Here is a 143472-nt window from a genome sequence, read left to right as displayed (position 1 = left end):
TGAGAGGATGGAGGATAAATCTGCAGGAAGAGCTGAGAAAACAGAGCCAAAATCTGGAAAGAGAGAACTGAGTCCTCCATGGAGCCGTATCTGAAAGTTCCTTAGTCTCTAGATAACTGGTTGGTTGGTTGGTTTTTTCCCCTAATGAGAGTGAGGCTGGCTTTGTATCACTTGCAGAGTCTTAGTAGATACCCTGCCCTTGAGGAGCACACAGTCCAACATGGTCATTTGTTAATAATGCAAAATGTTGTACAAGTGCCATAGTAAACACAGTCACACACAATATATGTGTGTGTGTGTGTGCGTTTGCGTGTGCATGCTCAGTCATGTCTAACTCTTTGCAACCCCATGGACTGTTGCCCACCAGGCTCCTCTGTCCATGGGATTTTCCAGGCAAGAAGACTGGAGCAGGTTGCCATTTCCTACTCCAGGTGATCTTCCCAACCCAGGGATCGAAGCTGAGTCTCTTGCATCTCCTGCTCTGCAGAAAGATTCTTTATCATTGCACCACCTGGGAAGCCCATATGTGTATACATACATGTATATATACAATATATATAACATATCATACATATATATGTATACACATACACACACACACACACATATATATATATATGTATGATGTGTTCCCTGTAGAATCATAAAGAATCTGCCTGAGATGCAGAATTCCATGGACAGAGGAGCCTGGTGGGCTACAGTCCATGGGGTCGCAAAGAGTCAGACACGACTGAGCAACTAACACACACACATAATGTGTTCAGAAGAAGATGCAGACAATATCTGAATCCCCAGTAGAAGTAGTTTGCACTCTGCCTTGATAGAAAAGAAGAATTTGAGTAGGAAGCCATGAGTCAGGATCCAAGAACACTTATTGGAGTATGACCATGCTTCCAGCCAGGTTGTCATGGGAAGGTCAAGAATTCCCCTCGAGATAGTGACTTGCCATGTCATAGAGCCATCTCAACCTCAGCTTCTTGGACCACAAAATTAGATCACCTTTACTTTTTTGTAATTTTTTAATTAAAAATATAATTCACATACCATAAAACTGACCCTTTTAAGGTCTACAGTTCAGTGGTTTTTAGTGCATTTGCAAAGTTGTGCTTCCATTACTGTTATATAATTCCAGAACATTTTGTATGGTCCACAAAGAAACCCTGTACCCTTCAGTAGTCATTCTCCAACCCCTCCTGCTCCCAACCCCAGGCAACCACGAATACACTATCTAGGTCTATAGATTTGACCAATACAAATGGAATCATAAAAAATGTGGGTTCATGTGACTTCTTGCATTTAGCATAATGTACTCAAACTTCCTCCACATTGGGACATGTATCAGTACTTCACTCCTTCTTGAGGCTGAATAATGTTCAATCCTATTTATAGACCCCATTTTGTTTTTTCATTCATCATGGACATTTGGGTTGTTCCCACTTTTGGGCTACTGTGAGTAATGCTTCCATGAACTTTCACATACAAGTTTTTGTGTGTGTGTGACCATATATTTTCAGTTGTCTTGGGTGTATTCATGGGCATGGAGTGGCTGGATCCTGTTGTAGCTCTATGTTTAACCTATAGAGGAACTGCCAGTGGTAAAGAACCCACTTGCCAATGCAGGAGACTCAAGAGACACGGATCTGATCCCTGGGTCACGAATATACCCTGGAGTAGGAAATGGCAACCCACTCCAACACTCTTGCCTGGAAAATTCCATGGACAAGAGAAGCTTGGCAGGCTACAGTCCATGGGGTTGCAAAGAGTTGGACACAACTGAGCACGCATACGTATAGGAACTGCCGGACTGTTTCCCAAAGCAGCTGCATCTGTTCACGTTTCCACCAGCAACATAGTAAGGTTCCAGTTTCTCCACATCCTCACCAACATTTGTTAATTGTCTGTTGTTCTTATCGAAGCCATCCTAGTGGGTGTGAACTGGTGTCTCACTGTGGTTCCAGTTTGCCTTTCCCTGATGGCAAACACATTTCCTTTTAATGATCAAGTTATGGTACGTAGAGCTTCCCAGGTGGTGCAGTGGTAAAGAATCCGTCTGCCAATGCGGGAGATGCAAGAGACAAGGGATTGATCCCTAGGTTGGGGTGATCCCCTGGAGTAGGAAATGGCAACCTTAATCCATGGCTGATTTATGTCAATGTATGACAAAACCCACTACAATATTGTAAAGTAATTAGCCTCCAACTAATAAAAATAAATGAGAAAAAAAAACAACAAAACACAAGCAATATAAAAAAAAAAAAAAAAGGAAATGGTAACCCATTCCAGTATTCTTGCCTGGAAAATCTCATGGACAGAGGAGCCTGGCAGGCTACAGTCCCTGGGGTCAAAAAAAGTTGGACACAACTAAACACACATGCACAATGGTAAATGTTTCCCCCCAAGCTTGATTGTTGGAAACTAACTCCACTTAAAGTGACCTCTAGTGAGGAATCTCCACCTGAGCCCACAAACCAGCAATTTACCAAACTCAACATGGCTATTCCTCCTCTCATTTTGCAGATGACAGTGATCTGCACCCACCGCCCACAAACCCACATGGGAAGACTTCCTTGCAGCCACAGCTCAATGTTCATGCTGAAAAGCCTCTCCCCAGCAGCCCTGTGGCTTGCAGACCTGCTGGGTTCAGGAAGAAGGGGACAGTGCTGCTCTGTTCCATTGAAGTCGCTCAGGCGAGTCCGACTCTCTGCGACCGCATGGACTGCAGCCTACCAGCCTCCTCTGTCCCTGGGATTCTCCAGGCAAGAATAGTGGAGTGGGTTGCCATTTCCTTCTCCATTTCTGTTCCATTGGGAGGCAGAAAATCACTCTTCTCCAATTCCAGTGAGGGACAGGGAAGCCTGGCATGTTGCAGGCCACGGGGCTGCAAAGAATTGGACACAACTGAGCGACTGAACAACAACAGCCAATTCTGGGGGTAAATCCAGCTCTGCACAGAGTCTGAAAATGCTCTAAAGAAATGTTCTCAGGACTTCCCTGATGGTTCAGAGGTTAAGACTTGACGCTTTCACTGCCATGGGCCTAGCTTTGATCTCTGATCGGGAAACTAAGATCCCACAAGCCAAGCAGCATGGGCAGGAAGAAAAATGAAAGGAAGGAAGAAAATGAAAACAGAAATGTTCCCTAAGCTTCTGACCATCTCTCCACTGATGAACAGTGTTTATAGAGCCAGACAAGTAATGGAATATATCTAGTTGACCATCCTCCGATACTCTTGTAAGCCTCTTCCCAAAATCCATCCTTCTTCTAGTTCAATGTTACACATGTTAACATAATTGATTGAGAGTGTCCACTGAAGCCCTAGATTGAGACAAGCCCTGAGCCTGGGCCCATCGATTAGTGATGTCTGCCATGAGAAGGGAACGGAAGGTTGCGGGATGCATGTAATGGGTTTCCCACCCACACTCTAATCTTTCATTGAGCAGACATGGACCAAACACCTGAACACCAGGAAGACATATCCAGTTCGTGCTGCAGGAAAACATGTGAGCATGCATGCTCAGTCCCTCAGTGGTATCTGACTCTTTCTACTAACCCTATGGACTGTAGCCCTCCAGGCTCCTCTGTCCATGGGGATTCTCCAGGCAAGAATACCAGAGTTGGTTGCTATTCTCTTCTCCAGAGGATTGTCTCAACACGGGGATCAAACCTACATCTCTTGCATCTCCTGCATTGGCAGGTGTAATCTTTACCACTGAGCCACTTGAGAAACCCAAAACATGTGAGGAGAGGTTGTAAAACTAAAATATGGTTTATCATAGAGATACAAACACAGTGCTATGGCAAGACAATAAAGGAAATTAGGAACTTTGTCTGGGCAGTCAGGGAAGAGTGTAGAACAAATTAAATAAGAGTTTGAACTTGAAGAATGAATAGGAGTTTTCAGGTGAATGAAGGGGGAAACATATCTGAACAATAAAGGATAACATGCATAAAAGAGAGAAAGGGTTTTTGGGAATTTGGTTAAAAATAAAAATGTTGGGACTTCCCTGGTGGTCCAGTGGCTATGGCTTGGTGCTCCTAATGCAGGGGGAGCCAGGGTTTGATCCCTGGTCACTAGACCCCATATGCCACAAATGAGATCTGGCAGCCAAATAATAAAATAAATAACATAAAAGACAAATTAAAATGTTAACTGATTGAAACACAGAGTATATCAGGTCTGGTGGCAGGAGGCATAGCTACAAAGGTCACCAGCAAAGAACCAAAGTTCTTTTTAAACAACTGAAACACACAATCAAAAACAAAAACCCACAGAGAGAGAGCACCCACGCATGTGTAGGTGAGAGAGAATGGGGAAACTAGAGGAAGGAACTAATGACAAGCAAACTTGAGGGACTTCCTGGTGGTCCTCCATGCTCCCAATGCAGAGGGCCTGAGTTCGATCCCTGGTTGGAGAACTAGATCACGCTTCCCACGACTAAGACCTGGTACGGCCAATTAATATATTTTTTGAAAACCTTGGAAAACATGGAGGGGGGAGCCTAAAAACTCTCTCATCCAAAAAAACAAAGAAGTCAACGGGTGCTCAAACCTGCCCTCCCATGCCTTAGCGGTTTATGAATCCTCAGACTTCATAAGGACAGTAACCACACGGTGTGTACTCAGCAAACGAAGGGATGCTGGTTTTCTTGGTACTCCGTCTCTCTCATCGGCCAGGTACATATAAAGGTTCCTACTTAATTCTCACAACAGCCCTACAAATCTTTCTCAGCCTCTATTTTATAAATAAGAAACTGAGGCTCCCAGAGGCTTCGCCTTTTAGAGCCCATGCTGTGACTCAGGCCTTTTCAACAAGTACCTTCAACCCAAGGATGGAACTCTTACCCTGTGAATCAAATCATTGGTCTGAGGAAAGCATGTGAATGGAATGAAAATGCAGAAATCCTGGGGGCATCGCCTCGGGTCTGACCACAGGGCTACATAAATGAGATTAACAGCTGTGTCCTTAGGGCTCCACGAAAATCAAAAGTGAAGTTGTTTATTTTTTAAATAACTCAAAATAAATAAAGACGAGTGATTGTTCCAGCATCCGCTGGATCTGTGTGGAGTGTCGGCATGGGGATGGGTTTTGATGTGGGGAAGAGTTAAGCCTTGAGTTATTATCAGAATTAGGGTGCTTTATTGGTTCACATCGTCCAATCTTCCCCAGCCATTATGGTTTTGCCGAAACATTAAACTACTTTAAACTTTCATTTTCCTCTTAAAACTAAATTAGTTTGGAGGAAATTGTATTTTCCAAGCTCTAGCACCAGCCTCGGGCAGAGGGAGTTACAGTACAACGCACAGATAAACAACAATCGGGGCCTAATTACTAAGTGGTAAGAGCAGTGTTTCTCCAGTTACATTTGCTTTAGAGTTTCTGAGATCCTGGAGGAAGGTAGCCCTCCTGAAGATTTGCTCATGGAGCTCTGTGTTATTTAGATGGTGGTCTTCCTGCATCTCTGGCTACAGGAAAAGAGAGAAGCAAAGGCATTTATAAAGCACCTACTATGTGCCTGCACTGTTAGGTTCTAAATGTAAATTGCTCAATCCTTACTACAGGTATTATGAGATTCCCATTTTATAGATAAGGATCCCTGAGGTTAAGGCCAATGGATAGAGGACAGTTGGTTTAGGACCTATTTCTATGCCAGAAAATATGCAGGGATCTTTTGAAAAAAAACAACAACGATGGCAGAAATCTATTACTTCTCTCTGAAGCACCTTCCTTCTTTGGAAAAATAACTGCTTTTATTTCAACCATACATACACTCCCCAAGGGCAGCCATGTGATTAAAGCTGAGCCAATCACAGGATCTCAAACAGTCTTGTCATTATAGCTGAGCCAATCACGGGACCTCGCCACTCTAGCCACAGTGATTGACACAAGGGGTGAGAACAAGGTGAAAGCCAAATTAATCATCACTCTTCCCCAGGATATCTCTACCTGGGGCTGGAGGTAGAGTTCTACCCTCTCTGATGGAGAAGCTACAAAAATGTCACATGGAGGCAAGGGAAACCATTCTCAGAAAGGCAAAAAGGTTGGCAGACATAGAGGGAAAAGCTGAGAACTGGAAAAAGAAAGAACCCTGGTTGTATTCCCATCCTACCCAGAGTGAGGCTACTCAAGCCCATAACCCACCACCACCTTCTGCCCTCCACAAGTTTAGACAAGAGTCCTGATGACAACCTCAGTGCCCTAGCTAACATTGACTGGACCCGTACTATATGCTGGGCACTAATCTAAGTGCTTCAATATTGCTAAATTCAAACAACTTAATGAGGTAGGTATCAGCAGTCATCTCATTTTACATTTAAGGAGTCTGCATGCTAAGTCACGTCAGTCATGTCCGACTCTGTGACCCCATGGACTGTAGCCCACCAGGCTCCTCTGTCCATGGGATTCTCCAGGCAAGAATACTGGAGTAGGTTGCCACGCCCTCCTCCAGAGGATCTTCTTGACCCAGGGATTGAACCTGCATCCCTTCATCTCCTGCATTGGCAGGCGGGCTCTTTGAAAGCAAGGCACAGAGATATCAGAGTTGCTTGTCCAAGATCCCAAAGCTAGAGCTTCCAAAATGACGAACATGGAACAGGGGGGGTTCTCATCCATCAATGCTCACTTGCAAATTTGGGGGTAGGGGCTAAGAATCTCACGTCTCATCTCTCTCAGAGGGGGAAGACAAGTCTCAGTGTTTAAGGAAGAGTCTCAATGTCATGGAGCCCAGATTTGCACCCAACTCCAGAGCTAACACACTCATTTCCTACCTTCAATTAACTCAAGACAAAATCTTCCTGTTGAACCTGCTCGGATACCTTATCAGTTCACTGCCCTTCACTGATCTCTTTTTATTTCTACAAACAGAAACATCTTTTTGTGTTTTCTCTTTCTGATGAATCTAAAGATGCTACATGCTACCCGATGTTATTCTTATCAGCAGCCTACAGAGGGTGAGGGCTTCCAAACTTCCCAGGCTGACTGCCCCTGGCAGAAGCTGCCCCAGACTGACTGGAGTGTTTGATACTGCCCGAGCATGTCAGGGCTGCCCAGGCATTTGCTAGTCCCTTTTAATTTTGAGAGCAAGTGAGAGAGTCTGGATGTGTGAAACAGAAGGAAAACAAGACAAGGAGAGAGAAGGGCAAGGTGAGATGATATAGTGCTTTTGCAAAGCAGTGATCAAGAGAAAACTGGTATCATGAGGGCTCCTTCCCCCACTAGGTTACTGGTGGACGGGACAAGCGGAGATGCTCTTGAACCTGAGAATCTGACCAAGGTAACCTTTCACACAAAGACACTCCATTCAGACTTCCCTGGTGGTTCAAGGGTTAAGACTCCCTGCTTCCAATTCAGGCAGCACAGGTTCCACCCCTGGTTGGAGATTAAGATCCCACATGCCACCTGAGATGTTGCCCAAAAAAATCAAGAGAAGTGAATAAATTTCTTTTTTTAATTCTTCATTCACCGAGGAACCCAGGACTCTTCCTAAGAGGGCATGGCAGTGGGCTTGGTGTGAAAAGATTTCCTTATCTTCCCATTAAACCTTGTCATTCAACGATGTCAATTCACGTGAACAAAGATGGAAAACTCTCCAGGACGGCATCCCCTTTATAGGAAAAGAATGACGCAAACTTTCAGGCACACAGAAACCCTGCACCCTCTTCTGTCAAAGGAAGGATACTCTCTCCAGTCGTGGGTGTCCTCTCAGGCCACTGTGTGGTCACAGAGCCAACAGGGGCCATGGTGGGTCCACCAGGATGTTGGTTCAAAGGAAACGTGACTGTCACATCAGAGGTTGCAGTGAGGTGTGGGGACACCAGGATGCAGCTGTGGGGTGTTGGTGTGTCCCGAAATGCAGGCACTCCTGAACACCCAGGTTGCATGAGTGGGTTGGTGCAAACTCATGCTGGCTGCATCAGCAGAGCATCTGTCTAATGGAGTCTAGGGTTCTCGGCTCTCAGTTGGAATGGATCAGCCGGGGCCAGGGCCACAGGTCCAGATTCTTGGACCGTGGACAGGATGCCAGTGGGACATCATTGCCCCTTGAAGAGCTTCTTCAGGCTGTGGGCAGGCTGTGTGTAAGTGTTCAAACATTCTCCCATTCAGCTGAAGCTCTGGGTGCATAACAAGCTTTAAAAGGCTCGAAAATGGGGTTGGCTTGCCTTCTTATCTCAGGTTGGATGTCACAATTACAGTCACTAAGAAAGGTTCCTGTTTCTTTCTACTGTATGTTTCTCTTTGCATTTTCCCTCTCTCTTTCTCTTTCTCTTCTCTCTCTCTCTCTCTCCCTGATTATACATGTGCATGCATGCACACACACATCTCTCCCTGTATGTGTGTGTGTGCCTACCCCTGTGTGTCTGAGTATCTGTTTCTCTCTTTGGGCATTTCTGTGCCTCTTTCAATTGTCCTCAGGACTCTGGTCTGAACGCTCTCATCTTTCTCTCTTTTTTGATTCTGCCCCTTGATTCGTCTCCCATTTCTGTCACTCCACGTCAGTCTCCCTCCTTCTTGCGTGTGCCTTTGATCTTCCTCTCCTTCTTCCATTGTCTGCCAAGGAAGAGCGAGAGAGAAAAGAGAGCACCCTGACTCTCTTCCGCTTCCCTTTTTTCTCTCTCCATCAGTCCCAGAACCTGAGTTCACGTCACAGCCCTGCCACGCAACACCCTGCAGCCAGGACTCCGGGGGCCAAGAGTCAGCCCTAAGCACAAGGGAAGCACACCCAAGCTGCTGATGGATTTGGTAGGACTGTCACTATTTTTAAGGAAGTTGCAGTGTTTCCATTGGGACTTCCCAGATGGCTCAGTGGTAAAGAACCTGCCTGCCAATGCAGGAGACTAAAGTTTGATCCCCGGGTCGGGAAGATCCCCTGGAGAAAGAGATGGCAACCCACTCCAATTATTCTTGTCTGGGAACTCCCACAGCCAGAGAAGCCAGGCAGGCTACAGTTCATGGGGTCTCAGAGACTGAGCAACTGAGCATCAGTAAATAACTTCCCAATTTCTTTGATTCTTTCCCCAGAAGAGCAGAGACCACCAGGCTTCTCCATGTCCCCGTCCAAGTGCCACAAACCAGCTTATAGTCAGCAGTTTTACTGTGAACTTTCTCCATAAAGAAACTCTTCCACTTGAGAGCTGTTTGGGAATGAGGCTGGGAGAAAAAAAGAAAAGAATCATTGTGTACCCAGCTCTTGTCAGCTGCAGACTCTTTCCTCCCGCTTTATGTATCTAGTCATAATCTCACACACATAAAACTTAAGCACCACTGCATTGTTAGCATTTTGCAAAGAGAAATTTCCTAATACAACCCCACCAATTTACTTGAAAGCAGAGCTGGGGAGGGTATTTACAGCTAATGGGCCAGGTTTTGCTTATAACGCTGCTGGTGAACCGGATGGCAGGTGTCACTGGTTTTCCTTTATTCCGTTCTTCATCCGTGTGAAGTGTGGGCTTATTATGAACGTGCTGCTTCTCTGCCAGGGACAAAGCCCCACGCTCAGTCTCTTGTTACGGAAGATGGCAAAGGTACTGAGGGGAAATATTGGACTTTGGAGCCCCCCCAGAGCTGGGATTACGATCTTACTCCTGCACGTACTGTCTTGGCTACTTTCAGCAAATCACTTAACCCTGATGAGTTATACTGCTGATTCCGTAAGTGCAAAATAAGGATAATGATCCTATTTCTAGGCTGTTGTAAGGATGGCATGAAATGTTCTATCTACATGTCCCCAGCACATATATTATACACACACTGTGCATATAAGTTATAAAACAATCAGTGTCCATTCTCCTGTCCCTTCTAGATCAGGGTATGATTCTAGCAAACCGAGTTGCTCAGTCAGTGGTTAAAAGAGTGCTTGGGGGCTTGGGTGGGCTGTGGGTGGGTGGGATCAGCCTCCCTGATTTTGGCAGGCAACAGGGCTCCATGGAGGTCTCCAAGTTAAGATTTTTTAAAGCCCCTTTCCTCCTCCTGCTTCTAAAGTCTTTCCAACTCAGGCATTTTACAACTTTAGAGCTCCAAGAGCAGACTACTGGAGATAGAATTATAGGAGTCAACAATTTTCTTTCATGACAAAAGCCCATATCAAATTGCCTTAAGCAGTAAAGGGTACTATTGGACTACCTAACTGGCTATTCAAAGGATGGCCTCCTTCAGGCATGGCTAGATCTAGGGGTCAGTAATGGCTCTTGGAGTTTGTTCTCTCTGACTTGTAGTTCTATTTTCCTCTGAGTTGGCTTTTTAAAATATTTATTTGGCTTCATCGGCTCTTAGTTGCGGTGCTTGGGATCTTTAGTTGCAACACGTGAACTCTCAGTTGCAGCCTTCGGGATCTAGTTCCCTGAGTAGGGATCAAACCAGGGTCCCCTGCAGTGGGAGCACAGAGCCTTCGCCACTGGTTAGTCAGGGAAGTTCCCTTCTGAGTTGGTTTTCACAAGGCCGTTCTTACATTCCTGCTTTCCAATGGTTTTAGTTTAAAACAGAAACTGGCAACAGGCCAAATCCAGTAGCCTGCCTGTTTTTGTAAACAGTTTAATGGGAAGACAGCCACACCCATCCATTTTTGTATTGTCGGTGTATTATATTGTATTTTTCATTACAAGAGCAAGCTGAGTGTCTGCAACAGGGATGGTATAAGCCTAAACACTTAACACTTGGATCTTTACAGAAAACACTCATCACCCTCTGATCTGGCAGGAAGAGTCCTGCCTTTGTCCTGTGCAGGTATAAACCCCCAAGGGTCACACTTGGTCCCGGTCCTCTCCCTGAATCACTTGCTGTGGCTGGAGATGGAGAAAGCTCCGGCTGGCCAGCCTGCATCACGGGCCTGCCCGTGGCTGGGGGTGGAAGGGGCACACTCAACTGAAAGCCCCCCTGAGGCCACAGGGAACGGAACACTGACGCTTCTCCTGGGGAAGAGCCACGGACTGTCACCTAAAGAAGAGGGAATTCACTCTGTGCAGGCAAAACCAAGGGTTGTTGTTGCTTCTGTTCAGTTGCTAAGTCGTGTCCGACTCCTTGCGACCCCATAGACTGCAGCACGCCAGGCTTCCCTGTCCTTCAGTCTCTCCCAGAGTTTGCTCAGACTCACGTCCATTGAGTCGGTGATGCCATCCAACCATCTCATCCTCTGTCACCCCCTTCTCCTCCTGCCTTCAGTCTTTCCCAGCATCAGAGTCTTTTCCAATGAGGCAGCTCTTCACATCAGGTGGCCAAAGCACTGGAGCTTCAGCTTCAGTCTCAGTCCTTCCAATGAATATTCAGGGTTGATCTCACCCAAGACAAAGATATGAATGAATCAAAATAGGTATCAAGCCCGAGGTAATGGGCACAGATGGAAGACTCCCTGCCTTTTGAAATAGGTCTCCAACAACTCACTTTGATACAAGTTTGAGTCAATAAGCAGATGCTTTTTTTTTTGGAAGAAGGACTATCACAGATTCCTATGATCAAGAATTCTAGGGCTAACCGGTTCTTACCACTGATGATGAGTCAGCGGAGGAAAGAGAAAACAAAATAAAACACTATTGATCCTTGAGTTCAAGATATTGCCAAGGGCAGAGGCTGAATTGCTCAAGCCTCTTAAACCAGAGCTATCATCTGAAGCTGGAAATGACCCTTCAGACACTGCCCAGCAGCCCCTCAGCGCTGGTTAAAAGAGCTGGAGGAGCTAGCGCCTTACCCAGAGGGGCTATGAAACTAGCCAAACAATTTAGATGGGAATGTAAATACATGGCCACCACCTCCCCCTCCTGCCAAGAACGTGGAAGACACAGCCAGCCTATCACAGAGTTCTTTACCCCCTGAGCAACAGAGCAGGCATGCACTCAGCGCCAGTTGTAGCAGTAAATTTATTTATCTTTCCTGGTTAGCCAGATCCCAGATTCCTCATCTGGCCACAAAGAGCCTCTCCCTTCTAAACTCCTGCCCATCCCCTCAATCCCCCCAAACACTTTTTTCCATGAATGTCCAGACATAACAGTCTTTTGCTCAAAAGTGCTAAGTAACAAACCAAATGTCCATCAAGAGGCAAATGGAGGGATTAGCATGGTGGTCCAGTGGTTGAGAATCTGCCTTGCAATTCGGGGAATGCAGGTTTGATCCCTGGTCAGGGAACTAAGATCCCACATGCCACGGAGCACCTCAGCCCATGCGCCACAAGTAGAGAGGCAGTGCTCCACGACGAGGATCCTACGTACAGCTCCTACGACCTGCCACAGCCAAGTAAGCAAATTTTTTAAAAGAGAAAAGTCAATAAACACAATGTAGTATATACATATAATGGAACATTATTCAGCCTTAAAAAGGAAGGAAATTCCGACACACACTACAACATGGATGAACATTAAAAATTTTATGCTGAGGACTTCCCAGGTGGTTTAGTGGATAGGAATCCATCTGCCAGTGCGGGAGACATGGGTTCAGTCCTTGATCCGAGAAGATCCCACATGCTGCAGAGCAACTCAGCCCGTGTGTCCTAACTATGGAGGCTGTCTATGCTGTAGGGCCTGGGAGCCAAAACTACTGAAGCCCGTGTGCCCTAGGGCCTGTGCTCTGCAACAAGAGAAGCCACTGCAATGAGAAGCCTGCGCCCCACAACTAGAGAGAAGCCCCACTTGCTGCAACTAGAGAAAAGCCCAAACAGTAACAAAGACCCAGCACAGCCAAAAATAAACAAATAAAGCTTTTTTTTTTAATTTATGCTGAGAAAAATAAGCCAGATACAAAAAGCCAGATATTATATGATACTACTCCTATGAATTTCATAGAATAGTCAAATTCAATGAGACAGAAAGTAGAATGGTCATTAGCAGGGCCTGGGGGAGAGAGAATGGGGAGGTAATGTTTAAGGGGTGCAGAGTTTCAGTTTGGGAAGATGGAAAGATCTGGAGATGGATGTTGGAGATGGTTGTGCAGTAAAGTGAATGTACTTAAATGCCACTGAACTGTATGCTTTAAATGGCTTAAAAAGTAAATTTTATGTTTCGTATTTAAAAAAGCAAATGGCTTTGCATTACCAGAGTGATATTTAGCTTCTTCACCGTCTCCATCCATGATTCCAGCTTATTTCACCTATTTTTCATATTTTTAAGGCTCCTACCACAGGTTGCTTTCCCAAGACGTCCTTCGTGTTTGCTTTTATCACCATCCCTAAGTCAAGCAATTTCCCCGAGCTATGGGGAGGACTGTGATAGCTGTATTTCTTTCTGCCTGGGACATACATCCATTCCCCCACCCTTTGTACTTCCTTTTGGGGCCCCTCTTTCACTCCATGTGACTTCAATATCCTGCAAATCTTACTCTAAACCCACCCTTCTTTCGCGTGTGTGTGTATGCTAAGTTGCTTCAGTTGTGTCCGACTCTTTGTGACTCCATGGACTGCAGCCCGCCAAGCTCCTCTGTCCATGGGGTTCTCCAGGCAAGAATACTGGAGTGGGTTGCCATTTCCTCCTCCAGGGGATCTTCCTGACCCAGGGATCGAACTCACATCTCTTATGTCTCCTGCATTGACATTTGGGTTCTTCACCACTAGCACCACCCCAGTGGAAGGGAAGTCCTTCTTCTTTCATACTCACTTGATTTCTTCAAGGCAAGTTTCGTCCCTTGCCAATGTCTGTTTCCCCTAGACCTCAGGCTCACGGTGCCCCTGCCTTTCTCCTCCACCTTTTCAAGTTAGTCATGCAGAGTCACACCGAGTTTGGGGGTGCATGACCCTTGAGAAACATGTCCCTGTCATGCCTGTAAAGCAAGGACATCTATTCTCCAACATTCTCGTGCATCAGCTCACCTGAGAGTTTGTATTAAAAGCAGACTCTGGACCCCTTCCCCTCTCCCCAGAAATTAGGTTCAGTTTCTCTAACACAGATGAGCCAGGGGCCACACATTAAGAAACATAGGAGAAAGCTGTGATATGTACCTAGGTGTAACATTTCTCTACATTTCCCTCCATCTTTATTTCCCCTTCAATCAATTTCTTATTTAGGTTTGTGTAATGACTGTTAGATGCCACTAGGTACTATCATGCCTTCAGTCGTTGAAAAGACCTTGATACTGGGAAAGGTTAAAGGCAAACGGAGAAGGGGGCAGCAGAGGATGAGATAGTCGGATGGCATCACTGACTCAAAGGACATGAGTTTCAGCAATCTGCGGGAGACAGTGGAGGTCACAGGAGCCTGGTGTGTTTGTTGTAGTCCATGGGGTTGCAAAGAGTTGGACATGACTTAGCAACTGAACAACTATCATTTTGTATTAATTTCTGTTTGTGAACTAACAATGGACTTTTTAATATTTATTTTTTATTGGCTTGTTTATTTATTTATTTGGCTACTCTGGGTCTTAGTTGTGGCATGTGGGATCTAGTATCCTGACCAGGGATTGAACCCAGGTCCCCAGCATTGGGAGAGCAGAATCTTAGCCACTGGACCTCCAAGGAAGTCCCAGTCCCATTTTGACAGGACAAAAGTCCCTGTCATTTTGGTAACTTGTCTTTCTACAAGTAGCATAATTAAGAAACTTCCCCAGATGTTGTCTCTTTCCACTCTATTAGTTACACCAGGCTGTTTTAACCACTGAGATGATAAACCACAAGAAAGTACCACCCTCCAAATGATGTGTGCGTGTGTGAGCACAGGCTAAGTCTCTCCAATCCTGTCTGACTGAGCAACCCTATGGACTTCAGCCCACCAGGCTCTCCTGTCCAGGGGATTCTCCAGGCAAGAATACTGGACTGGGTTGCCATGCCCTCCTCCACGGGATCTTCCCAACTCGGGGATCAAACTCGAATCTCTTACGTCTCCTGCATTGGCAGGTGGGTTCTTTACCACTAGCGCCACCTGGGAAGCCCCCTCCAAATGATGAGAAGTACCCCATTTGTAGGTACGGTGTATAAGAGGCAATACCCAGCTTCCATTCACTCATGCAACCAATGTCTATGGAGTTTGAGCCATCCCAGCACTGTGCCATGTAATTGTATCCTGGGAATCCAGACAAATACAAGATTGAATAATCTATCAATTAGAAGACCCAAATTGGTAATCTGAGAGGCTTAACTAACAGTGGTTGATAAAGCAGCGGTCCAGACAGACATCCAAGAGGAAGAATGCCTCTCATCCACTAATTAACCATGGTCTTTCTTATTTCTTATTGCCTGCCTCCCCAAAACCCTTAGTCCAAAAAATTCAAGCTTTTGTGTTTGAACCAATCGTGGCAACCAAGGGAGTGAAATATGCCAGGCGTAGATCACCTTTGTTTTTCTAAAAATTTCAAGTCTACGTCATTATTAACTATAGTCACCATGCTGTACATTAGGTTTCCAGTACGTATTCATCTTATAACTGAGAATCTGTACCCTTTGATTTACATTCCCCTTTTACTCCCATCCCACAGCCTCTAGTAACCACTGTTCTACTCTGAGTTCTCTATGAGTTTCAGTTTTTCAGATTCCACATATAAGTGGGATCATGTGGTATTTGTCTTCCCTGTCTGGCTTATTTCACTCAACCTAATGTCCTTCAGGTTTATCCATGTTGTTGCAAACAGCAAAATTCTTTATTATGATTGAATAATGTTTCATTGTATATATAATACCACATTTTCTTAATCCATTCATCCATCAACAGAGTTTAGATTGTTTCCATAGCTTAGCTGTTGTGAATAATGCTACAAAGGACATAGGAATGCTGAATTCATTTCTCTAATTCATTTCCTTTGAGTATATACCCACAGTGAGATTGCTGGATTGTAAAGTAGTACTATATTTAATTTTTTGAGGAACCTCCAGACTGCTCTGTAGTGGCTATCCCAATTTATATTTCCACCAACAGTGCACAAGGGTTCCCTTTTCTCCACATCCTAGCCAATCCTTGTCAACCTTTTGACTTGTTACTGATAGCCTACCTAAAGGAGTGGGAGAAAATATTTGCAGACCATGTATCTGATAAGGAGTTAATATCCAACATGTGCAAGGAACCATACAACTTCACAGCATCCCTGATGGCTCAGATTGCAAAGAATCTACCTGTATGCAGGAGACCCAGGTTCAGTTCCTGGGTTGGGAAGATCCCCTGGAGACTGGAATGGCTACCCACTCCAGTATTCTTACCTGGGAAATCCCATGAACAGAAGAACAGAAGAGCTTGGTGGGCTACAGTGCATGGGGCTGCAAAGAGTCAGACTCAAATGAGCAACAAACACTTTCACTTTTCATACAACTTAATAGGAAAAGAAAAAAACCACATAACCTGATTTTAAAATGAGTAAAGGACGTGAACAGACATTTTTCCAAAGAAGACATACAAATGGCCAATAGGGATACGGAAAGACACTCAACATCACTGATCATCAGGGGGATGCAAATGAAAACCACAATAAGCTATCACCTTCTACTTGCCTGTATCACACTTCATTCCTGGGACTTAAAGGTGGGTATTGAGTCAGCCCTACCCCAACTACAAAGGCTGGGAGCCAGGCGGGGGGGTTACCCAAAGGAAAATGCCTTGCTGTCATCAGAAGAAGGCGAGGGTTGCACTAATCCCACCAGCCGCCCCTTTCAGCATTATCTCCATTCCCAAAGCCAACTGGGTAACCCTCTTGCTCCTGGGGATCATGACTCCATCTGGGAACCCCCATCACCACCACTCGTCTTTGCCCGCCAGCTTTCTGGGGCTCTGTATCCTGTCCCTGAAGCCTGCCCACTTCATCCTGGCATGACAGGGTGAAGAACTGGGAGCCAGCTACTGGTGGTAGAAGAGACAGGCAGTCTCCGCTTGATCCCATAACAAACGGGCACCTGTCTGAGAGGAACTTAGACACGGCCCCTGAAGATCTCTTGCTGGTAGATTTACATTTTTCCACCGCTCCCTGGTTTGGCTATTAATTAATATTATTATTGTCTTTCACTGAGATGGATGGGAATACTAATTGCTCCTTTCCCACCAATCTCTCCACAGTCATACTTGTCTTTAGATAAATAACAATCTAGGGACAAATGATGGACTCTCTACAGTTAAGACTCCTTGTATGAAATGAACAAGAAAAAGGACAATGAGGTTGAACTTCCACACTTGAGCTTCCTGTGCCAACCTGCCGGTCACCATCCGGGGACCCTCTGCTCTGAACTCTCCTCTCCTCTGCCCTCAGCATCTCACCCTTCTGCCTGTCCCTCTTTCCGCAGCCTCTTCCTTCGGTGGCCACACCACTGGTTACTTAGATGGTGGGCAAAGAAAGGGAGAGATCTCTTTGAAATAGAGTATGACCTAGAGGGAGAAAGGAGGCCTATGGAATCAAACACACAAGACCCAAAACTTTAGCTGGGTGACCATGTGAAGTCACCAGTCCCTCCAAGCTGCCTCAGTTTCATGGAAATAACAAAGACCATCCACATAAGAACATGGTCTATTGCCATATATGGTCTGGTTGTTGTCCATTTATCTATTCAGTCTACAGTTTCCCTGATGGTAAGATGGAGATGAAGATAAACCGTAACTCAAAGATGGCAGGGGGCTTCCCTGGTGGCCCAGTGGTAAAGAAACCGCCTGCCAGTGCAGGAGACTCGGGTTCGATCCCTAGGTCGGGAAGATTCCCCAGAGAAGCAAATGGCAACCCACTCCAGTATTCTTGCCTGGGAAATCCCATGGACATAGGAGCCTGGTGGGCTACAGTCAATGGGGTCACAAAGACTCAGACACGACTTAGCAACTAAACAACTAGGAAGATGGTAGGGGAAATAGCAATAAGACATGATCTAAAAATGACTTGAAGGGAACCCCTGTATACTGTCGGTGGGAATGTAAATCGGTGCAGCTGTTATGCAGAACAGCACAGAGTTTCCTTATAAAACTAAACAGAACTGCCATATGATCCAGCAATCCTACTCCTGGGCATATATATGAAAAAAAATGAAAACACTAATTCAAAAAGGTACATGCACCCCAGTGTTCACGGCAGCATTATTTACCGTAAACCAAGACATGGAAGCCACCTAAATGTCCATCGACAGATGAATGGAGAAAGAAGATGTGGTCTATGTATATGTAATATAATAGAATACTACTCAGCCTTAAAAAAGAATGAAATAATGCCACTTGCAGCAACCTGGATGGGCCTAGAGATGATCAAACTAAGTGAAGTAAGTCAGACAGAGAAAAACAAATATCATGTGATAACACTTATATATGGAATCTAAAAAACGATAAAAATGAGCTCCTTTACAACAGAAATAGACTCAGAGACATAGAAAACAAACAATAGGAAAAAGGAGAAGAATGAATTTGGGATTAACAGATACACATTAATATATATAAAATAGATAAAGACCTGCGGTATAGTGCATGCATGCTAAGTTGCTTCAGTTGTGTCCGACTGTTTGCAACCCCGTGGACTATAGCCTGCCAGCCCTGTCCATGGGATTCTCCATGGAATAATGGAGTAGGTTGCCATTTCCTTTTCCAGAGGGCCTTCCCAACTCAGGGATCAAACCCACATCTCTTGCATTGTCTCCTGCATTATAGGTGGATTCTTTACCCCTGAGCCACCAAGGAAGCCTCCTGCTGTATAGTACAGGGAACTATATTATCTTCTAATAACCTATAATGGAAAGGAATCTGAAAAGAACGAATAGATAGATGGATAGATATGTACAACTGAATCACTTTGCTTATGCCTGAAACACTGTAAACCCACGATACTTCAATTTTTTTTTCATTTATTTTTATTAGTTGGAGGCTAATTACTTTACAATATTGTAGTGGTTTTTGTCATACATTGACATGAACCAGCCATGGATTTACATGTATTCCCCATCCCGATCCCCCCTCCCACCTCCCTCTCCACCCGATCCCTCTGAGTCTTCCCAGTGCACCAGGCCTGAGCACTTGACTTCAGTCCTGGCATTGATTCACGCATTCCACAGAAGTTTTTCAAGCATCTTTTCTTGGTAATGGAGATACTGCAATGGGCAAACAGGAAAGGTTCCCAGTCCCACAGAGCTCACATTCAAGTGGCAATATGCCACGTCGTTATTATTGTTGTCCAATCTTTGCGACCCCATGGACTGTAGCCTGCCAGGCTCCTCTGTCCATGGGTTTCTCCACAGCAAGAATATTGGAGTGGCTTGCCATTTCCTTGTCCAGGAATATGAAACTTGTCAAGCAGCAAACTCTTAATAAACAAAATATTTTCGGACAGTGATATATGCTATGAAGAAAATCAAAGAGGGCCTGGGAGCAGGGTTCACTGGGAAGTGAGGCCAGCTGATACTTTAAAAGAGTGGACAGGAAAAGCCTCAGTAAAGATGGGAGACTTCCCTGGTGGACCAGTGGTTAAGAATCCACCTTCCAATGCAAAGGACATGGGTTCGATCCCTGGTCGGGGAACTAAGATCCCACATGCCTTGGGGCCACTAAGCCTGGGTGCTGCGGCTACTGAGTCTGTGGGCCATAGCTCGAGAGAAGGCCGCCACAACCAAGAGCCCCTGTGTCCCAACTAAGACCCGATGCTGGCAAATAAATAAATAAATGTGTGGGGTTTTTTTTAATAAAATTAAAGATGATATTCAGACCTGAAGGAGTCAGCCACGCAATGTCCTGGAGGACAGGTGTCGGGTCAGGGGCATTTTTGAGGAGGGAGATGACGGCCAGGGTGGGTGGAAGCTGGTGAACCCTGGGGAAAGGTGAAGACACAGCCTCAGCAAGGCAGACACAGGTCAGCTCACAGAGAAGACTTTGGCTTTTGTTTTAAAAGCAAAGAAGAGTTGCCAGTGGGTTGAAACAGGGTAGGGCCGTGTAAGGTGATCTGCATTTCTAACCAGTCATCCAGAGTTAAGAGACTGTCCTGGTGGTTTGAGCAAGAGAGGGGTGACTTGGACCAAAACAGCAGCAGAGATGGACGGAAATTATTTGATCCCATGTGCATACTAGAGGCAGAGCCAACAGACCCTGCTGATGAGTGGGACTTAGGGAAAGAAAAGGGCAAGACAGGAGGCAGAGTGGTTCCTGGGTGTGGGGAATGGAGAGGTAGCATAATCAGTATCTTAATTGCTATTGATCATCAGTTGCTGGGAAGAGTCAGGAGCGAAGTGTGGCTGGAGGAGTGGCGGGGGAGAAAAAAGCTTCCAGCCCGTCCTGAAAACACATGGAAAGTCCCTCTGTGGTCTAGAGTTCCCCGAACACACAGGCGCCTGCTTTTCTGTCATCTCCCTTCTCATCTTGATGCAGCCCCTCCCTTCCCTTCCACGGGGAGGAGGGGGAGACCAGTTTCCAGTGGCCAAACTTTCCTAATTACCTTCACAGCGGCTCTCAGGTCCCTGGGCGACTCTCCTGAAAAAGAGAAATCGCCTCTGGATGCGGGCCCCAAGCAGGGAGCAGGCCTGCGATTGGCCCAAGATAATTGGGCTGTTGTCTGGGTCTCGGTGAAAGGTCTGTTTGGGAACATTAGCTGAGGCCGCGGGCGTCTTGCTGGGCTGGGGCATGCAGAGAGGCAGAATGAACCAAGTGGGGGGTGTTCTGGTCATCAGAAACGCCGCTGGGGCCCAGGGCTGCCTCGGGTCCCCCGGGGGTGGGGGTGGGGGTGGGGGAGGATAGGGTAGGGGTGGGAGAGGACTGAGCCACCAGCCCTGCTGAGGGCTACAGCATCCTCTCTGGTCCCTTCTCTGGACAGGCGTGTTTCACTTCTCTGTTGGCTCTTAAGGGGTGTAGTGGACAAAGCATTGTGTTCCCAGAAGCCCTAAAAGACCTGGAATTCCCCACCTGCTGCTCGATCCAATTCACTCTCCAGAACCCTAGTTTTCTCATCCATAAACTGGAGATGAGGATGCTGCGTTACTGGTTTTGGTCAAAGATTAAAGGAAAATGCTATGGTTTTTCCAGTAGTCGTGTACAGATGTGAAGAGTTGTACCATAGAGAAGGCTGAGTGCTGAAGAACTGATGCTTTCAAATTATGATGCTGGAGAAGACTCTTAAGAGTAGGAGATCAAACCAGTCCATCCTAAAGGAAATCAACCCTGAATATTCATTGGAAGGACTGATGCTGAAGCTGAAGCTCCATACTTTGGCCATCTGATGCAAAGAACCATCTCATTGGAAAAGACCCCGATGCTGGGAAAGACTGAAGGCAAAAGGAGAAGGGGGTGGCAGAGGATGAGATGGTTGGATGGCATCACCAACTCAATGAAGATGAGTTTGAGCAAGCTCCAGGAGATGGCAGAGGACAGGGAAGCCTGGCGTGCTCATGAGGTCGAAAGAGTCAGGCACAACTTAGCGACTGAACAACACAAGGGGAATGATGAAGGTGTCCAGAGGAGTCTCTGGGATGTCCCATAAATATTATTTCCTCCATTCTCTACTCTTGATGGGGCCACTCTTTTTTAAATACTTATACTTGTTTGTTTATTTATTTGGCTGCGTCAGGTCTTAGATTCAGTACACAGGATATAGTTGCAGCATCTGGGATCTAGTTCCCTGTGAGTGTGCATGGAGTCACTCAGCTGTGTCCAACTCTTTGCGACCCATTGGACTGTAGCCCACCAGCTCGTCTTGTCCATGGGATTCCCCACACAAGAATACTGGAGTCAGTTGCCATTTCCTACTCCAAGGTCCTACTCCAGGGGATCTTCCCAGCCCAGGGATTGAACCCATATTTCCTGCATCTCCTGCATTGACAGGGGGACTCTTTACCACTGAGCCTCCTAGTTCCCTGACCAGGGATCAAACCCTGACCCCTGCACTGGGAACGTGGAATCTTAGCCACTGGCCCACCAGGGAATCCCCTGATGGAGCCACTCTTAAGATGCCTTCTTTGTCCCAGCACCCAGCCCAAACCACAGGAACCCCCAGGCTCTTCCTGGATCCCTCAGTGAGGTTTCTCTCCCCTGTCCCGAGCCCCGCCACCTGCCACCAGTCCTTGGCCAAACTTCCATATTGCCTTCAGGCTCCTACTAAGCCCGCTGACAGGTGATGTACCAGATCCCTGTTAGAACAATATCTAACATCACTCTGTGTTTATAAGGCACCAGGCACTGTGTTAGGCTTTTCCCAGGTGCTACTCCAGGAGGCAAAAGCTATTACCACCCCCATTTCAGCAGTGGGTGTAGGAAATCTGCCATCACCTTCCAGAAAGCCAGAGATGTTTGTTCCTTGGTGTTCTCTCTCCTCTCAGCAGCCTACACATCCTCTCTGGGTGTCCCAAGGCACCATCCACATCCCAGTCTCAGCCACCATCCATCTCCCACCAAACTCATGGCCCTCCTCTGAGAGTCGGAGATCCTTCTTTCTCATTGGTTCACTTCTTCCTTATTAAACCCAGCTCTGCCACCGTCTACTGGAGAGCATTCCCAGAGGCCTCTCTGGTTTAAGGATGAGAACGTCGTCAAAACGGCCTAATTGCACTCTGGGGAGTGAGCATGGAGTCTGATCACTGGCTCTCTCCAGACTGAGGAGTGGTAAGTAACTCGTCATTGGAAAAGACCCCGCTGCTGGGAAAGATTGAGGGCAGGAGGAGAAGGGGACGACAGAGGATGAGACGGTTGGATGGCATCACTGACTCAATGGATATGAGTTTGTGCAAGCTCCAGGAAATGGTGAAGGACAGGGAAGCCTGGCGTGCTGCAGTCCCTGGGGTCGCAAAGAGTCAGACACGACTGAGCTACTGAACAGCAACAGGTAACTCATAGGTTTCTCCCAGAGTCCCTGCTCCTGCAGAGTCTGGAGAAGGACTCCTGGTCCACTCCAGAAGTCAGGCAGATCCTCTCCCACTTGAAGAACCCACTGTGCTTTGTCAGCCCATTCATGTTGGCTCACACACGGCATGTTTGAGTGAGTTTGCAGCCCATCTCCCAAGCAACCGAAACACCTACTCACTCTCGCAAGAGGACACCTCACCATCCTCATGCACTGCAACTGGCTGAGACATCAACGAATTTCAGAAAAAATGGGTTCCATGCAGATACAAGTTTCAGTGGGAAGGTCATCCCAGCAGGGGTGTCAAACGAGAGATGAATGAAGTGTTTCCCTGGAAGTGAGTCTGAATTATAGGGAATATCAGAAGACAGAACCAAAGTGATGTATCCACCAGTTCATCTGAGATCAAAGTGAGCTCCAAACCAAAGCAGTCTGAGCTGGATTACTGGGGAAACGACAGAAACCAGAGTCCACGTTGGGTCACATGAACAGCTCAGAGAGGTATTTAGGTGGGGAGAAGTACCCATCACCCGCCATGTTGCTCTGTGTTATTCCACGACCTCACCTTGGCAACCTGAGATCAGCCATGGTGGGAGTATACACACCACGGTAATTGACAACCTCTACAAATCAGAATTTTGATTAGTTTTGTTTTGGTTTTTGGTTTTGGTTTTTGCAAGAAGCTGGTTGCTAAAAATTACCAGCACACCAGTGGTCGCATGGCAGAGTGGTTAAGATCACAGGGGTTGTAACCAGACAGACTGGGAAAGCTGAGTATGTTATTTAACTTTACTGAGCCTTGATTTTGTAATCTGTAAAAAGGATTGTGTCACTTTAAAGGAATTCATCAGATTAAATGTTCTCCTTGTACAAGACATGGAAGAACTCTAAATGTCCATCAACAGAGAAATGGATAAAAAAGATGTGGTACATTTAAACAATGGAATATTACTCGGCCATTAAAAAGACTGAAATAATGCCATTTGTGGCAACACAGATGGGCCTAGAGACTGTGGCAGAGTGAAATAAATCAGACAGAGAAGGAGAAATATCACATGGCATCCTTTATATGTGGAATCAAAAAAGAAATGGTACAAATGAACTTATCTACAAAACAGAAAAGACTCACAGACTTAGAGAATGAACTTAGGATTGCTGAGGGGAAGGATGGGGGATGGGATAGTTAGGGAGTTTGGAATCAACATGTAGACAGTGCTACATTTAAAATGGACAACCAACAAGGACCTACTGTGTAGCACATGGAACTCTGCTCAATGCTATGTGAGCAGAGTTCTGTATGTAACTCAGAGATGTATCTGCCTGGATGGGAGGGGAGTTTAGGAGAGAACGGATGCATGTATATGGCTGAGTCCCTCAGCTGTCCACCTGCAACCATCACAACATTGCTAATCAGCTGTACCCTAATGCAAAATAAAAAGTTTTAAAAAATAAAATAAATGTTCTCCTTGTACAAAGCACTCGGTTGATGTCAGGCACTCAGGAAACCCTCTCTGATAATTGTATCACAAATGCCATGCTCCTGGGGCTACTCCAACAGAGTTAAAGGCTTCTTTTCCCCAGTTGCCTTCCACGGTCATGCATGACCAGCTTAAAGGAGACAGGCAGCCCAGAAACCGAAGCAAGTGGAATACACAGAGATGGTTTCAGAAGTGCCAGAGTTGAGAGGAAAATGTCTACGTCTCATCTCTGCCAACTTACTTTTTGGGTGTTTGTTTCAAAAAAGAATAGAGTTAGGAAAGCCAAGTCATTCTAGGAGAATTTTTCAATAATTGCCTTTTTTTCCTTCAGATGTTCAGAGGTGATCTCCGCCACCGTCAAGATCCAGATAAAAAGGAAGTCGAGTGCCTCAGTGCGGAGCCCAGCCTGCCTCCTGAGCAGGGAGGTTATAACGAGAAGACAGCTGTCTCCAAGAAAAGCTAGTCAGCCGTTTTCACGTCCAATCTTTATATATCAGGCCCATGTGGCGGAGGTTGAATCACTGTCTCTGAAAACAAATGCAAAAACCTTTCAAGTTCATTCAAAGTCATTACAGCACTTTCCAGAATTGAATCCATTACCGTAACCTCTGTGGGTGTGTAAAATATGAAATTACCAGCACCCTCACATAGCCAGAGAATGGGCAAATTAGCAGAAATTGATTATGGAAGCTTTGGGAGCAGCCCCTGGTGTATTAAGTGTCTCGATGACAAACAGCAATATATTATTTGTGAAATTTTGTTTGATGAAATTGTCTTGTCCGCTAATGGGGCTTCGCCTTGCTGATCACAGATTCTGCCATCTAACAAACTGACGTGGGGGCTGAGCTTACCATGTTGCAACTGATGAAGATGAGAGAGCGCCATGGTGGTGATACGTCCGATATCCGTTTTGTGTGGCAGTCAGGATGATAATGGAATCATTCCAAACGAGCTCAGCATAGTTTCCCCTCCCTCCACCCCGTGGGTCATACTTTCAGAGCAGACTATCATTTAAACTTGTTTTGCCCTGCTCCGCACGCCCTTCTCACACCCTATTCTTTGCTTTTCTTCCCTCTTTTATCTTATGGATCCGCGTCTGAGCCAACTTTGTTAGTAGGCAAGATCAAGGTACCCTAAAGGATAAGTCAGCCCAATGTAGTTCTTTCTCCTAGCTCCTGGTTTCTTGGTTTATATTTTTTTAATATATATAATTTTAATTATTTTAAATTAACTTATTTATTTTGGCTGGGTTGGGTCTTCGTTGCTGCGCAGGCTTCTCACCGCACTGGCTTCTCTTTTGTGGGGCACAGGCTCTAGGGCGTGCTGGCTTCATAGTTGCAGCTCTTGGGCTCAGTAGTTGTGGGTCCCAGGCTCTAGGGCACAGGCTTGACAGTTGTGGCACACAGGCTTTGTTGATACGCGATACTTGGGATCTTCCTGGATCAAGGATCGAACCCACGTCCCCTGCAAGGGTAGGCAGATTCTTTACCACTGAGCCACCAGGAAAACCCCTGGTTTATGTGTTGATTTGCATCAAAGCTAGTTGGTCTTTGCTGGGAGCGGAGAAGGAAAAACAGCAGTAAGATGAAACCCTCCGACATTCCAACATTAACTTGCTGAGACCTCTTGGGATGTCTTCTTGGCTCACAATAACATACCCTCTGGAAAGAGGTGCGACTCTGTGACCTCTCCTTCTGCCAACTTAGCCATGACTGAAGAACAGCAGGCATGAGCCCCTGAGCACAGCTGGGCACTTTGGCTTCCCTTCTAGGACTTCGCTACTTGGGAGACTAAGTAGGGGCTGTATGTCTCTGAAGCTGAGTCATGGCACTCTGGGCTTCCTTGGTTGCTCAGCTAGTAAAGAATCCGCCTGCACTGCAGGAGACCCCCGTTCAATTCCTGGGCTGGGAAGATTCACTGAAGAAGGGATAGGCTACCCACACCAGTGTTTTTGGATTTCCCTGGTGGCTCAACTGGTAAAGAATCTGCCTGCAATGTGGGAGACCTGGGTTTGATCCCTGGGTTGGGAAGATCTCCTGGAGAAGGGAATGGCTACCCACTCCAGTATTCTGGCCTGGAAAATTCCATGGACTGTAGAGTCCATGGGGTCACAAAGAGTCGGACACGACCAAGCGACTCTCGCTCACTCACCCATGGCACTCTCAGAGAAGCATCGTGGAACCTTGAGCTCAGGTCACGTGGGGCACATCTGGTTGGCTTATGTGAGCCTAGTTCCCGAATCAGGGATTGAACCTGGGCCCCCGGCAGTGAAAGCACCAACCTCTGGACCCCCAGAGCATTCCCAGTTCTTGCCTTTATTGGTTCTTTGTTATCCACTACTTTCTAGAGTTCCTTATGTTACCACCTAGTTCCTTCTCAATAAAACCCCTCTTTTTTAACTGTTTGTTACAGCTCATTTCTATTGCTTGTAAACCAAATAGCTTTAAATACAGTAAATATAGTGAAGGTATAAACAATCAAACTGGACTGAGCAACTTGGCCAGTGATTTCCACGCTGTTTATGTGGTGAGTGGAAAAGAGTCTGTGCTTTTAAATCAGACCCAGAGTTGATTCTAGCTCGACTGCCTGTTGGCTGAATATTAAAGTTGATTCCTTCATGTCTCTGTGCCTTGATTTCTTCATTTGTAAAATGGGGATAAAACTGCTAAGCTCTTGAGCTAATATCTTTTCATTGAAGTATAGTTGGTTTACAGTGTTTCTCATGTACAGCAAAGTGATTCTGTTTGTTGCTTAAAGGTGCAGGAAAATGGTGCCTAACAGAACCCCCTCTTAGAAAGGTTAGTCCTCTGGATAATAGTATGACCCATGCTGAGAAAGCTGATATGTTCCCCTAACCACCCAGGTGTCCCTTTAGAAAGACATCTGGGCACCTTCAAGCAGGAACCAAAAGCAGAAAGAAGAGCTCAGGTAATGAAACTCAAATCCCTACACACATTCGGAGCCATCAATGACCACCTGAAACCTACATTTCTAGCCTCCCCATCTCTCCAACTTCCACCATACCCTGGAATTCAGCCACATAAAAGCAATACTCCCAGTTCCCTGGTGTGCAAGGAAAGTTAATGGATGTGGGTTAAGTTAGAACACATGAACATTCTCCCATCGATATTTTAAACTTGGGACATGAAGACATTATGAGAAACCACACACAAAAGGACAAGCATTGTATGATCCTATTTGTGTGAAATGTCTGTAGACACAGAAAATAGAATTGAGGTTGCCAGGGCTGGAGGGAGGAGGGAATGGGCTTCTTTCTGGGGTGATAAAAATGTTCTGGAATTAGATAGTGATGACGGTTGGACAACTGTGTGAATGTACTAAAAACCACAGAAGTGCATGATTTAAAGGAGTGAATTTTTTTTTTTTTTTTTTTTGGCAGTGACACGCAGTCTGTGGGATCTTATTTCCCGAACCAGAGATCAAATCCACACTCCCTGCAATAAAAGCACAGAGTCTTAACCACCAGACTGTTGGGAAGTCACTTTAACAGGGTGAATCTGGTGATATCTGAATTATAAGCCCAATTTTAAAAATTAGGAAAATAGTGGAAAATGGAAAAGAAGAAGGAAGAAAAAAATGGAGGAAAGAAAGGGTTAGACTTAGGCTCTTAGGGTGGTGGTGGTCTTGCAACCCCATGGACAGTATATTAGCAGGCTCCTCTGTCCATGGGATTTCCCAGGCAAGAATACTAGAGTGGGCTGCCATTTCCTTCTCCAGGGGATATTCCCGACCCAGGGATCGAATCTGCGTCTCCTGCATGGCAGGCAAATTCTTTACCACTGAGCCACCAGGGAAGCTTCTTAGGATCTTAGGAGTGGGACTTAACTGTTGGAGTTAACTCTTAGAGTCAGAGTTGATAAGGATGGTGGTTCAGTTCAGTTCAGTCGCTCAATTGTGTCCGACTTTTTGCAACCCCACGGACTGCAGCACGCCAGGCTTCCCTGTTCATCACCAACTCCTGGAGCTTGCTCAAACTCATGTCTATTGAGTCAGTGATGCCATCCAACCATCTTATCTTCTGCTGTCCCCTTCTTCTCCTGCCTTCAATCTTTCCCAGCATCAGAGTCTTTTCTAATGAGTCAGTTCTTCGCATCAGGTGGCCAAAGTATTGGGTGGTGGTTAAGAGTGTGAATTCTGAAGTCCGGCTGCCTGGGTTCAAGTCCCAATGTCTTTGCTTACCAGCTGTGCATTTGGGGCAGGTCATTTCACTTCCTTCAGCCTCACTGCCCCGGAAGTAATATAGACATCATTTGGGGATTATTGGGAGGATAAAACTAGATAATCCATGTAAAGTGCCTAGCGCAGTACTTGGCACATACTCAGGGCTTCAGGACATATTTATTCGTTTCCTTAGAAAGGGAGGAAATCATTGAGTTGAAGGGAGAGGAGAAGTGAGGCAGAGGAAAAGAAGAGGGAAGATGAGTTGGGAAGCAGGAAGGGAGGAGTTCAGGGCTCTCTCTGAGGGATAGAGAAAGTCTGGGAAAGAAGCTTGCTCGGCCAAACAGACTGGTGCCCGCAAGAGAGATCAGGGCAGCCCCAGTCCAGACACCGCAGTCAGAGCTCCCACCTTCCTTCTCCTGCTTGAATGAGATGCTCAAAACCCAGCCCTCCAGCAAGGACCCTAGCCCTCCAACGTCAGCTCGTGTTTTCCAGACGGCTTGCAGCCCTGGTGAAGCAGGAACACAGAATGTCAGTCCTCTCCCTCTCCAAAGGCAAAGCTGGGTCGGAGGTGGGAACAGGAGAAGATGGCAGTGTCTACTGAGCTCTCATCAGCCAGGGTGCCTGTCCATGCACGACCTTGGGGTGCAGTTTTCCTTTCCTTTCGATATCATGAGCATGCATTACATCTCAGCCCTCTGTGTCCCCAGATCGACCCTGTGATGCGGCTATAACCACCTCCATTCTATGGAGAAGGAAACCAGGACTCTGGAAGATGAAAGAGCTTTATCGATTCCTTCACTCATCCATTCAATCCATTCAACAATATTTATTGAGCACCTGCCTCGTGCCAGACAATGTCTCCAGGGCTGTGGCTGCAGCAGGGGAAAGACAGAGTAGTTTACATTCTCCCAGAGGAAAGGAGACAAGAAGCAGGAGATAAATCACTGAGCACAATGATTACAGATTGTGCCAACTTGGGGAAACAAGGAGGGAGGCAGGAGCATCGCTTTTACCAGGGTAGCTTCTTGGAGGAGGTGACATGAGAGGATGAGATCTGAAGGGTGAAATAGAGCCAGGGTGTCCATATCATGGGGAAGAGCACTCTAGCAAGTGCAAAGGCCCTGGGGCAGAACCAGCTCACCTTGCATGATACAAATGGAACAATACAAAAGCCAGCACTGTGTTTAACTCTTAAGTGAAGGGAAGTGAAGTTGCTCAGTCATGTCCGACTCTTTGCAACCCCATGGACTGTAGCCTGTCAGGTTCCTCCATCTATGGGATTTTCCAGGCAAGAGTACTGGAGTGGGTTGCCATTTCCTTCTCCAGGGGATGTTCCTGACCCAGAGATCAAACCTGGGTCTCCAGCACTGCAGGCAGACTCTCTACCATCTGAGCACCAGAGAATCCCTGTTTAACTCACAGCAGGTACACAAATGGTATTTAATAAATATTCCTCATTCACTGTTCATCTCAAAGGTTTTTGCAGCTTTCCAACCCATGAAACCAAAAGCAGCAAAGGTCTTCTCTTGGTCTGTATGCTTGGCACCTGGCATAAAGTGGAGACCTCTTACCAAAAGGCTTAATAAGAAGTCTGTGTCATTGGCTACTCTGTTCTTGCTAAGTTTAGATGTCAGGGAGACCCAAATTCAAATCCCAACTCTGCTTGTCTATGCCTGTGTGATTCAGGACCCAATTCTTATCTGAGCCTCACCTGTGAAATGGGCATGGAATTGTTGCAGGAAGGGGAAACCCCTTCCAGGGCCCCAGACCTGGCTCTTTTCTAACACTTGGAAATGAACTATCCAAGGAGACACTCCTGCTGACAAAGCAAGAGACTTTACTGGGAAGGGGCACCTGGGTGGAGAGCAGGAGAGTCAAGGAAACCAGGAGAACTTCTCTGCCACGTGGCTCGCAGTTTCAGGTTTTATGGTGATGGGATTAGTTTCTGGGTTGTCTTTGGCCAATCATTCTGACTCAGGGTCCCTCCTAGCGCATGCATTGCTCAGACAAGATGGATGTCAGCAAGAAGGATTCTGGGAGGTGGAAGGACACGTGGCATCTCCTTTTGACCTTTTCCGAGCTCTTCCGATTGGTGGTGGCTTGTTAGTTCCATGTTCCTTACTGGGATCTCCTGTCATAAAATAACTCACACAAATGGTTACTACGGTGCCTGGCCAGGGTGGGCGGTTTCAGTCAGCGTGCTTCCCCTAACACAATGGATACTTCCTCATGATTTCATTGTTAGCACAAAATGAGAAAATGTATGTAAATCCCAAACAAGATGCCTGGTCTATGATAAGACTTTTATTTTTTTGGTCATGAGGTTTTTCTGACTTTAGCCAATCCACATTGAGCTCTTTACTCTGAGCCTGCATTAATTTCCTCTCCTGTGTTGTCTTTGAATCCTCACATGAGACCATTAAGGGAGGTACTGTGTTTGCCCCACTTTACAGGAAAAGGAAGTTATGCCCAGAGAGGTTAAGGAACTTGCCTAAAGTCACACAGCAGTAAAGAGCTAATAAACAGGATCTGACTCCAAATTCACCTTACTACCCTTCCTTTTCCCTATAAAGGGGGGAGGGGGGCAGTCTGTGAGCTATATTTTTTTTAGCAAGTTATTATTTTCCCCTCCCCATCACCTCCATGAGATCTGCCAAGCTGCTTGCTTCCTGATAGATTCTGATATGAATTTACTCACCCAAAATGCACGCACATATACACGCTCTCACTTTCTCTCTTGCTGGCTATGTGTGTGCTGTCTCTTCAGTCATGTCAACTCTCTGTGACCCTATGGACTACAGCCTGCCAGGCTCCTCTGTCCATGGGATTCTCCAGGCAAGAATATTGGAGCGGGTTACCATGCCCTCTTCCAGGGGATCTTCCTGACCCAGGGATCAAACCCATGTCTCACTACATTTCCTGCATTGGCCGGCAGGGTTTTTTTTTTTTACCATAATTGCTACCTGGAAAGACCTCCTCTCTTGGAGGAATTAATTTCTGATAAGGCAGATGCACCTGGCTTCCACCCACTGTCCCCACCTTCTCTGCAGACAACCCCATGCTGTTCTAGTTAATAGGCCCTGTTGCCCCTTCCTGACCTGCTCCTCCAAACCCAACGAGTACTCCCAAAGCATCCAATCATTGCCTCCCCCACCTCTCGCACCGTGGAGAGCGCCTCAGAAGGAAGCCGAGCAGAAGAATGACGCTTCTAGGGGAGCAGGACAGACTTCCACAGATCAGAGGAGAGTGACTTGGCTGCTCCTGGCTCTGTTAACATAATGAGGGGATAACCTGGTATTTAAATGGCAGCCCAAGTGGTAAATCCGCAGTCAGCCTTCAACGTGATTTACAAAATAATTTAAAAATGCATGAACCTTCTTCTTGATAAAGCACAGGGGGGTGTTATGGTAGCTTCTAAATATTTTAGAAGCTCCCAAGGTGAGCTGTTTGCCTTGTGGCCATCACTCATGGAGCTAGCAAGGGGGGCTTGAAGTGTGTGAGCTTCTGAAGACCCTCCTTCATCAAGTTCATCGCCATCAAATGAGTAGGGGGAGGGTGTGGGTGGTTTATGGTCCTTGGAATCGTGCTTTGGCTTGCCATCTTTCTGGAAAATGGCTGCTTTCAGGCGTCCCCAGCAGACTTAAAGGTGCTTCGTTCATTAGGACCTAGCCAAAGATGGCTGATTTTGAGGGTCTACCGGGGCAAGGATGTCTGGAAGGCTAAGGGGAACCGGCAGGGCAGACGAGAGGTGCCACTTAGGTGGGCACTTTGGAGAACAGGTAGGGAAAAAGAGCAGCCTTTCCAGCATCTTTGCTACCTGGAAGATGACCAGGGTGAGAAGCAAGGACAAAGATTCCTTCAAACTGGGAAGAGAAGAAATGCTGCTTGAAAGAAGTAGCTGTTGTTTTGTTTTCTTGTATCACTAACTTATTAGTCAAGGCAACAGTCCCGTGCATATCCCTGAAGCTAAATGTTGTCCCATACCGATTCTGAGCAGGACTCCCAAAGCCATCTTTGTCCATGGGACTCAAGTGAGAGCTCTTATAGGCAGATGGGGTGGGAGAGGTTCAGGAAGAAAGAGAACCAGATGTGGCTTTCTTGACATAAGAGAACCCTTTTTCTCTTTTTTTGCCATATGGCTTATGAGATCTTAGTTCCCCAACCAGGGATTGAACCTGGGCCCTTGGCACTGAGAGTGGGAAGTCTTAACCACTGGACCACCAGGGAAGCCCCAAGACAAGCCACTTTTGACCTAAACCATTTTGTGATCTAAGCCTGGTCTCAGTGCTTGCCCTTGAACAGGTCTCAGTAATTAATGATCTTAAGGGAACAAAAGGATTCAGGAACAAAGAAAAAGCAATTAAGAAACGATAGTTCCCAGATAAAACAGAGTCCTAGTTCCTCCTCAAGGGAAATACTTCAAAATCCAACACAAATCTTTGGGTTCCATAGGAACTAAGGCCCTACCCAGGCAGAGGAAACTGCAGGCTGAGACCCCAGGTTGCTCAGAACCTCAGTGCGAATGATGTTGACCTTTTCTGACCTTCGTGACTTCAATCAACTAAAGCTTGGATTCTGCCCATCTTTGCCCTGATCCTATGCTGAATTTTCCTCTGCCCAAGCCCCTTCATGAACATGCATGGACCCTTATCTTCTGTGTGTGAGCTCAGTAGCTTCAGTCATGTTCAACTCTTTGTGACCCCATGGACTGTAACCCAGCAGGCACCTCTGTCCATGGGATTTTACAGACAAGAATACTGAGATGGGTGGCCATTCCCTTATCCAAGGGATGTTCCCAACCCAGGGATCGAACCTGAGTCTCCTATGTCTCCTGCACTGGCAGATGATTTTTTACCACTGTGGCACCTTTAGCTTAAAAATTCCCCAGTTTTGTCGTTCAGGAAGACACTGCTTTGGGAAAGATCCCCAATGTTCTCCTTGCTTGCTGCAAGTGATCAATCTTTTCTTTTTTCCCATCTTTGGCTGATTGTGTCTTTTGACTCGACACCCACAGAGAAGTGAACCCAGTTTTCAGGTAACACCCTGTCCCGTGGACGTCAACCCATCACCTTGGATCTGGCTCCTCCCTGTCACTGGAAAGGAAGTGGTGGCTGGACAACGGGCCATGGAGGAACAGAAGCAGAATACCTGGGAAGAGGAGCCCAGGAACCAACATTTACAATCAACTTCTACAGTAGTTCTCATGCACACTAAAATTTTAGAACTTCTGGGCTACAGAGCTTCTGAAGAACATTAAGAGCTTCTGGATAACTGTCTGGACATTAGAATTTGTAAAGGGCAAGTTTTAAAAAGTACTGATGCTCCAGATCCCAGCCCCCAGATATCCGGATTTGACTGATGCTCCGTGTCACTTGGATGTGAAGAGCTTTAAAAGCTCCCCCAAGCTGAGGTGCAACCAAGGTCGACCGCTATGAAAGCAGAGGAACTTTAGTCTCTTGGATTCCCGTGAATTCATGTCTGCATTCAGCTTGAACTTCTCTAAGTAATGGTACGTTCCCCACTTTACCTGGTTGTTCATTCCTTGACTGATCATCTGATTGTGAGGCCTTATACCTCCAACTGAACTGAAACTTCACCTCAATTCCACTTGCTGGTCCTAACCGCCTTGAGATCAGTCATCCCAATGGACAAACTAGAGTTCATGAAATTCGCATTTGCAGAAGTGGATGAGATTGTATTCACTTTTCCCTGTTACATTTCTTCTCTCAGGGCCCTCACCTCTTTCCCTCCCTCTAATCCCACCTAGAAGTCAGGGCCCTAATCTCTCTCCCTCCATGAAAACACTCTCAAGGAAAGTGTCAGAGATGAGTCAACTGCGCCTTAGCATGAAAGAGTTGATGGAGGGGTGAGTGTTAGATGTCAGTGAGCTGGTGCCAGCTGGTTCTACTCATGTAGGATCTTGGACGTGACCCATTCACTCTCTGGGCTTCAGAGTTTCCATCCTTAAAACAAGGAAGGGTTCATCTAGATTCATCTTCAGCTCCTGCAGTCCAATATGGGGAAGGTAGGAATAATGGCTGATGTAGCTGACCAATAGAAGGAGAATGATGGGGGTAGGTGTCGGGGGAGAGAAGGAAGGAGACAAGAAGGGAGGGAGGGAGGAAGGAAGGGAGGGAAGGAAGGTAAGAGACAAGGAAGGAAGGGGAGGAGAGTCAAATAGGAGATGAAGGATGGGAGGGAGGGAAAGAAGCAGAAAATGGGAGGAGGGAGGGAGGTAAGGAGAGGAGGAAGGAAGAAAGAAAGAAGAAGGGAAGAAGGGAGGGGAGGGAGGCAGGGAGAGGAAGGAGGAAGGGAGAAAGGAAGGATGGACTCCCAGAGTCCTTTGAGAACTTTTTAAGGCATCGAGTAAAATATTTTGAAGCTGTAGACAACACGACTCTTTATATAGTTACTTATTACATGGTGCTGGTGTGCTGTTTGAATCACAAATTGCATGCTAATGGTCTAATTCATAAACCATTGACATTCTTTATGAGTCCTTAGCATTCAGAAATGAAGAATTTGTGTGCAAAATGTAATTTGCATTGCAAAATCCAATAATTTAGTTTCTCATATTCATTAATGCCTAAAACCACAACACATAACTTATCCCATTCCAACTCCCTCTTTAGGACACTGGGAAAAGAAGTGGTTCAGCCAAGATCTCAAGTACTGCCTTTCAGGGCCAAGTTGGGAACAGCTCTGAGATCATCACCAGGGGCAGCCATGCAGGTTTCCTTAAGGAGTGGACCCTGGAGGAGTCTGCACGCTAAGAAAAGAGAGCTAGTAGTGCCTCTCAAGCACATGCTTGTTTCAATTTCCCAACTGAAGAAACCCCATCAGAGACTTCCCCGGCTCAGATGGTAAAGAATCTGCCTGCAATGCAGAAGACGCCAGTTCGATCCCTAGGTTAGGAAGATCCCCTGGAGAAGGGCACAGCAGCTCACTCCAGTATTCTTACCTGGAGAATCCCATGGACAGAATTGCCTGGTGGGCTACAGTCCAGAGGGTCACGAGTGGGACACAATTTAGCAACTACTATAACAACCAAAAGGAACCACATGAGTGTCATTCAAAGCTGTATCCCCAGCACCCAACCTACACATCATACATGCTCAAGAAATAACCCCCATTCATTCAACAGATCTGCTCTGAACACTGACAGTGTGACGGGCTACCTCCAAGGCAAGATACAGTGATGAACAACACAGAGCAAGTTCTTACCTCTGTGGGGCTTCCATTGGAGTGGAAGAAACAGGCTACAAACAAGTAAAGTTCACATAAATGAACCCAAACTGCTGCTGCTGCTGCTAAGTCGCTTCAGTCATGTCCGACTCTGTGCAACCCCATAGACGGCAGCCCACCAGGCTCCGCCGCCCCTGGGATTCTCCAGGCAAGAATACCGGAACGGGTTGTCATTTCCTTTTCCAATGCATGAAAGTGAAAAGTGAAAGTGAAGTCGCTCAGTCGTGTCCGACTCTTCGCAACCCCATGGATTGCAGCCTACCAGGCTCCTCCATCCATGGGATTTTCCAGGCAAGAGTACTGGAGTGGGGTGCCATTGCCTTCTCCAGAATGCAAACAAACAAGCTCAAATAGTAATAAGAGCTGATAAAACGGGCTTCCCGGGTGGCTCGGTGTTAAAGAGTCTGCCTGCCAATGCAGACGACTCGGGTTCTCCCACAGGAGATGCGAGTTTGATCTCTGAGTCAGAAAGATCCCTTGGAAGAGGAAATGGCAACCTGCTCCAGTGTTCTTGGTGGGAAAATCCCATGGACAGAGGAATCTGGCAGGTTACAGTCCATGGGGTCTCAAAGAGTCAGACATGACTGAGTGACTAAACAGCAAGAGCTAATAAAATAAGGTAACTAGATGGAGAGGGGTAGGGATGGGCTATTTAGATTAGGTGCTCAGGCTTATCCTCTCTGACAGTGGAGGGAACATTTAAGCTGAGATCTGGACCAACAAGAGGCAGCCACGGGAAGATGTGGAAGCAAAGCATTGGAAAGAGGGAACAGCAAGTGCAAAGGTCCTGAGGCAGAAACATGCTCTGTGTGTTCATAAAAGATGAGCAAAGGCCCAAATGGATGGAGTATTGTGAGCGAGGGACAATGAGTAGGTGAGGCAGTCAGAGTAGCACTGGGAGTGGATTACGTAGGGCCTCCCAGGCCCCTGGTCAGGAGTTAGGAATTTATCCTAAGTGTGACAAGAAACTCTGGAATGTATTAAGTAGGTTAGTGGCATGATCTGGTCCTTAGCTCTAAAGATGCCACTGTGATGCATCATGGAAAATTGAATGGTTGAATGAATGGGGGTACAAAATATCTCCTCTATGCACCTGGGAGGGTGATGCCCACCCTTGAGAAGGATGCAGTCAAACAATTTGGAAACCCAGCGTGACCCCTGCTATGATGGCAACTGGCTAGGAGAGCCACAGCACCCACCTGGTACCCAGCTCCTCAGTGTGAAGCCAGGAGTGACTCTCATTCCAAAATTCACTCTTCACCTCCTCCCATCTCTGCACACTCTACAGCCTTGTCGTGAGACCAAGTCATTTGTCAGCAAATCTAAAATATTTATTGGGCATATTTTAAAGGCCGAAGTGCTACATCACTGAGCTCTGCCCAGAAGGGGACAAGGTTTCGCAGAGCCAATGACCAGGATGAGGATGTGCCGGACAAAATTGCAGACAATTAATCTGAACAAATGGAGCTCTCTTCAAAGGGAACTGAAGGACTCACTTAAGTGCCAGAGACAAACCAGCCTATAATGACCACCATTAAAATTTAATGCAATTTGCTTATTTTGAGAAAATGAAATTCCTCATGTCCTTTATGGCCATCACTTATCCTGCAGGGGAAATGTGAGAGACGGTAGGACTCCTCTGAGGGCAAATCTTGAACCAAATTCTTCAGAGGGTCTCTCCAGAGGCATCCACATTGGTAGATGTTCATCCATCACTACTCTTCCTCTGGGAGAGGTGAAATAGAATGTGTAAGTCCTTGGGGGAGGCGTTGGAGGAAGAGGCACTAGTGAGCAAGGTGCACAAGGTGGTGATTGTTACCGACCTTGAGCAAAGTCTCTAGTCTTCTCTAAGTCTCAGGATCCTTATTTATCAAAATGAGGTGAGAGGAAAATCTGTTCTGTGAGGTTGTGGTGAGGACTGAACAGGATGGCCCATGCAACAGGCTGAGTACCGTGCTTGGCACCTGGTCTCATTGGATCCATGTAACCGTCGTCATAGTTACACTGGATCCATGTAACCATCATCATAGTTACACTGGACCCACGTAACCATCGTCATAGTACACTGGCTCCATGTAACCATCATCATAGTTACACTGGATCCATGTAACCATCATCATAGTTACATTGGCTCCATGTAACCATCATCATAGCCAGTGTTGGTTGGGGCGCTATTGTTATGGATATACTACCTAGATAGCAGCTATGCAGCTTTGGGCAAATCTCCTAATCTTCCCATAAAATGGGGTTACAATTGTCTCTTCCCTGCGGAGTTCTTGGAAAGATTAGACAAGGCAACATATGCCAGTACTTAAGACCGAATACAACTCCAGCTGTTCCCATCATTATCACCATCTTCATCATCTTCAGAGACTGACTTCATCCTCATTCGGGAGTCATCTTGGAACTGAGGCTGGTGCTCAGATGTTGTCAGAGCAGAACTAGGCAGTCGGGAGTCTCTGCATCCAGGTGCCTGCTCTCCCTAATCCCTGTCCTTCTCCATACCTCAGTGTCCCCAGTCGGTATGTCAGCAATCATATTGGACCCACACTTTTCATTAGCACTGTTTTCAAATGAATTGCAAGAATGGATACGAAGGCACTTTTTTGTTGTTTAGTTGCTAAGTTGTGTCCAACCCTTTGTGACCCCCTGGACCGTAACCCACCAGGCTCCTCTGTTCATGGGATTCTCCAGGCAAGAATACTGGAGTGTATTACCATTTCCTTCTCCAGGGGATATTCCTGACCCAGGGATCAAAGCCGTGTCTCCTGCATTGGCAAGTGGATTCTTTACCACTGAGCCATCAGGGAAGCCCACGAAGGCACTAGAAAGGTTAAAAAAAAAAAAAAAAAAAACTCTCTATAAATATAAGGTGTGGATGGTTATTATTTATTAAGTAAAGAGGAAGTTTTTTTTGCTATTATTTTGATTCTTCCAGCCCTGAGATAAGCAGATAAATCAGAGCAACATCAAGTCAGAGTAAAACATGGGTTTCCAAAATCCAGGGAACCAAGTTTCATGGGGACTTTTTTTTTTTCTTTTGGCAATCTTTGCTGAAAGACATTTGAAGTGAAGTTAATAATTGAAATGTAATGAATAATTGCAGTTTGGGGTCCATAGCACAATCATAATTGCCAGTTTATTACTTTTTTAATATATTTGCCGAGTATTAATAATATTGAAATAATGCAAGAAGATCATGGGAAAAAAATGAAATATATCATTTGTCAAGGAAGAAGGATTTCCAAACTGTAGGCACTGCTCTTATGAGTTCTGTGATGAATGCGGCAGGGCGCTGAATCCTTCATCATAGAGACATCACCTGCAAATTTGGGTTCCTGCAGAATTCTCATCAAGTCAAATCAAGGTGAAGATCCAGAAGGTTCCTTGTGTAGACAGCCCTGCCATCTTTTATGTGCTTGTTGGTTGGGGGGGTGGGGGTGGATTATGGTGCCAGGGAAAGTCCCTGAGCGAGGAAGAGCCCCGGCTCTTTGATCTTGGACAAGTTCCTTCCCCAAACAAGGTCTTCCAGGAAAAGTGGATAAACAGCATATAAAGTGGAAAGCAGAAACAGAAAAATAAGATAAAGGGGTTAGGAACTTCCCTGCTGATCCAGTGGTTAAGAATCTACCTGCCCACACAGGGGACATGGGTTCAGTCCTTGGTCCAGGAAGATCCTGCAGGCCTCGAGGCCACTAAGCCCTGCACCCTGGAGCCCACACTCTGCAACCCGGAGAGAAGCCAGCACATGGAAAAGCCCATACACCACAACTCACAGCAACAAAGACCCAGCGTAGTCAAAAATAAGTAAATAAAAAATTTTTAAATGACACAGAAAACTTGGAATAAGACCCTGGATCCCAAGTCTGTCATCTCTAAGAACCCATTTTATTATTTTTCACCACCCCCGCCAGGGACTGCCTGTTTTGAAAGTTCTTCATATACTAATTTGAACTTGACTCAATTCACAAATTTTACTTTGGGCACCTAAGGCAAGGAGCTGACTCATTGGAAAAGACCCTGATGTTGGGAAAGATTGGGAGCAGGAGGAGAAGGGGGCAACAGAGGATGAGATGGTTGGATGGCATCACTGACTCAATGGACAAGACTTTGAGCAAACTCCAGGAGATGGTGAAGGACAGGGAAGCCTGGCGTGCTGCAGTCCATGAAGTAACAAAGAGTTGGACATGACTTAGCAACTGAACAATGACAATTCACCAAGGCTTGTCTTCTGCTGGAGGAGCAGTAGAGGGAATATACGTCCTCATCTGTCAAGTGAGCAGGTTGATTTGGGCAGAGGCATCCCAGCACTGGAGAACCATGGCTAACAACGGGGAGGTCACAGCTCATTTATCACTACAATCAGCGGAAGTGATGATGTCTGCAAATGAGGATCTAAAACAAATGAGAGTGGATTTGAAGATCTCTCTGACAAAGCCATTCTTGCTTCTTTATGTACAGACACATTTCCATTTATCTGCTACATATCTAAAGCACTTATGACCTGCCCAGCACCCAGGGAGGAGGTGCGCTTACAGCTGAGGTTCCGAGGACCACCATCATTCCTGGTCTGTGTCTTCCATCCTCAGTCTGTAGTAAAAGGCAGCGCAGTGGGTCTGGAGGGTGGGATCACAGCTCCAGTAAGCCTGAAGAACAGAGTCTTGAGCCAAAGAGGATTATTCTCCAGACTTAAGATCTCATGGAATTTGTCTCATAGTTTAGACTCTCTTGGAATCTGGTCTGTTTTTTTTTTTTTTTTCTTATTTTCTATTTCTCCCTTTGGGAATAGAAATGTCTGTCCCATACTTGTCCTAGCATTTCACATGATGTACTCTGCATATAAGTTAAATACAGAGGGTGACAATACACAGCCTAGAAGTACTCCTTTCCCAATTTGGAACCAGTCTGTTGTTCCATGTCCGGTTCTAACTGTTGCTTCTTGACCTGCATACAGATTTCTCAGGAGACAGGTAAGATGGTCTGGTATTCCCATCTCACACAGTCAAAGGCTTTGGCATTGTCAATAAAGCATAAATAGATGTTTTTCTGGAACTCTCTTGCTTTTTCTGTGATCCAACGGACATTGGCAATTTGATCTCTGGTTCCTCTGCCTTTTCTATATCCAGCTGAACATCTGGAAATTCTCGGTTCACGTACTGTTGAAGCCTGGCTTGGAGAATTTTGAGCATTACTTTGCTAGCGTGTGAGATGAGTGCCATTGTGCAATAGTCTGAACATTCTTTGTAATTGCCAAGTTCTAGCCCCATGATTAGTTTTGCCCCTTCTCGTAGTTCATGTAAATAAAATGATACAGGCTTGCCATGCTGTCATGTCTCAATAAATGTGTTCATTTTTATTGCTGTAGAGTTTTCCATGGTATGAATATACTAAAAATAATTCAACCATTCTGTTAATGGCCGCTTGAGCTATTTCTAAGGTTTTTGTTGTTGCTGCTGTTATTAGTATATCCTAAAGAAGATGTGGTACACGTATACAATGGAATACTACTCACCCACCATCGTGTTTTAGAAGCTCATCATTTGTTGGATTTCACATGGTTCATGCTAAAGAGTAATTTATTTCAGGATGACTCAGACCTGGTGTCTCTCCCATCTCTGATTGAGGTGATGCTTAGATGAGATTTAGGATTTTAGACTTGAAAGTCGATGTTGGGATGAGTTAAGATTTGGGCGCTGTTGGGATGGAATGAATATGTTTTGCAGGTGAGAAAGACATGAATCAGGAGGATCAGGAGTGGAATGCCACAGACTACATGTTTATAGCCCCCCCACCATCACCACCAAAGGACACCAAAAGCTCAGCTTCTCTGTACACCAGCGTGGAATCGGATTGCAGAGACAGTTCTGGGTGAAGTAGAAAAGGGGAGCTTTATTACTTTGCCAGGCAAAAGGGTACGTGGTGGGCTCATGCCCTCAAAACTGTGTCTCCCAACTTGGAGAAGATAGTGAGAAGTTTTATAGTAATGATTCAAAGAGGGCATGATCATGTCGTGGACATTCTTCTGATGCATTGTTGGTGCGGTAAGTAGGCATCAACATTATCAGCCTTCAGGTCTAACTGTTGGTCCAGGGTCTACATGTTTGTGGGCAGTCATACTATCATTAATCGTTAACTTCTCCCAACTGGAGGGGGTTTCAACATCTGCAAAACAGCTCCAAGATATTGTTGTGTTTATCAGTCGATGGGGAAACAGGACCTATCTTGCCCTGAGGCTACTGACCATTTCTCCCTTTTCTCACATCCCCTCCCTTCCCTAATTAACAACCGCTTGAATCTGCCCAGTAGAACTCAAGGAAGGCCACAGAGGTGGTCGAATGAAGGCTGCTTCCTGTAAATCAAAAAAATAGGGGACACAGAAAGGCTTTGTGCCCAGAAGACTCACTGAGTCCCGATGGGTACCACAAACGCATATGCTGAAATTCTAACTCCCAAGGTGATGTTATGTGGAGGTGGGGACTTTGGGAGGTGATAAGGTCATGAGGGTGGGGCCTTCATGAATGCAATTAGTACTTTAATTAAAAAGACCCCAGAGAGCTCCTTGTCCCCTCTGCCATGGGAGGACTCAGGGAAGACAACTGTCTGTGAACCAGCAAGCAGACCCCCATCAGACCCCAAATCTGCTGGCACCTTGACCTTGGACTTCCAGTCTCTAGAACTGTGAGAAGGAAATTTCTGTTGTTTATATCCACCTGGTGGCTCAGATGTTAAAGAATCTGCTTGCAATGCAGGAGACCTGGGTTCAATCCTGGGTCAGGAAGATCCCCTGGAGAAGGGAATGGCAACCCACCCCAGTTTTCTTGCCTGGAGAATCCCCATGGACAGAGTAGCCTGGCGGGCTACAGTCCATGGGATCACAAAGAGTTGGACACAACTGAGTGACTAACACTTTCATTTTTTCATATATATATATATATATATATACATATATATATATATATATCCCTGCAGTGCAGGAGACTGGGTTCGATGCTGGGTTGGGAAGATCCTCTGGAAAACAGAATGGCAACCCACTCCAGTATTCTTGCCTGGAGAATTCCCATGAAGAGAGGAACCTGGTGGATTACAGTCTTCGCACAAAGAGTTAGACACAACTGAGCAACTAACACACCCCATGTTTTACATAAACATGGTAATATAGGTGCTCAAATGTAATTTGCTTTTTTTTCCACCAGTTCTATTCTATGCCAGGAACTTCTTTTCATGACAGCAAAGCCCTGCAGAAGTTTTCCATTGTACTGGTTTACTATTAATAATTCACCATTGACATCCCCATGGCTATCAAAAAGTAGCAGTGAAAAGAACATGAAAGCTTTTTTGTGTACTTACAGGGAACAATCTTTAAGATCGTTTGTTAAGTGTAACAAGCAAGGTTATAACAGTGTTTACTTTGCTCCCATTTGTGTAAAAATACAAAGAAAGAAAAAGTAAGGTGGAGCAGGAAGAATACATAAACATACCTGCTCTGCAGACCCTAAAGGGCTGGTGGTGCTGGGATGATTCTGGGAGAAGCCCCAGTGGGCAGGGACCTGAGGCTGGAGAGAGACCACTCATTACAGACACCATTCTGTCTTCTGAATTTGGGGCCATATGATTGTATTAACCCAGAAAAGACACGTGTGGGTTGTGTTTCTTATGTTTTATACGCTTCACTGTGTATGAGTTAAGGTTTGGGATCTTCTGCGTATGAGAAGGGTGTGAATCTGGGGGACCAGGAGCAGAATGCTACAGATTAGATGTTTGTTTATAGCCTTTTAGGTTCTTCCTACTCCACCTTACTTTTTCTTTCTTTTTATTTTTACACAAATGGGAGCAAAGTAAACACTGTTTTAACCTTGTTTTTTATCCTTAACAACTGATCTTAAAGATTGTTCCCTGTAAGACAAAATCCACCCAGTGCTCACTGACTGCTCAGTATATAAAACATATCATTTCAGATATGGGTTTAGGTTAGGGTTAGGGTTAGGGTTACATAGGGTTAGGGTGCTCGGGGCTGGTGCACTGGGATGACCCAGAGGGATGGGATGGGGAGGGAGGGTCAGGATGGGGAACACATGTACACCCATGGCTGATTCATGTGAATGTATGGCAAAAACCACCACAATATTGTAAAGTAATTAGCCTCCAATTAAAATAAATTAAAAAAACATATCATTTTAGATGACACAAATGAGCTTATCTATTAATGTGAAATAGAAACAGACTCACAGGCATAGAGAACAGACTTTTGGTTGCCGGGGGGAGCATGGAGGGATGGATTGGGTGTTTGGGGTTAGCAGATACACACTATTATATATAGAATGGACAGACAACAAGGTCCAACTGTATAGCACAGGGAACCACATTTGTGCTCAGTCGTGTCTGACTCTTTGTGACCCCATTAGACTGTAGCCCGCCATGCTCCCCGTCTATGGGATTCTCCAGGCAAGCGTACTGGAGGGGGTTGCCATTTCCTTCTCCAGGGGGAACTACATTCAATACCCTCTAATAAGCCATAATGGAAAATAAAAATAAACTTTTTTTTTATATTTCTACCTATTCTCCTTTTTTTTAAATTCTCAGCAACTTCCACCATCTTGAAAAGATGATTCTGGAGTTGTTGACTATAATCATTCAAAATAAGTATGTAAAAGCAGCAATATATATCATTTTAATATAATAGAGAAATCTGTGCTATATTTAAATTATACCATTTATACCATATGTATTTGAGACTTAAAAATACATCCCCAGTTACTGTATCCCCAGTCCCCAGTCAAGTACCTAGAATATAATGAAAGGCTCAATAAATATTTATTGACAAATTTAATCCCTGGATAGATTAATATGTTGATTACTAAAATGCCATATTTGTGAGTTGCTATTTTTTCCACAGTTACTTCCATTCTCTTTAAACTTGGAGGTTTTGTCACCATCGGGTGTCATCTGTGTGAACAATATATGGGGGTGAACGAATGTTTGAGATCCCTGAGCCATTTTTGCTCAGGCGGTCCAGGGTTCCAGGACAGTATCTGGAAGACATGAGAATCAGGAGTCTTTCCTTGTGGGATGCTCGGGGAGAAGGGGAGGGGAGGTGGGGGCGTGGCTGAAGAGGAGGATGGGGTGAGGCTGGGAGTGCTATACAGTAGGACCTTGCTGGTTACCTATTTTATATATATGTAGAGTGGATATGTTAATCCCAAACTCCTAATTTATCCTTCTCCCCTTTCCCCTTTGGTAACCACATTTCATTTCTGTTTTGCGTGTAAAGTTCCTTCGCATCATTTTATTTAGATTCCACATAGAAGTGATACCATATTTGTCTTTCTTTGGCTGGCTTACTTTGTTTTGTATGATAATCTCTAGGTCCGTTCATGTCACTGCAAGTGGCATTGTTTCATTCTTTTTGATGGCTGAGTAATATTCCATTGCATAAAATTCACCCACTTCTTACTGACCACTTGGGATGCCTCATCGTTACCCTGGGCACCAGAACCAGTGACAAGCAAAGGGGACACAGTTCCTGCCCCCTTGGCGCTGAAAATCTGGCGAGAGAGATGAGCTTGAACCAAAGGATCAGCAAACTGAATGGAAAAGTGCTCCAGCGTCAAGTTCAAGAGAAAGGTGTACGATGCTGCAGCAGCTGGTAACAGGCGATTTGATCTCACAGGAGGAGTCCGGGAAGGCTTCCCTGGGAGTGATGTTTGAACCAAGATCTGAAGGATAACTAAGAATTATTCAGGTGGAAAAGGGAAGCAGCCAGTGCAAGGTCCCTGTGGCCTGAGGCAACCTGACAGGCACAAAGAACCAAAGAAGTCCCACGTTTCTGGAGGGAGGCTGCCTAGGGGAGTGCAGTGGGGAGGTGAGGCCAGGAGATAAGTATGGACCAAGCTGCTGCAGAGTCTAAAGACAGTAATGGCCACAGTTATGATGGCAGTGATCATGTATTAGTCACTTCCTGTATGCCGAACACTGCACCAGCCATGTCACTCATCTAAACTCCTAATAACATAAAAGTAATGTTACTATCATCTGCTCTCTACCAGTGAGGAACCAGGCTAAAGAGAGGTGTTGTGCTCCAGTGTTCATCGCCACACTCTTTACAATAGCCAAGACATGGAATAAAGAACATAAAGTGTCCACCGACGGATGAATGGATAAAGATACGATACAGACACATAATGGAATATTACTCAGCCATCAAAAAGAACGAGATAATGCCATTTGCAGCAACACAGATGGACTTAGAGATTATCAGACCGAGCGAAGTAAGTCAGACAGAGAAAGACAAATACCGTATGATATCACTTATATGTACACACACACACGTGCGCACGCATGGAATCTACAAGATGACACAAATGAACCCAGCCATGAAACAGAAGCAGGCTCACAGACTTAGAGAATGAACTTACGGCTGCTAGAGGGGAAGGATGGGAGGAAGGGATGGTTAGGGAGCTTGGGATGGACACGTCCACACTGCTATACTTAAAACGGATGATCAACAAGGTCCCACTGTGTAGCACAGGAAACTCTGCTCAATGCTATATGGCTGCCTAGATGAAGGGTGAGTTTGGGGGGAGAATGAATACATGTAATAATATATTAATGGCTGAGTCCTTTTGATGTCCACCTGAAACTATCAAAACGTTGTTCATTGGCTATAGTCCAATATAAAATGAAAAGTTTCAAACAATAAAAAAAAAAAAAAGTGCTGTGGTGTACCAAGAACTTGAACCAGTTATGTCTGGTGCAAAAGTCCTTGCAGTCTTGGACTCAGAAGGCCATATAATTTGTCACTCAAATAGGAACAGCGATCATTATCAATAATGCCAAGAACACAGACATAAAACAAGACCGTCCCAGGCCATACAAGAATATATCCCAAAGAAAATGAAAGGACTTTGTAAACAATCCCATTCTTTAAGAGACACGAGACCTTATTAAGCTGAGCTTGGGGTTCAGGGAGGGAAAACTTGGTGTCACCAGAAGATGGTTTCTTGAAACAATTCTTCCCTCTGCTACAACAAGAGACCCTGTTCTACTCTGATCCCCCCTCTGAAATATACTTGACATTTCAAAAAGAAAAAAAATGTGTCGGTTTTATTAATGTTTTAAAATATAAATTAAAAATGTGACAAATGAATGAGAAACAGCAGTCTGTTTTAATGAAAATTTCATACTCTCCATCAATAAATCATAGATCAGAGAGAACCCAACATGGGCCATAATATTTCTTGCCTGTCAGGGTAGGGGTTACTGGAGTTTACTAATACTAACCTGGCAGAAGGATTCCACTTGGGGACTGGGAGTCCCTTGTCCCGGGAGGATGGGAAGCCTGACCCCTCCAACTCCATGCACCTTGGTTCCCCAGGTCCAGACTCTGTTCCAACTTGAGGACGCATTCCCAAAATTTTCATCCAGAACCTCTACTAATATTTTGTCTTCTCTTTTTTGAAGCCTTATAAGACATGCTTTGGGCTTCCCTGGCGGCTCAGCAGCAAAGAATCCACCTGGAAGGCAGGAGACACATGAGACATGGGTTCGAGCCCTAGATCGGAAAGATCCTCTGGAGACGGGCATGATGGCCCACTCCTGTATTCTTGCCTGGAGCATCCCATGGACAAAGGAGCCTTGCAAGCTACAGTCCATACAGTCACACAGAGTTGGACACGACTACAGCAATTTAACACACACTTGCTGGGTCTTTAAGTTGTGGCATTTGGTATCTTTAGCTGTGGTGTGTGGGATCTAATTCCCTGACCCCAGGAAAAGAATTTGGACCCCCTGCATTGAGAGCGCAGAGTCCTAGCCACTGGACCACCAGGGAAGTCCCCATCCAAGCTAGCTTTTAATCCTTCAACACCATCTTGGAAAACCTTCATATCTGATCTGGGGTTTACAAAGACGTGAGTCAAGGACTTCCCTGGTGGTCCAATAGTTAAGAATCCGCCTGCCAATGCAGGGGACACAGGTTCAATTCCTGGTCCTGGAAGTGACCACACGCCACGGGGCAACCAAGCCCATACACCACAACCACGGAGCCGGCCCTCTAGAGTTCATGAGCTCTAACAAGAGAGGCCACCACAATGCAACGAACAGTGGCCTCCACTCACCAAAACTAGAATAAGTCTGCTGGCAGCAACCAAGACTCAGAGCAGCCAAAAGTAAATAAAATAATAAATAATTTTTTTAATTCAATTTTTTAAAAAAAGCAACAATTGGAGTAAATTCACTGTGTCCTGAATTAGCTGTTGAAAAACTTGAAGTATACGAGAATGATCTGGGGGTAGCAGGGTGGCTGAACATGCAGATTCCTGGGCCAGTGTCTTATAAATGCCGATGCCCTGGGTTGAGGGAGTGGGGACCAGGAGTGTGCCTTAGACACAAGCATTCCACAGGGCCTAATGAAGGTCATTTGAAGACCATGCTTTCAGAAGCACTAAGCTGAATAAGCCTTGGCCAGAGCATGAAGTCTGAAACCTGGGTGGGCAGAGGGTGGGTGCCTGGGAAAACTGGGATATTTCCCAGCAGAACCACCTCAGTCTCAGCTATCCAGTCCTCCTCGACTCTTCCCCACATCCTCCTTCTACGCCCGAGTTGAGCAAACCTCGTCTTCCGAGGCCAGATTGAAATGCCAGAATGTATGGAGATTAATCACAGAATAATACAAACTGCCGCTTATCATCTCCCATATATTTGACATAATTACCCTACAAGCAACATGAAAATGTTATACTGTAATAACTCCCAGGCAGAAGAAAAAGCAGTGTTGCTGATAACATGAAAATAGAGAAGACGGAATAGAGCCCTTCGAAAACTTTTAATTAATTTTCTCCCCTTTCAGCATAATTGATGTCAATTCAAGCTTCAGTGTTTTCAAAGCGCTTGGCCTCAGAGCAAAGGAATTTAGGGCTGGTGGAGGCTAGCTACAGAGCAAAGTTGGGCCCTCCTGCATTTCTGCATCTTTTTAAATTATTCTGTTGAAGGATAGTTGATTTGTGATGTTGTGTGATGTTGTGTTAATTTCTGCTGTATAGCAAAGGGATTCAGCTATACGTAAATATACATTGTTTTTCATATTATTTTCCATTCTGGTTTATCACAGGATATTGAATACAGTTCCCCGTGCTATATAGTAGGACCTTGTTGTTCATCCATCCTATATATAATAGTTTGCATCTGCTAACTCCAAACTCCTAATTGACCCCTCCGCACCCTCCTCCAACTTGGCAATCACAAGTCTGTTCTCCACGCCTGTGAGTCTGTTTCTGTTTCAACGTTCATTTGTGTTGTGCTGTAGATTCCACATACAAGTGATGTCGTGTGGTCTATGTCTTTGTCTGACTTACTTTCCTTAATGTGATAGTCTCTAGGTCCATTCACGCTGCTGCAAATGGCGTTATTTCATTTTTTATGACAGAAATATCCCACTAAGGGCTTCCCTGTGGGCTCAGCGGTAAAGACTCCACCTGCCAAAGCAGGAGACATGGGTTTGATCCCTGGGTTGGCAAGATCCCCTGAAGAAAGAAATGTCAACCCACTCCAGTATTCTTGCCTGGAGAATTCCATGGACAGAGGAGCCTGGCAGGCTACAGTTCAAGGGGTTGCAAAGAGTCTGACATGACTTAGCGACTAAACAACAACAACATATGCTGGTGAAGAATCCACCTGCAATGCAGGAGCCCTGGGTTCGATTCCTGGGTTGGGAAGATACCTTGGAGAAGGGCATGGCAACCCACTCCAGTATTCTTGCCTGGAGCGTCCCATGGACAGAGGAGCCTGGCGGGCTACAGTCCATGGGGTCATAAAGAGTAGGACAGGACTGACTGACTAACACTTTCACTTTCATTTTCTGTGCTTATAAAGAGGAAAAACACACAGGTCTCCTCACTGAAGGAGTTTTTTGTCTTCTGGGAAGCAGTCTTGATTACAGCACAGTGCAGGAACTTAACTTGCTGGAGGCGTGTCCTGGGTACCATGGGAGTAAAGAAAGCAAAACATGAGGCTTCCGGGGGAAGTTGGGAGGGGCTTCATGGAGGGGGTGATGTTGACTGGGGTCTTAATGGATACATAGTTCATCAGTTTGCTTCAAGAAAGTGCAGTGATATTACAGGAGGACCACATATGGGCTGGAGGGGTGAGTAGATGACCATCCTGTTAAGACAAGGAAGGCTAGATCATGAAACACACAGAGGCAGACCCTGCTGCTGAGTTTAGATTCTATCCTACGGGCCACTGGCCTATAATAACTGTTTTGCATAGCGGGACCCTGTTTCAATGTTCAGAAATTTCACGGCAGTAGTTTCATTGCAAATTGTCTGAGAAAACATATCACAGCAAAAGTTATGGTAAGCTCAGTGATGCATTTAAATTAATTTGTACTTTGATCAGCCCAATCAAATCTACAGACGTTTGAAAAATAGCTGTACCCAGCAAAACATACGCTGTTCTCCTCATAGCTATAAATAAAATATGACTGGGTCTGTTCTACTCAGTAACTCTTCTCCCCAGCATCTTACATGGTGAGGCTCAGCACTGAAGTACTATGATCTCTGCATTATGTCTTTCTACGTGGTACCCACTTGTGGACAGCTTTTATCAGATGCTTCCCTCTTTTATTTAATGAGGCTCGTTCTGCACCTTTTCTCTTCTTTATAATTGCTTTCCACTTTCTTTAATGTTCTTTCTGGATAATCTGTTGTCAAATTGCACTCTGATGTGTTCATCTAAATCAGTGGTCCTCCAACTTCCCGGCTCATCGGCATCACCAGACGGCTGGTTAAAACACAGAGGGCCCAAATTTCCCTGGTGGTCCAGTGATTAAGAATCTGCCTGCCAATGCAGGGGACATGGGTTCAATCCCTGGTCCAGGAAGATCCCATAAGACTTGGGGCAACTAAGCCCATGCACCACAGCTACCTTAAGCCCTCGAGGCTTAGAGCCCATGCTCTGCAACGAGAGAAAGAGAATGAAAGCGTTAGTCACTCAGTTGAGTCCAGCTCTTTGTGACCTCACAGACTGTAGCCCTCCAGGCTCCTCTGTCCACGGGGTTCTCCAGGCAAAAATACTGGAGTGGGTTGTCATTCCCTTCTCCAAGGGGATCTTTGCAACCCAGGGATCGAACCCAGGTCTCCTGCATTGGAGGCAGATTCTTTTACCAACTGAGCCACCAGGGAAGCCCAAACAGCTACACCCCAATACAAAATAAAAAGTTAATTTTTTTTTAATTTAATATAGAAAATTAATTAATAAATTTTTTAAAATACAGATTGCTGGGCCCATACCAGAGTTCCTAGTTCAGTGGACTGGGGCCTGAGAATGTGCATTTCTAACAAATTCCCAGGCAATACTGATGCCACTGGTCCTGGGACCATTTATTTACATTATCTCTCATCTACTTTATTATCAGCCCATCTAAGGTTTAATGGATTTCTCACACAGCTTTACCTTCTTAAATTTTTCAAACCCTTGATTTCCTAAGGAAATGCTCAAATAATATGAAATAAACAGGTTAAAAAATAAATGTCAGGCGGTATACACAATCCTTTTAGCAGTTTTACATCTGCTTGATGTTTTAGACGGATGGTGCATATCCCTAAGAATTACAGTGTTGCAGAAACTAGCACCCAAGAAACCAAGTCTCACACTTGGAGAGCTGGAGAACCCAGGTTTATTATACCCGCGGCCAGAGGAGCCACCGCTCCAGGCTCTGAGCCCCGAGCAGAGGGGTTACAGAGTTTTTACAGACAGACTACAGTGGGCAACGCAATGAGACTATGAGCCATGCTGTGAAGGGCCACCCAAGACGGACAGGTCATGGAGGAGAGGTCTGACAGAATGTGGTCCACTGGAGAAGGGAATGGCAAACCACTTCAGGATTCTTGCCTTGAGAACCCCATGAACAGTATGAAAAGGCAAAATGATAGGACACTGAAAGATGAACTCCCCAGGTCGGTAGGTGCCCAATATGCTACTGGAGGTCAGTGGAGAAATAACTCCAGAAAGAATGAAGAGAAGGAGCCAAAGCAAAAACAACACCCAGTTGTGGATGTGACTGGTGATGGAAGCAAGGTCCGATGCTGTAAGGAGCATAGGAACCTGCAATGTTAGGTCCATGAATCAAGGCAAATTGGAAGTGCTCAAACAGGGGATGGCTAGAGTGAACATCAACATTTTAGGAATCAGCAAACTAAAATGGACTGGAATGGGTGAATTTAACTCAGATGACCATTATATCTACTACTGTGGGCAGGAATCCCTTAGAAGAAATGGAGTAGCCATCACAGTCAACAAAAGAGTCCGAAATGCAGTACTTGGATGCAATCTCAAAAGTGACAGAATGATCTCTGTTCATTTCCAAGGCAAACCATTCAATATCATGGTAATCCAAGTCTATGCCCTGACCAGTAATGCTGAAGAAGCTGAAGTTCAACGGTTCTATGAAGATCAACAAGACCTTCTAGAACTAACACCCAAAAAAGATGTCCTTTTCATTATAGGGGACTGGAATGCAAAAGTAGGAAGTCAAGAAACACCTGGAGTAACGCAAATTTTGCCTTGGAGTACAGAATGAAGCAGGGCAAAGGCTAATAAAGTTTTGCCAAGAGAACGCACTGGTCATAGCAAACACCCTCTTCCAACAGCACAAGAGAAGACTCTACACATGGACATCACCAGATGATCAACACCGAAATCAGATTGATTATATTCTTTGCAGCCAAAGATGGAGAAGCTCTATACAGTCAGCAAAATCAAGACCGGGAGCTGACTGTGGCTCAGATCATGAATTCCTTATTGCCAAATTCAGACTTAAATTGAAGGAAGTAGGGAAAACCACTAGATCATTCAGGTATGACCTAAATCAAATCCCTAATGATTATGCGGTGGAAGTGAGAAATAGATTTCAGGGACTAGATCTGATAGACAGAGTGCCTGATGAACTATGAAAGTTCATGACTTTGTACATGAAGTTCGTGACATTGTACAGGAGACAGGGAGCAAGACCATCCCCAAGAAAAAGAAATGCAAAAAAGCAAAATGGTTGTCTGAGGAGGCCTTACAAATAGCTGTGAAAAGAAGAAAAGCAAAAGGCAAAGGAGAAAAGGAAAGATATTCCCATTTGAATGCAGAGTTCCAAAGAATAGCAAGGAGAGATAAGAAAGCCTTCCTCAATGACCAGTGCAAAGAAATAGAGGAAAATAATAGAATGGGAAAGACTAGAGATCTCTTCAAGAACATTAGAGATACCAAGGGAACACTTCATGCAAAGATGGGCTCAATAAAGGACAGAAATGGTATGGATCTAACAGAAGCAGAAGATATTAAGAAGAGGTGACAAGAATACACGGAACTGTACAAAAAAGATCTTCACAACCCAGATAATCACAATGGTGTGATCACTCACCTAGAGCCAGACATCCTGGAATGTGAAGTCAAGTGGGCCCTTAGGAAGCATCACTATAAGCAATGCTAGTGGAAATGATGGAATTCCAGTTGAGCTATTTCAAATCCTAAAAGATGATGCTGTGAAAGTGCTGCACTCAATATGCCAGCAAATTTGGAAAACTCAGCAATGGCCATGGGACTGGAACAGGTTAGTTTTCATTCCAATCCCAAAGAAAGGCAATGCCAAAGAATGCTCAAACTACCACACAGTTGTGCTCATCTCACATGCTAGTAAAGTAATTCTCAAAATTCTCCAAGCCAGGCTTCAGCCATATGTGAACCGTGAACTTCCAGATGTTAAAGCTGGTTTTAGAAAAGGCAGAGGAACCAGAAATCAAATTGCCAACATCCGCTGAATCATCAAAAAAGCAAGAGAGTTCCAGAAAAACATCTATTTCTGCTTTATTGACTATGCCAAAGCCTTTGACTGTGTGGATCACAATAAACTGTGGAAAATTCTTCAAGAAATGGGAATATCAGACCACCTGACCTGCCTCTTGAGAAATCTGTATGCAGGTCAGGAACCAAGAGTTAGAACTGGACATGGAACAATAGACTGGTTCCAAATAGGAAAAGGAGTACGTCAAGGCTGTATATTGTCACCCTGCTTATTTAACTTATATGCAGAGTACATCATGAAAAACGCTGGGCTGGAGGAAGCACAAGCTGGAATCAAGATTGCCGGGAGAAATATCAATAACCTCAGATATGCAGATGGCACCACCCTTATAGAAGAAAGTAAAGAAGAACTAAAGAACCTCTTGATGAAAGTGAAAGAGGAGAGTGAAAAAGTTGGCTTAAAACTCAACATTCAGAAAACAAAGATCATGGCATCTGGTCCCGTCACTTCATGGCAAATAGATGGGGAAACAGTGGAAACAGTGGCAGACTTTATTTTCTTGGGCTCCAAAATCACTGCAGATGGTGACTGCAGCGATAAAATTAATAGACGCTTACTCCTTGGAAGAAAAGTTATCACCAACCTAGACAGCATATGAAAAAGCAGAGATGTTACTTTGCTAACAAAGATCCGTCTAATCAAGGCTATGGATTTTCCAATAGTCATGTATGGATGTGAGAGTTGGACTATAAAGAAGGCTGAGCGCCAAAGAATTGATGCTTTTGAACTGCGGTGTTGGAGAAGACTCTCGAGCGTCCCTTGGACTGCAAGGAGATCCAACCAGTCCATCCTAAAGGAAATGAGTCTTGAGTATTCAATGAGGGACTGATGCTGAAGCTGAAGCTCCAATACTTTGGCCACCTGATGCGAAAAGCTGACTCATTTGAAAAGACCCTGATGCTGGGAAAGATTGAAGGCAGGAGAAGGGGATGACAGAGGATGAGATAGTTGGATGGCATGAGTTTGAGTAAACTCCGGGAGTTGGTGATGGACAGGGAGGCCTGGCGTGCTGCAGTCCATGGGGTCGAAAAGAGTCGGACAGGAATGAGCAACGGAACTCAACTGAGAGTCAGCAACACTAGCTGCTAATAGGCTGGTGTAAACTAACGGGTTTCACAGGCAGGATCAGCGGTTAAGATGCGGAGGGGGATGCCTGGCCTGGACAGGTATGATTAAGCAGGTTTTCAGGGGCCGGGCCATTGCAAAGAGCATGACAAGGGTGAGAGAGATAAGCTCTAGTTCCTAGTATTGTTGTAAACCCCACTTCCAAGACTATGTGACCCACATGATCCAGACTTTGCAAAGAGCAAGCTGAATTACAGAAGCAGAACAAGCAGGAGGTTATGTAAAATTTTAACTTTTTCTCTTCAGTAGGAATTCTTAACTCATTTCAAACTAAGTAAATAAATGCTTCTAATTGTATTACCTCTGTCACCGGTCAGTATATGTAAACATATATACCTATTAAGAGCCAAACTTTTCCTGTGATCACTCTATGTTTATATATTCATTATGAGAAACTGAATACACAAACAGACAATGGCCAAACCATATTTAAAGGGGAATTCTACTCTCCTCAGTACTCTGTAATGATGTATACGGGAGAAACAAGAGAGCAGATATATGTATATGCATAACTGATTCACTTTGCTGTATACCTGAAAACTAATGCAATATTGTAAATCAAATATACTTCAATAACGGGACTTCCCTGATGGTCCAGTTGTTAAGATTCCATGCTTCCAGTGCAGGGGGCACAGGTTCAATCCCTGGTGAGGGTACTAAGATCCCACATGCCAAACAATGGGGCCAAAAAAAAAGCCTATAATAAAAATTAAAAATAAGATAAATAGAATTCTGACCCATAGTCTACAGCAACCAGCCCTGGAAACCATTCCATTATCTACACTAATCTGGCCAGGAAGCCAGCCTGCTCTCTATAAGTACATACATTCTGTAGGTCAGGCTGTAGGAAGTTGGACCGCTGTCTCTAGCAACCAGTCCAGAAAGGCAAAACTTTGTAATAATTGGCCTCAAGTGATCAGGACTTTATTAATAACTGACATCTTCCCTAATTGTTGTCCATTCTGGCAACCTGGGACTAACCAGAGAAAGTTAGATACACCCCTAACCATCCACATAAGATGCCCCACTTTTTAAAGAATTTTTAAAAATATTTATTAATTTGGCCACACCAGGTCTTAGCTGCAGAACTCGGGATCTTAGCTGGGGCATCTAGGATCTACATCCCTGACTAGGGATCGAACCCCAGGCTCCCTGCATTGGGAGCCTGAAGTCTTAGCCGCTGGATGACCAGAGAAGTTCCAGTGCATCACTTCTAAGTGGCTCATCCCCAACCTCCCCGTTCCAACATCCTCCAATCAGGGCACACCTGAAGCCTCCCCCTTTTTCTCCTGAAGGAGGAAACAGAACAGGCTCTATCTTGAAACAGGACTCTATCTTGGGCCGGACTGCATACAAACTGGAAAACCGGGCCCCCGGAAGGAAGAGCCCCAGGGCTCATACCTAGACTCTCCTCCACCTAAAAGAATACCCTAATTATCTGTGTAACTGAATAGAATCATACATTTCATTATGCTTATTGGGGTATGACCACAGGCCTATAGATAATTGTCCACTGTTAACAACCTAGGCTTAACGCATATGAATCACAGGATAACTTTGATTGTATCTTTCTTTTTCCTTTGTTCAGACTAGTTTCAGGGAACCTTATACACTTAGGGTATATAAGGTTTTCACAAAAACTGGTCAAGGTCCTTGGCTAAGAGGAGACTCTGCCTTGGGCCCGCCGGTGTAATAAACTGCACTCCACTATCTGCATTGTTCTTCTGAGTGAGTTTGTTTCCCAGAAGGCCTGGCTACGGCACTCCTACAAAGCTTTCCCTCTCCTCTGCCTGCCTTTGGGCCTCTGCCGAAACACAAGGGAGTTGGCCACCATCCCTTGTGTTTTGCCAAGCTTCGAATAAATAGCCTTTTCTGGTTCTCATCTTGTTGGTCTTTGTTTGTTTCCTCTGTTAGCCGGAGGAGCCAGAGGAAAGCCATAGACAACTGAGCCCTGGGGAAAAGTGTCAGTCACTAAGTTGTGTCTGACTGTTAGCAACCCCGTGGACTATAACCTTCCAGGCTCCTCCGTCCATGGAAGTCTCCAGGCAAGAATACTGGAGCAGGGAGCCATTCTCTTCTGCAGGGAATCTTCCCAACTCTGGGATGGAACCTGGGTCTCCTGCACTGCAGGCAAATTCTTTATCATCTGAGTGACCAGGGAAACCCTTAGGGGTGGGGTGGTATCTAACAAGCATTTCATGAAAAGAGTTACACTTGTAAGACCCATGAGGGTATTTTTCCAGACTGTGCACAATGATGGCCGTGCACATGTGTTCCCCGGCCCTTCTTTGTAATTTATGTTAAAGGACCATGGGGCCTTGGGGATGGCAACTATGACTGTTGGCAAAGGGAAGCCCTCTAGTAATTTTTGAGCTGAGACATGTATGATCGGTGAGTTAAAAGCACCATCTTAGCAGCTGTGTGGAGGATGGAGAATAAGAATAGGATGAGTCGACCAGGGTTTCTTTAAGGAGATAGAATGAGAACTCTAGATGAATCCTGTCTCCAGGGCACCTTTCCTTGTCAAGCTCCCCCCTTGGAGAACCAGGCTTTCATTCCTGATCAGAAAGGGTGGGGTCATTGTCTCCCCAGGCTTTCCCATTGTCTTCTTAGGGTCTTGAGTGAAGCTACATGGAGCCCCAGGCCACAGTCATGGTTATTTAATTAGCAGGGTAGATTTTCAACAGGAAGTCAGGGGCATATTCACAGCTGAGAATCCCCTCTGGGTTTGGGTGTGGAAGGCCCATCATGCCTTTGATGGGAGTGAGGCTTGTTCTTTTGACTTCCAATATCCTGCCTTGCTGGGGCCATGGAAGTGACTTCAGGCTTGGTGATTGGAATCCCAGGAATGAGACTCCGGCCCCAACATTTGGCGAGACTTTTTAAATTTCATGAGAATGGGAAATGCACACTCCACATTCTCAGAGATACTGCAAGCAAGACCCCCCAGAAAACCCTGCATATAACTCCATCTGCCTGCGTGCTCAGTCGTGTCCGACTCTGCAAAGCCATGGACTGTGGCCCGCCAAGTTCCTCTGTCCATGGGTTTCTCTAGGAAACAATACTGGGGTGGGTTGCCATTTTAACCCTGATCTCCCAGTAAGTTCAGATGCCCCCAAGTTTGATCCAAACCTCAGCGCTTAGCAATGGCAAGATCCTGAGGGTGCAAGTGCCTCACCACCCCACCCCTCCACTTCCTCATTTATAAGATGTTGCAGTGTGAAATTCTGCCTCTCAGAGAGAGATGGTGGATCTGAAGGACTTGGTGGCCTGGCCCACAGCAGATGCTGATGACAGTTATGACACACACATCTCAAATTCCAGGTGACACTTTATGGCATCCTGCAGTTGAAGTCAGCAATTCCCAAATGTCAGGCCCTCGGGTGCAAGAAGATCCACAGCAGCTGTTCATGACCTTTTATTCCCCATCACCTCCCCCAAAGAGTCTTTTAGACATCTTTTCTTAATTGCTACCCCTCCCGTGAAATTTTAATAGCACAGATACACTGTACATTTATGGACTATAGTTCTTTGGAAAGTCAAAAACCGTGAATTTTTTCACCTTTAAGAGCCAATTTTTCTCAGCAGAGATGAAATCTTAAATGCATCTTTGACTCTTCTCCCTGGCCAGAGGGAAGTTAGCTAAGATTCACTGTATCAATATGTGTGCAAAGCATATACACACATGTATGGATGACGGTAGCTTTATTTTCATTAAGAGATATGATAATGTAAAATATTTACATTTTGTATAGAAGAGGGACTGCTGCTGCTGCTAAGTCGCTTCAGTCGTGTCCGACTCTGTGCATCCCCATAGATGGCAGCCCACCAGGCTCCTCTGTCCCTGGGATTCTCCAGACAAGAATACTGGAGTGGGTTGCCATTTCCTTCTCCAAAGGACTTGTGTTAAATAAAACACCTCCTAATTTAAAAATAAAAAAATGTCAATTTTCACTCCTGTTAGGAATGCATGGGGACTTCCCTGGTGGTCCAGTGGTTAAGACTCTGAGCTCCCAAAGCAGGAGGCCCAGTTCCATCCTGATCCGGGAACAAGATACCACTTGCTGCAACTGAAGATCCCGCGTGCCACAAATAAGACCCAGCACAGCCAAATAAATGCACCTTTTTTAAAGAGAAGTTACGTACTGTGTGACTCCACTTGTGTCAGTGTCAGGCGAGGGTATGCTCCTCGGTTCTGTCTCGTCACAACAAAGACTTGGAGGGACGGACATTAAAGCGCTCCGCGTGGCACAGCTCTCGGCCTTGGACAGACCGTGTCATAGCTCTCAGGTCACGAACAGACCGTGTTACAGCTCTTAGACAAATCAGTGTTACAGCTCGTGTTACAGCTCTATTTTATTTAGAAAATAGCAGGAAAATCCATCCTCAAGGCGTGAGGGCATGTCGACGCAAAGACGTGAAGAGAAGAAAGGGGGGGAGCACCCCAGCGCACGGGAGAGAGAGACCCCCGGCCCTTTGGCTCCTCTTTTTATATGTCTTTTCCTTCCCCCTGGGCCTGCCCTATGTAAATTGGGCTAGCCAAGAGTGCTGTTTATTCTATCTGAGGTCCTCACTTTGGTCCTCGGACCTTCCTTTGTTCTATTTTCGAGGGCTTTTCCCTTCCTTGTCTTTTAGCCACCACCATTCTGGACTCCTATTTCCTATTCTAACTACCTAACATCATCGTCCCTAAATGACAAAACTCTGGGATGGAAAATGGGACCAACATGGGGCAGTGGTGGGTAGCTGCCCCACCAACTCAAAAAGGGTAGCACAAGGGCATTTGTTTGTGACTGGGGGAACGTTCTGCATCTGAATTATAGTGGGGATGCAGGAATCTATATGTAGGAGGAAACCGCACAGAACTACACATCAGGGGCTTCCCTGGCGGCTCAGACAGTAAAGAATCTGCCTCCAATGCAGGAGACCCGGGTTCAGTCCCTGGATGGGAAAGATCTCCTGGAGAAGGGAATGGCAACCTACTCTGGTATTCTTACCTGGAGAATTCTATGGTCAGAGGAGCCTGGTGGGCTCCATGGGGAGTCCATGGGGTCACAAAGAGTTGGACAGGACTGCATGACTAACAAACACTTTCTCACACACACACACACACACACACACACACACACACACACGCGCGCGCGCGCAGAAGTGAAGTTTATACTCCCTCTTGCATTGCACCAACGTCAACTTCCCAAGCCTAACATTGCGCCTCTATAACAGGGTGTCACCCCTGCAATTCATGGGACTCTGCACTATTTTTGCAACTTCCTGTGAATCTACAATTATTTAAAAATACAAAGTAAAAGCCCCAGCAAAAGACGATGGCCGTTATCTCAGGCTTCTCTGGAGCTCTCCAAGTCTGAGACTTGAAGGGGAATCCTCGCTGGGCTGGCACCAGCCCCTGCCCTTCCTGCAGCCCCGAGTCAAGGCTGACGCAGCTCTCAGCCAGCTGCGCTGTGAGTCCAAAGTGCCTTTGATCCCTCTCTCTCCATCTCTCATCACTTATGCCGCCTGTGTTTCACACTCCCTGAATGATCTCCATTCTTTCATCCGGGCCCTTTGATGACTTAGCTCTGGTCACTCGCTAATCCAGCCAAGCTTCCTGCCTCCCACCAGGTTTTCTTCCATCTTCTCATCATCTCCTTTGTTGCTGGCCCTTTGATGGGCTAAGAGGCCATGACCAAAAGACCAGGGTACTGCGGGACTACCGACCACAGTTGGGGCCTCCCTCCGGCCTGAGGAACATTAAGCTGACCCCCAGGGCTTTGGCTCACAGAGTCCACATTCCCAACCAAGACTTATGATTTAATGGGCACCGTTCCATAATACTTTGAAACTGGAGTGCTGGGAAAATTCGGCAACAGGTGGTCTCTTCTGTGGGTACTTGTGACCAGAGAACTCATCCAGGAGCATTAAAGAGGCTGATGAGTTTAAAGAATCAGGAGGTGGGGATTCACACAGTTTCACCACCACTTGCCAACAAGTGGCTACCTCTCCTGGAGACAGAAATAACTTGGTCTGGACCTACAGATGTGCTCCAAGCAGCTGATAAGACAAAGGCGGGAACAGGATCTGCAAACAGGACAGCACTCTGCAGATCAAATTTACGAGTTACTACTCCAGGGACTTTCTTGGTGGTCCAGCGGCTAAGACTGTGCTTCCAGTTCAGGGGGCCTGGGTTCAGTCCCTGGTCAGGGAACTAGATCCCGCATGCTGCCACTAAAAGAACCCGCAGGCCACAGGGAAAGATCCAAGATGCTATGTGAAGGAGTCTTTTGGGCCTAGAAAAGAGAACAACAGTCTCAAAGGCCCCTTGCTGAATCATCTAACTTCGGAGAAAACAAAGCATAACTTTAGTTCCATCCTGATGCTCCAGGCCAGCTGCATCTATCTGGGACTTATCACCCCCTGTCCGGAAACCTACCACCCCCTACACCCGCCCAGAAGACTTATCACCCCCTGCCCAACTACAAGTGTCATCTCAACAAAAGAATACTCAAAATATCCCACTTGATTGACGTTTCCCTTATCGCTTCCACAAACCTCCCTATAAGTATGAAGCCTCCCTGATCCCTTTCGGCGCTCAGCCTGGTCATTAGGCCGACTGTCGCCCCTCCTTGCCTGAATAAAGGTAACCTACTTCTGTTGAGGTCGTCTTTCCTTTTCTGCCTCGCCGGAACCATGCCTTACACTGTGTCCTGCAATTAAGACCTGGCACAGCCAAATAAATAAATATTTCTTTAAAAATAAAAAAAATCAAAGCTAGCACCCTAGTTTCATCTTATTTCTCTTCTGAGAACAGTTCTCTGCAGTTGCCTCACTGCAGTTCCATCAATGTCTGTCTGTCATTAGACAAACAGAAGATGTCCCACCTGAAGGCAAGGAAGCCGGAGTATCTACAAGCTCCACCCTGTTGTAGGTTGAGAGATGCTCCCAGGGGACCTAACTCCCCCATGCTTACAGCCTAATCCAGGCATTAGGCAAGCAGACATCTGAGGACAAAGAGAGGGTCGTGGAAACTAGATACAGAAAACCACCGGTCCAGAAGGAAATGGTGTCAGCCAAAATGAGACGAATGGGCCCTGACGGTCTCTGCTGTAAACACAGTATTCCAGAGTGCTATTCTATGTGGCCTCCCCAGTGGCTCAGCGGTGAAGCATCTGCCTGCAATGCAGGCAACAAGGGAGATGTGGGTTTAACCCCTGGATCGGGAAGATCCCCTAGAGGAGGAAATGGCAACCCACTCCAGTATTCTTGCCTGGACAATCCCATGGACAGAGGAGCCTGGTGGGCTACAGTCCATGGGGTCACAAAGAGTCAAACACGGCTGAGTGACTGAACAGGACCACAACTGTTCTGCGTATCTAGTGCTGCCTAAGAAATCACCCAGAGATAGAGTGATCTATCACCATGACCGCGTTTGTTTTGCCCGTGAATCTACAAGTCAGCAGGGCTCGATGCAGAGAACTAGTCACTGCTCCACTCAGCCTCAGCTGGTGGTACAGCTTGGAGGATGGGATTTGGAATCCTCTGAATGGTCACTCCATCACACATCCAGGGGTTGATGCTGGCTGTTGCCAGGACCACAGCAGGGGCCAGAGCTGGATCACTGCAGATGGTCCCTCCACATGGCTGCCTGGGCTTCCTCACAACATGGCAGCTCAGTTTCAAGGGCACAGAGAAGCCAGGAGAGGGGGAAACTGGGCAGAAACCGCACTGTCTTTTATGACCGAGCCTCAGAAGTCATGCAACAGTACTTCTAGTGCCTGTTGGTTGGGAGCAAGTCACAAGGCTAGCCCATACTTAAGAGAAGAGGGGAACTCCCTGGTGGGCCACTGGTTAAGCGTCCACCTTCCAATGTTAGGGATCAACGTTTGATCCCTGGTCAGGAAGCTAAGATCCCACCTGCTGCAGAGCAACTAAGCCCACATCACAGCTAGAGAAAGTGCGAGTACTGCAATTAAGACCCAGCACAGCAGCCAAAACTTTTTTTAAATTTTTTTAAGAGAAAAAGAATTAGATTTCACACTTTCAGAGAATCTGCAGATGTATTTTAGAGCCACCACACTATACACTTCCATTCAGTTTTACAAACCCTGAGCATTTCCTCTCTGTCAAGCATTTTGCTAGACACCAAGGTGACAGAAATGGGCAATTCATTTGGAAAAGAGATTTTAAAAAGAACTCTGGAGTCAAAGTGTTTAGGTTCATTGCCGTATTTATCTCAATAGTAGTTTTATAATTTGCATGAATTTTTGATTAATGCTAATTTTTTTAGAAATGATTCAGAAATACGTACGTTGTTCGAGAATGCTTTTGTGCTCAGGGCCAGCACTTACGGTGGGGCAGGTTGAGCACTGCACAAAAGCACCTCCCCCCTCCCCAAGGAACCAAGCTGGGGAAGAAATCCAAATTGCACCTGCTCATCAGACCGTGCCCTGCTGCTGGGCTGGTTCATAAAAGGGTGTTTTCTGGTTCCATGTGCTACCCCATTCACCCCTACCTGGAGGGGGCATCTTTTATTTATTTACTCAAAGGTGCCCAAAAAAATAGAACATAAATGACAGAAGTAATATTATAAAAAATTCAATAAAGATTTTTTTTTTAAATACGTCAAAATATTAATAGATGTCATCACTGAGTGGTGAAGTACAGGAGGCTTTTATTCCCTTTCTGTTGCTTGTGTGTGTTTTTCAAATTTTCTATAATGAACACATGCTATTGCTGTGAAGAAAAAAGTAATAATAAATTCTTAAAGTCATCTGACTAGGCCCACTGGACTGTACCTGTCAAGCTGTCCAGGGAATGGAGCAGAAAAATCCCCTTGAACTTGGATCTGACCCTAGATGCCATATTTGAGAGCCTCGTTTGTGACCCTGAACACACTATTTCTTTCCTCTGGGAAAGTTTCTTCATCTGTGAATGGGTGAACAACAATCCCCATCCTGGCTATTTTCTGGGACACCTAAAATCTCAAAAGAGATCTCAGAAGTGAGCGAGCTTTGGAAACCATAAGATGCTCTACAAATAGGAAGAACATTTCAACCCCAATACCCTCAAAATAAAGGCTAGGTCCTGCAGGAGCCCACGAGGATCAGAACTAGGGTGAGACAATGAGCCACGGGCCCTGGGTGCAAAATCTAAGACCCCCTCAACCACTCGCTCATCTGGATAAATAACGCGGCCGTGTCCTGCTTTTTTTAAAAAAACTTTAAACTTTTTATTTTGTATTGGACTACAGCCAATTCACAATGCTGTGATAGTTTCAGGGGGACAGCAAAGGGACTCAGCCGTACACATACATGTGTCCATTCTCCCCCAAACCCCCTTCCATCCAGGCTGGCACAGAACATTGAGCAGAGTTCCCTGTGCTATACAGTAGGTGCTTGTTGGTTACCCATTTTAAATATAACAGTGTGAACATGTCCATCCCAAACTCCCTAACTACCCCTTCCCCCATCTGAACTTCTCCTGTAAGTTCGTTCTCTGTTTATGAGTCTCTTTCTGTTTCGCAAGTTCATTTGTACCATTTCTTTTGAGATTCTACATATAAGGGATGTCACATGATATTTCTCCTTCTCTGACGTCACTGCTGTGACAATATCTAAGCCCGTCCATGTTGCTGCAAATGACATTATTTCTTTCTTTTTAACAGCTGAGTAATATTCCATTGTATATGTGTACCACATCTTCTTTATCCTTTCCTCTGTCAATGGGCATTCAGGTTGCTTCCATGTCTTGGCTGTTGAAAATGGTGCTGCAATGAACATTGGGCGCACTGCTTTTTTAAGCCTCCAAACACCCAAATTGAAGAGAATAGCAACATCTTCAAATGAAGACGGGATCTGACTCAGTACCTCCACCAACCCTCACTCTCAACTCACCCTGGTCTCGACCCTGAGACCTGGACTCTAGAGCAGAAGTGATTGGAGGTTTAGCGTCCAGGAGAGGAAGGGCCTGAACTCCAGGTCATCCTTCAGGTTTGGAGGTCGAGGCTGAGCCAGGGTCCAAATCTCCCAGCCTTTAACCAGGAGTGTTTTCCATCATGCCAAGTGGTGTCCCCGCTGCCAGGATGATGCTTGAGGAAGATGTGTGTATGTGTATGTGTCCCCTGTCCCCACCATCAATACTAAAATCAACCCGAACAAGCAGATGGCTTTCTCCAGAAAAGCCATGAGGCTTAAGGAACAGCTTTAACGCTGCCCCTGTTTCTCTACATTCTCATACACATTTTGAGAACTTGGTGTTTCAATTCAAAGCTGAGCTTGAAGAGAGTGAAGCCCCTTTCAGAAGAAATAGCAGGCCCTAAGACGGCTTCACAGGTATCCTCTCTCCAGGATGATGAGAGATGCATTGGAGAGGGTTTCCATCCTTGACTTGCTCCCTTGGTGGAGGGTCGGGCCCTGCAAACATCTGTTGCCGAGTTGCCTGCGGAAGCTGCCCGCAGCTGAACCCAGAAGGCTTCTGCATCCTGGCTTCTCCTCTTGCCCTTCATCACAGCACTTGTCTCCCTCTGTAATTATGTGTGTGACATTTGATTAATATCTGTCTCCCGCACCCCACCCCAAGCACAGGCTTTCTGCACGCCGGGGTCTGCCTCCCTCCTGCTCACTGCTTCTCCCCCGGGAGGAGCGTGGAGTAAGGCTCCTGGACATATTTGCTGAAAGTATGAATCATGGAGTTAATTAAACCCATGAACTAAGGCAAAGGCCGAGGTCTGGAAACGAGCAGAATACTAAGAACAGCAACCCCAGTTTACACTTTCAAATGAGAAGCCCGGTCTTAAGCTCTGTGCGGTGGAGACGCATGTAATCGCCACAGCTATCTCGAAGGCAGGTACCGCTCGGAGCTCTTAGGGCTGAAGAAGTGGAGACACGAGAGGCTTAAGCCATGCCCATCACACTCTGCGGTCCCTCCCCGGCCACGGAGTCCAAGCAGAAAGGTGAGGCTATCGGCAGGTGAACAGAGGGAGGTGGGGGTAGCAGACCTCACCCTGATCTTCCTTCCTCCAGGCTTGTCCCTCCTCCCTCCCCCCGGTCCCTCCTTCTTGATGAGTCTGGTGGCCTCTGCTGGAATGCCCCATTGGAGCTGGGTCACAGACACAGCAGGCCTCTCCTCTCTCACACCACACTGACCCTCTGAGCATCTCAAGGAGTGCAAAGGTTTACACCACCCTCTAGGTACAGACTCTCCAAAGCACTGGACCGAGTAATTCTCACCTGGAGCCACTGTGCCCCCCACCCCCAGGGGACATCTGGCAATGTCTGGAGACACTTGTGATCGTCACGCCTGAGAAAGGGGTGTAATTGACATCTCCTGGGTAGAATCCTAGACAGCGTATTAAAAAGCAGAGACATTACTTTGTCAACAAAGGTCCGTGTAGTCAAAGCTATGGCTTTTCCAGTAGTCATGTATGGATGTGAGAGTTGGACTATAAAGAAAGCTGAGTGCCAAAGAATTGATGCTTTTGAACTGTGGTGTTAGAGAAGACTCTTGAGAGTCCCTTGGACTGCAAGGAGATCCAACCAGTCCATCCTAAAGGAGATCAGTCCTGGGTGTTCATTGGAAGGACTGATGCTGAAGCTGAAACTCCAGTACTTTGACCACCTGATGCAAAGAACTGACTTACTGGAAAAGACTCTGATGCTGGGAAAGATTGAGGGCGGGAGGGGAAGGGGACGACAGAGGATGAGATGGTTGGATGGCATCACCGGCTCAATGGACATGAGTTTGTGTAAACTCCAGGAGTTGGTGATGGACAGGGAGGCCTAGCGTGCTGCAGTCCATGGGGTCGCAAAGAGTCGGACATGACTAAGCAACTGAACTGAACTGAACTGGATAGAGTCCAGAGGTCAGGCACCCCATCAATGCACAGGGTGGCCCCCACAATACACCGTGACCTGACCTCCGACGTCACTAGGGCTGAGGCTGGGAAGTCCCAGCCGATCTGACCCACTGTGCTGAGAAATATCCCCAGGAATTCCCTGGCAATCCAGTGGTTGGGACTCTGCACGCCCAATGTAGGGGGCACAGGTGCGGTCCCTGGTCAGGAACTAAGATTCCACAGGCAGCAAAACACAGCCAAAAATCACAATTTGGAAAAAGCAAGGTGCACGTGTGTGTGCTGGCATGTCTGACTCTTTGCGACCCCATGGACTGTAGCCCACCAGGCTTCTCTGTCCCTGGGATTCTCCAGGCAAGAATGCTGGAGTGGGTTACCAGGGGACCTTCCTGACCCAGGGATAGAATCCACATCTCTGTGTTGGCAGGTGGATTCTTTTTTTTTTTTTCTTTAATATTTATTATTTATTTGGCTGCTCCGTGTCTTACTTGTGGCACACAGGATCTTTAGCTTTGTCATGCAAAACTCTTACTTGTGGCATGTGGGATCTAGTTTCCTGACCAGGGATTGAACCCGGGTCCCCTGGCATTGGGAGCTCAGAGTCTTAGCTACTACACCAGCAGGGAAGTCCTGGTGGGTGGACTCCTTACTACTGCACCAGCAAGGAAGCCCTTTCAAAGCAATATATAATTAAATTTTTTTAAAAAAGGATTCCCACCTGCCTCCTGGGTGGGCCCACTTGGATGTCCCCTGGGGTCTCAGCGTCCTCCAGAGCGAAGTCATAGTTTGCACCTCTCCCCCAGCATCACCAGTCGGCTGGCCTTCCAGCATTTTTCAGTTCTGGAAATGCCAGTTCTGCTCACATTACTATCCCATCTGGGAAACTGTTATCATCTGGGCACATCGGGCACCCACTTCAGAAACCCCATCACCTAAACGCCAGCTCTGAATTCTTCTTGCCTTCCCATCACCTCCGCCCACCTGAGCCCCCATGCTCCCTGCACCGCACCAGCCTCCCTGCTGGCCTCGATCCCTGCAGCTTCACCAACACCCGCTCCGGCCCATCACCCACGCAATGAGCAGAGAGATCCTTCTCGAGCCTGAAAGTGTCGCCTCTGGGACTTCCCTGGAGGTTCAGGGGTGAAGACTCTGTGTTTCCAATGCAGCGAGCATGGGTTCGATCCCTGGCCAGGGAACAGAGTTCCCATATGCCACATGACTTGGCCAAAATATAAAAAATAAAAATATCACCTCCTCCATAAAAATCCTCATTTAGTACAGCATTTCCTTTTGGAGTGATGATAATGTCCTAGAATGAGACGGTGATGCTTGAATAATGTTGTGAAGGTGCTAATGCCCCTGAATTGTGCGTTTTAAAATGTTTAGACTTTACACTGTAGATATTGTACCACAATTTCTAAAAAACCTCCCCCTTGACCTCTGGGCTCTTCTCTGTGGCTTCCACAATCTGGCCTCTGCCTTTCCCTCTAGCCTTCTTTCTTGCTAAGCACTCAGATCAGTCACTGGGCTTTGCTGGGGACTGGAGCAGGGTGCGGGGGGAGTGGGGTGCCTGAGATCTTGCAAGCGGAAACAGTGAAGCAGTGAGATTAAGGGAGCAAATTAGACTTCCCTGGTGGTCCAGTGGTTAGCACTTCACGTTCCCACTGCTGAGGGCCTAGATTCAATCCCCGGTCGGGGAACTAGCTAAGATTCCACAAGCGGTGCAGTGCGGCCAAAATCAATAATAAAATAAATTAAAATTTTCAAAAATTCAAAAAAAAAATTAGAAGTTTCCCTGGCGGTCCAGCAGTTAAGAATTCACCTGCCGACGCAGGGGACACAGGTTTGATCCTTGGTCCAGGAAGATCCCACATGCCAAGGGGCAACTAATCCCGAGACTAGAGAGTAGCCGCTGCTCAAAGACCATAAGAGATTTAAAAAAAAAAAAAATGATGGCTGCTGGTTTTAGCTGCTGCTTTTGGGGTGACATGTTATCAAGCAAGAAAGAAACAGGCAGCTGGTCAGCCAGCCTCGACGCGTGTCCAGACCCAACTCTCACCAGAGGTGCACACTTGGGCCATCATTTCCCCTCCGGAAGCTTCAGTCTAACTTCCCTGGTGGTTCAGACGGTAAAGCTTCTGCCTGCAACACAGGAGACCTGGGTTGGATCCCTGGATCGGAAAGATCCCCTGGAAAAGGAAATGGCACCCCACTCCAGTATTCTTGCCTGGAAAATCCCATGGACCGAAGAGCCTGGTGGGCTACAGTCCATACGGCCCCAAAGAGTCGGACACGACTGAGCGACTTCACTTTAGCCTCAGTCTGCTCGTCACAGAAACAGTACCTGCCTCCCACGTGTCTCCAGACAGAAGAGAAAGTACGCTCAGTACATGACAAGCACTTACCAGTGTAGCTACGGTTACTATTCTGATGCGTTTTTTAAAGTAATGATTTGGCTACACCAGGCCTTAGCTGCAGCATGTAAATCTCTAGTGGCAGCACGTGGGATCTAGTTCCCCAGCCAGGGATGGAACCCCAGGCCCCCTGCATCGGAAGTGTAGAGTCTTAGCCGCTGGACCACCAGGGAAGTCCCGATTCTGATTTTTAGAACAACCCAGGTTATAGTGCCTGCCTTCATTTCCCAAGGCCACCACGACAAAAGTCCCTAAACTGGGCAGCTAAAAACAACAGAAAGTTATTCTCTCACAGTTCTAGAGGCCGGACATCTAAGACCAAGGTACCAGGGGACTTCCCTGGCAGTCCAACTTTCACTGCCGGGGCCCAGTTTCAGTCCCTGATCAGGGAACTAAGATCCTGCAAGCTGAGTGGCATGGCCAAAAAAAAAAAAAATTTAATGAAAAAAAAAATAAGAGCAAGGGTCAGGAGGACCATGCTCCATCTGAAGACTCCAGGGCGGGAGCCTTCCCACCTCGTCCAGTCTCTGGAGGCTCCAGGAGTGCCTTGGCTTACAGCAGCATCACTGTCCACCTGGTCTCCTGTCTGTGTGTCTGTGGCTTCCTATGGCGTCTCATGCCTGTCAGTGCAGGAGACAAAAGAGACTCAGCTTTGATTCCTGGGTTGGGAAGATCCCCTGGAGGAGGAAATGGCAACCCACTCCAGTATTCTTGCCTGGAGAATCCCATGGACCTGGTGGGCTACAGTTCATAGGGTCCCATAGAGTCTGAGATGACTGAAGTGACTTAGCACGTGCACACACATGGTTTCTTAAAAAGACACCAGTCACTGGATTTACCCTAATCCAGTGTGACCTCATCTTAACTAATCACATCTGCAAAGACTCTCTCTCCAAATAAGATCATGTTCACAGGCACTAGAGTTACAAGTTTTGGGGTATACCCTCGAACCCATGCGTGTGTGTGCACGTACGTGTCTGTTCACGTCCGACTCTTTTTCAACCTCATGGACTGTAGCCCACCAGACTCCTCGGTCCATGGGATTGCCCAGGCAAGAACACTGGAGTGGGTTGCCATTTTCTCCTCCAGGGGATCTTCCCGACCCAGGGATGGAACCTACATCTCGTGCATTGTCGGGCAGGCTCCTTACCACCGAGCCACTTGGAAAGCCCTTGAACCCACAGCGGTCCCTTTGCAGGTAGGCGACTACTGGAACACACAGCTCAGCTCTCAGGGCCCCACAGGTGAAAGGTGAAGGTCAGGTGTGGACATCAGACCGTCTAGGACTGACACCAGCTGGTTCCATGGTGCTGAATCAGGACCACGTCCTCAGTGAGGAGGAAAACCGACAGCTGGCTCCAGGAATCACAGATGGGGCCTCAGCTCACCTCTCGGGCTCCCGCAGGCTGCTGCTTCCAGGCAAGGGCTCAACAACCCAGGATGGCGCAGGAGGGAGCAAGCCCCACGAAGGAACAGGGAGGCAGGGGATGGGGACTCAGCTCTCCCAGCACATAAATATTTTATCAGTCATCCCAGGCTTGTTCCTCCTCTGGGGCTCCGAGTATTCCATTAAATTAAGCATTTCTAATTGAGGAAATAGAAAGGAACACAGAACAAATGCCAATGTTCTGAGAAAATCCCCATGTCCTCCTGATGGGGAGAGGTCTGCTCCCCAAGCTGTGGTTGGAATACAGGCAACTAAAGCTGGTTGCTGATGAAAGGGGAGGATCTCCAGGGACAGCTGTATCAGATGCCCTCGGGGTGGAGGGGTCCTCAGGAGGGTGGAGGCGGAGGCAGAAGCCCGTGGCTCGGTTCAGTGATCAGACCCGGGTTTGGGTGCCGGTCCCGGCCCATGACCTTGGAGTGTCCTTGGCCTTGCTGAGCCTCTGACGGTGGGAACCACGGAGGACAACCCCCCACCCCCAGCCCCGACCTTTGCAGAACAGCAGCAGGGGTCAGATGGGAGCCAGGAGCTCAGGAAACTCTCAAGTCCCCCAGGTGTAAGACAGTCACGTCTGCTGGGTGACCCACCCTCGATGGTGCTCCCAGGAAGCTTCCAGAAGAGGCCAGAGCAGATGACCCGTGATTGAGCCCAGGGACATCTGAGCAGCCGGGAGGTGATGTGCTCCCTCTCCACTGGCCAGTCCTCCCAAGAAAAGCTCAGACCCGCCGGAGAGGTGAGAAATCGAGACCCAAACACCAGAAGGGACTTTCCCAAATCACAGGTCCGGGAAGCAAAAGAGCGCGTTCCCAGGAGCACAGCCCCCAGACCCCCGCTCCCCGAACCACGCCTTCTCCCCGCCAGCCTCAGCCCCACTTACAGAGTCTCTTGTCTCCCGGCTGGGCCCCCACTTGTGAGAGAGGGTGACGGGGTAACGGCCGCCAGAGAGCCAGTAGGATAGGGGACGCCATTCCCCTAGGCGGGACTTCCTCGACCCCAAAGTCATGTCCACACCTAGGGTTTTGCAGGACCTCGTGACAACCTGTTTGGCTGACTGGTGCGTTCCCAGTGCCTGGCTGAGGACTTGGCATGAAACGGCTCTCAGGAGAAACTTGTGGGATTGAACTGGATGAAATGGGCTTGGGGAGGATGATCCGTGTGCCCAATTTACAGACAAGAAGACTGAGGCCCAGAGGGAGCCAGGGACTTCCCCAAAACCACACCCCTGAGCTGGAAGAGGTGCGTCGGCTGTTCCTGGCCTTTCTCAGACCTGACACTTCACGGCTCCCCAGTCTCAGCTGGGCTTTCTGCCTTTTTCTGAACCTCCCTCAGTCTCTTCCTGTTTCTCCTCTTTTTTCTCTCTGGACTTGGCTCCTTCCTTCTCTGCCCGCTCTGCCTCCAGTCCGCTCCTCTCTGCCTCTCTCTCCACGTCTGCAAGCTCAGCTGTGTCCGACTCTGTGCAACCCCATGGACTGTAGCCCGCCAGGCTCCTCTGTCCTTGGGATTTCCCAGGCAAAGATACTGGAGTGGGTTGTCATTCCCTTCTCCAGGGGATCTGCCCAACCCGGGGATGAACCTTCATCTCTTATGTCTCCTGCATTGGCAGGCAGGTTCTTTACCACGGCACTGCCTGGGAAGCCCCCTCTCTGTCACTACCTCTGTCTTTATCTCTTTAAGGGTGTTGATATGTTTCTCTGAGCCTCTTGTGTGTGTGTGTATGTGTCCATCTGTCATTCTGTCCTTCTCTCTCCCTCTCCCTTCCCCTATCCTCCAGATGCTCCAGGGGCAGGGGTTGCCGGGGTGGTGGCAGGAGGGTGGTCCCAGTTGTAAATATTTGGGAAAGCGCAGGCTTCCTAGATGGCACTAGTGGTAAAGAACCTGCCTGATAATGCAAGAGATGTAAGAGATGCAGGTTTGATCCCTGGGTCAGGCAGATCTCCTGGAGGAGGGCATGGCAACCCACTCCAGTGTTCTTGCCTGGAGAATCCCACGGGCAGTGGAGCCTGGTGGGCTATGGTCCATGGCCCAGGCTACAGGGTTGGACACAACTGAGCAACTAACACTTTCACTTCATAAGTGAGTGAAGAAGTGAATGAAGAATATGAGTGAATCACTACATACTGATAAATGATGAACATATCTGTGGATGGCTGGATGGAGGGTGGACAGTGAGTCAACGACTGAATGGATGAATGAATGAATGAACTTTCATTGCCAGGCAGAGCCATCCTCTCTGAATGGGGAGTGGGTCAGTTCCACGGACCATCCACATCAGAGGGTCCGGCCAGGTCTAGACCGAAGAACACAGGTCCAGGCAGAGCTCCGGGGAGGCAAGTACTTCCTCCCCCTCTTGTCCTATTTACTTTTCTGACAGTAAAAGCCCCCTCCCCTCAACCCCCAAAGCCCACCCTGAGTCCAAGCCCCGCCTCCCCCTGGTCTGAACACCCTCATCGCCCCGGATGACGGGAGAAGCCCCTCCTCCGTCCTCCGTCCGCCCTCCGCCCCCAGACCAAAGGCGCTTCCGCAGGGGTTCTCACCCCACCCCTGCACGGCACAGTCTCCCAGGGAACTTTTTTTTAAATACCAGTGCCTGGGCCCACTTTCGAAGTTTGGCTTCCTTTTGGCTCAGCTGTTAGAAGTTCGGTTTTATTTTAAAGCCCCCAGATGATGCTAATGTGAAGACTGTGGTGAGAACCGCTATGTTAGAGCCGACGCACCTCTGGCCCCCAGACAGCAATGGAGGGGCTTCCCTGGTGGTCCAGCGGTTAAGACTCAGCGTTTCCACTGCAGGGGGCACGGGTTCGATCCCTGGTCGGGGAACTAAGACCCTGCGTGCTGCACCATATAGCCAAAACATTGAAAATATATTCAAAATAGGGGTGGAATGAAATGGAATGCGATGAGATAGGACAGAATCCCAAAGACAGCTGAACCATGAGGAACCTCCTTACCATGGACCAGGGGGAACACCCAGCCCACTTCCTCTGCCTCCTCCTCACCTCCCTAACTTCACCTCCTACCACCATCCCCCAACACGCCTTCCTTCCCTCCCTCAAACACCTAAGCCTGTTCCCACCTCAGGGCCTTTGCACGTGCTGACACCTGCCTGGTCGGCTGTTTCCCCACTTGGAGGGCTCCTCTTTTGGGTCTCTGCACAAATGCCACCTCCTCCCAGAGGCCCTTCCTGACTGTCCTTCCGAGAGTAGCCCCTCCCAGCACCTTCCATCTCATGGCCCTGTTTTCTTCACCATGTGAGTTTCTCATATGCGCTGCTGGTTCACACGTGCGCCGTCGGTTTCCATGTAACGGCAGGGATCTTGTCATCCACGCCCACAGACGTGTTCTCAGACCCCAGCACAGATTTCGGCAGGTAACAGGTGTTTGGTAAGTGTTTATTGAATGAATGAGATTCTTTACAACTATGTAGTCAGTTCCTTGAGAACACACGTGCCCTCTCTTTGTAATTATTCCTTTTCGTTCCCATAGCTGGGTTTCTCGCACTCGGCGCTTTGACAGGTGGAACTAGATCTTTCTTTGGGTGGGGTCGTCATGCCCTTAGGAAGTTGATCAATGGCCCTGACCTCCACCCACTGTAGGCCAGTAGCACCCGTCCCCAGTAATGACAACCAGAAATGTCTCCAGACACCCCCAAAAGCCCCAAGTGGAGAGGGAGCGGCGAATCTCCCCCAGTTAAGAACCCCTGCCCTGCAGTGTTTAACCCACTGAAAGGCTGAGAACAAATATCCTTGGTCTGATTTGAATATCAAGTCCAGCCTCTGGTGAAGTTCCCTGATGTGACCAGCAGGTGGCAGCAGAGACCGCCCTCTCACCATCACAGTTTGCTCTCGCTCTTTGAAAATTTTTTCATCTTTCTCCCCAGACCAGATACTGATTTTTCGAAATGCTCTCACCCACTGCCTCGGGGCCTTGTGACCAATCCACTTTATTTGCACTTTTTCAGACTAGACAGAAAGGGAAACAGCAGCAGTGATTTGAACCCAGAAGTACATTGGAATCAGGTAGATGTGAATTTCAGTCCCAATTGTACCCCCTTTCTCTCCTTAGCTCCGGGGCTTCCCTGGTAGCTCAGCTGGTAAAGAATCCGCCTGCAATGCAGGAGACCCTAGTTCAGTTCCTGGGTTGGGAAGATCCGCTGGAGAAGGGATAGGCTACCCACTCCAGTATTCTTGGGTTTCCCTGGTGGCTAGGGAGACGTGGGTTCGATCCCTGGGTCGGGATGAATCCCCTGGAGGAGGGAAAGGCTACCCACTTCGGTATCCTGGCCTGGAGAATTCGATGAACTGTATAGTCCATGGGGTCACAACGAGTCAGACACAACGTGTGACCTTCACTCTCCTTAGCTTAGTCCATCTGTACCTCAGTTCTGACCTGTACGCACTTTGCACATCTCCATAGTCATCACCAACAGCCATATACTTCACCCTCGGAGGTTTATTGAATGACTGATTGATGGGTTCACTGGACAATGCAGGTGCATAGTAAACGATGACTCAATGGGTGTCAGCCGTGATGATGACCAGGCCCTACTAAGGATGATGACTTCATGATGATGGGCACGCTACGGTGAGGGGGAGGACGGCACAGTGAAGGCTGTGACGTCATGGCAAAAGGAATGACGTCATGGTGAGGATGACGATGTTATACAGTTGATCTTAATGTTCTCATCTTATGGTCCACACCAGTGGTCCCCAAACCTGAACCATCTGCCCTTCCTGAGGAGTTTCTCTAACAGTCATTTTATTTTGTTTTTAGCCATGCCATGCAGCAGGTGGGATCTTAGTTCCAAGACCAGGGATCGAACCCGCACCCCCTGCATTGGAAGCACAGAGTCTTACTGGACCACAAGGGAAGTCCCTCCTGCGGAGTTTCTTAAACCTGCATCTCCCCAGGCCCTCCGCACATCTCATGACTCAGAATCTTACCGGAGCAGGTTCTCAACCTTAACTGATGTTGAGTCATCAGAACAGGTCTTAATAATCATCAACGCCTGGGCTGCCCCCCTGGAGACCATCAGCGCAGAGGCTCAGCCCCAGGATCAGGGGATTAAGATGCCCTTGTGATGCTAATGGGCAGCAAGGCAACAGCCAGCCCTGACACTTAACAAACTCTCCAGGTCAGTGTCAAACAAAGGGTGGTCCCAGCCCAGGAGTGTCTGCATCACCTGGAAACTGCTTGGAAATGAACCCCACCCAGACCCACCGACTCAGAGACCCCGGCCAAGTGGGTCTGGACTCCCAGACATGTGAGCAGCACTCCCCAGGGGAGTTCAGACACGCAGCCACTCTGGGGGCCCCCATCCCCACGGGCCAGAATATCAGGATGAAAGAGGGATGGAATTTTCTGGAGGAGGGAGGAAGAGTTATGATTAGTCCCCAGAGATTGACCTAGCCATTGACCAACTCCTCGGGGACCTCTCAGCTCCCTATTCCAGACTGAACCTCTCCGCCACACGAGAAAAAGCCAAACTACAGTGATTTTCACCCCAAAGGAGCCGAGTCTTCAGTCAGTCGTGTCTGACTCTTTGCGACCCCATGGACTGTAGCCCGCCTGGCTCCTCTGTCCATGGGATTCTCCAGGCAAGAATACTGGAGTGGGTTGCCATGCACTCCTCCAGTGGATCTCCCTGACTCAGAGATGGAATCCAGGTCTCCCGAATTGCAGGCAGGAGAATCATCATACTAATGAAGCCTGTTCTGCTGAAGGCTCAGGATGGAACCAGGTGAGCATGAGCCTGGCTGGGGTAGGTGAGGCAGGACACGTCCACCACCTGGATGTCGAGGAGCCCGTGTCTTTGCGGTCTTCCCCCCGGTTTCCCATGGGGCCTCCTGCCTGGTCCCAGGTCACGGGGAAGCCTGAAGCCCAGTGTCTGAGATGCAGCAACCTCCACACACAGGATCCAGGTCAAAGCCAGTCAGCCTGAACCGCCCAGAAAAGCTGCGATGTCGGAGAATATGCCTCTAGCTCGCTGTGTGTTTTTCCAACACTTAGCTAACCTCACTGGTCCTCCATTTCCTTAACAGAGAAAAGAGACTCATCCAAAGGGCAGGTGTGAGGATGCAGTGAAGCCAGGGAAGTGCACGGAGGCTGCAGTGATGCAGGGGGCGCTTTTGTGGTCTCACGGGTTTGGGCTCCTCCAGAGTCCACAGACACACAGGTGCCTGGACACAGCATCCCCCATGCCAGGCAGCACTAACGTGATGCCAGACGCGGGGCTCAGCCCACAGCGGCTCTCTGGTGGTAGCCTCGGACCAGGAAGAAGCCGCAGCCCGCCAGGACGGTGTCCCTGAGCACCGGACCCTCCAGTCCAAGCCGCAACCTCCGCCCTCGAGCCGGAGCCGCCCCCCGACCCCAGCCCCCCGTTCAGATGGCCTGGTCCTCCCGCCGTCTCAGGCTAAGCACGCGGGCCGCCACCAGGAAGGTGGCCCCGGTGAGCAGCTCAGCGACGCAGCTGACCCAGCCCAGGGCCAGGGACCAGCCGAAGCGGATGTCCACCTGGGCCAGCAGAGTCTTCTCCTGCAGGAGACACAGCGCCTCCCGGAAGGCCGCGGCCGAGTAGGCGATGTAGACGCTGATGCCGGCGAGGGTCACCAGGGCTGCGGTGGGGACAGAGGAGAGCAGATTGACCCCCCGCACACCCAGCACCACCCCTCCTTCCCCCTGCGGCCCCGTCCTCTGTCCCCGCCCCTCCTGCCGCTGGTAACTCCTCCCCATCCATCTTAAGTGGCGGGGGGGGGGGGGGGGGGGGGGGGGGGGGGAACGTGTCCTCTGTCAGGGGATGTCCCAGGCAAGAATACTGGAGTGGGTTGCCATGTCCTCCTCCAGGGGATCTTCCCCACCCAGGGATCGAACCTGCATCTCCCTCAAATTGGCAGGCGGATTCTTTACCACTGAGCCCCCTGGGAAGCCCCCATCCATCTCAGCTCCTGTCAATTCCCGGACCTCCCTGCCCTGCCCGCCCAGAGCTGGCCAAACCACCCCCTCCCACGGTTTCACAGCGCCTCATGGCGCTCCATCACTGCCCAGGTCAGAACTGGAATTTTGCATCTGTTTGTGAACCAGCTAATGTCCATCTGCCCCTGTGTGAGTCCCAAGAGGTCCGCGCTGGATTCCCCAGCACCCAGAACAGCACCCTGCACACGGCAGGTCCCCATCCCCATGTGATTAGGACCCACTGTCCAGTCTCGTCGCTGGCCCCGGGTAGCTGTTTAAACACATTAACCTCGATCTACATCTCAGCTCCACGTTGGCGCCTGTCAAGTGCTCATTGCCTGGTTTCGTGGCAAATCAGAGATGGAGACTTCTCCTGGGGAGGCGCCGTTTGGAGAATTCATCACTGGGCAAACTATCAAGGCCGATATTCTTAACAATATTAAAGTGGATGGGAGGGAGCCTTGTGGTATTCTCACCTCCAGGCACTGCTTTTGCTGTTCCCTCCATGGATTCCGAGTGTGTGTGTCACCCCTGTTCCTGTTTTGTGTTTGGTTTATGTGACGGTGCAGGGTGTTTAGCTGCAGCATACGGGGTCTAGTTCCCTGAGCAGGGGCAGAAGGCAGGTCCCCTGCCTGGAGAGCATGAAGTCTTAGCCGCTGGGCCACCAGGAAAGTCTCTGTTCCTGTTCTTTTTTTAAGGACCATTTCAGATGACCCAGGGAAATTCCCTCATGGCCCAGTGGTTAGGACTCCGCACTTTCACTGCCAAGGGCTCAGATTCAATCCTTAGTCAGGGAACAGAGACCCCACAAGCCATGCAGCGTAGCCAGTAAATGAGTAAATAAGCAGGAGGCTATAAAACTACCAGCTAAGTGCTAGATCCCATTTTTGAAACCCAGCCATTGCCGACTTGCCTGATTTTAATCAATCAAAGCAAAGCAATGTCTATCAGGATGGCAGTTGTGCATGAGAGAGCATCTCCCGCCAGCCCGTGACCCTAACCCTGAAGCGCTCAGGACTCAGCTTCTTTTGTGAAACAGTGAAAACGATTCTCAGAACCTGCTCTCACCCCCAGGCTTCTCTCCTGGGACCTCAGACCCAGGGACCCTGGGCAGGAAACCCGTTCACCCCTTCCAGCTAGGAGATCACAGCGGGGCAAACCGAGCCCCAGAGGCGATGCGGTCTTCCCCACCCTCCTTCCTTCTGGGGGACCGTGTGCGGCCCCTCCTGGCACCCGGGGACCCATGCCGGGCGGGCACCTACCTCCAAAGAGGAAGAGGGTCCCCGTGAGCACAAGGAGGCAGGAGGCTCGCAGGAGGAAGCTCAGAAAGCCCGTCATGCCCCCGAAAACCATGAGGATCAGGCTGAGCGGCAGCAGAATCACGAACGTCCCGTGCATGGCTTAGGGGAGACAGGAGGAGGCAGTTACTAACATCCTTCAATCAATCAGCAAACACCCACAGAGCACTTCCTGTGACCAGCACCCAAACGCTGGGGGAGGCGGGGAAATTGCCACTACTACTGCCGATAGTGATGATGATATGGGCTTCCTGGTGGCTCAAGGGTAAAGAATCTGCCTGCTCATGTGGGAGACACAGGTTTGATCCCTGATCTGGGAAGATCCTACATGTGCTACAACTATTGAGCCTGTGCTCTGGAGCCCGTGCTCTGAAACAAGAGAAGTCCTGTAACCACAACTGGAGAAAAGTCCGAGCAGCAACGAAGACCCGGCACAGCCTAAATAAATAACAAAATTATAAAGAATAGTCATGATAATAATACGATTAATGTGCTGCTGCTAAGTCGCTCAGTAGTGTCAAGACTCTTTGCAACCCTATGGACTGTAGCCCACCAGGCTCCTCTGTCCTTGGGATTCTCCAGGCAAGAATACTGGAGAGGGTTGCCATGCCCTCTTCCAGGGCATCTCCTGACCCAAGGATCGAACCTGCATCTCTTATGTCTCCTGCACTGACAGGCGGGTTCTTTACCACTAGCGCCACCTGGGAAGCCATTAATATGATTAATAGCCATGGTTATCGAAGCTCAGATATGCCAGGCTTTGTGCTGCGTAAGTACCGTCTCATTTAAATCCCATGCACCCCATAAGTAAGTATTGTCCTTGTTCGTTCGCTTGTTCACTCAGCACACGTGTTATCGAGTACGGGCTGGGTGCCAGGCTCTGTTCCTAGATTGGCAGATGCATAGGCAAATTCACCAAGACTTTTGCCGTGTGGGGTCAGCAGTGAACAAGTAAGTGACGAAGTTGAGAAATGGTGACAAATGCACGGGGAACGGCGTGAACAACGCTGAGAAGCGGGCAGGGCAGTGGCTCTACTGAGGAAGTGATGTCAGAGCAAAGACCTGAAGGAAGCGGGCAGGACAGCGGCTCTACTGAGGAAGTGACGTCAGAGCAAAGACCTGAAGGAAGGTGGCAGGGCTGCGGCTCTACTGAGGAAGTGACGTCAGAGCAAAGACCTGAAGGAAGGGGGCAGGGCAGTGGCTCTACTGAGGAAGTGACGTCAGAGCAAAGACCTGAAGGAAGGGGGCAGGGCTGCGGCTCTACTGAGGAAGTGACGTCAGAGCAAAGACCTGAAGGAAGGGGGCAGGGCAGTGGCGCTACTGAGGAAGTGACGTCAGAGCAGAGACCTGAAGGAGGTGAGGGAGGCAGCCGTAGGAGGGGCAAGAACTGAGGGACCACAGGGGAGGATGGAGCAGGGGGGTCAGAGATGGGAGGGGGTGTGCCCGCTGGGGCCTCCTCGGGGAGAGCCACGAGGGTGGCTGCGGGTGAGGGAGAATGAGGACGTGGGGAGGGGAGCGCGTTCACAGCAGCTCGCGTGGGGCTCGGGGCTCCGGAGCCATCGGGAAGATGTTTAATTTCTCTCCGAATGAGAGGGCTTCCCTGGTGGCTCAGACGGTAAAGAACCCGCCTGCAATGCGGGGGACCTGGGTTCAGTCCCCAGGTTTGGAAGATCCCCTGGAGGAGGGCATGGCCACCCACTCCAGTATTCTTGCCTGGAGAATCCCATGGACAGGGCAGCTGGCGGGCTACAGTCCATGGGGTCACACAGAGCCGGACAGGACTGAGCGACTAAGCGCAGCGCTGAGTGAGACGGAGGCCACCTGATGGTCTTGAGGCCAAAGAGACACGGAGTTTAACTTCGTGTCTACAGATCGCTCTGGTCGCTATATTGAGAGTAGCCAGCAGAGGGGTGTAGTGGGTTGAAAGAAGGCTTCTAAGTTCACATTTTCTTGGGCTCCAAAATCACTGCAGATGGTGACTGCAGCCGTGAACCTAAAAGACGCTTGCTCCTTGGAAGCAAAGCTATGACCAACCTAGACAGCGTATTAAAAAGCAGAGACATCACTTTGCTGACAAAGGTCTGTCTAGTCAAAGCTATGGTTTTTCCGGTAGTCATGTATGGATGTGAGGGTTGGACCAGCAGAGAACACCACCAGAGAAGATGCAGGAGTTCACATCCAGGAGGGTCTGCCCCAGCCACGCCCCCCACTCCCTTTCCAGCCACTGAGGCTGAAGAGTGACAGGTAGTGGGGGGGGGGGGGGGGGCGGGGCCTGAGCAGGAGAGAGGAGGGGGAAGCCAGAGAAAGACCCACTCGGAAAAGTGCCACCAGCATCCATCCCTTCCCCCTTCTCTGTCCCCAAACGATATGTCTTTTGTGAGTCACTTCATTCCGCAGAAGCTCCGTTTTCACGTCTCTGACCTGGACGGTGCGCTGTATTACCATAAGGACAATGCGTGGAGGAAATGCAGAAGCCCATAGAGCCCGGGTTAAATACTCCATGACCCCACCAACCATAAAGATGATGAAGGTAATCATCCGGTCTGCCTTCCCCTGTGGTCACACCCCTTGGTCTGCAAGCCTCTAAATGCCACCTGCCTTGGCGAGTCAAGGAGACAAGGCTCGTCTCCTTCCTGGGGCTGTCGCAACAAAACGTGATTCCAGGGGACGGGGACCCAGGGCTTTCCTCCTTCACTCCCTCCCTCTTTTCCTTCCTTTCTTTCTCAAGGAAAGATCTCGGGCAAGGAACCACAACAGCTGGTGTGAAAACCGGGTTAAGACCTGTCTGCTGCATGGCACTGCCTCCAAACGCTGGGAGAAGTGAAATCATTTCTCACTGAGAAATTAATGAGGTTTCCCGGAGTTGGTTCGTCCCCGCAGCCCCACGTGTGAGCTCCCCAGACACGCTGCCGGCTGAGTTCCTGTACATGTGCAATTAAATATCTGGACGAGAACAGGGCTCCCCCTGGGAGAGTTGTAACATTTCCTGCTGAAATTTTGGTTTAGCACTTTTTTTTCTATGTGCCTTGGTCTTTTGTTAGTTTTTGATTTTCAGGACTGCTGTCTGGGGACATAAATATTGATTCTGACTTCTGTTCTACTTGGAAAGGTCCCCATCTCCAGGTGCATCTCATTCGGAAACAAATGTCTATGGGCCCCACAGAGCCTGGGGATCAGCAGGGGACAAGGTCTCTGGTCTCACAGATATCACAGTCCAGGAAGGAGACAGACTCTCAGGAAAATAAAGGGGATGATTACAGACTGAGTGTCACAAAGGACATGAGCATGATGAGGAAAAAACAAGGTGGCCACTTCTATACCTGAGATGGCTGTTTTAATTTCCTAGAGCTGACATCATAAATTACTACAAACTAGGTGTCATGTATGGATGTAAGAGTTGGACCATAAAGAAGGCTGAGCACTGAAGAATTGATGCTTTCAAACTAGGGTACTGGAGAAAACTCTTGAGAGTCCCTTGGACAGCAAGGATATCCAACCAGTCCATCCTAAAGGAAATCAACCCTGAATATTCACTGGAATGACTGAAGCTGAAGATCCAATACTTTGGCCACCTGATGCGAGGAGCTGACTCATTGGAACAGACCCTGGTGCTGGGAAAGATTGAAGGCAAAAGAAGGGGGCGGCAGGGGATGAGATGGTCAGATAGCATCACCGACTGAATGGATATGAGTTTGAGCAAACTCTGGGAGATAGTGAAGGACAGAGGAGCCTGGCGTGCTGCCATCGGTGGGGTCAAAGAGTCAGATATGACTTAGAAACTGAGCAACAACAGCAGATGTCTTAAAAGCAGGAGGAATTTATTCTCTCACATGAAGATGTCAGCAGGAACTTGGTCCCTGCAGAGGCTCCGGGGGAGACTCCTTCCTGCCTCTTCCAACATCCGGTGGTTGCTGGCAAGGCTTAGCATTCCTTGGCTGGTGGCAGCATCCTTCTGATGTCCACCTCCATCTTCCTAGGACCTTCTCTTCTCTCCTATGCAATTCTCCTTTTCTTACGAGGACACTTGTCATAGGATGTAGGTTAGTCCACAATGATCTTGAGAGCCTTAACTATAGCGGCAAAGATACTTTTTCCAAATGAGGTCCCATTCCTGGGTAATGGACTCTGTTAGGACATGGACACATTTTTCTGGAGGGTGATACCCTTCAATCCACTACAGTGTTGGGACTTCCCCGGTGGTCCAGTGGCTAAGACCCCACACTTCCAATGCAGGAGCTTGAGTTTGATCCCTGGTCTAGGAAATAAGATTCCACGTGCTGCGTGGCAAAAACAAAAGAATCAATGAACCCAATCCGCTACAGTGTTTACAGTAGGAACACAACACAGGAGAGCTAAGATTACCATCTAGAATTAATCATGGACTTCCCTGGTGACTCAGTGGTAAAGTGTCTACCTGCCAATGCAGGAGACACGGGTTTGATCCCTGGTCCAGGAAGATCCCACATGCCACAGAGTTGCTACAGCCTGGGAGCCTCAACTACTGAAGCCCAAGCACCCTAGAGCCCATGCTCCACAACAAGAGAAGCCACCGCAATGAGCAGCCCTCACGCCGAAACTAGAGCAAAGCCCTGAGCAACACTGAAGACCCAGAAGAGCCATAAATAAATAAAATTATTTAAAATAATAATTGTGTTGGAGATCAGGAAGACGACAAAGATGCAGTCCCGGTCTTCCACGGAGCCACATTCTGGTGACAACAGATTTGAAAATTCACACAAAAAAAATCCACTTCCTTACCAGGTATAATAGGATTGAATATCTCTGAGGATCTTGTGGAGTCTCCAAGTCACACTGAGAAGGTTTGAAACTAAAGATAGTGACGTTTTCCCCTTTGGGAAATGGTTCCTGAGACTTTCTTCTTTTGCTAGTGCTTCTGATGTTGGAGAATGATACCTCTCTGCTCTCTTAGCTTCTGTGATGGCTCAGTGGTTAAAAAAAAAAAAAAAGTCTGCCTGCAATGCAGGAGACGCAGGCTAGACCTTTGGGTTGGGAAAATTCCCTGGAGGAGGGCATGGCAGCCCACTCCAGTATTCTTGCCTGGAGAATCCCATGGACAGAGGAGCCTGGTGGGCTACAGTCCATGGGTCACAAAGAGTCGGACATGACTGAGCACGCACGCACCTCTCTGCTCTCTATAACAGAAGGACTATTACTTCTTTAACTACCCCAGGGCTTTCTGATCTTGCAAGCATTCCGGAAGCCTGCTCTGCCCATCAAGCTATTCTTTGAACAGTGCGATAATGGATCCTTCACGCAGTTATTCTTAGCATGAACATCTTGGCTTTTCTCTGGGGTTGCTTTTCCTTTGCAACAAAGCATTTCTGAATCGAAAAAATCTCTTGCACCTGGGTACCTATTTGCTCTTGATGAAAAAAATGACCTGTCAACATTATTAGCATTATTAATTCTACATAGTAATCTTAGTTCTCAAGTGTTGAGCTCCTATGCGGGCAGTGGAGAAGAGCGGGACTCCGAACCCAAGAAACAGGCTAGGAATTTTCCTTCCGGTTTCAGCACACTCACATTATACTGAAATTACCCTCGGTGTAGCATCATTCTAAGAGAGTAGAAACTGCCTGTGTTCAAATCCCAGATCAACCAGTTACTGGGAAAACTTTGGTCACTTACCCAACCTCCACGTGCCTTGGTTTCCTCATTTGAAAAGTGAGGAGGATAAATCACAGTACCTGCCTCATGGGACTGTTGTGGAGATTAAATGGATTGAAACACGTGAAGACCTCAGGACAGGGTCTGGCACACAGCACCTGCTCTTTAAGCACTGACTGTTATTTTTACTGCTCTTCAACCACTCCATAGAAAGGGGTCCCCACCTCCCTTTATTCCATGCCCCTGTTTTATTTCCTTTGTTACACCTACTATTATTTGAAATCATTTTATGTTTATTTACTCACTGGTCACCAGGTGTTTATTATCTGCCTCCTGCACTAGACACTAAGCTATATTGGAAATCTCCCCACCAGTCTCACCATGTTTTATCCCCAGCATTAAGTCAAAAAAAGAGTGTGCAATGATTAGCCCCATTTTAGGGCAGGAGGAAAAGGGGACAACAGAGGACAAGATGGTTGGATGGCATCACTGACTCGATGGACATGAGTTTGAGCAAACTCAGAGACAGTGAAGGACAGGGAAGCCTGGAGTGCTGCAGTCCACGGGGTCCCAAAGAGCTGGACACGACTTTGCTGCTGAGTAACAACAACAAAGCCCCATTTTACAGATGAGAAGCCTGAGGCTCAGGGAGGTAACATGACTTACAAGGAGACAACAACTCCCCTCCTGTTTTAGGTAACCTAAGCTGGATTCTTAACCATCTCTGAGTGACTGAAACAACCATGCTGGACGCTTTGCTTATATGATCTCATTTCATCTCAAAGCAGCCCATTTATTTTTTAAATTTATTTTTCATTGCAGTAGAGTTGAATTACAATGTTACGTTAATTACTGCTGTACTTTAAAGTGACTCAGTTACACATATATATACATTCTTTTTCATATTCTTTTCCATTATAGTTTATTACAGGCTATTGAATATAGTTCCCTGTGCTATACAGTAGGGCCTTGTTGTTTATAAAACAGCCCATTTATGGAAGCATCTGACTGGCCAGAAGTCACACAACTGATAAGGGGGACCTTATCTATGATGAGGTTGACCCCACCCCATCTTGTTGAGAGAGGCACATGACTCAGCCTGGCCAATCAGCACACTCCTTGCCCTCGGCCACACTGATTGGCTCAGTCCTGGGCATGTGATCCGATCTGATCCAATAAGAGACCCACCTGGAGTTGCAGAATGATTGGGCAACAGTCTCCTCCCATTTTGGTTGCTGAGACCGGAGAGGATTTAGTTGAAAGCAGAACCCAGACAGAGGCCAAGCCCAGAGAGAAGACGAAAGAAATTGTTTAACTCTTTAGATCCTGGGAGGCTTGAGCTTTTCATTTCCATGGACCAGGAATTCCGCGTTTTGTTTCAACTAGTATGATTTGGGAGCTTCCCTGGAGGCTCAGCGGTAAAGAATCTGCCTGCAATGCAGGAGCCGCAGGAGATTCAGGTTCGATCCCTGGGTCGGGAAGATCCCTGGAGGAGGGCATGGCAACCCACTCCAGTATTCTTGCCTGGAGAATCCCATGGACAGAGGAGCCTGGTGGGCTACAGTCAATAGGATCACAAAGAGTCAGACACAACTGAAGCGCCTTAGCATGCATGTACATTATGATTTGAGTTTCCATCACTTACTTTCAAAAGACTGATACAGCTAGCCTGAGTGGCTCTAAACTGTGGCTCTTTTATCTAAACTGTGCTGGGACTTCCCTGGCAGTCCAGTGGTTAAGACACTGAGCTTCCAACGCAAAGGGCAAAGGTTCAATCCCTGGTCAGGGAACTAATATCCCACATGCCATGCAGCAGGGCCAAGAAAATATTTTTAAAATATAAAAGTAATAATAATAAACTGTGCTGAATTTGAAGACTGCCTCTCTTTGCCAAAAAGAATCCCAGTCCCTAGCCAGGGAACCAAACCCTTGACATCCCCAAAGCTAATCAAGAAGATAAAATACCCGAGCAAGGTGAACTTTTACTGGGTACAGAAGCAAGCTGCCCGCGTGGGTTTTCTTGGAGAAAAAAATCAATGGTTCTTCCCATACACCCTCAGGGGGGTCTGTCTAGAAGGCTGACTCACAGAACATGCTGCGTGTCACTTGGCCTCTGTCCTCTATGACTTTTCTGCAGGTCCAAAAAGGAACACAGCCTCTTCGTGTAATAAAAGAAATTGGCCAACATTCAAAACTCTTTCTGGGGATAAAGAGATTCCGGGGAAAAGCTGTGTCTGGGGGTGATTTTCAGTGAGCATGAGGCCTGAAGGGCCAGCCTCCTCTCTGGTGGTGCAATGGTAGTAAGAACAGCTAACACTCAGGGTACACTTATGGGGCCAGACACTGCGTGAGGCTCTTTAAATACACTCTCTCATTTCATCCTCGACTGCTCTTATAAGGAGAGATGAGAGTTATCTTCAGTTTGCCCATGAGGGAACTGAGACTCAGAGAGGTAGAGGAATTTGCCCAAAGCCATCATGTACAGATGTGAGAGTTGGACCATAAAGAAGGCTGAGCACCGAATTGTGGTGCTGGAGAGGACTCCTGAGAGTCCCTTGGACAGCAAGGAGATGAAACCAGTCGATTCTAAAGGAAATCAACCCTGATTATTCATTGGAAGGACTGACATTGAAGCTGAAGCACTAATATTCTGACCACCTGATGTGAAGAGCCGACTCATTGGAAAAGACCCTGATGCTGGGGGAGATTGAGGGCAGGAGAAGGGACGACAGAGGATGAGATGGTTGGATGGCATCATCGACTCAGTGGACATGAGTTTGAGCAAACTCTGGGAGATAGTGAAGGACAGGGAAGCCTGGCATGGTCCAGGCCATGGGGTCGTAAATAGTCAACACAACTGAGCATCTAAACGACAATGACATGCCTAGCTGGTGGCTGCAGCTGGGGCTTAGGCCTGGGGCAGAGGGTGAAAAGATGCACAGACTGTGGACATGGGTTTTGCCTGTTTCTCAAAACCCTGGACTACGCAGGGCTGTGGCATTATCAAGTTTCAGGGAGCGGCCAGACCAGTGCTGACTGGTTAGCCGTCCAGTCTACCCGTTGATGTGATAAGTAGGCTGAAGGCCAGCATCCAGCCCAGCACAGGGCCACAGATGTGACTGCATCTAACAGAGGCTGGAAGGACAGGTACAGAGGACTAGTGTTTATTGAGCTCTTAGTACGTGTCCAACACGTTTACATCAAATCATTCTTTGATGAAACAGGGAGATCACATAAGAACCAGGCAGTAAGTGGGGTGCCAGGTAAAAGTCTATTTTTTCATCCAGCTAGTTCGTGGGATCCTGACCCCACACCCCTTTAGGGTTTGGTTATTCTCGTTTGGATAAATGTGGAAACTGAGGTTCAGGCAGGTTAAGACACCAACCCCGGGATCACAGAGGGTCCTGGTAAAGGTCTAAGCTGGACTTAGACATCCAGCCCTCAGTTTATGACAAAAATTCTTGATTATTCTTTTCCCCTTCCCCATGGGAAAACCCTCTTGTTTACTTGATTAAACAAATAAACAAAAATAAGCTGGGGCTTCCCTGCTGGTCCAGCGGCTAAGACTCTGCACTCCCAATGCAGGGGGCCAGGGTTCAATCCCTGGTCGGGGAACTAAATCCTGCATGCCACAACTAAGAGTTCACATGCTGCAACTAAAGATCCTGCATGCCACAACTAAAAAGATCCCTCATGCCACAATGAAGACCCAAGACCCTACGTGTCTCGACTAAGACCAGGTGCAGCCAAATAAATACATTTTTTAATTTTAAATAAATAAGCTGCATAGGCACAATTTTCACGTGCAAAGGGACATCCAACTTTGTTTTAAGGCAGTAGTAACTGACACAGCACCTCCTGGTTACATTCTCCAGCCTTCTCCGTGGACCACAGCGATCCATTTAGAAGCCTGCTAGCTAACACATGACAGGAGTTTTTGAATGGGAATTCCTGATGATGCTTGAAATGCTCTGAGAACACCCAGAGGTCTTCCTGGTACAACTTGGAGCTGAGGACAGAGTTCGTGATATTCCTTCCTTTCCTCCACACCCACCCCCCTCACATTCCAAGCATCTAGCGGATATTTCCCTCAGGAGGACTTCACGCAGTGGTGTGCTGGTCGCGGTTTAGTCGCTAAGTCGTGTCTGACTCTTGTGAGTCCATGGACTGTAGCCTGCTGGGCTCCTCTGTCCATGGAATTCTCCAGGCAAGAATACTGGAGTGAGCTGCCATTTCCTTCTCCAGGGGATCTTCCCAACCCAGGAATCGAACCCAGGTCTCCCGCATTGCAGGCACATTCTTTACCAACTGAGCTAAGAGGGCAGCCCATGGTGTGCTGGAGCTGGATTATATCAGAGTTGTTGTTCTGTCACTAAGTCCTGTCCTACTCTTTGTGACCCCAGGGACTGGAGCACAGTAGGCTCCTCTGTCCACCATCTCCCAGAGTTTGCTCCAATTCATAACCATTGAATCAGTCAACTGTTAAGTTTTCAGAAATATGCAGAGCCAGTTGACATCATGTTGCCAGCTTGAAACTGACCAAAGTGGGAATATTTACTCCACAGAGGTTGGCAAACGCCACAAATCAAGATGCTCCCTTCCCACAGCGAGCCAATTGTTAAGCATTTTCCAGCATACCAGTGGACTTCAGAGAAGCAATCTGGTTCACTCATGTATTCATTTATTCATTCAACAAACATTGACTGGGTTCCACCTCTAAAAAATAGTTTGCATTCACTCTCACACCTGCTCAGCCAACCTTAGCTCATGGGCTACTCTGTGCCAATGCTGTGTGTGCTAAGTCACTTCAGTCGTGTCCGACTCTGCAACCCTATGGACTGTGGCCTGCCCAGCTCCTCTGTCCATGAGATTCTCCAGCCAAGAGTACCGGAGTAGGTTGCCATGCCCTCCTCCAGGGGATCTTCCCCACCCAGGGATCGAACCTGCATCTCCTGCATTGGCAAGCAGGTTCTTTACCACTAGCGCCACCTGGGAAGCCCAGGCTCTGTGCTAAATATTGAGATTCCAGCTGTGGCAAGAGAGACATGGTCCCTGCTGGCATGGAGCTTGGTGTCTAGTGAGGGGGTCAGCTTTTAACTCTAAAAATATCACACAACCTGTACTGTGAGTCGGAACTGACCAAGACAAGCTGGCAGGATGGGAGCAGGGAGACTCCAGCTGGAGGCAATGGCATGTGCAAAGTCCCTGTGTTGGGAGGAAATGTGGCACCTTCCAGGAACTGATGCATGGCCAACACAGCCAGAGAGGAAAGAGCAAAGGGGAGACTGGGGCTGGAGAGAGGCGCTGGCAGCCCTGGTGGGCCATGCCAGGGACTGGTCTTTATTCTTAAAGTCCCATCCCCAACCCTCAGTAAGTCTATCAAAAGCTGCCCATACTTTTCAAGGTCTGTGGAACTCAGTCCTCATTTCCTCATCATTTCCTTTCTATGGTACCTCTCTTTAGGCATGTTTCCTCTTTGGAAAAGTAAAGACTAAGATGGAGATGACAAGAACTTTGTAGGAAGGCTGTGGGGATTAAATGAAAGCCGAAACGGAAAGCGTTCAGCTGCGGGGCTGGCCGCCTGTGAACTGAACCACGACTCTGATTTTCCCTCCTCCCTCCAGTGTTTATTCAGCCCCCTTTGCTTGCCCGAATTCTGTCCTCAAATACTGCCGCCTTTTCTGACTTCGGAGCACCGTGCCAGGCTCTGGGAAGTCAGCCAGGAACAACAGACACGTGGCCCCTGGGGATGGGGAGCTGTCCTTTGCTTCCTGGTTTTCGTCTCGGATCTTTCAGCCAATATTTGCTGCATCCTTGGTGCTGCCAAGCGCTTGTCCTGAACAGCGAGGAGGCAGCGACGGCTGATCACAGGGTGTGCCGGCAGCTCCCCAGGCTGGTTACGATACGGGGTGTCCTCGGGCTCGGGTCACCCTCCCCCGTGCTGCGCGCCACTCTGAAACGGAACTGCGCACTTCCCCCTCGGTCTCGCCAGCTAGCCTGTGCGCCCCCTGAGCGCTCGGCCTGGGGCTTGGAGCGCAGCACCCCGGTGCCCGGCGCACCGAAAGCCTGCCGCCAACGTCTGTCGAATGAATCCCCCACCACACAACTTCACGCGTGGAGCCAGTGGGCCCCGCCTCCTTCTCCCAAACCCCTTCCCCCGCTCCTGCCCGTGTCAGAGGCCACCTCGGCCGCCCTCTCCTCCGCAGGGCCCCCGCCCCCTGTTTGGATAAAAGCTCCCAAACTGGCGTCCAGCCCCGGTTCCGCCCCCCGTCTCATCCTCCCCGGACTCACTGAGAAGTTGTCGGCTCGAGTCGCTGACTGTCACGTTCTCCTGCCAGAAGGGATTCATCAGCGGCGCGCACGGGCTCTGGACTGGGTGGGGCAGAGGAATCGGTGGGTTGGGGGGGAGGGGGGCGGTGTGCCCGGGGGTTCAGACCCGGCCCGCGCCTTCGTCCCCAAGTCCCTCCTGGATATCCCACCCGGGGGGTGTGGGGGTGCGGGGCAGTGGTGGGCTGAGCCGGGCACCTCTGAGAGGAGCGATGGCAGCCCCAGGACCCCGGGCCACTCCCGTCCGGCCCCGGACCTCGCGTTTCGCGGGCTCCGGGGTTTGAGAGCCCAGTGCGTGCCAAGCAACAGGTCCGGCCACCGCCCGGGCTCCCCGGGTGCCCCCTTACCCCGGCAGGTCCGCCAGAGGCCGGAGTGCGAGCTCAGAGGCTCGAGCTGGCTGCGGTTGACGGTCCCCGCCGGGCCCCACGCCCCCGGGCCGCCCCGCTCCAGGCGCTCCGTGTCGATGATGTACCAGAAGTCAGTGCCGATGGCCGCCGCCAGGAGCACGAAGCTGAGCGCCCCGGTCAGCGCCGCCGCGCCGGCCAGCGCGCCCAGGTGCACCCGCATGGCCGAGCCGCGACCCCGCCCGCCGCCCGTTGCCAGGAGCTCCCAGCGCCCGCAGCTCGCGCGCCCGGGTTCTGGGAGCCAGAACTGGGTCCTCGGGACCTCGATCCCTCCCTCCGCCCCTGGCTCCGCCCCTCAGCCCCTCACCTGCGCGCTGGGACCTGCACCGCCTCCCCGCTCAGACCCCATCCCGGTCTACAACCCCACCTCGATCCACACGCGCTGCCCAGCGCACCCCTTCGCCCTCGCTCCTCAATTGTTCGCAGACCCTCCTCGCTCCTATCCGCTCCCGCACTCTCCACGCATCCCAGCCGTTCCCAGCTCTGCCTGGCCTCTGCCGTTCCTCTCAGCCCTCCCCGCCACCCCACCGCCCTCCCCGCCACCCCAACGCCCACCCCCAGCTCAGGGAATCTGCCCTCCGACGCCCTTCCCACAGCTCCGGACTCAGTCGGGGAGCGCTCCTCCTCTGTGCCCAGCGCAGGGGCGTCAGCACAGGGCAAAGGGCGGGGGGGGGGGGGGGCGGAAGGCAGTCTTCCCCCAAACGGGGGTGAGGGGGTAGGGGTAGGGGCGGGGGGAGTAGGAAGGACAGCTAGCACCTGTCCTGTTTGCAGATCATCCTCAATAGCCTCTCCCTCCAGCTTCAACCACTCTTTCTCCAAAATCTCCCCCTTCAGTTCATTTTTCTAGACTGGCTACAGAGAAAAAGATAGATCAGATTTTTTATATAAAAGTTCTTTAATGGATAACCAACAAGGTCCTACTGCATAGTACAGGGAACTATCTTCAGTATCCTATGATAAACCATAATGAAAAAGAACACTTAAAGAAGAATGTGTGTGTAACTGAATCATTTTGCTGTAGAGCAGAAATTAAGGAAACATTGTACGTGGAAGCAACAGAGGACTGGATAAAGAAGTTTGGTATATACATGTATGATGGAGTATTACTCAGCCATGAAAAGGAATGCATTTGAGTCAGTTCTAATGAGGTGGATGAACCTAGAGCTTATTATACCAAGTCAAGTAAGTCAGGGAGAAAAACAAATATCGTATATTAATGCATATATATGGAATCTAAAAAGATGGTACTGATGAACCTATTTGCAAGGCAGCAATGTCCATGGGGATGGCAAAGAGTTGGACACGACTAACACTTAGTGGAGACACAGACATAGAGAACAGACTTGGACACAGTAGGGGAAGGAGAGGGTGGGATGAATTGAGAGAGTAGCATGGAAACAGCTATTAATACATTACCAAAGGCAGTTAGAAAGCCAGTGGAAATTTGCTCTGTGATGCAGGGAGCGCAAATCCTGTGCTCTGTGACAACCTAGAGGGGTGGGATGGGGTGGGAGGTGGGAGGAAGGCTCATGAGGGAGGGCACCTGTGTATCCCTGTGGTTAATTCACATTGATGTATGGTAGAAACCAACATGATATTGTAAAGTGACTAGACTCTGATTAAAAATAAATAAAATTTTGAAAAGGCCACATTCTAAATCAACTATCTGTCAATAAAAGAGAGTCTGGTTTCTAGTCTAGGCTCCTGGTCAGTTTTGAAAAGAGTAAGTGAAATGTTGTAATTTACATTTTTTTAACATCTCACTCTCCCTACAGATTATATTGTGGAGCAGAGACTGTAGGGAGACACAGCACAGGAAGCAAGGAAGCCAGTTAGGAGCAACTTAACCAGAGAAGCACAAGAGATGTTTGGATGTTCAGGCCGTGGTGGTGGCAGCCGGGAGTAGGTGGAGAAGTGAATAGATTACTTTTTTTAATTGGGAGTGGTTGACTTGATAGGATGTGGTGATAGACTAAGGCTGACAACTACTCTTTTCCTTGTTTAATCGTCTCTACCAACACCGTCCTACTCTTCATCACTAGCATCCTCATCACCTTTAGCAGCGGCAGCACCCTGAACGGAGCCATCACCAGCAAGAACACATGCTCCCCTTGATTTTACCACACCATTCTGCTCTGTGACCCCTTCAACCACCATCTGAGTAGGACTGATATCTCCTGTAACCATCTCCTGAGTTATCCCAGGTGGCATAGTGGTAAAGAATCCGCCTGCCAATGAAGGAGATGCATGAGACGCGGGTTTGATCCCTGGGTTGGGAGCATCCCCTGGAGAAGGAAGTGGCAATCCACTCCAGTATTCTTGCTTGGAAAATTCCATGGACAGAGGAGCCTGGTGGTCTACAGTCCATGGGGTCGGGGAGTCGGACATGACTGGGCGTGAACACATACAGTTAACCATCCCCGCTAAAGATTTCGCCTTCCACTCATCATGTTACTATCATTATCTTCAATCACACCATCATCCAAAGAGTCCTCAACTGTTCCATCGACATTTGGGAGCCTAACTGAAGGTACAATTCAATGAGGTGGGTCCCAGGACCCCCTAATAACATCTTTACGGTTTAATCTCTTCTCTCTCCATTTCTCTACATCCTTCAGTTGTTTGTCCTCTCCTGGCTTCATTCTTATTCAGATTCTCATTGGTTGGAACCCCAGAAGCTACTTTTTTCATCACTTAGCAATCCCAACAAAAAGAACAAATGTCTTTCTCAGTGGTGCAGGTCAGATTTCCAGGACCCCCATCTGTGACCCAATCTCTAGGAATGACAGGAGTAGAAGGCACCGCCTGGCCAAGCCTGGATCAATCACCCTCCTGCTCCTGGAACCAAGGGAGGGTAAATCGGTCCCATCCTCACCATTTGAGTTAAAAGGTGTCCTGGCTGCCAGATGCAGCAAATAAAAACAGAGGTGCCCAGTTAGTTACATCTGAGGCCTTCCCAGGGACACCAGAGGTAAAGAATCCACCTGCCAATGCAGGAGACTTAGGAGATGTGGGTTTGGTCTCTGAGTCAGGAAGATTCCCTGGAGGAGGAAATGACAACCCACTCTGTAGTATTATTGCCTGGAGAATCCCACAGACAGAGGAGCCTGGCGGGTTGCAGCCCATGGGGCCACAAAGAGTCAGACACACCTGAGCGTGCACACACACACACACACACAGAGTTACATTTGAATTTCAGATGAATAATAAAATTTTAGTATAAATATGCTCCATGCAGTATGTGGGAGACAGTTATATTTTAAAAGTGTTGTTGGACTTCCCTGGTGGTCCAGTGGTAAAGAATCCACCTGCTGATGCAGGGGACACAGGTTCAATCCCTGATCCAGGAAGATCCCACATGCCGTGGGGCAACTAAGCCTGAGAGCCACGACTGCTGAAGCCTGCATGCCCTGGAGCCTGTGCTTCAGAAGAGAAGGCACCACAGTGAGAGACCCACGCCTGCAACTAGAGGGTAGCCGCATCCACCACAATTAGAGAAAGCCCGTGCGCAGCAGCGAAGACTCAGCGAAGCCATTAATTATTTTAAAAAGAAAATAGAACTGCTGTTGCTGTTAAATCTGAAGTTCAAATTTAACTGAGCATCCTGTCTTTTCTCTGGCAAACATAGCTGGCTCCCCAAAGGACAGTGAACGTCGCTCAGTCGTGTCCAACTCTTTGCGGCCCCATGGACCACACAGTCCATGGAATTCTCCAGGCCAGAATACTGGAGTGTCCCCAAAGGACAACCAAGGCACTATGACCACCGCCAGGAGAAGGGGCAGTGGCAGGGTGGATGGTACCCCCTCCACCCGGTACGGGCACTTCCCTTCACTGGGTCCCACGTCCCTCATCTCCATAAGGAGACCTTCTTCTTTTTTAAGGAGACCTTCTTCCATGCCCCATTGCAAAGACAACCTTGTAGGCTTTGATCATTCTATTTTTTCCTGAGGATTTTGATAGAATCTACCTGAATCATGCTCAGTCACTGTAAAATGAACAGAAAGTAATGTTTTTCAATGAATCTGGGGCAGGGTGGGGGGTGGGCACATCAAACAACGGATGCTATGACTACTCAGCCAGTCGGCTGAAGAGGCAGGATAAAACCGGAAGGCTTCCGAGGCAGAAACCAGACAAAGCACCACCTTTAGGATCAAAGCCACACACTGAACCCCGAGCTGGTAGAGAACGGCTTCGCACAGGAGGCTGGTCTTGAGTCTTAAATCAGCATCTGTGTGAGCCCCGAGAAGTTGCCTCTCTGAGCTTCAGGTTGTTTTCTTTTTTCTCAGCTGTAAAAAATGGGTAATCGTACCCACCAGTCCCATGAGGGCACTACGAGGGTGTCAGGATGGTGGGTGTCAAAGTACTTTGTGACCAGGCTTCTAGTTAAGAATCCACCTGCCAATGCAGGGGACACGGGTTCAATCCCTCGTCTGGTAAGATCTCACATGCCTTGGGGCAACTAACCAACTACTAAAGCCCGTGCACTCTAGAACCCATGCTCCACGATGAGAGAAGCCACTGCAATGCAGCTAGAGGGTAGCCCCTGTCGCCGCAACTAGAGAAAGCCCACGCAACAACAAAAACCAGTGTAGCCAAAAATGAACGAATGAGAGAAAGAAAGTCTGTTTTCAAAAAAAAAAAAAAAAAAGGACTTTGTGACTTAGGCAGAGTCATACCAATATTATTATTAGAAGATGTAAGAGACACTTTGAGAAGCGGAGAGGAGTGCATTTCAGACATGCAAAGAACAAATATTTAAAAGAAACAGAAGGGCAGAAGGGAAGGAGGGAGGAAGTCAGGATGCTGGAAAGAAGGGTTTCTTTTCATTATGAAGCATCCAGTGTCATGGAAATGCCAATATTTTTCTAATCAGTGAGATCTGGATTTGCGCAAGTGTGTAGCCCTGAGAGTAGGGAAAACCACTAGATCATTCAGGTATGATGATCAAATCCCTCATGACTATACAGTGGAAGTGAGAAATCGATTTAAGGGACTAGATCTGATAGACAGAGAGCCTGATGAACTATGGACGGAGGTTCGTGACATTATACAGGAGACAGGGATCAAGACCATCCCCACGGAAAAGAAATGCAAAAAGGCAAAATGGTTGTCTGAGGAGGCCTTCCAAATAGCTGTGAAAAGAAGAGAAGCAAAAAGCAAAGGAGAAAAGGAAAGATATTCCCATTTGAATGCAGAGTTCCAAAGAATAGCCAGGAGAGAGAAGATAGCCTTCCTCAGTGATCAATGCAAAGAAATCGAGGAAAACAACAAAATGGGAAAGACTAGAGATCTCTTCAAGAAAATTAGAGATACCAAGGGAACATTCATGCAAAAATGGGCTCAATAAAGGACAGAAATGGTATGCACCTAACAGAAGCAGGAGATATTAAGAAGAGGTGGCAAGAATACACAGAAGAACTGCACAAAAAAGATCTTCATGACTCAGATAATCACAGTGGTGTGATCACTCACCTAGAGCCAGACATCCTGGAATGTGAAGTCAAGTGGGCCCTTAGGAAGCATCACTACTAACAAAGCTAGTGGATGTGATAGAATTCCAGTTGAGCTATTTCAAATCCTGAAAGATGATGCTGTGAAAGTGCTGCACTCAATATGCCAGCAATTTTGGAAAACTCAGCAGTGGCCACAGGACTGGAAAAGGTCCATTTTCATTCCAATCCCTAAGAAAGGCAATCCCAAAGAATGCTCAAACTACCACACAATTGCACTCATCTCACACGCTAGTAAAGTAATGCTCAAAATTCTCCAAGCCAGGCTTCAGCAATACGTGAACCGAGAACTTCCAGATGTTCAAGCTGGTTTTAGAAAGGCAGAGGAACCAGAGATCAAATTGCCAATATCCACTGGATCATCGAAAAAGCAAGAGAGTTCCAGAAAAACATCTATTTCTGCTTTATTGACTACGCAAAGCCTTCGACTGTGTGGATCACAATAACTGTGGAAAATTCTGAAAGAGATGGGAATACCAGACCTGACCTGCCTCTTGAGAAACCTGTATGCAGGTCAGGAAGCAACAGTTAGAACTGGACATGGAACAACAGACTGGTTCCAAATAGGAAAAGGAGTACGTCAAGGCTGTATATTGTCACCCTGCTTATTTAACTTATATGCAGAGTACATCATGAGAAACGCTGGGCTGGAAGAAGCACAAGCTGGAATCAAGATTGCTGGGAGAAATATCAATAACCTCAGATATGCAGATGACACCACCCTTTGGCAGAAAGTGAAGAGGAACTAAAAACCTCTTGATGAAAGTGAAAGAGGAGAGTGAAAAAGTTGGCTTAAAGCTCAACATTCAGAAAACTAAGATCATGGCATCTGGTCCCATCATCTCATGGAAATAGATGGGGAGACAGTGGAAACAGTGTCAGACTTTATTTTTGGGGGGCTCCAAAATCACTGCAGATGGTGACTGCAGCCATGAAATTAAAAGACGCTTACTCCTTGGAAGAAAGTTATGACCAACCTAGATAGCATATTAAAAAGCAGAGACATTACTTGCCAACAAAGGTCCATCTGGTCAAGGCTATGGTTTTTTCCAGTGGTCATATATGGATGTGAGAGTTGGACTTGAAGAAAGCTGAGCACCGAAAAATTGATGCTTTTGAACTGTGGTGTTGGAGAAGACTCTTGAGAGTCCCTTGGACTGCAAGCAGATCCAACCAGTCCATCCTAAAGGAGATCAGTCCTGGGTGTTCATTGGAAGGACTGATGCTGAGGCTGAAGCTCCAATACTTTGGCCACCTCATGCGAAGAGTTGACTCATTGGAAAAGACCCTGATGCTGGGAGGGATTGGGGGCAGGAGGAAAAGGGGAGGACAGAGGATGAGATGGCTGGATGGCATCACCGACTCGATGGGCATGAGTTTGAGTAAGCTCTGGGAGTTTGTGATGAACAGGGAGGACTGGCGTGCTGCGATTCATGGGGTCGCAAAGAGTCGGACACGACTGAGCGAATGAACTGAACTGTAGCCCTGAAGCCCTGCCTGCCTCGCCAGCCTCACACACCTAGACCTCGAACACATGAAGTTCGTTCCTGCCTCTGAGACTTTGCACATGCTGTTCCCTTTAACTGAAATACTCTTCTCCCCACTTTTTAAAAAATATCTCAACTTAAAAATTACCTCTTTGGAAGTGAAAGTGTTAGTCGCTCAGCCGTGTCCAACTCTTTGCCACTCCATGGATTGTAACCGGCCAGGCTTCTCTGTCCATGGAATTCTCCAGGCCAGAATACTGGAGTGGGTTGCCATTCCCTTCTCCAGGGGATCTTCCCAACCCAGGGACAGAACTCAAGTCTCCAGCATTGCAGGCAGGTTCTTTACCATCTAAGCCACTGGGGAAACCTGCTCTTTGGAAAGGGCTTACCTAATCCCCAAGTTAGTTTAAAAGCTCTCAGGATATGATGATTTATGATGATTCAGGTAGGGTTAATGCCCATCATAGCTCCTTAGGCTCTCAACCATTTAGTGCATGCCTACAGCATCCACCTGTGTCTTTCCACGTAGGGACTTCTCTCCCCAGGTGAGAAGGCTGGAATTGCTAGAGAGTGAAGATCCCCAGAACACCAAGCATGAAAGAAGTTGGAGGATAAACAGCCTCAGCTATCTCCCTCCTTCAGGGAGGGAAAAGCTCTGAGGCCTGTTCTACTCCATCCTCCAGAGTTTCCCAGTGGGAGTGAACCCAGCTGCCCACGGCAGGGACCTCCTCAATTGATAGCCTTCCTTCTTCATCTTAATTCCCTACTCTTGCACCAGTGTGTCCTAGGATCAACCCCCAAATAAAATTGCTAGTCTCAAATCCTTATCTGAGTCTACTTCAAAAGAAACCCACACTAAAACACATGATATCTTGGCAACAACACTGTCCCCAGAGTAATTAATGGTTTTTGAGCAATGGGGTTGTTTTCTACCGTCTGCTCCTTGAACATTCAGGCAGGATGGTGGATACTATAGGATGGCTCATCTGACAAAAAATCTGACCCATCTCCCCCTTCACTTTTCTAGGTACCTTCTAGCCAGTGGTGGCCATGTGACAGACATAATCCTAACCAATGACTTAGAAGCAGAGTCTGTTGGGAAACAAAAAAAGACCAGGCCCTGGGAGGAGAAGGCTTTTGATCCACTTGGGATAAAAATGTAATGTCTGGAAGCACAACAACCATCTTGCAACCATGAGGCTAAACCTCCTAGTGAGTGGCGAAAACAAAAGATACAGAGTTGGAGGCTCTGATAGCATCACCGAACAGCTGCCCCATCCTTGAATTGCCTACCTCGGGAATTCTTATTAGAAGATAAAACTAAGCCCCCATCTGTTTAAGCCACCCTCTCAGGATTGTCTGTGTTTGCAGATGAATTCCTTGTGAACCTCTGCAGACACAGATTATGTTGGTCCTATCCTAAGTACATCACTGGCTTTTAGGTTAGTGCATGATACATAGTAGATGTGTAATAAAGATTTGTTGATTCAATAAATGAAAAGTCTTCCCAAAAGTCTCTTCTTGCAAGCACAGAGCTTATTTCGTGTGGCAAACCCATAAGGAACCAACTTGAGGTTTTAGACATATAGCCAAGATATTGGTACAGTTACTAAGATCACCACACTAGAAGGAAATGGCCTCTGTCTATTAAGTCTCATGAGGTCATGATGTTGTTAGGAGTCATTTGACTCCATGGACCTGACCTGTGCATAACCGTTTAAGTGTAAAACCCTCAATCTGCCCACTAGAAACTTCCGGAGGGGCTGGTTGCCACTCTTCATATCCTATTATGATGTAATTAACTTTGAATGAAAAGGGATCAGTGATGCACTGGTCTAATTTTCCTATCACATGTCTGGCATGATACCAAGAGATGAAGGCTAAGCAGCCCTTTTTCCATTTCAGAGAATCTCTTCCCAAATTGGAATAAAAATCCCTCAGCCAGAGAGAAACTGCTTCTGGGAGCAATGTGGTAGGGAAAGATCTAGGACCATGAGCCAGTGCACCTAGATTCCAGCACCACCACGAGCCTGCTGAGAGATCTGGACTGGCTGCTTCCCCTCTCTGAGCCTCAGTTTCCTCATCTGTAAAAGGGGCTAGTACAAGTGCTCTTCTGGGAATCTATTCCTGCAACAGCTTACATGCTGCATCGCTACACTGTGGAAGGCATCACCGTGCGTGCATGCACGTTTGTATGCTTGTTCAGTCATGTCTGAGTCTTTGTGACCCCATGGACTGTAGCCCACCAGGCTCCTCTGTCCATAGGATTTCCCAGGCAAGAGTACTAGAGTGGCAGGGGATCTTCCTCACCCGGGGATCGAGCCCAAGTCCCTTGCATCTCCTGCATTGGCAGGGGGATTATTTACCACTGTGCTACCTGGGAAGCCCATGTATATAAGCAACCTTCTCCAGTATTCTTGCCTGGGAAATCCCATGGACAGAGGAGCCTGGCAGGTTATAATCCATGGGGTTGCAAAGAGTTGGGCATGACTTAGCAACTAAACCACAAGTAGATATACAAATTTGTAAAAGCCTAGGCCGGACTTGCCCAGGCTTGAACAAAAGGAATTTCCCAGGCAATAATACATTTTAGGCATTCTAAGGCTAAACTGCAGGACACTTGGCTATACTTTCTACCCTGTTCCCCAGACCAACACCTACACATGCAACGTGGGGGGAAGAACTGGGTAGCTGATGTCCACAGGCATACCAGGCCACTTGCCCCTGCAGTTTCTCATCATTCAGACAGAAACAGTAGGTTAGCTAGAAGCTTCAACAGTTCAGCTGACGGGACTTCCCTGGCAGTCCAAGACTTCACCTTCCAATGCAGGGGGTGCAGGTCCGATTCCCCCACCAAAAGCTAAGATTCCCACATGCCTCATGGCCAAAAAAACTCCAAACCATAAAACAGAAGCAATATTGTAACAAATTCAATAAAGACTTACCTGAACATCCTGTGTGACTCAACTAAGACCCAATGCAACCTAATAAATAAATATTTCCAAAAAGAAAGTAAGTCAGAGGACTTCCCTGGTGGTTACTCAGCTGGTAAAGAATCCACCTATTCAATAAAGACAATGATCCACACACAAAAAAATCTTTAAAAAATAATAACAATAATACAGTGAGCACATTCGGGGACTTCCCTGGTGGTTCATTGGCTAAGACTCCATGTTCCCAATCAGGGTTTCATCCCTGTTCAGGCGACTAGACCTTACATGCTGCAACGAAGACCAAAGATCCCAGGTGACTCAACTGAGACCAGTGCAACCTAATAAATAAATATTTCCAAAAAAAAAAGTAAGCAGGGGACTTCCCTGGTGGTAGCTCAGCTGGTAAAGAATCCACCTGCAATGCAAGAGACCCCGGTTCAATTCCTGGGTCAGGAAGATCCCCTGGAGAAGGGATAGTCTACCCACTCCAGTATTCTTGGGCTTCCCTAGTCGCTCAGCTGGTAAAGAATCTGCCTGCAATGTGGGAGATCTGGGTCCAATCCCTGGGTTGGGAAGATCCCCTGGAGAAGGGAAAGGCTACCCACTCCAGTGTTCTGGCCTGGAGAATTCCATGGATTGTATACTGAGTGACTTTTACTTTCCAGAGTGGTAGAGTGGACAAGAATCCGCCTTGCAATGCTGTGGACATGGGTTCAATCCCTCGTTCAGGAAGATCCCACACACCACCAAGCAACTAAAGTCCATGGGCCACAACTACTGAGCCTGCGCTGTAGACAGCCCACCAACCACAATTACTGGGCCCCCGTGCTGCCAACTGCTGAAGCCCACAGGCCGAGAGACTGTGCTCTGCAACAGGCGAAGCCCCTGCCATGAGAAGCCCATGCACAATGAAGAGCAGCCCCCTTGCTCAGCACAACTGAAGTGAGTCCATGCAGGAACGAAGACCTGGCGCAAACAAAATTAATTAATTTTTTTTTCGGTAAGCACAGTTCTCTATTCTCCCTCCCTCCTTCCATTCTTCCCCCTGGCCCTGGGGTTTTGTTCAGAAGCACCTTTCCAATGTTAAGAAATCTCTCTTTTCTACAACAACCGAGGGAAATGAGGTGTCTAGACACAGGTCAGACGAGCCTGGCCTTACCCAACCTCAGCCACGACTTAAAGTCTGAATAGAATCCCCCAGAGAATGTGTAAGCAGGGACTCCTGGGATGGGCTGGACCGGGAAGGTGTGGAAATGTTCAATATAAAAACCGTGTGTAACTTTTTTTTCTTCTTGGGGAAAAGAGGAAAAATTAAAGTTCTATTTTATCCAAGAGCTGGAGAAACCTCTATGAACCTTCCATGTGCGTTTCTTTCTAATTTTTTTTCTATGAATAAAATCATGATAATAGCATTGATTAAGCTTTCTTTGGGGGCAGGGCCTTGCTCCAAGAGTTCTACACCCTTTGCCCCAGTTGTCACGGCAGTTCTATGAGGTAGGTGCTGTACCATCCACAGTTAACAGGCAGAAAAATCCAGACAAAGAGAGGTGAAGCAATAAAATGATAAACAGAGCCAGGATGGTGGACAAAAATTACGAGCTTTGAGGGCAGACCACCAGGAGTTCTTTTCTCTTTCTCTAACTTTATGTATTCTTTGTGCAGGTAATATCGACACAAGTTGTGAAATATACAGGTTTTAAAATGCAAAAGGTATACGTACTTCCCTGGAAGTCCAGTGGCTAAGACTCCATGCTCACAATGCTGGGAGCTCGGGTTCGATCCCCGGTCAGAGAACTAGATCCCACATGATGCATGCTCAATCCCTAAATTGTGTCTGACTCTTTGCAACCCTATGGACTGAAGCCTGTGAGGCTCCCCTGTCCATGGGATTTTCCAGGCAAGGACACTGAAGTGGCTTGCCATTTCCTTCACCACATCTTCCCCACCCAGGGATTGAACCCTGCACTGGCAGGCAGATTCTTTACCACTGAGCCACCTGAGCTTCCCCTAGCGCCCACAAGCCTCACCTGAGAGTTTGCATGCTGCAACTAAAGATCCCACATGCTGCCACGAAGATCAAAGATTCGAGTGCCACAATAAGACCTGGGGCAGCCAAATAAATAAATATCTTTTAATTCAAATGTTATAGAATGCCATATCTGAAACATCTCCTTCCCTCTCCTCACTCCAATCACCAGGTTCCCCTCCCCAGAGGGAACCACACTTAGCAATTTCTTTGTATGTTTCCAGAGATGTACTGTGCAAGCAAATACGGTTTTGGACACATGTTTACCTGTGTGTGTCTGGGCATGCCATTTCATTTTGCACAAACTGGCAGTGTACTCTATTCCTTGCTTTGTTAATTTAACCAGTTATCTCACAGGTCATGCATCAGGCAAGGGTAGGTTCTAAGTTATCACATGCATAGCTCTGAGAAGATATTTAACTAGCTCTTCCTGAAATAACATAGGTAAAAACATTTAGCTGGAGCCTTACCCATAGTAAGTGCCATGATTTATAAGACCTAATTATTAGAATTTTAATCATGCTACATGCAGAGTTTTCTCTTCAACTGTCATTACATCATTCAGTTGGACATGATTTGCAAAAATATAAACCTCAATCTGCACCTTGCACTAGATAGAAAAATTAATTCCAAAGGGCTCATAGGCCTAAGTGCAAAAACTAAAGCTATAAAACTACATGGGGACTTCCCTGGTGGTCCAGTGGCTGAGAATCTACCTTCTAATCCAGGGGATGTGGGTCTGACTCCTGATTGGGGAACTAAGATCTCACACGCCACAGGGCAACTACTGAGCCCATGTCCTGCGACGAGGGTCCTGAGTGCTGCAACTGAGACCCAACACAGCCAAAAGTAAATAAATATTAAAAAAAAAAAAACTAGAGGAGGACATAGGAGGAAATCCTTGTGGCCTTGGAGTAAGCAAGATTTCCTAGGCAAAACACAAGGAACACAATTCACAAAAAAAGAAGTGATGGTCCCCAGTGAGCCCACCTTCATGTAGGGAGGGCTCTTTGTGACTGTGGGTGAGACATGGGACTTGTGTCTAACCAGCAGAATGCAGCAAAGGTGGTCATTTCTGTGGTTATAAGAGACTGTGATGATCTTGCTAGCATGCTTTCTCTGTTTGCCTTCTCATCCTGCACGTTTCATGTTGCAAAGGCCCACATGGCCAGCAGCTATACATGGCCCTCCAGCTAGTGAGGAAATGAGACCCTTAGCAAACAGCTCTGGAGGAATTCAGTCCTGCTAACAACCCGAGTGAGCTTGGAATCAGACCCTATCTTGGTTGAGCTTTCAACTGAGACCCCAGTCCCAGCCAACAACTTGACTGTAGGCTTAGAAAGACTGAAGCAGGCCTTCCCTGGTGGTTCAGTGGTTGAGAATCTGCCTGTCAATGCAGGGGACACGAGTTCAACCCCTGGTCTGGGAAGATGCCACATGCCACAAGGCAACTAAATCCATGCATGACATTTACTGAGCCAGAGCTCTAGAGCCCAAGTGCCCAGGACCCTGTGCCCTGCAATAAGAGGAGCCCTCACTCACTGCAACTAGAGACAGCTTGAGTGCAGCAACAAAGACCTCACTGAGCTAAAATAAATAAAAAGATTTTTAAAAAAAAGACTAAAGCAGAGGCCCTAACCTATCTATGCCTGGGCTCCTGATCCACAGAAATGGTGAGATAATAGAGATGCGCTCTTTAAGCCACTAAATTGGTGGTGATTTGTTACATGGCAACAGATAACGAATACAATTGGCATGTTTCTGAAGAGCAGTCGGGGGCTGTGTGTTGAGGACCTTAACAAGGGCATACTCCTGATCCTGAATTTCCACTTTGAGAGGCAATTGCTCCAAAAGGTACATTCAAAGATGCTCATCACAGAGTTCCCTAGTCTGAGAAAACTATCTGATGTTTCATGAGGACCTGCTGTTACAGAGTCCAGGCTCGCTCTGCTTGCCACATGACAGGCCAATTAACCAAGAGACGAGGTGTTGAGGCGAGGAAAATGACTTTATTCTGAAAGCCTGCTGACTGAGAAGATGGAAGACTAATGTCTCAAAATAACCATCTTACAGGATCTGGATGCCATTAATCTTGCAAATGTCTCCTAGAATGGCCAGTCTCAGGGAGGGGATGTGTTCATTGCTTCCTTCCTATAGCCATCCACAGGTGGACAGGATCCTAGACAAAGGCATTTTGGTAACCTTCAGGCAGAGGGGCAGGGTTCCCTGAGGCAGGCTATTGTGTATGGACAGTATACTTTTAGTGAACGGAAGCAAAGGTTAAAGTAAAAGAGACAGATCCAGCATGGAGTCCGTTCTTCTCTGTAACACTAATACGATGTGCCAGGTGCTCTGTATGTTTTACTTACTTAAGTCTCCCAACAATCTTATTCTTACAACATTACACCTACTTTGAAAGTGAAAGTATTAGTCACTCAGTTGTGTCCAACTCTTTGTGACCCCATAGACTGTAGCCCACCAGGCTCCTCTGTCCATGGAATTCTCCAGGCAAGAATACTGGAGTGGGTAGCCATTCCCTTCTCCAGGGGATCATCCCAACCCAAGGATTGAACCTGGGTCTCCTGCATTGCAGGCAGATTCTTTACCATCTGAGCCACCAAGTCAGAACACATCTACTTTACATACTAGCAGATGAGGTCTCCAAGAGATGAAGTGACTCACCAGAAACAAATCAGATAATGTTCATCAAATTCTTAGCACTGTGTCTGGCCAAAGGGTAAGTGCTCAGTAAATCTCACACTGTTTGTCCTCATTCAGTTTCAAGTTGCAGAAACCTAACTCAAAGGAGTCTAAACTCAGGGACTTTCCTGCTGGTCCAGTGGCTAAGACTCCAAGCTCCGAATGCAGGGGACCTGAGTTTAACCCCTGGTTGGGGAACTAGATCCCATTTGCAGCAACTAAGACCTAGCACAGCCAAATTAATTAATTAAAATAAATATTTAAAATATATATATTTTAAAATAAGAGTCTAAGCTCAAAAGAGCTCCTATAATTGGGGAGGTCTGGGTGGTTGGCTCCAGGCATGGCTGTATCCAGGAGCTGGAAGGATCTCTATCAGCAGGACTCTGTCTTTACCGATCTGTGAGTGCTACTTCCTTCTGCTTTTCAGGCCCTGTCCACCTGCTTCCTCCTGGCCTGACAACCCTAGGAGAACAAAAGCATCCATCTCCCCAAATCCACAGGCTAATCTGAAAGGAGAATCTGATTGGCCTGGTTTGGTTCACATGCCCCTTGCTGGAATTACATCACCAGGAGGTTAGCGCTCTATGACTGGCCATCCAGGGTCACATGACCATCTTCCAGGGACAGGAGTGTCATGATTAACAGAACCCAGGTCCATAGAGTGATTAAGGAAGGAGTGTTGGGGACAGAGCATAGCTACCTCCATTTAGCAATTATGACTGCAGTGTGGATGGTAAGGGAAGACTGGGGTCAGAACACCACCACTCTGCTTTGGACCTCACATCCTTTCCATTATGTACGTCTCATCTCCCACCTCCCCACTTTAACTTTTTCACACTTCATACTGTCAGCTGGCCTGAAAAACACCTGCTCTGCCTGACAGTGTGCAGCGAAGAAGCGGCTCGTAAAAGAGCCTTGGTGAAGGGAAGCTGACTGGACGCAAAGGTCAGAGCAGGCGGGGTTGACTTGCCCACCGGTCCTTGCACATCGGAGCTCCAGGGCTACCAGCATCGTCAGCGAGCTGAAGAGAGGGTCTCTAGAAGGCTGAGGGTCTTCTCCATGTCCCTGCTGTTGTTTAGTCATTGAGTTGTGTCTGACTCTTTGCAACCCCATGGACTGCAGCCCCGCAGGCTCCTCTGGCCCTGGAATTCTCCAGGCAAGAATACTGGAGTGGGTTGCCATTTCCCTCTCCAGGGGATCTTCCAGACCCAGGGATCGAACTTGAGTCTTTTGGGTCTCCTGCATTGGCAGGTAGATTGTTGACTGCTGAGCCACCAGAGAAGCCCTTTCCATGTCCCTACCCAGATGATTAACAAAACTATCACAAATCAGCAAACATTTACTGAGTGCTTGCTGTCCCAGGCCCTGTTAGAAATACTGTACCCACAATGACTCCATCCTCACAAAAACCCTATGAGGAATGTGCTAGCATTATTCCCACTTTACAGATAGAGAAACTGAGGCACACAGAGGAAGAGATGTAATTTGCCCAGAACCAACACTCCTAACCCTGCAATCCTGCTGCAAAGAGAAGTGAGGTGTTCGGAGCCCACTAGAAAGACTGCCACATTTCCCAGAAAGCTCTACTTTAAGGCAGGAGTATTTTCATAGGCATTACCAATGATGCTCCTTTTTGACTCATGACAGGGGGCTGGGGGGAGGGGGTTCCCTGTCTGACCCTGGACGTCATGTCCTAACACATGATTGTAGGTGAGGAAGATGCTGAATGGGATGCTTGCTCCTTGGAAGAAAAGCTATGACAAGCCGAGACAGCAGGTTAAAAAGCAGAAACATCACTTTGCCGACGAAAGCCTGCATAGTCGAAGCCATGGTTTTTCCAGTAGTATGGATGTGAGAGTTGGACCATAAAGAAGGCTGAACGCTGAAGAACTGATGCCTTTGAATTGTGGTGCTGGGGAAGACTCTTGAGAGCCCCTTGGACTGTAAGATCAGACCAGTCCGGAAGGAAATCAACTCTGAATATTCATCGGAAGGACTGATGCTGAAGCTGAAGCTCCAATACTTTGGCCACCTGATGTGGAGAGACAACTCAATGGAAAATATCCTGACACTGGAAAAGATTGAGGGCAGGTGGCAAGGGGGGCAACAGAGAACGGGATGATTGGATGGCATCACCGAATCAATGGACATGAGTTTGAGCAAACTCAGGGAGATAGTGAAGGACAGGGAAGCCTAGCGTGCTGCCGTCCATGGGGTCGCAAAGAGTTGGACACAACTGAGCAACTGAACAACAACAAAATCTGCACTAAATTCAAAGGCACCCTGCTCTCTGCTCACCAAGCCGGTTCACAGCAGAAGGGCTTCTGGGGGCCGTGATGAGAGTTCCTTGGTGGCGATCTGGGTGAGAATGTTGCAGGAAAAACAGAAATGAGTGAACAGCCTTTGGCATATACCAGTCAAACAGGCCTGCAGGAGTTAAACACTGTTGACTAGTCTTTAGCTGTCACTGCTCACGCTTGCAGCTAGCCTGTCCTTCACAAAGCTAACCAAAGCTAATTACTCTCAGACTCCGTGTGAATTGTACTCTGCACCTGGCATAGTTCACCTCCTACACTCTCTAGTAGCATTCTGCATTTCAAAAAGAAGGTCAAGAGCCGATAACTTCAGGGACACTAGACCCAGCTGCTCAGCCACCTGATGCCAGCTTTGGCAGTAAATCTGCAGAAGAAAAGAAATGCAAGACCTTCATTCCCAGAAGCCCCAGATATAAAACCTCTCCCTGCTTTCCACCGAGGGGCACAGTTCTTCAGGCACTAGCCTGCTCTAGTCCCTCTCTGCCTGGCAAAGGATAAAGCTACTCTTTGCTCGTCCCTTTGAAACTCTGCCTCCCTTTTGCTTTCAGGCATCGATGCACAGTGAGCCAAGATTCTGGCAGCAAACCCTGCTGCTGTTGTATCATGCGAGAGGCCACGCAGGTAAATGAGTGGGCCTGGCTGTTTGCCAATAAAACTTTATGCACAAAAGCCAGGCTGGATTTGGCCTGAGACCAGAGTTCTGTGTGAACTGTTCAGGGACTGAAGAGAGACAAGTGTATTTATTGAGCAAATACTATAAACCATGGACCAAACTGGGCTGTTGCCTTTAATCCCTGGAACCACTCTGTCAGGTAAGTGGGCTACTTGTCCCCATTTTACAGATGGAAGAAACTGAGGCTCCGAGACATCAATAACTTGCCCACATTCATGTAGCTTTTTAGCAAAAGAGGACTTGAATCCAAGACTTCAAAGCCTGGGCCTAAGGGCCCATGGGGCACCGCCTCCCCTGGGGATGGCTGTGGATTCTGAGACCACGTACAAGCCCCTGTGTCCTTGTCTTTTGAAATAAAATGCTGACTCACGGAGAGTTAATGACTGGGAAACATGAAGAGGTAAGAAACAAAGAATAGCTGTTGCGAGTGGGGGACTGGTAACAATTTAGACTCTAATTCTGCCCCTTAGCGAATCACAGAACTCCCCATTCCCTGAAAGCTACAGATAAAAGCCTGACACACATTCCTGAGTTGCTTTTGCAGGAAGCCGACCCCCTCCGGATGGAAACTGCTGACCACAAGAACACAGACCCTAGACTGCTTGCAACCAGAAGGCTGATGATGCTTGAAGCTTCACCTTGATGCCAACCAATCCGAGAAATGTCCACAGGCTGATCACGCCCCGCTCCTTGAGCGCTACAAAACTCCTCACTCCCCACTCCAGGGGAGGTCACATGGTCTTCAGGGCATTAGCCCGCTGTGGCCCCCTTTGCCAGCCAAAGCAATGAAAGCTACTCTTTCTACTACACCCAAAATTCTTGTCTCCACATTTTTTTTTTAACTTTTATTTATTCTTGGCTGTGCTGGGTCTTCATTGATGCATATGGGCCTTCTCTAGCTGCAGTGATTGAGGGCTACATTTTGTTGCAGCATGCAGGCTTCTCACTGCGGTGACTTCTCTTGTTACAGAGCACGGCCTCTGGGGCACGTGGACTTCAGTAGCTGAGGCTCTCAGGATCTATATCCTGGGCTCTGTAGTTGTGGTTTACGGGCTCAGCTGCCCCAAAGAATGTGGAATCTTCCTGGACCAGGGATCGAACCCGCGTCTCCTGCGTTGGCAGGTGGATTCTTTACCACTGAGCCACCAGGGAAGTCCCTGTCTCCGAGTTTCTATTTGGCACCGAGGAACAGAGGCCAAGTTTGGGCAACAGTTCCCATACCCCGTTCCAGGTCCCTTGTGGGTATCCACCCCCCACCCCGCTCCCCGCCATAGCATCCCAGCCTCTGGATCCCACTTTATCCCAGACAACGTGAAGCACCTCCTGCTTGCCTTCCTGCCAGCCCACCTTCCCGGAACCGCCCCTGCCTCCCAAGCTCTCTTGTTCTTTCCTTCTCCGCTGAGCTCAGTGCTGCCCTGAACTGCAGCACGTTTTCCCAACTGGGAACGAAGAAATCGAAATTTTTGTTTTTGCGCAGAAGCTGCCCTTTTCAACCGTGGCTAAAATTCCCCCACAGAACAGGAAGAATAGCCACGGTCACACCAAACGTCAATACTTATTGAGCTGGCACCACGACCAGAAGCTGGCTGGAGAGAAGAGGGGCAGACCACAGCGCAGCCACCTCTAGGAGCTGACAGAAGGAAGCCCAGGGCCCCCTACGGGAGCACAGAGTCCCCTTAACTCAGCCCGGCGAGCAGATGGGGAGGGATGGAGAGCTCCAAGGATGAGGAGGTACTGATCAACGGCCAAGGCACAAGGAAGGGCGTTCTGGGTACCCAGAGTGAGAGCGTGGTCTTTGCAAAACCACCAGCACCCGGATATGCCTGGCACAGCCGGAGTGGGAAGGGACTGCTCGGTGGGCATCTGGGGTTTGAGGCTGCCCAGCACCCTTCTCCTTCAGGCAATGGTACCCTAGCTTTTCTTAGGGGAACTAACTGCTCCATTGCGCAGTCTTAGGGGACTGTCAATCAAGGTGCCCTGTTCACTCATGGCAAGGTAGACCAATTAGATGCTCCTCTTTCCGAAATCTGCATTGTGAATACAGAACTCGATGAAGGAAAGTGCTTGAGGCTACAATTACCCCCATTTCTAAGGTAATGCCTTGAAGCAGGACCCTTTGCTTCAGTTCTAAATTTCCCGAGCTCTCTGGGTCCTGTGCCTCTGAAGGGCTGGCTTTCCCAGCTTTTCCATTTGTTTGATGCTAGAGTCCCCAAGCACATGGTCACACTTTTTAGTGTATTTTTGCCATTGCTGGTTTCCAGGGCTTCCAACCAAGCCATCAAGCAGAGGTATAGGGCTGGGACTTCCCTGGTGGTCTAGAGGTTAAGACTCCATGCTTCCAATGTGGGGGAGGGGGACGGCTCATGGGTTTGAGATCCCACATGCTGTGTGGCGCAGCCCAAAATTTTAAAAATAAAAAAGAAGAGGTACAGGGGTATGGGCTTCCCAAGTGGCTCAGCGGTAAAGAATCCACCTGCCAAGGCAGGAGATGCGGGTTTAATCTCTGGGTTGGGAAGATCCCCTGGAGAAGGAAATGGCAACCCACTCCAGTACTCTTGCCTGGAGGATCCCATGGACAAAAGAGCCTGGTGGGCTAGAGTCCATGGGGCTGCAAAGGGTCGGACACAACCAAGCACGTGCACACACGCACAAGGCTATGCGAGGTCAAATGCCCCAGGAAAGCAGCAGTGGATCAGACACTAGAGGAGCGGGTCTGTCGTCACAAGATCATCTTGGATTATCTCTTAGGGCCCTACATCCAAAGGTTCTTGTAAAAGAAGAGGAGATGTAGGCACAGAACAGAAGGCCACGCAAAGATGGAGGCAGGGACTGGAGTGATGCATCTACAAAGCAAGGAATGCACAGGGCTGTCGGCTGGAAGACAGGCGTGGGGTAGTTCTTTCCCAGGGGCCTTCAGCAGGAGCCTGGCCCTGCCAACGCCTTGCTTCTGGGCTTCTAGCCTCTGGAATGAAAGAGAAAGAGTGTGTATATGTGTGTGTGTGTGTGTGTGTGTGTGTGCTTTAGTTGATAAGTCATGTACAACTCTTGCAACCCCATGGACTGTAGCCTACCAGGCTCCTCTGTCCATGGTATTTTCCAGGCAAGAATACTGGAGTGGGTTGACATTTCCTCCTCTAGGGGATCTTCCAGACCCAGGGATCAAAGCCGGGGCTCCTGCATTGACAGGCAGGCTCTTTACTGCTGACACACTGGGGAAGCCCAATCATGAGAGAAACTCCTTCTGTTGTTCTAAGTCACCTAGTTTGTGCTCCCTTCTTACAAGGGCCCTAGGAAATGCCTACACTTGCCTCAAGGCGAGAGAAAGACTGTCACGTGGCTTCTGCTCCGGGGTTCCCTGTGGGGTCCGGCTGAGGCTGGCGTTCCGCCTGACCTCTCTCTCCTTCGGGTATTCTTGCCTTCCCTGTCCTGTCTCCCTCACTCCCTTTCCAGTTTCTCCCAGAAACACTTCCTTGATAAATCACTTGCCCGTGAATTCTCATTTCGGGGGCTGCTTCTAGGAGAACCTGATCTAAGAGGGGGAGGAGGGGCAAGGACGAGATTGGCACTGAGGCTGCCTGACTCCAGAAAGCTGGAAGCACATTTTAGAAGATTCACTTGACTTTTCCGAACCACTGTTCAGGGTTGGACTGAAATGGAGCAGGACCCTATGGTCCTTGCCCTGCCCCCCCCCATACCATGTCCTCTGCCTCCCTTCTGTCTGTGCAAAAACTTTAATCAAAGGGTACGTTTAATCAGAGAAGTGAGAGATTCAGAAACAAAGGAAAACAGTCAAAATAAAGGAAACTAAATATTAATGGTGTAGTCATTAAACATAGTCAAGGACCTTTAGTTCTTTCTCAAGGGCTATTGACAATATTCTGAGTCACATCCTGCGAGCTGTCTTATAGTTACTAAAATACTAGGTAGAGAAGTTAACTACATAGTGACTAGACTGTACCCAGGACATGAGCTGCCACAATTCTGAGAATTAACCGCAAAGAAATGGGAACAAATAGACTCTGGAACTGAAGATTAACTGTACCTAAGACAACAGATCAGTCCTGGGTGTTCATTGGAGGGGCTGATGTTGAAGCTGAAACTCCAATACTTTGGCCACCTGATGTGGAAAGCTGACTCATTTGAAAAGACCCTGATGCTGGGAAAGACTGAGGGCAGGAGGAGAAGGGGACGACAGAGGGTGAGATGGTTGGATGGCATCACGGACACAATGGACGTGGGTTTGGGTGGACTCCAGGAGCTGGTGATGGACAGGGAGGCCTGGCGTACTGCAGTTCATGGGGTCACAAAGAGTTAGACACGACTGAGACACTGAGCTGAACTGAAAACAACCAAGATGATGCCGATCAGATCACCAATGACCAATCTGAAAATAACTGTCAGATTCTGCACTGTAGTCCCCCAGCCCCAACTTCTGTCTATAAAAGCTCATGCCCCACTGGTTGCCAGGGGAGGGAAAGTCAGCCTTTGGACAGATGTCCACCACCCTCTGCCCCCCCCAGCCAGTGGCCGGCATCTGAAGTAAGGCCTTTCCACCAACCTGGCCTGTTTATTGGCTTTTGAACAGTAAGCAGCCAGACTCCATACACTTTTTGGTAATAAGACCCATCTGGGCCAGCCCCCTAGGAATTGAGTTACTGTGCCTCTCTGAGCCTCAGTTTGCTGGTCTGCAAAATGGGGCCAGTCTTGGTGTCTCCCTCTTAAGGCAGCTTGGAGAACAGGAGATGATGCGTGTAAGCATGCAGCAAGCTTCCAAGCCAGGGTGCTGTGTTCCGCACTGCTTCGTGGGTCCAGGGTGGGTGCGTCCAGCCACGTGCGAGTTCCCAGGCGAGGGCACCTGCATCCAACGCAGGCTCTTGAAGGAGGCCCTGGAGGACGTGGACCTTCCACAAGCCCTCTGCCACTCTGTATTGATTAGATTTGGTTCGCCAAATGTTCCCGAGATAAAAGGATCTGATGATGGTGAGCCATATGATCAAAGCGGCTCTGTGAGATCTAAAGGCTCAAGGAGTGTCATCAGCTGAAAAAGAGAAATTTCAAGTTGGAGAAAGGGGGGAAGAAAGATGACAAAGGCTGGGAACAGAATCAAAGGGGTCCATCTGCAACCTGACTCTCCAACAACTCTCTACTCCTGTTCTGGGGGCAGGGGTGCCTACGTGAGGGTGGCGATGGGGGAAGCACTGCAGGGGAGAAGGCATTAAATCAGCCTGTCCTGGTTCTCCCAGAAGGAAGCCAATGCTCAGAGCGGTCACCCAAAGTCTCACAGGTGGGGGCCAAAGTCTCACAGGTCTACTGGAGTACAGAGCCCAGAATCTCAATCCCTGCCTCCCTTAAGCTGCCCAAGACCCCTGCTGACTCCAATTCTGTGTTTTTCCCCCAACCCCCAGCCTATTCCCTATCCGCCAAGTCTGGCATTTCAAACCAAAACATGTTCTAGGAAGTCCTTACTCAATATAGCCATGACCCCCAGAGGACTCTCAGACAAGAGAGACCTCCCTGGTGGTCCAGTGAGTAAGACTTCACCTTCCAATTTAGGAGCTGCTTGTTCAATACTGGGTCAGGAAACTAAGAGCTCCCATGCCTCGGGCCAAAAAACCAAAACGTAACACAGAAGTGATATTGCTACAAACTCAATAAAGACTTTAAAATGGTTCCACATTTAAAAAAAAAAATCTTAAAAACAAAAAAACAAGAAGAGAGCATCTCTCTAAGAGAGGAGCCATGGGCATCCATCAAAGTTACCTGAATGTTGAGACCGTGACTGCCCACCTGTGCATCAGATTTCAAGGCACTGGGAGAAAAAGGAACTGCAGCTCAGATGGAGAGGTTCCTGGGGCTATGGATTAGGGGTGGCGGAAGCAGTTTGCAGGGGACGTACTGAATCTAAATCTCTGTAACTTTCCATTCAATTTTGCTGTGAACTGCTCCCAAAAAAATAACATGCATTTTCTTCATGTTTTAAGAAAAGAAGGATGGGGAGAGAAAGAAAGGAAAGGAATGGATGCTGGGCCCATGACTTAACCTCTCTGACCTGTTTGTAAAATGAGAACAATACTTCTCTCATAGAGTTGTTATGAGAGTTAAAAGAGATTTAAAAATGTGAGATGCCTGGCACAGCCTCCATTGGTTCGGGAATTACTAACCAGGACATGGCTTAGAGTTCCAGATTTGCTGCCCCTCATCTAGCAAAGATCAATTCCTGCCCAAGCTTGAAGGAAACAGATATACATTAAATAAGATGAAATAGGAACCAGAGAGGAGACCCACCAAAAGAGGCTGTTGGGGCAGAGACAGTTGAAAAGCAGCTCTAGGGTTTCCCCGGTGGTCCAGTGGTTAAGAATCCACCTGCCGATGCAGGGGACACAGGTTTGATCCCCAGCCCGGGCAGATCCCACAAGTCGCGCAGCAACTAAGCCTGTGCGCCATAACTACTGACCCTGAACTGCAAGAGCCATGCTCTGCAACAAGAGAAGCTACCACAATGAGAAGCCCGTTTACCGGAACAAGAGAGCAGCCGCCTGTGCGCTGCAACTTGAGAAAGCCCACGTGCAGCAATGAAGACCCAGTGCAGATAAAAATAAGTAAATAAAATGCTAAAATTATAAGAAAAAGAAAAGCAGCTACAAGATAATTTTTTTTAAAGGAGGAAGGAAGAAAGGAAAGAAAGAAGCTAATCCTTCCCTGGGTAGGGGGATGGTACATTAGTTCCCCCCCACCCCCCAATACTGCCCCCGCTATTCAGAGGATGTACCCCCACTAACTAGACCCCACTGATTCCACTGCTTTGCTACCTACAATAAAGGCCAAGATATAGCGATCAGATACCTCGTGAGGAGACGGCCATAACCAGAAGAGGGAGGGAGCCTTGCAGGGAAGAGAAGATGCCATTCAGGGTCTTCCCCCAGCATCCTGGGTCCTGGGGTAACCTGGGGGGAAAAGGAAACAGAGCAGGCATGTGACACTTGGAAATATTCATTACTCTCCCGAAGTCAGACACGGGGAGAGAACAAGGTGACTTCTTAAGCTGATCTCAAAAAGAGAACATTTTGATCCACTCAGACGGGGATTTTCTTTTCCCCGCCACGCACAGGGAGTTGGTGGAGTGTCAGAGGGCAGCTTCTCTGAAGCTACATCCTCCCATGACACGCGGGGGCAACAGAGCCTCCAGAGGCGCTCTGGAGGTCCCCAGCCTCTCGTTCATCCTGCATAGCGCCGCTTATTGCACGCCAGGTGCTCAGGATAACAATGAGCCAGGCCAGGCCCTGCTGTCTCACATCTTACATTCTAGTGCAAGAGACAGATGATAAACAAGGAGAAATTAAATAGCAGGTCATTCTGGAGTGCCACAGGCTTAGGAAGAAAATAAAACAGGCGTGCAATAGAGTTACTTGAGTGGATGGTTGGTGTTGTTTAGCTACTCAGTCGTGTCCAACTCTTTGCGATCCCATGGACTGTAGCCCACCAGGGCTGTCAGAGGACCCCGTGGCTGTCCTCTGTCTGTGGGATCTCCCAGGCAAGAATACTGGAGTGGGTTGCCATTTCCTCCTGCAGGGGATCTTCCCGACCCAGGGATCAAACCTGCATCTCCTGAGTCTCCTGCATTGGCAGGTGGATTGTTTGTTACTGAGCCACCTGGGAATATGGAACTGAAGGTTAATTGTACTTAAAACGATCAAGATGATGCTGGTCAGACCACCACAGAACCAATTTCAAGATGACTGTCAGAGCTCACTGTGCTGTTTCTATAAGCACCCCCTCCCTCTGTCTATAAAAGCTCTTGCCCACTGGTTGTCGGGGGTGCTGGGGTGGGGGAGTCAGCCTTTGGACAGGTGTCTGCCCTCCTCCCAGTTGCCAGTATCCAAAATAAAGCAAACTTTCCTTTCCACCAACCTGGCCTCTTTATTAGCTGTTGAGTGGCGAGCAGCCAGACCCCCACTTTTGGCTACAGGAGGGCGCTGATGGGCACTGGGTTTGTTTGAGGGCGATGCTCCCTTTCTAGAATTAGACAGTGGTGCTGGCTGTGCAATGGTGTGAATACACAAAATCCACCCATTTGTACACTTTAAAAAAGTGACTTTGATGGTATATAAGTTATCTCTTGGGCTTCCCAGGTGGCTCAGTGATAAAGAATCTGCCTGCCAACCAAGCAGGAGACACGGGTTCAATCCCTAGGTCGGGAAGATTCCCTGGAGAAGGAGATGGCAACCCACTCCAATATTCTTGCCTGGAAAACCCCATGGATGGAGAAGCCTGGTGGGCTACAGTCCATGGAGTCACAAAGAGTCGGACACGATTGCGCAACTTCACTTTAGCTATTCATCATAGAGTATCCAGTTTTTAAAAATAATAATAAAAAAATTTTTAAAATAAAAAGTCTTTTAGCTTCACTATGAATTCATGGATTTTTTTAATATTTATTTATTTTGGCTGTGCTGGGTCCTAATTGTGGCATACAGGATCTTTAGTTGCAGCATGAGGGATCTTTTTTTTTTTTCAGTTTAAGCATACAAACTCTTAGTTGCAACATGTGGAAACTAGTTCCCTGACCAGGGATCAAACCTGGGCCCCCTGCGCTGGGATCAAGGAGTCTTAGCCACTGGACCACTAGGGACGTTCATTCATGGATTTTTTTTTTTTACTAAAGTAAAATTCATATAAAATACATCGTTCTAACTAATAAAAAAATTACTAATAAAAAAATTAAAAAAAAAAAAATAAAATAAAATAAAAAAAAAAAAAAATACATCGTTCTAAACTGTACAGTATAGGGACTTATCTGAACCCTGGCCCAGTGATGAAGAATCCACCTTGCAAAGCAGGGGATGAACGTTCAATCCCTGGTCCAGGAACTAAGATCCCACGTGCTCCGGAGCGACTAAGCTGGAGAGCCACAACTACTGAGACCGTAGTGCTTGAACTACAACGAGAGAGTCCATGCACCACAACCAAAGATCCCACATGCTGCAACTAAGACCTGATGCAGCCAAATGAATTTTTTAAAAAATAAAGTGTACAGTTCAGTGGCATTTAGTACATTTACAATGTTGTACAGTCACTCTATCTGGCTTCAAGCCATTTTCATCACTCCCAAAGGAGTGACCCATTAAGCAGTCTCTCTCCACTTTTTCCCTCTCCCTCGTCCTTGGTGGCCAGTAGTCTGTCTATTGTCTCTGTGGATTTGCCTTTTCTGGATGCTTAATTATACGTGGAGTCATACAGTATGTGTGTGGTCTTTTGTGTCTGCCACAGTTCACCGAGAATCACTGTCCATCCACATCGTGACACATATCAACACTTTCATTTTAAGTCTGGATAATTTCCCACTATATGGAGAGACCACATTTTATTTTTCCATTTTTCAGCCGATGGACATGTAGGTTGTTTCTTTTTGCTACTATGAATAGTGACTTATCAACACTCATGTACAAGCATTGGCCAGAATGTTTGTTATCATGCCAGGAAGGCCTTCACCACAATCATGCTGGCACCTTGATCTCAGACTGCCAGCCTCCAGAATGGCCGTTGTTTATAAACCCCACAGTGTATGGTGTGCTGTTACGCAGTTTCAGCAGACTGAGACATGTTTGTTTGACTGCCTGTTTACACGGATTGCTTTTATTCAGTGTCACGTTTCATTCTCGCCAATATACATTCGCAGAGGCCCCTGTGTTCAGCCGCTCAGTCGTGTCTGTTTCCACGTTCTATTTCACTCCTTCTCACAGCAGCGCTTCAAGGTAGGTGGTGTTATCATCAGTACTTGAGAACTTAGAAACTTAAGTTTCAAAGAAGTAACTTGCCCAAGTGCCTAGCATGTGAAAAGCTCTCCACCATCAGGCATCAAATGAGTGTCTATGATTACTCAGTGGCCCAGCCGGGATTGGAACCCAGCTCATTGCACACCAAGGTCAGCTCTCTACAGAGCCAGGAACCAGAGAGGCATTCATTGTGCCTGGGCAGCAGCTGCTGCCAGAAGCTGGTGGGAGGTGGGGTGGGGTTGGGGACAGAATTATAATCACCTGCTCTCAGCAGATCCAGGGGAAGCGCTGTCTCTCCAGGAGGACAAAATCTAGGGCTGATGGGAAAAATGCATCAAGCGTTTGGTAAATGCACGACCTTTGGAAATGTGGCGACTCTGAATACCCAGGCTAATAATGATCACCTAATAGCAATTTCCTGCAAGCTGGTTTCTTTCCGCACATCTGGCAGTCCGTCCGCTTTCCTCCGTTGCATACATGATCTGTCATTAGCCCAGGCGGCGCGGGTGATGTGCACTCCAGGATATGGGAGTTAGCACAGTAACCCTTGCATCGCCAAGCCTCGGGGAGCCTCTCCAAAGGAAAAGACATGCCTGGGATGCCAGAAAGAGCTTTCCCATTCGAAGGCTCCATGCAACAGACTCACAGGGATGTTTCGGAGACCTGAGAGTCTGCACCCCAGCTCTGCCACCCAGTGACCAGCACTTTGAGTAAGGCACCTCACCTGTCTGAGCTTCAGGGGTGATTGTGTGTGTAACTGAGACTCAGGTGCATGGGGGGCCACCTCTCCCTAACCTGCAAAGCTCTGCAAAGAAGGGCAGCGTTTCCTTCCCGCTTATTCTGAGCATCTGTGGCTGTGTCACAAGTGAAAGTAAAAGTGTTAGTCGCTCAGTGATGTCTGACTCTTTGCGATCCTCTGAACTGTAGTCCACCAGGCTCCTCTGTCCATGGGATTCTCCAGGCAAGAATACTGGAGTGGGTTGCCATTCTCTTCTCCAGGGGATCTTCCCGACCCAGGGATTGAACCCCGGTCTCCTGCATTACCGGCAGATTCTTTACAGTCTGAGCCACCAGGGAAGCGTTGTGTTGCAAACTACCCCCAAATATAGTGGCATGATGCCACCAGGGGTCCCCAACCTCCGGGATCTAATCCCTGACACTCTGAGATGGAGTTGATGTAATAATAATAGACATAAGTGCATAATAAATATAATGGGCTTGAATCATCCTGAAACCATCCTCCCAGTCCATGGAAAAATTGTCTTCCATGAAACCAGTCCCTGGTGGCAAAGACGGTGAGGACCACACAGACCATAAGAACATTTCTGTTTATGGATTCTGTGGGTCAGGATTCAGACAGAGCAACATGGGGCTGGCTTTTCTCTGCCCCTCAATGTCTAGCAAGAGGACCCCAATAGCTGAGGTGACTCACAACTGGGAGCTGAAAAACAAGGTCTTCAAGCATCCTTTCCAAGACATTTCCCACTGGGAGTCAAATTATGTCCCCTGCCCCCTGCTCAAAAATATGTTCAAGTCCTAACCCCAAACCTGTGAATGTGACCTTATTTGTTAATAGGGTCTTTGAAGGGTGAGCAAGTAATTATGAGGTCACACTGAATTTTGTTGTTGTTGTTTAGTTGCTCAGTCCTGTCTGACTCTTTGTGACCCCATGGATGGTAGACCACCAGACTCCTCTATCCATGGGATTCTCCAGACAAGAATACTGGAGTGGGTTGCCATTTCCTTCTCCAGGGGATTGTCCCAACCCAGAGATTGAGCCCATGCCTCCTGTACTGACAGGCGGGTTCTTTGCCACTGAGCCACCAGGGAAGCCCCATAATGAATTAGGAGGCCCTGATCCAACAACTGGTGTCCTCAGAAGAAAAGATGTAGAATAGACACATGTGGAATATGGCCATGTGAAGATGGAAGAAACCGTGTGATTGCATCTGCAAGTCAGAGGTCACCAGGAGTCACCAGAAGCTGGGAGAGAGGCAAGAAAGGCATTATGGACTGAATGTGTCCCCCCCCCAGATTCATATGTGGAAGCTCTAACCCCCAACGTGGCTGTATTGGGAGATGGGGCCTCTAAGGAGGTAATTAAGGTTAAATGAGATCATAAGGATGGGGCCCTGATTTCATAGGATTAGTGTCCTTATAAGAAGAGACAGCAGGATTTCCCCAGTGGTCCGGTGGTTAAGACTTCACCTTCCAATGCAGGGGGTTTTGGGTTCAATCCTCAGTTGGGGAGCTAAGATGACACATGACTTGTGGCCAAAAACCCCAAACATAACACAGATAAAAATGGTCCACATCAAAAAAAAAAAAAAACAGAAGAAAAGAGACACCAGAGAGCTTTCCCCCTTTCTCTCTCCTCACACACTCAGAGAAGAAGTCATGTGAGGACACAGTGAACAGGTTGCTGTCTGCAACCCAAGGGGAGATTCCTCACCAGAACCCAGCCATACTGGCACCTTCATCTTGGACTTCTGGCCTCCAGGACTGTGAAAAAATAAATGCATTTTGTGTTAAGCCACTAAATTTGTGAAAACTTGTTACAGCACCCATAAATATTAATACATTTCCATTTGCAGGGCCTGGCTGGATGGTGAACAATCAATCAAGCTGAACCTATTCACCAAAGGGTCTCACCTGCTCCCTTAAGGTGTCTGGCATGTTAACCACAGACAATATAAGAAATAATATAGTAGACCTTCACACAATGCAGGGGTTGGGGGGAGCCAATCTTCCGCACAATCAAAAATTCAAATATAACTTGACAGTCTGCAGATTGAAACAACCATGGATTGTGTCAAACCACAGTACTTATTAAGTGAAAAAAAATGCTTCTATAAGTTGACGTATGATGCACAGTTCAAACCCATGTTGTTCAAGGATCAACTGTAATAGTCTAAAAGTACTGTGGCTATATCTTAAGTGCTCACAGCATGCCAAGGACGATGCTAACTGCTTTACAAGCACCATCCAATTTTTCCCTTGCAGATATGGACAAATTCGGTATGAGTTGCTGATGAAAACTAGCAGCTGCTCCTGCCTCCAAGGCACTCACAACCTGGTGGGGGAGTCACAAGCGCCCTGATGGGGAGAGCGGAGAGGACTGGGCAGGCCCAGAGACTCATCAACATGAACTGGAGGAGGAGGAATCAGGGAAGTCTGCCTGGAAGAGGTGACCCGCAAGCAGGGTTGCCACTCTGCCATAACTTAGTGTAGGGCCCTTGGGGCAGATCTGTTTTGGGCTTCATGAATGAGGAAGGGACAAAGTATCAGGGGCCAAGGACTTCCCAGCTTCCTGCTTAAGGAAGGGTCCCAATAACTGCTCTATAACACTTCCCCTTACATTCCACTGCCTTAATCCCATTGGTTTAACCCCATGACTTCACTCTACTGCAAGGGAGGCTGGGAAATAGTTTTTAATTTAGAGGACTTTCCTGGTAGTGCTAGTGGTTAAGACTCCACGCTTCCACTGCAGGGGGCACAGGTTCAATCCCTGGTTGGGGGACTAAGGTCCCACATGAGGCCTGGCATGGCCAAAAAAAAAGGATGAGAAGAAAAAAATAACACAAAAAAACTGACGGAGAGGCATGTGCCCAGCAAAATATTATACAACTACAGGAAAAGGTGAGAATGGATACTGTCCATGCCTTGGGGCACAAAGGTTAACAGGGTCCAGATAGAAGAGTTTGAACTTGACCCTGAGGATTGTTAGGAATCCTGCAATGATGGGACTTCCCTCAACATCACAGTGAGGGACCCAGACCCCCAGCAGCTCTCCAGCTCCCTAACACATCCCATCCTTCTTTCTTTCTCTCTTTCATTCGACAAATTGAACTTTCTGAGCAGCTCCAATGTGCCAGGAGTGCCTGGGTGGGGAGAGATGGTTATTTTAAATAGGATGGTCAGGGAAGATCTCGCTGAGAAGAGGATGCCTGATCACAAGTCCAAAGGAGGTGAGGGAATGGGGCAGGGCAGATGGGTGTTCTGGGGAGATGTACCCTCAGTGAGCAGAACAGTCAGCGCAAAGCACTTGAAAGGGAACACAACTGATCAGGGTGGCTGGAAAGGAGCAGAGCTGGGTGTGAGATGGGAAATGGATGACAGCGAGAATCCTGGCCTCCCTTCCTGCCCAAGGTAGGGGCCTCCAGGGGTTTGAACAGAAGACAGATGTGATCTGACTTTTGTTTTTAGAAGATGACTCTGCCTGCTTTGGGGGCTTCCCGGTGGTTCAGGTGGTAAAGAATCCACCTGCAATGCAGGAGACCCGGGTTCAATCCCTCGGTTGGGAAGATCCCCTGGAGCAGGGAACGGCAACCCACTCCAGTTTTCTTGCTTGGAGAATCCCCAAGGACAGAGGAGTCTGGAGGGCTACCCAGTCCATGGGGTCACAGAGAGTGGAACATGACCAAGTGGCTAACACTTCTGCTTTCTGCCTGCTCTATTCTCACAAGTTTTTAAATAAAACAATTCCAGAGGTGTCTACACCATCTTCCTCAGTGACCTTCTAGCACCCAGACATTCCCTGAGAACAACCCAAACAAGACTAGAACTAGGTCCCAAGATGCACAGACAACTCTCCGTGTACTGTCCCAGGGAGTTCAGGAAACAATCTGTTTCCCTTGAGAATATTTATTTATGTTGCTTAGTCACCCTATTAATGCCGCGGCCAGTTTTATCCATAAAACTTATGTTAATGCTCTGTAAGTGAAGTAAAAGTGTTACTTGCTCAGTTGTGTCCAGCTCTTTGCAACCCCATGGACTGTAGTCCGCCAGGCTCCTCTCTCCCTGGGATTTCCCAGGCAAGAATACTGGGGTGGGTTGCCATGCCCTTTTTCAGGAGACCTTCCCCACCCAGGGATGGAACCCGGGTCTCCTGAATTGCAGGCAGAATCTTTACCATCTGAGACATGGGGGAAGGCCATGAATTACACATGTGTGCACTCTTTACATCTGCAGTCCTATGTGCTTGGAAATCTACTTGATGTACAACGGCTGTACCGGATTTCATTTCCTATTAAATGCCCATTAACACGGAGGTTCTTAATTCACCTGATGTTGGAGACTTGATGAGTGGATGAATGAATGAAATGAGTACCAGCTATTATATTAATGAGTACTAAGAGCAAGATGACACCACACTTACGGCAGAAAGTGAAGAAGAACTAAGGAGCCTCTTGATGAAAGTGAAAGAGGAGAGTGAAAAAGTTGGCTTAAAGCTCAACATTCAGAAAACTAAGATCATGGCATCTGGTCCCATCACTTCATGGCAAATAGATGAGGAAACAGTGGAAACAGTGACAGACAATTTTGGGGGGCTCCAAAATCACTGCAGATGGTGACTGCATCCATGAAATTAAAAGATGCTTGCTCCTTGGAAGAAAAGCTATGACCAACCTAGACAGCATATTAAAAAGGAGAGACATTACTTTGCCAACAAAGGTCCATCTAGTCAGAGCTATGATTTTTCCAGTAGTCATGTATGGATGTGAGAGTTGGACTATAAAGAAAGCTGAGCACCAAAGAACTGATGCTTTTGAACTGTGGTGTTGGGGAAAACTCTTCAGTGTCCCTTGGACTGCAAGGATATCTAACCAGTCCATCCTAAAGGAAATCAGTCCTGAATATTCATTGGAAGGACTGATGCTAAAGCTGAAACTCCAATACTTTGGCCACCTGATGCGAAGAACTGACTTATTTGAAAAGACGCTGATGCTGGCAAAGATCGAAGGTGAGAGGAGAAGGGGACGACAGAGGATGAGATGGTTGGATGGCATCACCGACTCAATGGACATGAGTTTGGGTAAACTCCAGGAGTTGGTGATGGACAGGGCAGCCTGGCGTGCTGCAGTCCATAGGGTCGCAAAGAGTCGGACACGACTGAGTGACTGAACTGAACTGAACAGCAGGATAACAATAATTAACAAATACCTAGCATAGGTTTCTTGCCTAGAGAATTCTGTGGACAGAGGAGCCTGGTGGGCTGCCATCTATGGGGTCGCACAGAGTCGGACACAACTGAAGCGACGTAGCATGCATGCTTGCATTGGAGAAGGATATGGCAACCCACTCCAGTATTCTTGCCTGGAGAATCCCAAGGACAGAGGAGCCTGGTGGGCTGCGGTCTATAGGGTCGCACAGAGTCGGACACGACTGTAGCGACTTAGCAGCAGCAGCAGCAGCAGCATTGGTTAACAGCGCAGGCTCTAGAGCCGTGTTCGCCGGTTCGAATCCAAGCCTCGCCACTTAGCTGCGTGACCTTGAGCGAGTTATGTAACGGCTCCCTCACTCGCATCCAACCCAGGCCAGCCACCATCTCTCCAAACCCGGGCACGTGAGAGCAAACCTGTGCAGGCGAGAAACGAGCTTCTTCCGGGCTGCCCCTGACAGCAACGCTGGCGCGCATGAGCGATTCGGCAGGTGGGCGTGGCCACGAAGCGACGCAGGGAAGTCGTACGCGCAGGGGGTGGGGCCGCGCCTGCGCATGCCGCCCCGCCATGGCGGCCGCCTGAGCGCAGTGGTGAGACGCTCTGGGGGCACCTCGGGTTGCGGCAGGCGGCGGGTAAGCTCTTTGGAGGAGCGGCGGCATGGGGAACGATGCAGGTGGCCTTCCGGCACCGAACCTGGCCTTGAAGCGCGAGCTCCCCCACGGACTTGAAGCCTTAAACCACTCAGCCTCAGTTTTCTAAGCGAGGATGTGGGGGGGGGAGGAGTCCCTGCCTGCCTGTGGGTTTCCGTCTGGGGTCCAAGCAGCCCCCTGGGTTTCGGATTAGGAAGGGACGACGATGCCCGAGCTGTGACTCCTGGTTGAGAGGGCATGCGTAGCCCGCCGGCTGGAGTCCTCAGAGGCGGCGTGACAGAGGGAATGAAGAGCCCTAAGGACCAAGGACCCTGGAGCCCCTGACTCTGACCCGCGCCGTGGCCGGGGCCAAGTCTCAGCTCGCCAGCCCTGGGCCTCGGCTCCGGAATCGCGCCCAGTTCCCCGTCGTTGATGACTAGGTGACACCTGGCAGAGAGAGAGCCTGGGAGGCAGGCAGGTGTTCCAACCACCCAGATCCCGGCAAACTGCTTTTAGCGGGCACCCTTGACAGGGTTAGGATGACAGCGTCGGCGTCTGGCCCCCATAGCCTAGAAGAACCAAGGACACTTGTCAGCAACTCCTGTGAGATGAATCTGCAGCACGAAGGAGGGGGCGGAGGTCCTATCTGCAGTTGGGGTGTCCTTTCCCACCTCCCCAATCAGGAGAGGGGACTGAAGCCCATCCAACCCCATAATTCACAGACCAAGACCATGAGTCAGCTGTTCCTAAGTAGAGATACTGACTATTGCCTTTTCCCATCTTCCAGCACATCCTTTAATAATTATTCTTATCAGTACTATAATGATGAAAGTGAAAGTGAGAGTCACTCAGTCCTGTCTTAACTCTTTGCAACCCCGTGGACTGTAGCCCTGCCAGGTTCCTCTGTCCTTGTATTTCTTCAGGCAAGAATACTGGAGTGGGTAGCCATTCCCTACTCTAGGGGATCTTCCTGACCCAGGGATCAAACCCTCCTCTCTTGCCTCTCCTGCACTGGCAGGCAGGTTCTTTACCAGCTGAGGCACCGGGCAAGTTGAGCACTTACTATGTCTTGAACCCTGAAAGTGATCATTGTCTCTTCTAATGCTCATGTAGACCCTGAGACGGGTCCAAGGTGCCCCTGTAATTCCCAGAGATCTGGTTCTAGGGAAAGCCCCTTAAAGGGAATCCCCTTTACCTAGTACTTCATTGTAGAGTGTGTTTCCTGGTAGGCCGGGGCAGGTTGGTTTTCAAAATAGAAATTTCAAGGAATCTAGATCATACCACCTGAAAGTGCCCAATCTCGTCTGATCTCAGAAGCTAAGCAGGGTTGGGCCTGTTTGGCACTTGGACGGGAGAAATTTCAACTGCAAGTTAAAGGAGCTTATTTTTTTGTCTATATTTAAAAGTATTGGTGTATAACTGCAGTGTTACATCTTTTAGTCCTCAGGGAGCCAAATCTGCCTTTAAAATGATTGGTCATGGTTGGCCTACACTGTGTTAAGAGTGGATCCTCTTCGTGGATCCACCCTAATTTTTCCAGTCCTCATTGTTTGAGGGCTTTTGCCTGTGAGGCAACAACCCTCCCCACCCACCCACCCCCAGCACTTCTCCTCCATCAATTTCTGCACCATGAAATCTTGCATCCATTTATCAGATTCACAGCTTCACCTCACAACACAGTAACTTTGTGCAGGTTTATCACATCAGATAGAAAAGCCAGCATGGAGTGACTCTTTTTATAGTAAACGTTTATGTTGGTACTTTTGCTTCCCCGTGGCAAGTGCTTAAATGTAGGAATTCAGTTATGTGGACTCAGATTATAGACCGTGGTGGCTTATGACGATCCCATTTTCCAACTGAAGGAATGGAGGCCCAAGAGGTTTCATGATATTCGTGGGGCACACGGCTAGTGCACACATCTACCCAGATAGGAGTGGTTCCTGTAGGGGGCCAGGGATTGTGGCAGGTTTGTGTCAAACACCTGAAACCAACCCCATGACAAGAAAATTGTGGGGTTTATTTACAATTGCTGTGCACCAAGGACTCTGCTCAGTGCATGACACACACCTTCCACATCCTGCTGCCCCCAACCCCGCAAGCTGAGAATATAGTTGAAGAAACTGGTCCAGAGAGGTGAAGTGATTTTCTCAGGGTCACACAGTGAGGAGGTTGGAGACAAGCTTTAACACCTGCTCCGCCCAGCATCACAGCCCTAGGCTCTGTCCACATGCTGCTGCTGTCTGATGGTTTTTGATGAGGTGGAACATTTGATGGAGGAAGAGCTTTCCTGTTTTTGTTTCTTTTTTTTTTCGGCCATGCCTAATGGCATGTGGGATCTTAGTTCCCTGACCAGGGATCAAACTCACCCCCTGCATTAGAAGTGCAGAGTCTTAACCTCTGGACTGCCAGGGAAGTCTCAAGCCTTCCTGTTTTGTTTTGTTTTTCCCACATTTTAGAAAAGTTTATCTTTGTGTGTGTATGTTGGTTTCTGCCAAACATCAACATGAATCAGCCACAGGTGTACTTACATCCCCTCCCTCTTGAAGCTCCCTCCCACCTTCCTCCCCACCCCACTCCTCTAAGTTGTTACCGATCCCCAGTTTGAGTTCCCTGAGTCCATACAACAAATTCCCATCGACTGTCTATTTTACATATGGTAATGTAAGTTTCCATGTTAACTATACATCCCACCCTCTCCTTCCTCCCCTCCCCACCCTCCCCGTGTCCATAAGTCTGTTCTCTATGTCTGTGTCTCCATTGCTACCCTGCAAATAATTTCATCACTACCATCTTTCTAGATTCCATATATATGCATTAGTATATAATATTTCTTTTCCTGACTTACTTCACTCTGTATAATAGTCTCTAGGTTCATCCACCTCATTAGAACTGACTCAAATGTGTTCATTTTTATGGCTGAGTAGTATTCCATTGTATATATGTACCACAACTTCTTTATCCATTCATCTATCATTGGACATCTAGGTTGCCTGCATGTTTTAGCTATTGTAAATAGTGCTGCAGTGAACACTGGGGTACGTGTGTCTTTTTCAGTTTTTGTTTCCTAAGGGTATATGCCTAGGAGTGGGATTGCTGGATCATGTGGTGGTTTTATTTCTAGGTTTTTAAGGACTCTTCATACTGTCTTACATAGTCCAAGCCTTCCTGTTTTTAACCACTTTGCCTCCAGCATGGTTTTCCAAATTTTAGTTATTGTTGGGTCACCTTCATAATTCTTCAAAACCTATATATCACCTGTACAATGATTCCTTTAGTTGATTTTGCTTTAAATCCACTCACTTTTTTTAAAGTTTAAAAAGAAGATTTTAAAACAAATGATATGTGGGCAGCTGCAGTCAATTTCTAGGAAGAGAAAAGATTATAGGGAAAAAACTACTCAATGTGTCGTGTAAATTGTGATTAAATACTGTTTTAAGAAAAACTAGCTGCCAGAGACAAATTGGGTGACTAATGGAGAAAACTGACCATGAACTGGGTTTTAAATGATATAAAGGAATTGTTAGTTATCTTAGGTCTGCTAATGGTCTTTTGGTTATGTAGGAGCATGTTCTTACGAGACAGACAGATGCTGAAAAATTATTTAGAGTAAAATGTCATGATGTCTGGAAGGTGCTCAGTTCAGGGGAGGAAAAAAACCTAGATTGATTGATCACGTATGACAGTGTGCATGATCACTGAATCTAAGCAGTGGGTATATGGCTGTTTATTACACTGTGCCCTCAACTTGCTAGTATTTGAAATTTTTCATAACAAAAAGGTTGGAAAAAATAAAAAGGATAGGAAAACTGTTTTCAGTATAAATGGAAATTTGGATCCCTTGCCACATGTAAAAGGTTACTATGAAAGTCAACACCGTGCTAAACAGAGTAACATCTCTGTTTATTATCTCGCCAGGGCCCTGAGACGTTCACCTGCAGGATTACGAGAGGACTGAAAAGAGAAGCCTTTCTTCCAGGGTGACCCGGAGCGCTCTGCCCCTGGGGTGCGTCACTCACACCGCTCCCCCCGGGACCTGCTGTCTGAGGACTTGCTCTCGCCCCTCAGGTGCTGCCGTCCATGGTCACCGGCTCCCGCGCCCGCCATGGACGAGATCACCTTCAGAAGCGACACTGTGCTGTCAGACGTCCACCTGTACACCCCGAACCAGCGGCGCCTCATGGTGCGGCTGAACGGCATGGGGCAGCCGGGTAAGCTGCCGCAGCCCGGGAGCCCACTGTGTTTTCTGCGTTCTCACAGAAAGGATGAGGAGGACCAGCTTGTCTGACTTAACCCTCGCAGCACTTCTTAGGAGCCCCTGTCTCACAGAGCAAGCCCCCCCCACCCCGCGCCCTGCCAAGCCCCTGCCGTGTGCCAGGCCGGATGTGATGCTGGGAAAGTGGAGGGGATGGGCTGAACTCTGCTCTCGGGGAGCCCACAGACCAGTCGGGGAGACGTGGCCCTCTCCCAGGCTGGCTTCTCCCGCCAGGGCCCCCTGGTTTTCTTCCCACACACCCTCCCCCATTCCTCTAGCCCAAGGGATCTTTTCTTTCTTTCTTTTTAATATTTATTTTTATTTAATCATTTGACTGCACCGGTCTAAGTTGCAGCACACAGGATCTTTGCTCTTCTCTGCTGCATGCGGGACCTAGTTCCCTGACCAGGGATCAAACCAGGATCCTCTACACTCAGAGTGCAAAATCTTAGCTGATGGATCACCAAGGAAGTGCCCCAGGGGTTCTTATGAAAAATGCAGATCACACCACTGCCCAGATTCAGACCCTCCGGTGGCTTCCTGTGCTCTCAGAATGAAACCAGAGTCCTCACCTTGGCCTTTGAGGCTCAGCCTGGCCCCTGCCGAAGTGTCCACACCTTCTCACTCGCCATCAATGCCCAGCAGCCACTTCTGGGTCTTTTCTGTCCCTCACACCAGGCACACACCTTCCTCTCTGAGCACCTTTGCGCCTGCTCTTCACTCTGCCCAGAACATTCTCCCCTCCCGGGACCTCCCTGGCCACCCTCCCCAGCTCCTGTCACCCTGTGCTTGCTTATTTTTTTGTCGCGATTAGTTACTCTCCCTTTCCCTCCTGTCCCCATTTGGATTCCAGGATTCAGGAAACTGGCTCAGAACAGATGAGCTACTTGGTCCGGGGATCAGACAGCAGGGACACAGAGGACTCTGGCCCGGGACTGTCCACTCAAGTCCTGGCACCCCCTACCTCCAGCCTGGCACCATACTCTTAGCGAAACTTGTCCCAGTGACTCTCTGGGCCCCAGGTGGTGAGGGCCCCGGCATCCGTGTCCCAGCCTCCAGACCTCAAGGCAGGACAGTGTTGCAAGGAAGGCAGTGGCCCAGGGGTCGGGGAGACTGGATTTGGATCCTGCCTCAGCCATACCCACAGCTGTGTGACCTTGGTCAGCTCACTTAACTTGTGAGCCTCAGTTTCCACATGTGTAAAATGGAGCAACACTGTTGGGTTCATGGCTGCTGTGAGGCGTAAATGAGAGCACGTGAGCTGAGGGCCTACAGTGTAGGTCAGAACGTGGCTGCTCTGAGACCACAGCTTCACAGCCGAATCACACGGGCCTTTTCTGCTGCCATCACGATGTCTCCACCTGGCCCTTTTCTTTTCCACTGTGGTTTATTATGTGACAGTGAACATCGTTCCCTCTGCTATGCAGTAGGACCTTATTTGCCTCCCCGCCTCTCCCCACCCCGCCCAGCCTTTAAAACTCTTTCCAGGTGGAAATTGAGGAAAGGAAATAGGAAAGGAGACAGTGTAGAAATACTCTGTGTGTTTCGCTTTCAGTCTTCCTGTCCCAGTTCAAGCTTCTGTGGGACCGAGACTCTCAGACTGACTCAGGGGCCAAGGGTGGCAATCACACAGAGAGGACCCCTCCCGCCGGCACCGTCTGCAGCCACGTGGGGGCCTCCCTCCAGGCAGGGGCCGACACCACCACCCCAGAAGGGTTGGCGGCTCATCTGGACGAGGACGGGGACTTGGACGTCGTGAGAAGACCCCGGGCTGCCTCGGCCTCCGAGCCACCAGGGCCTCCGAGAGACAAGGTACATCCCATGATCCTAACGCAGGAGGAAGACGACGTCCTGGGAGACGAAGCCCCAGAGAGCAGCCCCTACAACGTCATCAAAATAGGTAAATAAAGGGCCGCTCACCTGCCACCAGGGCAGCGCCACAGTGGGTCAGGGCACACGGCCCCTTGAGCGCTGGCCAGTCCAGGCATCACAGGGCGGGCCGGGTCAGCAGGACCCAAGCACAGACACTGGAGCCCGCCGGGGAGAGTGCCAAAACGTGGTCAGACCCCCCTCCTACTCCAGACTCCTCAGTGGCTCCCGTTGCCCTCAGGACACAGTCCATGAGCTCAGCTTAGCTTGGCCCACCTCCCCAGCCTCAGTTCCCACACCGCCCACCCTCTCACCTTCTGTGCGCTTCCTCACCTGCGCGCCTCCACTGGAGCGAACCTCCGTCTCGGAGGGCCTGCCCCGCCCCTGCTTCCCTGGCTGACACGTTCCCCGTTGTTGTAGTGCGAGTCCCAGCTCGGCAGTCAGCTGTTCCAGAAGCCTTGCCGCTGCGGCTGCCACCTGTCTCGGCATCCTGAGCCCACGCGGCTGCCCGGCTGTGGTCGGGGTTGTCGCTGGAAGACTGGGCCAGCGGGGGCAGGCAGCAGGGAGCCCTGGCAGATTCCAGAGCCGGATCGGGGCAGAGGAAGACGGAGAGGGAAGTAGGTCCATAGTCAACCTGGAGGAGCAGGTGGGCCGATCAGATGGCCCGGGAGTGGGAGCTAGAAGCTGGGGGCGCGGGGCGGGAGGGGGTCTCAGCGGGCCCTTGGGCAGGGCCCAGAGCGTCCACACCTGCCCGGGGTCAGGGCAGAGGGCATTGGCAGAGCAGGGATTTTGATCTCCGGAAATGCCAGGGGTGGAAAGCAGCAAGGGCAGGAAGTAAGCCAGCAGTGATGAGGCACCTGTTGTGTTGTGATGTCCACCTTCATCACCTCAGTGGTCTTCACAGACCCTCTAGGGCGTGGTTCAGATGAGGAAGTGACAGGCTCAAGGCCGTGCAGTTTGGCGCCAGTGAGGGAGGTTCTGAACCCATGTGGACCGTCTCCTCAGGCAGGGCTCCGGCCACCCCCGCCCTGCTCGTCTGCGGGGAGGAGCTCTGATTTGAATCTGTTCATTGAGATCTAGAATCCAGGTGGTGCCTGAGGTCCCAGGTAAAGGCCTCCCTCAATACTGGCCCAGGTCGGGGGCATGGGATCCACTGGACTCTCTCAAACACCCTAACAGAACAGCCACTCTGAGTGATAGCAGCCTGGTCAGCGGTCCAGGACACCATGACCAAGCGCCTGCTGCTCCCCGGCCAGCTGGTTCTAGATCGCCCGGCGGGGCCGCTTCTCTGTTTCCTGTGGATTGTCTCTAGTCCCTGCGGCCCTCCCAGGGATGAGTGTTCCCATTTCCCAGAGGAGGGAGCTGAGGCTCAGAGAGGTTGAGGAACTTGCCCACGTCACTCAGCTAATCAGTACAGAGCCTCGATTCACACTGGGTCTGTCCGACCCCACCGCCCATGTTCCCTGCCCACGTCGTGTGACCGGAACACTGGAAAGTTCTGTTGTCAAAAATCTTAACGCTTACTCGTGGACCAGCCAGGAATTCACAGACACAAGGTTCCAAGTAAATTATGAGCATTTCCCCCATTTTATAGATAAAGACCTGGAACCCAAAGGGAACGCAGAAGAGGCAGGGCTGGAACTTGGGCTGTCGGATTTCTTGAGTCACTTGCCTTTTCCATTGGTCTGAGACTCACACCAGTACTTTAACCGCAGAGCTCAGTCTCCTTTTCTGTGAAATGGGTGTAATCTCCCTGGTTGTAAGGAACAGAGGGAGCTGGCCCACATGGAGCCCTTAGTACAGTGCCTGGCACATAGTAGGTGCTCAATAAATATGAGTTGCCGTCAGCTTCATTCCCGGGGACCAATCAGTGCGCAGGAGGGAGATAGCTGAGGAGGAGAGTCTGGGTTCCCACAGGCCTGGAGACTGTCCTGACGGGCCAGGCACCCCTCAGACACTGAGACTATTTGCCTCACCCCCTTTGCTAACCCTGGGGTTTCTCATGGGGCTTCCCAGGTGGCTCGGGGGTAAAGAATCTGCCTGCCAATGCAGGAGACTTGGGTTTGATCCCTGGATCAGGAAGATCCCCTGGAGGAGGAAATGGCAACCCACTTCAGTATTCTTGCCCGGAAAATCCCATGGACAGAGGAGCCTGGCGGGCTACAGTTCATGGGGTCACAAAGATTTGGACGCAACTGAGCTACTGAGCACGTATGAAAGTTTCTCAAGCTGGGCTTTTATGCTCTTAACGAGGCCACTGGGATTGTTTAAGTGTAAACTGGCTTTCCCATGAGGCAGGAGCTCACCACCCTTGACCCTGGTTAGGGAGGCCTTTGAGCCCACAAATGAGAGGATGTTATTTCTGCATCTTGTGAAGGAGCAACCCATGGCTCTGGTGCTGAGGTTGGTGACTCATGCCACCAGCCAGATCTGTGACCGAGCCTGGGTCACCCTCAGGTCTGTGAGCTCAGTCCACGTTCTCGCTCAAGGGAAGCCAAGCACCCCTTAAATGCAGCCAGAGGCAAAACTTCAGTCCAAGGGACCTCTGGGAGAAAAGACCAGGCTCAGACTACCGAGATTCCCATGGGAAGGTGCCTCTGGCTTGGCCAGGCAGACTGGAAGGAGGCAAAGAAAGATGGAATGAGGCCCCTCTGCTGGGGGACCTGAGTCACAGGGGGAGAGTGGGCCAGGGACAGTGCAGGGGCTGCAGAGACTGGGGAGGAGGTGGGGTGGGGTGTTTGGACTAAAGGTCCAAGGCAGCTGGAGAAGAGAGCCCCCTGGGAAGGCCTCTTCTCACACGCACACTCGCACACACTCACCCCTTCAGCCTTGCTGTTTCTTCTCCCAGCCCTGCTCCCTGCTCCTGGTTTGATGTGAGCGGCTGCCCTGCCATGCATGTGTCCTGGTATTTGATTTGCTGGCCATCACCATCTCACTTAAAGATGCAAGAGCCAGTTCTTCTCTAACAGGAAAAATGTTTGCCGTCACTCTTTCTTCTTGACCTCATAGTTCTGTGCTCCGTCCTGACCCCACTAACCGGCACTAGATTGTGTCCTGTGTTTGAGAATACTTCAAGTGAAGTGTGGGGTGTGTGTTGGTGGTTAAGTTGGGCCAAGTCCTTTTGTGGCCGGAATATCCCGGCCACGGTCTGGACTTGAGTCCAGGCTTCAGTGATCTGAAGGAAAGGAATACTCATCCCGCCCTGGAGGCTAGCGGACGGCCACGTGGCCTGTTTTTCTGCTGCTGTTTAGAACGCCGGCCTCCAGCCCCCGTCCTACCGTGTCGGCCACCTCGCCCGCACCCTGTCTGTGTCCTGTCCATCCCTGTTTTCACAGTGGCCCTTTCTCTCTTGGTTTCCGCCCCATCCAGAGCACACCATGGCCACCCCCCTGGAGGATGTTGGCAAGCAGGTGGGTAGGTCCCGTCCTCTCCCCGCGGCCCTGCAGGGTCTCTTGAGAGCCTCAGGTCACCTGCCGTCCCTGCCTCCTCTCCCCTCCAGGTGTGGCGGGGTGCCCTGCTCCTGGCAGACTACATCCTGTTCCAGCGAGACCTCTTCCAGGGTCGCACGGTGCTGGAGCTCGGGGCGGGCACCGGGCTGGCCAGCATCATCGCAGCCACTGTGGCACAGACTGTATATTGTACAGGTAAAGCCCCACCATCCCGGGCTACGGGGGAGCTTTTTCTTCACAAAGGGTGTGCTGACTGGATAAAAGAGGGAGGGAGGGAGACTGGGAATCCGACCTTGGCAGCTGTTGATTCTGCCCTTCTCCCTGGCTGGTTTTCTCCACCCTCTGCTGTTTTCCCAGCAATTCCAGCAGGTTCAGGACCAGCAGCTTGGCTGGTACCTCTGCTCACACCCCCTCAAGAAAGTAAACATCTCAGAAATCAGGAAGAGTGTACCTCTCATAAGGCTTAAAGATGGGCTTCCCAGGTGGCACTAGTGGTAAAGAATCCACCTCCCAACACAGGAGACATAAGAGACACAGGTTCAATCCCTGGGTCAGGAAGATCCCCTGGAGGAGGGACTGGCAACCCACTCCAGTGTTCTTGCCTGGAGAATCCCATGGGCAGAGGAGCCTGGCAGGCTACAGTTGCAGAGTTGGCTATGACTGAAGTGACTTAGTACAAGGCTTCAGTTCAGTCGCTCAGTCGTGTCCAACTCTTTGCGACCCCATGAACCGCAGCACGCCAGGCCTCCCTGTCCTTCACCAACTCCCGGAGCTTACCCAAACTCATGTTCATTGAGTCGGTGATACCATCCAACCATCTCATCCTCTGTCGTCCCCTTCTCCTCCTGTCTTCAATCTTTCCCAGTGTTAGGGTCTTTTCAGATGAGTCAGTTCTTCACATCAGGTGGCCAAAGTATTGGAGTTTCAGTTTCAGCATCACTCCTGCCAAGGAACACCCAGGACTGATCTCCCAGGATGGACTGGTTGGATCTCCTTACTGTCCAAGGGACTCTCAAGAGTCTCCTGCAACACCACAGGCTTAAAGACAGTTTATTATTTTTTTCCTGATTATAGAAATCTTGCCTACTCTCTTGGACAATTTGTAGAACAGCAAATAAATTTCCTCATAATTTCACAATCCCCAGATAGTGTCAGCAGTGTGCAGGCCACTGCATGCCACACATGGGAAACCTGGGGTGAACGAAACAGATCAAGTCGCTGTACGCAGGAAGCTTCGGAGTCTATTCTTTAACTGTGTAAATTATTTTTTACAATCTTTTCCTTTGTATGTACATGCTCCCAAATAACTTAGATCAAACTACATATATTCAGTGCCTTATCCTGTCAAAAATGTCAGAAAATAGGAAGCACATTTTCCATTGTCATTAAGTTATTGATAAATAACTTAATGGCTGATTCATGTCAATGTATGGCCAAAACCACTACAATATTGTAAAGTAATTAGCCTCCAATTAAAATAAATTAATTAATTTTTAAAAATTAACCTTTAATGATCAAGCAGTATTTCATCCCTTTTCTCTCTTTTTTTTTTAACCATTCTCCTATTGCTGGACATTTTGGCTGTTTTCATGTGGTATAGTTTTGTTTTTTGGTTTTTTTTTTTTGCTTTTCTTTTGCACTGCAACCAATACCTTTGTGCCTCTTCAGTTGATGATCCTTAAACCAGATTCCTGGAAGTGAGTGGGACCTTTCTTAAGCTTTTGATGTAAGTGTGTTAGTCACTCAGTCGTGTCCAACTCTGCCACCCCATGGACTATAGGCTCCCACTCCAGGCTCCTCTGTCCATGGAATTCTCCAGACAAGAATACTGGAGAGGGTTGCGATGCCCTCCTCCAGGGGATCTTCCCAACCCAGGGATCAAACCTGGGTCTCCTGCATTGCAGGCAGATTCTTTACCATCTGAGCCCCCAGGGAAGCCTGTACCTACTTGTTAATGTACTTAATGATTGCTTTTTAAAAGCTTTATTTTGAAATAGTATTAGATTCACACAAAAGTTGCCAGAACAGTACAGAAAGTGCCGTGCACCCTCCCCCCAACTCCTACCATGATGACATCAGGGGTCACACCCGCAAACTGACACAGGGCAGTACCTCCAGCTACACTCCAGACTTGGCCGGGGTGCTTCCTCAGGGACAGTCTACCAGTTTGTAAGAAAGTAGGATCTCAGCAGGTGATTATTATTAATGTTCTTCTTTTTTAAATCTTTAATAGCCGCTAGGCAGAAAGTGGTGTCTGCTGACACGCTTTGTGTTTCATCAGATTCTTAGTTTATGTTTCCGTGGCGCCCATCTTTTGCATCTGGGCTGAGAAAGGGGAAGCCTGGGAGGCAGGCGTCCTGCTCAGATACCCTGTGTCAGCCACTGGTCAGGAGTCTGCAGCAAGGCCACTCTGTGGCTCCTGGACAGTTGGTGTAAATGGCCAGTGAACTTGACAGAGTCAAGTCACCAAGCAGCACCCGAGGGCTGTGCTCACGCCTGGAGCCTGACACCAGCATCTCATCTGTTAGTGATTATCTTTCCCTTGAGAGAGCGTGCCTGCAGGCAGCATATTACAGTTAGTAAGGCCTTTTCGTGAGCACCAGCACCTGCAAGCTCACAGCCACCCCAGGCAGCCTGTCAGCATCCCCTCTTTCCAAACGGGAGGGGCTGAGGTCAGGTGGCTGGCCCACAGTCACCCGGGGAGCCCCCTCGGGGCCGACCGAGGGGTGGAGGGCGGAGGCAGCCCCAGGCTCCAGGTCCCCCACCCCCACTCAGCCACCACTGCCCCTCTCGAATCCGCTTGGCACGTTAGAATCCAACACGAGATCTTCTGACAAAAATACCATAAAGGCTTAAAAACTGCTGACCCAGCCCTGTGCTGCCAGGAACATCCCTCAGTGTTCTGTTCCAGAGCCCCAGCAGCAGGGACAGGGCTTCCCGCCACCCCCACTCCCACCACCCCCGGGCTCTGCATGGTCCCTGGGTAGAGACACTGGTCCAGTCCCAGGGAGGTCTGGGGGTGGGGGGACGGCGGGGGGTGCTCCATGGTCAAGGAAAGCCAAGGGGCCAAGAAACGCCATTCACAAGGCTTCCTATGCACTCCACATGCTTGCTCTCCTGATTGAAAAGTTAATTTTGGCAAAGCACCGCCCTGGCCCCCTTCCAGGGCTCACCGAGCTACAACTCAGTTCTGCTCAAGTGGCAGGAACCCCTGCCTGGTCAGAGCAGCAGGCGGGTGGGGAGATGCGATGGTGGAGGCAGTGAGTCAAACCCCGGGGCGTGGCTGTCAGCCCGCCTGACGCTGCTCTGTCCCCACCAGTCACATCCAGACGCCCTCCTGGCTCATCCATCTGCTGGGGCATCAAAGAGCAGGCCTCGATTTGGAGTCAGAGATGCTTGGGTGCAGACTTTCCTGATGGTCTAAGGATCCGCTGAGGATCCTGCCAGTGCAGGGTTCGATCCCTGGTCTGGGAAGATCCCACGTGGTGCAGAGCAGCTAAGCCTTGGGCACCACAGCTACTGAGCCCGTGCTCTAGAAGTACTTGGGTTCTACTCCCAGCCCTGGCTCCACCCAACCACATGACTCGGCCCGGCCACTTCGTCTGTGACAGGACCGTGATGCCAGCTCAGGGTCATTAGAAAGGTCAAGGGTGGACTCGGGAAGCGCGTGCATGTTTCATGAGCTCTGAAGATGCTGGGAGTTCTCATTCCTCCTCTCTGGAATGCGGAGTCTGCCCCACGAGGACAATCTTCTTCTCTAAGGAAGAGATCATGAGAAGGAGCCTTAAGGTGAACATACTTCATTTTGGCCTGAAACACACAGGAGGAACGTTGGTTTCCATTTTGCACATCTCTGCCGCCAGGCCGTGGACAGGAGCTCTCTGCAGGCGGGAGCACGGAGGTGAAGGGCCGGCGCTTCATGACTGCCCTCTGTCTCCCCAGATGTCGGTGCAGACCTTTTGGCCATGTGCCAGCGAAACATCGCCCTCAACAGCCACCTGCTCGCCTCTGGAGGTGAGGCCTGTTGGGTCCCCACCCGGGAGGGGGGCTCCTCTGTCTGGCAGGTGGGCCAGACACCCAGAACCGGGGCACCGGGAGGCGGTTTCCCCCCAGACAGGAGGGAGCAGACATCCTGGCCTCGTGGCCCTGCAGGTGTGCAATGGCTCTGTCCTTCCTCCTCTCTGCCCACGCCTCCACTGCGCCTGCCTCCGCCCTCTCCTCCCTGCAGGCCATGGGGCCCCTGCCGGGTCTCCCCAGCTCCTTGTCTGACCACTTCCCTCCCTGCTGAGCATCTTCCAGGGGCAAAGTCTGTGCTCCTCCTCTGGCTCCTGCCCCCTCTCCTGACAGCCGCACTGTCCAGCCCTGCGCCCAGAGAGCCACAGACTCACCTCACATGCCCTTCCTTCGGCCTGGGGTGCCCCCTGCCCCATCGGCCTGACCACCCAAAAGAGGATGCTGCTGATGGAGGCGCCGCCTGTGCACACCCCTCCCTCACACAGACTCGGACAGGGTCAGCCGGTCCCACAGACTTCAGACCCTTCAGAGATTGCCCGTTGTTCTTGGAGCAGAGACCCAGCTCCTTTGCTCGTCTAGATCCTGTGGGGTCTGGTCTCTGCCCATTGGCAGTCCCTACCCTACCTTCACTCCAGACATCCTGGCCTGGCTGGAGACTTGGTCTGGAAGCATGTCCTTTTCATATCAGCATCTGCTGCCCGCTGGTCTCCTGGGACAGGGACGTGCCTCATAAGACTGCTCCCTGGGCCAGCACCAGGCCTGACGCTTAACGTGAAAAGCATGGGATGGGGGACTTCCCTGATGGTCCAGTGGTTACTATTCCATGCTTCCACTGCTGGGGCCCCAAGTTCAGTCCTCGGTCAGGAAATCAAAATACCGCAAGCCACACAGCATGACCAAAAAAAATAAATAGTGGGACGGGTGGACCATGAGGTGAAGTGAGAGGTTCGTCTTCCCTAACTGTGCTGAGTTTGGGGAGTTGTGCTTGTGTCTGTTTTGCAGGCGGTGTGGTCAAGGTCAAGGAGCTGGACTGGCTGAGAGACAGCCTCTGCACAGGTGCGTGGCCGCCTCGCTCGGGTCCCTGTTCGTTCCTTCGTGGCTCCTCGGGCCACCTCGAGGCCGTCCGCCCTGTGGCCTCGGCTGACCAGCAGGGCCCTGTGTCCATTGGCTGATGAGCGACAGCTGCCCTCCTTGCTGCCCATGCCAGGCGCCCCACACTCGTTCTGTCGTTCGGACTCACTGCATCACTGTCCCGTCTGTCCTGTAGTCCCTGGGTCACGCGCGAAGACGGGTGCCCAGAGAGGTTCGGTGCTTGCCCAGGGCCACAGGTACTGGCTGGGCAAGGTGTGAACCCGAGCCTGTGGGACTCCCGGGCTGAGACCATTTGCCTGCAGGAGTGGGCTCGTGGGGGTTCAGGGTCCGCTGGGCGGGGGAGATTGCTAAATTTTGCTTTTTAAGTTTCTTGTACAGACTAACTCACAACTCACACCCTTGCTCTTTTTCTTGGTACAAGAACTTTTCCTGCCAGACGTGGGGTGAGGAAAACCATTGTTGTTGCGTGCACCCAGCGCACTTGAGGTCCCTCGGTCCCCCTGACAGTCCTGTGAGGGAAGCCTGTCAGGCCCATCCTAGCATGAATCACCGCAGCCCAGAGAGGTGAAGCGCTTTTCTCAGGTCACACAGCAAGTCCACGGGGCCGGGAGTGCCGAGGACGGAGGGGCAGCCCCTGTTCTGTTCAGGCTGCCGGCCAAGGCAGCAGGTCCAGCCCCTCGTGGCTGAGGCAGGCCAGGCAGAAGCTCCTGCTGGGATTCAGGGCTGCCTGGCGGTGCCCTCTGTGCCCCCTCACCCACCCCGGCTTCTTCTCCTAAAGCTTACTGCAGTCCATCTCGGTGAGAACTGGTGGCCCGCAGAGCAAGGGCTGAGCCCGTGATGTGCTTCCGCTTCCACAGACCCCGAGGCCCCCTTCAGCTGGTCCGAGGAGGACATCTCCCACCTGTACGGCAACACCACCATCCTGCTGGCGGCCGAAGGTGAGGGCACCTCTGCCTCACCACACGTGGTCCTCGGGGGGTGGTCCTCAGGGGTGGCCTCCTGCCACGGCTCCTGCCGCTTTCCTTCTGAGCTGCGACTGATCACGTCCATACAGGTTCCTTCCCAGGGTCCTTGGGATCCGCTAAGGGATCCTCCTCCCTGACGTTTGCCTGTTTTCTTCCCCTCAGTGTTTTATGATGACGACCTAACTGATGCTGTGTTTAAAACCCTCTCCCGACTGGCCCACAAGCTCAAGAACGCCTGCACCGCCATCCTCTCGGTGGAGAAGAGGTGAGCTCCGCGCGGGCCAGGCCACCCTCGCCTGCCATATGCGTCCATTCATGTCGTCCTCGTCCCTTCCTCATCCAGCGCCTGCTGTCCCTGACACATGCAACCTCGTGTGACCCCCACTCAGCAGTGTGTGTGCAGGCGCCGCCGCCCCCATCGCACAGCCACGGGGAGGAGGCTGAGACTTCACGGGGCTGGAGCTCTGGGGACCCGTCCAGGCCCTGCTGGGCAGTGGGCACCCCGGAGCCCAGATGAGTGGCCGCAGCGTTCGCAGAGGCGCTCCCTGTCTGTGCCCCACGCCCCTGTCCTCCCCAATTGCACTCACAGCCCCTCCAGGGTGCTTCCCCAGGAGGTCCTGAGATGCTAGGGCTCCCGTTGCGGGAGTGACCCTCATGGTAGATGCAGCGCGGGGCCTGCTACACACATTTTCCTCTAATTCATAAGCTAGCACACAGCTCTTCTGAAGGCAGTTTAGAATCGATAGCAAAAATCAAAACCGAGCAGACTGACTGACCCAGCAGTTGAGCTTCTAGAACCGGCCCTGCGGCAGCAATCGCGGGCGAGCACAGAGCCATCCAGTCAGGCATGGCTGCTCCCGCAGCTTTTACACGATGAGGCCCAGGACGCCCACCTGCTTGGTCCCCATGACCTGTGGCACCTCGTGGACCCGATCACTTGGTTTGAACTTGACACCTGCCCCTCCCCTCTGAGCCCGTCCCGCTGGGGTGAGTGGAGGTGGTCACTGACCCGCCTCTAAGGCTTCCTGCTCAGCACGCGGAGGCGCTCGCTTAAAGTCCGGCGGAACGGGAGGGACCGAAAGCACCGGGGGTGATGGCGGCGCTCTCTCTGGTTGCGCACAGGCTGAACTTCACGCTGAGGCACCTGGACGTCACGTGCGAGGCCTACGACCACTTCCGCGCGTGGCTGCGGCGGCTGGAGGGGCTGGCTGGCGGGCGCCTGCGCTTCGCTGTGGAGCCGGTGGACGCCTCGTTCCCGCAGCTCCTGGTGTACGAGCGCATCCAGCAGCTGGTAGGTGCGCGCGCCGGCGCCGGGCTGCAGGCTCTGGGCGAGGCCGCGGGCCGCAGGCGCAGGAGGCGATGAGCCAGGGTCCAGGTTGGGCCCGACCCGAGCTCTAGCAGCTGATCGCTGCGCTGGGCCCTGCTGGTCTGGCGCGGTGAATGGTCACCCGGCTTTAGGGCACGTCCTTTCCCCGCGGGCAGCGCGGACTCCCGGGGAAGCCGGCAGGCGGCGGAGGGGGCGTTCGGTTGGGCTGACGGCCACTCTTCACTGTGAAAGTGTATGGCCTCGCCGGCTGGGGGGGGTGGGTCTGATGGCCCTGGGCCCTTCTAACTGGCGGGCAGGGTCCTCTAACTCTCACGTGGGCCTCTGAGCGGTCACCCTGATGACAGGCGCCAGGTGTTGGCTGCCTCCCCACCCGGGCAAGGTGAGTTCCCGGGAAATGGCAGCAGTGTGTGCTCGGTCGCTCAGTCGTGTCCGGCTCTGTGTGACCCCATGGACTGTAGCCCACCAGGCTTCTCTGTCCTTGGGATTCTCCAGGCCAGAGTCCTGCAGTGGGTAGCCTTTCCCTTCTCCAGCGGATCTTCCTGACCCAGGGATGGAACCCAGGTCTCCCACACTGCAGGCGGATTCTTTACCAGGGAAGCCAGGGTTAACCCTACAGGCACATCACTTCTATTTCAGTTTTAAAACCAGCACTGGGGGGAAATTTGGAAAGTCTAAAATCCCCTTTAAAATTCCTTAAAATGCCCAGGAGCTGAAGTCATAGAAGTCCCAAGGGCTTTCGTTCCCTCGGCCGTTGTCTGCAGCTGCCCTTTCTCTGGGCCTGTGGAGACCAGGCCTGGCTCCCCCCTCGTTCTGTCCCACCAGCAAGCACAGTGTTGGGCGCGCTGCTCCCAGAAGCAGGAGCTGTGTGACCTGCTGCCATCCTCGTCCCTTAGACCACGGGGCAGCCTCAGCCTCTCAGATCTGTGCCAGGACTCAGCACGCAGCTCCTCCACGGAAGAGCCCAGAGCCGTCAGAGGGGCCGCCTGTTCTCCCAGTAGCTTCCACACTGCCCAGTGTTCACCTCTTGTTGGGGCTTCTCTTTTGCCAGTTTACACCCCTTTGTGAAACTAAAGTCTTGTTTGCTCACCTGGGAATCCATCCCTCCGTTTGCTGCAGGAACTCTGGAAGATCTTTGTGGAACCAGTAACAGAGCCCATCGTGTCTGTAGACACAGCTTCTCGACCATTCTCGTGACATTTCTAATAAAGTTGAAAGCTCACAAAGTCATGTGCTTGAGAATTTTATCATTGATTTTTTATCATTTAAAAAATATGGTAAATGGATCTTCTATGACCCAATATGGTTTTAACTCTTCATAACCAAAATCAGGGGTGTTTGGAGCAGACGTAAAAGCTACTCCTCTGGTCCCCCTGGCTGCCCAGGGTCCAGCCTCCCCAGCCATCTGCCTCGTGGGCGTTTCCCTTCCTCAGCCTGGGCTGGTCCCCCCTCCCTTCTCTCCACCGTGTGGCACCTGCACAGGTGTCTGTCTGTCTGTCTGTCTGGTCTTTAACCCGCTTCCCTGAGCCTCACCTTGTCACCTCCGCTCCTCCCACCACCTCTCTACCTCCTTCTCTCTCCTGCTTTCCAGTTTGAGTCCCACCGTCCCTCCCCGCGGTCCTCTCCCCCCACCCCCTCGGTGCTCCCGCATACTTTGCACCGCCCCC

General features: G+C 48.7%; 2 protein-coding genes across 13 annotated transcripts; one reads left to right on the top strand and one right to left on the bottom strand.

The window, feature by feature from the left end:
* Positions 1–74484: 74484 nt before the first annotated feature.
* TMEM114 (transmembrane protein 114) lies at positions 74485–124697 on the bottom strand. Of its 8 annotated transcripts, none has more exons than XM_043456077.1 (6): positions 124628–124658; positions 120722–120771; positions 115340–115440; positions 90410–90490; positions 78455–78592; positions 74485–76855 (listed from the first exon to the last, which is right to left on the bottom strand). In XM_043456077.1, the coding sequence occupies exons 2-6, from the start codon at positions 120733–120735 to the stop codon at positions 76623–76625; spliced, it is 567 nt and encodes a 188-aa protein (XP_043312012.1). In that variant the 5' UTR covers positions 120736–120771; positions 124628–124658; the 3' UTR covers positions 74485–76622. The 8 variants fall into 8 exon arrangements, 4 of the variants coding, with proteins under 4 accessions (XP_043312012.1, XP_043312011.1, XP_043312013.1 ...); XR_006267066.1 differs by lacking the exons at positions 74485–76855; positions 78455–78592; positions 90410–90490 and adding exons at positions 113038–113534; positions 118531–118586; positions 118674–118840 and having other exon boundaries at positions 124628–124682; XR_006267068.1 differs by lacking the exons at positions 74485–76855; positions 78455–78592; positions 90410–90490 and adding exons at positions 113038–113534; positions 118531–118586 and having other exon boundaries at positions 124628–124654.
* Positions 124698–124724: 27 nt separating this feature from the next.
* Positions 124725–143035, top strand: METTL22 (methyltransferase 22, Kin17 lysine). Of its 5 annotated transcripts, none has more exons than XM_043456071.1 (11): positions 124725–124843; positions 128756–129048; positions 130648–130992; positions 134331–134371; positions 134461–134605; positions 138353–138424; positions 139427–139480; positions 140374–140454; positions 140644–140746; positions 141604–141772; positions 142925–143035. In XM_043456071.1, exons 2-11 carry the CDS (start codon positions 128943–128945, stop codon positions 143000–143002), a joined length of 1194 nt encoding a protein of 397 aa, XP_043312006.1. In that variant the 5' UTR covers positions 124725–124843; positions 128756–128942; the 3' UTR covers positions 143003–143035. The 5 variants fall into 5 exon arrangements, with proteins under 5 accessions (XP_043312006.1, XP_043312007.1, XP_043312010.1 ...); XM_043456072.1 differs by having other exon boundaries at positions 124745–124843; positions 128906–129048; XM_043456070.1 differs by lacking the exon at positions 124725–124843 and adding an exon at positions 124867–125280 and having other exon boundaries at positions 128906–129048.
* The last annotated feature ends 437 nt before the right edge of the window (positions 143036–143472 follow it).

This window comes from Cervus canadensis, chromosome 32 (genome assembly GCF_019320065.1).
Source record: "Cervus canadensis isolate Bull #8, Minnesota chromosome 32, ASM1932006v1, whole genome shotgun sequence".
Classification (NCBI taxonomy): Eukaryota; Metazoa; Chordata; class Mammalia; order Artiodactyla; family Cervidae; genus Cervus; species Cervus canadensis.
Note: the sequence above shows the minus strand (reverse complement) of the source record. Positions and strands in the feature narration are given on the sequence as shown.

Coding starts and splice junctions, on each gene's coding strand:
- TMEM114 (XM_043456076.1), bottom strand. CDS start 91,012: ATGCGGGTGCACCTGGGCGCGCTGGCCGGCGCGGCGGCGCTGACCGGG. Junction 78,593..90,409: donor CTCGAGCCGACAACTTCTCA/GTGAGTCCGGGG, acceptor GTCTCCCCTAAG/CCATGCACGGGACGTTCGTG. Junction 76,856..78,454: donor GACCCTCTTCCTCTTTGGAG/GTAGGTGCCCGC, acceptor TCCCCACCGCAG/CCCTGGTGACCCTCGCCGGC.
- METTL22 (XM_043456070.1), top strand. Junction 138,425..139,426: donor CCACCTGCTCGCCTCTGGAG/GTGAGGCCTGTT, acceptor TCTGTTTTGCAG/GCGGTGTGGTCAAGGTCAAG. Junction 141,773..142,924: donor ACGAGCGCATCCAGCAGCTG/GTAGGTGCGCGC, acceptor CGTTTGCTGCAG/GAACTCTGGAAGATCTTTGT.